The sequence below is a fragment of the Haemaphysalis longicornis genome, unplaced genomic scaffold (genome assembly GCF_048455015.1).
Source record: "Haemaphysalis longicornis isolate Haplotype H1 unplaced genomic scaffold, Haemaphysalis longicornis Haplotype H1 scaffold_8, whole genome shotgun sequence".
NCBI classification, from domain to species: domain Eukaryota; kingdom Metazoa; phylum Arthropoda; class Arachnida; order Ixodida; family Ixodidae; genus Haemaphysalis; species Haemaphysalis longicornis.
This window is the reverse complement of record NW_027526445.1, coordinates 113,958,694-114,102,872: the sequence shown is the minus strand read 5'-3', so window position 1 is coordinate 114,102,872 and position 144,179 is coordinate 113,958,694. Positions and strand designations below refer to the sequence as shown.

The 144,179-nt window shown below is 45.7% G+C and overlaps 1 protein-coding gene and 2 long non-coding RNA genes across 3 annotated transcripts; all 3 read left to right on the top strand.

Moving 5' to 3' along the window:
- Positions 1–47,825: 47,825 nt before the first annotated feature.
- LOC144149336 (uncharacterized) lies at positions 47,826–58,240 on the top strand. The gene is made up of 5 exons (XR_013318274.1): positions 47,826–47,985; positions 49,934–50,000; positions 53,168–53,254; positions 56,353–56,454; positions 58,100–58,240. It is a non-coding gene; the product is annotated as an uncharacterized LOC144149336 (long non-coding RNA).
- Positions 58,241–78,055: 19,815 nt separating this feature from the next.
- Positions 78,056–101,956, top strand: LOC144148745 (uncharacterized). Its single transcript, XR_013318049.1, has 5 exons — positions 78,056–78,214; positions 80,483–80,549; positions 91,758–91,844; positions 94,623–94,727; positions 101,815–101,956. It is a non-coding gene; the product is annotated as an uncharacterized LOC144148745 (long non-coding RNA).
- Positions 101,957–122,490: 20,534 nt separating this feature from the next.
- LOC144150275 (uncharacterized) lies at positions 122,491–131,500 on the top strand. Its single transcript, XM_077682138.1, has 5 exons — positions 122,491–122,620; positions 122,946–123,012; positions 125,370–125,456; positions 129,512–129,613; positions 131,367–131,500. The coding sequence occupies exons 2-5, from the start codon at positions 122,946–122,948 to the stop codon at positions 131,372–131,374; spliced, it is 264 nt and encodes an 87-aa protein (XP_077538264.1). The 5' UTR covers positions 122,491–122,620; the 3' UTR covers positions 131,375–131,500.
- The last annotated feature ends 12,679 nt before the right edge of the window (positions 131,501–144,179 follow it).

Genomic DNA, 144,179 nt, shown 5'->3' with positions numbered 1-144,179 from the left:
AATATCACCGTCAAAACAGGTACAAAAATGCTGCCGTATGTTTTGAGAATAGCAGGAGGTATTCCGTCAGCTCCACACGACAATGACGGTTTCATGCGCTTTAGGCTATCCAAAACCAACTGCTCGTCCAAAAGCACTAAGCTAGAGCCCTGTATGCGATTTAACAATATGTTCATTTCTGAGACGTCACGCTGGCCGCATGTGGCACTGAAGTGCTGAGCAAAGTGGTTGGCGACATTATGAACTTCTTCCCCAGAGGAATCTATAAGATTGATAAGATCATGTGCGTTGTTCTTACGGGACCGGATGTATCTCCAAAATATTTCAGGCTGAGAATTCGCACTACTCTCTACAGAATCGAGATAGGAGCGCTGGTCCCGCTCATAAAGGTTTTTACATAATTTACGGTAAGAGCCGAAGTTCTGTTTCCATTCGTCACTCCCGGTTTTCTTATACTTTCTGTGGCAGCGGTCTTTTAATTTAAGAGTCGTACGAAGTTCTTTCGAAAACCAATGTGGGTGCTTGGAGTGGTTTGGTTTATACTTGGGAATAAATTGGTCCATACCGCTTTTGACAATTTCGGTGAACCGTTCGACCTGTGCATTGCAATCAGGGAGTTCTTGAATTTCCGACCAATCAAACGAAGAAAAAAAAACTATACAAGCCAACGTAATCCCTACGTACATAACAGAAGGGAGAGAGGTCATTATACTTTAGTGAGGTACCACAATGCCGAATCGAAACGGGAGCCGAAACTGAAAATGGAGGGTGAAGCTTGTCGGGTTTGACAAGAGAGATATCCACCATCGATACTCGCGCGTTCTGAATGTTTGAGAAGCAGAGGTTCAAGATATTTTCGGAGCAGTTTTGGCTGTTATTCAGTTGTGCCATGGATGTGAAATCTAGTAAGTCTAAAACAATGCGAGATTTTTGCTGTACGTAATAATTGTAATGCTGGTTAGTTAGACTGTCCCATTGTACACCAGGTGCATTGAAATCCCCCAGAATGATAAAATGGGGATTTTGGTGTGAAGCGCAAACTTCTTCTACAGAAGTAAGTAGCTCATTGAACGAAGAAATAGGATCATCGGGGGGAATATAAAACGCCCCTATTAAGAGCGTCTCGCCCCCAGTCAGTCGGATGTCCAGCCAGACACACTCATTGTCGCCATCAAGGTCTTGACGCCTCTTACACTGAAGACCACAATCGACCGCAACTAATACGCCCCCTCCCTTTTGTTTAGCCCGAGTAAAATTCCTATCTTTGCGGAAAACTCGGTAATTTGGAGAGAAATAATCATTTGAGCTAAAGTCGCTACAGAGCCAGGATTCAGAAATTACAATAATTGGAAAATTTGAGGAAAGTATATTAGCAAAAAATTCGGACGCTTTAGTGCGAAGCCCGCGCGCATTTTGATAGTAAATGTCCACTCTATTGTTAGATTTTTTCATCGTGTGGGACATCAGTGGAACAGAACATTTCGGCATGCAGCTTTCCACTGAAAGGTTTGAAAAGGCAGCCCTTCGGCCAGAACAAAGGATCGCTCAAACGCTCGAAGGAGTCCTCATCGACCGTGACGCAGAAGGAAGAATATGAACTGTACTTAGTCTTCAGCCGCTGACAAGCCAGAGGTATGACATGTACCGTCGAAAGATGCTCCGTCAGTTGGGCTGAAGTGGTGCACGGTGACAGTTTAGACACGAAGATGTGTCTCGGACGCTTGGATGGACGAACGACGGAGATGATACACGCATCTGAAGCACCCACACACACTGCAGTCCCTCTCCGTTTGTTTGACTGGGCCGAGTCGTTGGAAGGTGGCTTGCCGGATGCATCATTTAACAAATGGCAAGCCTCGAAAGGGGCTGGGGTCAGCTGCTCGTTCGCTGAAAGCGTAGATGCTGCATTTATATTCGCCACAACAGTGGCAAAGGATGAAAGGTCCACTCGCTGCGTGGAAGGGGTCGCCATCGTCACGTTGAACTCAGGTGTCGAAGGGGGAGCAGGCAGCTCGGTAGGCAAGGGACCGGCCCGCGGTAACCGCGGGAGCCGCTCCCCTCGAAGGCTGCGAACTTCCGCCCACAGAGAAGAAATTATGCCTGACTGCTGGGCGAAAGCACGCCCGTTCTCCCTGCTCAGGTGGTCGTTGGCCTCTCGTAGCTTTGTCACCTCGTCCATCAGGAATGAAAGGCCCTCGAGAGCGTGGAGCAGCATTTCGCGGATGTCGGTCGCGTTCCCTCCAAGGTCGCCTGGTCGAGGAGCGCTGTTCTGAGGATCGGGTGGCTGCGTGGCCGGCAGGCTCTCGTGTACGGAATCGTCACTAGGCCTACTCACCACCTCCGACGCCGAACACAGGCACAGATTACACTGGAAGGGCCTCTCACCAGTCTTCACAGCTTGCAGCTCCATGTCGGGCAGCTGAATACATTTGGAGTGCGCACGTTGTTTGCACGATGTGCATCGAAAATACTCCTGTCTGCCGTAAAAAACAGCAGAGCACAGCACGCAGACATCTGTGCTGGGCGCCATCTTGGCACAAGATGGCGCCCAGCACAATAATAAGGATATTAATAATACTACTACTACTAATAATAATAATAATAGAACCTTTTTATTACTAGTACTAATAATAATATAATAAATATTTATAATTACTTTATTTCCACTAAGAAAGAAGAGGACACTAAAAGAAAAAGCTTGACTAGCTCCCGGGCCTTAGATGGTTTGACCGCAGCATCATCTAAGCAAAAGAAATAGGCTACGTCACTAGTCATCGACCAAATGAGTCCCTTAGTTGCACATCATAGCAATCCAAAATGAAATACAGTAATACGCAAAGAGTAGTACAGCATGTACAAGACATCACTTAGCTGGTTGAGAAATTACTCATGAAAACATTGGAATGCAACAGGTCAAATTAGCAGAACAAAAATCTCGATCATAAGAAGATACACATAGCACACAAAGAACAACCATTGCAGCGCAACAAAAATAAGGTGGCATAGTAAGACTGTGAATAGAGTTGGGTAGCTATGTTTGTCATTAGGTGTCAAATAAACTAAATAGTTGCATTCTAGTAAATGTTGAGCTATTTAAGCCTTCCTCAAATATGTAGTTCATGACGGGGAGAAGGTTATGATACAACATTTGTAGTCCGTAGTTTTTACCTGCTGTAGGAATGAAAAACAATTGTATGTAGCGCAGAAAATATGTAGGCACATATTTTTTAAGCGGGCTATTTGCGAAAATGTTGAAATGGTGTGCCTGACTTGTTTTTTATAACATGATGCTTGCCGTATATGGTAAAGGTTGGGTGCCTTCGGTAGTTTTCCATATGGAATAGTTGAAATGTAGGATGCTCCCTCGGGCGGCAGTAAACCAATCTAACACATTTGTTTGGAGTAGATAAAGTTTCTGAATGCTTGTTTGTGGGGCTCTACCTCAAACTAGGTGACAGTATTGAAGCTGGAACATAAAGAATGGTTAAAAAAGAAGTAATTTGATGTTTGAAGGGAGAATATGGCTCCAACGGGTTAAAATATCTATTGGCGAGCCAGTTTCAGACTCCGGTAGTCAACGTGTTTATCCCATAGTATTCCTTCGGTACACCATACAACCAGAGCATTAAAAGCAGTTACAATCTGAATATCCTTCAAGTTATAACAAATCGAATGGAAAACATTTATTATTTCACACTTGGGGTGAAAGAACATAGCCTTGGCTATGGCTAAATTATTCTGGAGCGCGTTAGAATTCGCCCACTGAGCAATCTGCGCGAGCGAGTACATTTCATTTTGAATAACCTCATCTTGGTTAAATACACTGAAGAACAGAATAGTGTCAACTGCATAAATCGAGGAAAAGACGTAGTTGTTAATATTGGTGATGTCATTTATATGCAACTTGAATACAAAACGCCTCAAAATGCTTCCTTGGGGTAGTCCGCATGCAATATGCGATGTCAGTGACAAGTAGCCATTGCTGCCTACATAGTGCTGTCGATGTGATAGGAACGACCTTATGATTGACAGTACGTTACCTCGTGTACCATATTTTTCATCTTTAGCTACGAGAATAGCTTAATTTATGCTGTCAAATGCCTTTTAAAAATCTATGAAGAGAGCTAGCACTAGGTTTCTGTTTTCGAGTCTCGAAGAATAAATTCTTCCCCGAGAAGTGCCGTTTCTGTAAAAGAGTGTAGTTTAAACAATGTTGACAGCGGGAAATTACGTTATGACAGTCTGTGAACCACTAGAGGCGGTTAGGAGTACCTTCTCCAGACTTTAAGATAAAACAGCATGCAACGATGTTGTTCTGTAGCACGTTTATTTATTAGAGTACCCTCAGGGCCCTTAGGGCATTACAGAGGGGGTGGGTACCACATTTCATAACACACAAAGGAATAAAGACAAGGAAAAAAAAACAAAGAAAAAAAACAAGTGTCAGAAGCGCAAATTACGAAGACAACATAAATCAACTGAAAAAGAGAATACATTTGTAGAAAGAATTCAAGCATATAAAAGAGAAAGATAGATAATGGAAAGCGCATAGAGTTACAAAAATTGCTGAGAAACTGCAGTCTTGAACAACAAAGGGTCTGTTATTGTTACAACGGAAGAGGGAAGGTGGTTCCAATCGGCACATGTTTTCGGTAAGAAGGCTGCTGAAAAGAATTTCGTGCGGCAAAACGGAAGGGCAACCATATGCTGGTATCAATGCGTGATGAGTGGTACGATGGTTGTGAAATCAGGTCTCGCCTGATTGATGGGTTGTGAAAAAATATCTTATGAAAAAATATCTTATGAAAAAATGAAGTCGCGCCGAGTTTCCTCCGGACAGTCAAATTGGGTAGGTCAAGGTTAGATTTCATTTCTGATATGCTAGCAGTACGGGAATAATTAGAACAAATGAGCCGAGCTGAGCGGTTCTGAACAGATTCTAACGCGTTAATTAGATTGTGCTGCGCGGGATCCCATATAGCGGACGCGTACTCGAGCTTTGGGCGAATTAGTGATCGGTATAGTAGAATTTTGAGGGACAGCGGAGCGCGAGAAAAGTTGCGGCGCAAGTATCCGAGCGTTCGGTTAGCGTTATTACAGATGTAGGTAACATGCGTGGGCCAAGATAGGTTGTTGGTAATTAAACGCCGAGGTACTTATATGAAGAGACATGCTGGAGGAGGACTGTGTTAATTCTGTACGTACAAGCGGGAGAAATAGATCGCCGGGGTATTGACATGCACTTAGATTTGTTACAGTTGAGTGTCATAAGCCATTTATTGCACCAGGTTGAGACAGTGTCAAGGTCTGCCTGTAGGAGTTGGTTATCTGATTCGTTGGTTATTTCACGGTAAAGGACACAATCATCTGCAAATAGCCTTATAGAGGAGTTAATACTGTGGGGAGATCATTAATATATATAAGAAAAAGTAAAGGGCCTAAAACGGAACCTTGTGGTACGCCAGATGTTACTTTAGAAAGAGGTGAGTTATAGTCATTAGTTGTTACAAACTGAGTGCGATTAGTCAGAAAGCATTGAATCCATTTAAGAATGTTCGGGTCAATGTTTAAGGCACTAATTTTCAGGAGGAGTAATTAGTGAGGTACTGTATCGAAAGCTTTTTGAAAGTCAAGAAAAATGCAATGCACAAGTGAGCTGCCATCTAGAGCTGACGCTATGTCATTAGTAAAATAAAGAAGTTGAGTTTCACATGAGTAACTTTTTCGGAATCGGTGCTGGTATGGAGTAAAAAAAGAGTTTGATTCTAGGAATGATACAAGGTTGGAGTAAATTATGTGTTCTAAGATTTTACAAGGAACACTGGTTAGGGAAATTGGTCTGTAATTGAGAGGAGACTGTGTGTTACCAGATTTGTGCAGAGGTACCACCTTCCCCACTTTCCAGTCAAGCGGCAAAGTGGAGCTCTGAATAGATTGCGAAAAGATTAGTGACAATAAATTGATGAATACAGTGCAGTATCATTTAGGCACTTTGTTGAAGTTATCATTGTTGTCTCCCTTTTTGTATATGGGAACGACCCTACTGATTTGCATTTGAGATGGAAATGTGCCAGATTCAAAACACGAGTTAAGTGTGTAACTAATACCGGTGCAATCACGTCAATAACAAACACGATTACGACACCTTAAAACCGTCGGCATCACAAGACTTAGTGTATTTCAGACCCCAGAAAACAGCAATAAATTCATTATCAGTAACGGGAGCAGTAATCAACACGAACATAGTCAACCACCCTTGAGTCATACTGGAACTGGTTGCATGAAAGAAATGACTCAATTATTGCATTCGCTAGAGCGACACCCTCGACCTCGGCCCCCTGCACAAACAGCTCATCTGGGGTCCGCCCGAGCGCACTAGGGTTTACAATGTTTGAAAGGTGCTTCCAAAGAAGACCAAATACTTTCCTTTGGCGCAAATATATCCATTAAAATTACGTTTTGCAGTTTTTACGTCTTTGTTTAGTTTATTGCGGTATACTTTATAATTGGCTAACGCTACAGGGTCTGCATTCTCAATAAATTTGCCATATAACTTATTTCTACTATTGATGCGCCTGAATAGAGACTTGCTGATCAAAGGTTTCCGGATTCTTCTATGCCTCGACACTTTTTCGATGTTTCTGTACAGTGTTCGAAATATGACTAGAGAAGTTGTATATTCTACGTACGCATTATCTTCAGCGTAAAGACAATTCCAATCCTCACGTAAGATTGCAGTACAGAACATTTCGAGATTTTGTTGCGTGATCAACTAACGGTAATAAGACTGTGGTGCTTCGGACGAAACATGTCGCTGCAGGCACATGTAAATACCGCCATTGTGGCTGAGATAAACACAAACTACTTCTTATGTGATAGCAGTTGTATGTGCGTTTGTAATGACAAATCTAGAAGTGTACACGATTGTGCAGTGATCCGGTTTGATTCGTTGATTGTATTTAGGCAGCCGTTCAAAGCTATAGGTACCGCCTCCAATTTATAATAATATAGCGGGAGCGACGACCAACCGGCATGTCAGCGCCTTATCACGGCGTTCAGCAGCGAAATAGGTGAGAGTTCGCGCACCCGCTTACGGCTATCTGCTGTACGAGTGTCTTCTGCTACGCTGTTTCCTTGAAAGAGGTATACCCCCGCCACTGCATTTGAATGACTTTGGGCAAAAGCAACCTTGATTATTTGAAGCGCATGCGCATATCAAGTACGCGTTTGCTGTGACCCAGCAGAGGAGCAGCTAATGATTTTGCACATACACCATCACGATATTGTTGAATACAAGATTATATATGATTTTTGGGAGCTTGTGCGATGATAGTGCACGAACAACACTCAAAGAATCTGTATAGATGGAGGAATTGGACATTTGATTTTCCAGAATGTGTCGTGGAATCAGTAAAATTCCACACGCTCGTGGTGAAAAAATTGTTGTGTGCACGCTCATGGTTCTGGCTGCATTGAAATTCGGACCATGCGCAGCGCATGTAACCACATTCGAGATTTTAATATTTAATAGCGTCACTGTAAAATTCTGCACATGGGCATTTAAACTGCAAAGACAGAAAGTGCTGCAGTATTGCAGCTCGCGGTACCCGATTTTTGTCAAATTTAATAAAAGAAAGGCCGCAGCACACAGGAGGAACGTTCCAATGCGGTAAAAAGTCAGCAGAGGATGATCTGTACACACCTAAAAACGAATCGCCGAGATCCGAGGCTCGCTCTCTTACTCTAAGTGAAAAGAGTGGAGAAAAGGATGGGCGATTTAGAAACAGCAGAGATGTGTATGTATCTTTAAAGGCTGGATAAAAAGGATGGTTATTCAGTCATGAAATTCCAAAAGCGTAAAGCAGGTCTATGTACATCCGGTGGTCCTCAAGGCACCATTTGTCACAGTCGACATACAGACACTCAGCATGCAGGCCTAGTACGAAAAGCACCCGATGCAAGACGAAGCCCCAAGTGTAGCCCTGGGTTGAGCACTCGCAACGCTGTTTTAGTTACTGACCCATGCACCACACAGCCATAGTTAAAACGAGAACGAACCAAAGCAGTATAGAGCCGTAGCAGGAGTTCTTTGTCGGAACCATACGAGTGGTGTGAGAGGACCTTAAGGATATTTATTGTTTTGAGACATCTGTGTGGAATGAATGTATGGAATGAATGTGAGTTTGCGGTCGAACACACCTAAAAACGTGTTCTCCTTGTTCGCAGGAAGCGACACGCCATTAGGAGTAATGTCTCGGTCCGCATGAACCCCATGCTTCTTGGAGAACACAACGCACGATCTTTTTGCCGGATTCACTTTAAAACCATTTTTGTCTGCCCAGCCGGCAAGTTTCTTGACACCAGGCTGGACTTCACGTTCACATATTGACATATTACATAACTTAAAAGATAAATGCAAGTCGTCGACATACATGAAATAAGAGATTGTGGGTGGCGGAGCCTTTCAAAGAGAGTTCGTCTTTAATATGACGAGAGTGCAGCTTAACACGCCACCTCGCGGCACGCCATTTTCTTGCACGTGAACCTTTCAAAATGAAAAACCAACTCTTACTCGAAACGTTCTCTCTGACAAGTAACTAACAAGGATGTTTAACATGTTACCCGAAACACCAAATGACTTGAGGTCACTAAGGAGCCCATCCGCCAACCGGTGTCGTAGGCCTTCTCGAGGGCGAAAAACAGTTAAAAAACGCTGCATACGCACGAAGACATCCTTGATGCACGCGTCAAGTGCTACCGGTTGATCTTTCGTCGATCGCCTAACCCTGCATACGCACGAAGACATCCTTGATGCACGCGTCAAGTGCTACCGGTTGATCTTTCGTCGATCGCCTAACCCTGAAGCCTGCCTGTCAGCTCTCGAGAAGACCGCTGTACTCAAGGAAGTACACGAGCCTGCGATTGATCATCCTCTTGAAGAGCTTGCAAAGGCAGCTCGTCAGTGCTATAGGACGCTAACTTGAGGGGCACGACGGGTCCTTTCCCTCCCTTAAGAAAGCCACTACCATGGCCTCCCTCCCAGAGTGTGAAATGCGCCCTGAAAGCCATATTTTATTATATAGATGAAGAAGTGTTTCATGTGTGTTGCGTCTAGGTGTTGTATTATTGTATGTGTGATGTTGTCTGGAGCTGAGGGTCTACACGTGATCACAGCAGCCCTCAGCTCATACACTGAAAACCTTGAGTTATAAGACATTGGCCTATTGTTGTCTAGTATAGGCTCCTTTTCGGCAGATTGTTTGTGTTTTATGAATGTGTTTGTGTAGTGTGCTGGACTGGACACGTGTTAGAGCGTTGCTTGAGAGATTTTCGAATATATAAGCCATGCACTTTCCCTTTAAAATATTCAAGCCATCTAAATGAATAAGGAAGCCTTGGGTCACGTCAGTGCGTGTGAAAATGATAAGGAAAAACAATTAACTGTATCACACTTTTCTACGGACGCATGAAACGCAGGCGCCCAAAGAATTTTAAACTGCACGAAACAAACTTAACTCTGAACTTCTCATTACTAAGAAAGTTTATTACGAGCAACAATTTTTGAGGATCACGCTGAATCGCGCCGATGCTCTTTGGAAAGTCATTACCAACATATTAAGGCGCAGAAAACAACCATTTTTGACATAGCAAATTGTACATAATAACCAATGTCTTTCTGGGGCACAACTAGCTAACCATTCCAATTGGTATTTTATTAGTATTCCTGGGCCATCTAGTGATCTTTCATTCCAAGACGACCAGATTGGTTGTGCGGAAAGTTTCTTTCTGGCACCAACCGATGAAATAAAAATTTACAAGACATTCATATAGCTAAACAATAGTAAGTCTGTCGACATCGATAACTTACAAATTACACCAATAAAACATGTCTTAGGCTCTATCACCCCTGTACTTACACACATGCCTAATTTGGCCATGGAGACAGGTGTTTTCTCGAAAGCGATAAAAAAAATCGATAATGTCAGTACTGTTTAAATGTGGAGATAAAAATGCCGCTGCGAATTATGGGCCCATATCGGTCATACCTTTTTTCTCGAAGGGTTTAGAAAAAATATTACATTCGCGATTTACTAGTCTTTTTATTAAAACGGGGGCTCTGTCCGATGCACTGCATGAGTTTAGAAAGGGACGATCTAGTGAGTCAACATTGCTTAGCCTTAAAGAAAACGTGTTAAACATTATAGAAAAAAAAATTTATTCTTGTTTTGTTCGTTGATTTTAACAAAGCTTTTGATACTCTTGGTAATTTCATTTTAACCAGAAAACTTCCATTGCAAGGTGTTTGTGGTGTAGCTCTAGCTTTGATGAAATCATATTTCGGTGACATATATCACTATGTACACATTTGCAACCATCGAGCATGTCTAAAGGTGTTCCCCGGGGAAGTGTTTTAGGCCCTCTTATGTTCAATATTTTTATAAATAGCATTGTCGATATTGATAAAACGTCTAAACTCATTCTTTACGCGGACGACAGTACCATCTTACATTCAGGTTCAGACAGCAACGATTTATTTGTAAACTTTAATACTCTGATTTCTAAACTAATCCACTAGTCCTTATGTAGTCGTATTAGTATTAACCCAGTAAAAACTAAAGTAACAGTTTTCCGAGCGAGATATAAAATAGTCAAGTTAGACCTCCCTATTATATATTCAGGGCAGGAAATTGAAATTGTTGAAAAATACAAAACCTTTGTAAACTTTGTAAAACGAGAACCTTTGTAAATGACTGTCTTTTACAGCCGGCGCTTTGTCACGTTGTCGTGCCCTACTTCTTACAAAATAAAACTACAGATTTATAATGCGCTGTTTGCCCCTCATGTAAGCCATTGCAGTTACGTCTGGCTAACTACTACTAAATGAAATATCAATACGATTTTTCTTTTACAGAAAAAGGCTGTCCGTCATATCGGTGGTCTTGATTATTTGGCCCCTACACTACAACACTTTCACGCGTATAAGATAGCCACGGCTGAGAATGTGTATAATTTTCGTATCTTACGATAATATTGCCGCGAACCATACATTGGGTTTGTTTATTTGTGTTTTGCTTTTACCGCCCGGCTGCGCCGGTCTGTGTTATCTCTGCGCCAAGGGAAGCGCGTGTTCCATTCTTTCTTTCTGTGCCGCATGTGTTATCTGTCGTGATAGGGAGAGCATTCCGATCTAACGTGAACAGCCCAGAATAATCTTCTTGGATCTACTATGTTCTCGATGTGAATCGACGTTTCGAGAACCACGCGCGCCGAAAGATAAAAAGCCTGCAGTGCGGACGCCGGAGCATTCGATTCTGCGACGCTCGCTGACGCAAGTCACTTTTGTTGACCGCTGCTTCGCCGCCTCTGTATTCTTTTGAGTTGTTAGGGGAGCACAAGTTCGCTCCAATAAACTTGTTTCTCCTGCAAGACAACTGCGTCGTCCTTGGCTTCGTGACATCTGGTGGAGGTGCTGGGTACGCACCCTTCATGCCCACTACAACCTCGAAAAGCCGCCAAGCCAGTCCAACAAGAGCCAGCCCCCGCCTGCAAGATTTACCGCCCGAGTTCGGTTTGATGCCAGAAGGGCCCAAGAAAAGGAACGCTGCTACCAACACCATGGTACAAGAAACAACGTCGCCAATCATGCTGCAGCAGCCCCGGGAACCGCCATCGTTCCGGGGAGCCCCCGCTGAAGATCCAGAGGAATGGTTGGAGAAGCTGGAGCGCGTGCGGATCTTCAACAGGTGGGACGATGAAGAAACCTTCCGGCATGTTTTCTTTTACTTGGAGGATGCAGCCCGAACTTGGTTTGAAAACCACGAGAGCGCCTTGACCGACTGGACGCAATTCAAAAGCGAGTTCCTTAAGACCTTCACGACCGTGGTGAGAAAAGAACGAGCTGCGATTTTACTGGAAACTCGAACGCAACACCCGAACGAAGGAGTCGTAATCTTCGTCGAGGAAATGAAGCGACTTTTCCGCCGTGCGGACCCAGGAATGACGGAAGAAAAGAAACTACGGTTTCTGATGCGAGGTGTGAAGCAAGAGCTCTTCGCGTGCCTTGTTCGCAACCCCCCCAAGACCGTGTCCGAATTCGCGTCTGAGGCCGCCGCGATGGAGAAGACGCTCGAAATCCGAACGAGGCAGTACGACCGCCCAATCAATGCGCTGGTTTCGGAGACGCTTGGTGCCAGCGCTATCAACTCCGACTCACTACGCGACACTATCCGCGAAATAGTGAGGGAGGAGCTGCGGAAACTGCTCCCGACGCCGCCGCAACCACAAGTCGCTTCTCTTACCGACGTCATTAGAGAAGAAGTGCAGCAAGCGCTGGGAACTTCAACGACGCCAGTAGCACCTCGCGAGCCGCAAGCCATGACCTACGCGGCTGCTGTACATCGCCCTCGCCCACCTGCACCCTATCGTCACGAGGCTCCGTACCGTCGTCCCCTCTCGCCGGCCCGACCACCTGCGGCGCAACCCCCTGCCCCAAGGAAGACCGACGTGTGGCGAACGTCCGACAATCGTCCGCTGTGCTACCACTGCGGAGAGGCCGACCACGTCTACCGTCGCTGCCCCTACAGGAGGCTCGGTTTGCGAGGGTTCTCCGTCGACGCACCCCGCCCCCGAACTGGCCAGCGCCCATCGGAGATCGAAGAGTACCTGTCCAATACCAGCCGTCGACCAGCCCGTTTCAACCGTTCGCCATCACCCTACCCATACCAGTCGCCGAACCGCCGTAGCAATGCTGAGTTCTCACGTGGAAGGTCCCCCAGCCCACGCGGGGGAAACTAAAAGATGCAACTTCTGGAGGTAAAGTTGCACGATCGCGGAAAAATGAAAACCCTCCAACGACGCAACGACTCGCGGAAGACAGTGACTCACAACATGCCCTCATCCCGACGACCCGACCCAGACCTGACGAGACTCCCGTACACGACGACAGCTATACGCCGCGACGCGCACCCGACCGGACCGACACGTCCGCTGAGAAGACGATGACAACGACGACGCACAGTGCCCGACCGTCAACACGCACAAGCCGAGATGCGACGCCCCGACGCACCCGGAACTCGAGGAAGGCGGCATCCGACGTCAAGGTGTCCATCGACGGCTTTGATGTAGTCGCCCTCGTAGACACGGGAGCCGACTACTCCGTGTTGAGCGGACCATTTGCGTCTAAACTGAAGAAAGTTATGACCAGATGGGACGGTCCGCACATACGCACAGCAGGAGGCCACCTCGTGACGCCAAGTGGAACGTGCACATCGCGCGTCACCATAGACGGCACGACGTACCCTGCGGTGTTCGTCGTTTTGCCCAACTGCTCCCGCGACGTAATTCTCGGAATGGACTTTTTGACGGACAACGGCGCAATAATCGATCTGCAGACGAAGTCGATAACTTTTTCCTCCGACCACTCCATGACGCCGGAATCGAACCCCGAAATCCGTGCAGCTGTAAGGATCGCCGATGATCACGTCACCCTGCCACCCCGCGCAAGCTTGATGGTCGCAGTCTACTGTGAAGATGCTGCTCCTGACGTCGACGCTATCGTAGACACCGATCAAAGGGTGCTTCTCAACCGTGGTGTGTCGGTCGCAAGAGGCATTGCGCGCTTCAAGGAACACCAATCCCACATTTTGGTTACGAATTTCACCGAGGAGTACCAGCATTTAAACAAGGGCGCGGCAATTGCATTCCTCGAAGAAGCGCAAGAAGCAAGTGACATGATCGCGGTCGCCGACTTTGAGCGCACACCCGTTGAAACCTTCAAGCTCCCGCAGCCTTTCGACGTGAATCCGGCGCTACCGCAAGAACAACGGAACAAGTTATTGGCTTTGCTGCGTCGCTATAGCGAATGTTTTTCGTCGAGCGCAAAACTACGTCAGACCCCTCTAGCGAAGCACCGAATAATAACCGAAGATGGAGCCCGACCCACCCGACAGTCACCGTACCGCGTCTCTTCACACGAACGGGAAGCCATCCGGACTCAAGTCGACGACATGCTCAGCGACGACATTATACAGCCCTCGAAAAGCCCCTGGGCTGCGCCCGTCGTACTCGTAAAGAAAAAAGACGGCACATTAAGGTTTTGTGTTGACTACCGGCGACTGAACAAAATCACGAAAAAGGACGTGTACCCCCTCCCCCGAATCGACGACGCCCTCGACCACCTCTGCCACGCGAAGTACTTCTCATCGATGGACCTGAAGACCGGCTACTGGCAAATTGAAGTGGACGAGAGAGATCGAGAGAAGACTGCATTTATAACCCCAGACGGCCTATACGAGTTCAAGGTGATGCCGTTTGGGCTGTGCACAGCACCAGCGACGTTTCAAAGAGTCATGGACACTGTGCTAGCTGGCCTTAAGTGGCACACCTGCCTCGTATACCTCGACGACGTAGTGGTATTCGCCCGGACTTTCGACGAACACCTTGCAAGGTTGGAGTCTGTACTCGAGGCCATTCGTACGTCGGGGTTGACACTGAAGCCTGAAAAGTGCCGTTTCGCATACGGGGAACTCAAGTTCTTGGGCCACGTCGTCAACGCCGCGGGAGTCCTACCTGACCCGGCAAAAACTTCAGCCATTGCGAACTTCCCAAGGCCGAAAGACAAGAAGGGCGTGCGAAGATTTCTCGGGCTGTGCGCATACTACCGGCGCTTCGTCGCAAACTTCGCACGCATTGCAGAGCCACTCACGCGCTTGACGAAAGATAGCACCCCTTTTAGCTGGGAAAACGACCAAGAAAAAGCATTCTGCGAGCTGCAAAAACGCCTGCAAAGACCGCCCGTGCTCGCTCATTTCGACGAAAATGCCGAAACGGAAATGCACACGGACGCCAGTGATATAGGCTTGGGTGCCGTCCTTGTCCAAAAGCAAAGCGGCTGCGAAAGGGTAATCGCCTATGCCAGCCGGGGTCTGTCGAAGGAGGAGAAAAACTATTCTGCCTCTGAGAAAGAGTGCCTGGCTATTATATGGGCGATTTCAAAATTTCGCCCATACGTGTATGGAAGGCCATTCAAGGTTGTAACAGACCACCATGCGCTGTGTTGGCTCGCCAATTTGAAGGACCCCTCTGGCCGTCTTGCGCGGTGGAGCTTGCGCCTGCAGGAGTTCGACGTTACAGTCGTTTATAAATCCGGCAGGAAACACTCCGACGCCGACTGCCTGTCCCGCGCCCCCGTCGACCCACCACCACAAGACGCTGACGAAGACAGCGCGTTCTTCGGGATCGTGACGGAGAGCGACCTAGCCGCCCAGCAGCGTGCCGACCCCGACTTACGCGTCATAATCGAGTACCTCGAGGGATGCAACGTTGCCGTTCCTAGGACCTTCAAACGCAGCTTACCAGCATTCAGCCTGAAAAACTCCGTCCTCGTGAAGAAGAATTTCAGCACCGCAACAAGAGCGAATTACCTTCTCGTCATCCCCGCGGACCTTCGTGACGAAATTTTGGAAGCGTGCCACGACGACCCGTCTTCCGGACATCTCGGCACAGCGCGCACTATTGGAAAAATCAAGGCGAGGTACTACTGGCCCGGCCTTACCTCTGACGTCACCCACTACGTCCGGAGCTGCCGTGACTGCCAACGACGAAAAACGCCGCCGACAAGACCCGCCGGACTTCTGCAACCGATCGCCGTCCCATCGAGACCATTTCAACAGATTGGAATGGACCTTTTAGGCCCATTCCCTACGTCACGATCACAGAACAAGTGGATTGTCGTAGCGACAGACTACATGACGCGCTACGCAGAGACCGCCGCTCTTCCGAGGGGGACTGCACAAGAAGTGGCAAAGTTCTTTATAAGCCAAGTTGTGCTGCGACATGGAGCCCCGGAAGTCCTAATCACCGACCGCGGAACGGCATTTACTGCGGAGCTGATGCAAGGAGTATTACGCTACAGCAACACGGATCACCGAAGAACGACGGCGTACCACCCCCAAACGAACGGACTAACAGAACGTCTGAACAAGACAATCGCACATATGCTGTCAATGTACGTTGACGTTGAACATAAGACTTGGGACGAAGTGCTCCCGTATGTCACGTTTGCGTACAACACGGCTATCCAGGAGACGACGCAGCTGACGCCGTTCGAGCTTGTCTACGGTAGAAGGCCAACTACGATGCTCGACGCCATGCTTCCGCACGTAGAAGACGACGACCTCAACGCCGACGTCCACGGATATCTTCAACGTGCGGAGGAGGCCCGCCAGCTCGCTCGAGTTCGTATAACGGACCAGCAGCTGGTGGATGCGGGCCGCTACAACCTCCGACGCCGAGACGCCGAGTACCAACCAGGGGATCGTGTGTGGGTTTGGACTCCCATCCGACGACGCGGACTCAGTGAGAAGCTCCTGCGACGGTATTTTGGACCCTACAAGATTCTACGACGTGTTGGCCAACTTACCTACGAAGTGATCCCCGATGGTGACTCCGGCACATCACGACGACGCACGCGGCCTGAAGTTGTCCACGTGGTTCGCTTAAAACCTTTCTACGGACGATGACGAACTTTTATTTTCATTTGTTCGGACTGTCGCTTATGTTAGCATCGGGTCGATGCACTTTTAGAGGGGGGGTAATGCCGCGAACCATACATTGGGTTTGTTTATTTGTGTTTTGCTTTTACCGCCCGGCTGCGCCGGTCTGTGTTATCTCTGCGCCAAGGGAAGCGCGTGTTCCATTCTTTCTTTCTGTGCCGCATGTGTTATCTGTCGTGATAGGGAGAGCATTCCGATCTAACGTGAACAGCCCAGAATAATCTTCTTGGATCTACTATGTTCTCGATGTGAATCGACGTTTCGAGAACCACGCGCGCCGAAAGATAAAAAGCCTGCAGTGCGGACGCCGGAGCATTCGATTCTGCGACGCTCGCTGACGCAAGTCACTTTTGTTGACCGCTGCTTCGCCGCCTCTGTATTCTTTTGAGTTGTTAGGGGAGCACAAGTTCGCTCCAATAAACTTGTTTCTCCTGCAAGACAACTGCGTCGTCCTTGGCTTCGTGACAATATTACAGGTCTTCTCCAGCGTTCACACGGTTCTTGACAGCTTCATTCTTATTACAACGCAGCAACCATCCTGTTAACTGGCGAAACAGCGATATTTGACAAATTCCTTGTTTTCACATCTAGTACAAAAATCAAATGCTGCAACATAACCTGCCTTATATTTTGAATGAATTTGGAACACTCCGCTATCCTTCGGTGAAGCAACTACGGGAAATATTTGTAAATATGTAATTCTAATGCTTACATATTTTTATTGTTATCTGCACTTTTCTTTCACTATTGTGCATGGCTATGTATTTTGCTTATCCATTTCAATTGCTGATCTTTTCTCATCTGGTGTCGCTTTTTGTTATTACAATGGCATATATGCTTGTAGCGTTTGAACATTTCTTCTATGTATAACATGTTGTAAATAAATGAGATGGGCGCAGGCAGAGGGCGATAGCTGGGGTAAAGAAGAAGACGAAGCTGCGCCCACTGCCTCGCTCACAGTTGGTTCCATCGCCTTACGAGAACGGGTGTCTGGGTCGGCCTTTCCTCTTGGATCCTCCACACGCTGGTGCCGTGAAACCCGGGATTCGAGGCACGAGCGGACCTGACTTTGACGGCGCAGCGGCTGCGAGGCTCGCGGGGCCTGGAACCTTCGCGCTATTTGATCCAGGAGGCCTTGCCCTCGACCGCTGCCAATTATGGCTCGTGCCCAAGCCGACCCCCGTTTTTCTACGCCACCCCTTCCATTGGAACGCCTGAAGCTACGCCGCCGGCTCCTGCGAGAGAAAATCACAGGGCTCATTACGGCAATCGACGCCCTTCTCCAGGACCCGGCTCCGCACGTGACCGATCTGACCGCCAACATTTACCACTACCACGACAAGCCGAGCGAGATACGAGCCCTCGACGCTGCAATTCAAAGAAATCTGACCGGCGACAAGCTGAAGGAAGACATTGCCATATCGCAGCATTTCGACGACGAAGTGCGCTCGTGTGAAACGCGCGTACTGTTCCACCCGGTTGGCAAAGCCGCTATGAATACCGCCGCCGCCGGTGGCTACGCCCAAAGCACCTGGGTGAGTTACAATCGAAAGCTCACGGGTGTTCCCGTGCCGCAAAGCCCCCACTTTGTAACTCTCCCGACGGTTCCAGCCAAGTCGCTCCCAGAGCAGCGTGAGGACCCCATCCGCGATAAAAATGCACCGGATGCTCGTTTGGCAATGATTACGCTGATTCAGGTTCGCAACGCTGCCCGCGACGACCCTCAGCCCATGGAACCAGTAACCGACAAAGCAGAGGATCCTCTAGGCGTTCGGGTGTGCGTCCAGAATGATCTTACTTGCATGGGCGTCCTCACTGCCGACCACAGCACTGTGCCACAGAGTGAATTCCCTGAAATTCCACACTGTGACAATCCTCCTGAAGCGGCCCTGCCTGGCGGTCCGCTCCAACAAGCTCTCGAGGGGCCTCCAAGCAGGAAAGAAGTGAAGAAGCCCCCTGACGTCGAATTGGAGAAACCAGGGAAGACTCTTCTTGTACAACCACGGATTCTATCACCGGCAGAGACGACCCTGCTAGAGTACTGCAACGGCAATTCGAAGTACCAGAAAATCCGCCAACTGAAGGCACACCGAAGAACGTTAGTGCAACACCGGCAGAATCATGACGGGGTTGCCAGCGACCCTATCCATGAGAGCAGGCGCCAGGTCTGCAGAAGCCAACCTGAACAGATTCCGCCATTAGTTTTGAAGTTCCGTCAGGGAATCCGGTCCAGAATCTGGCACTTCCCGGTGAAGTACCGAATAGCGCACTCCCCGAAAGCGCCGCCAATAGAGAATCGCAACGGAAGAAAGTGGAATGGAAGCCAGTCCGACACCAAGAATTCTCCATGGCGCCCTTTGTTTGTAACAGCCACAGCCACAGCCATTTGCCCACCGAACAAGCAGTGCCGCTTCAGGAACTTGCTTGCCATCAAGACGCACATCGAGCCACCCCAACTAATCGGGTTCCCTTATGACCCCGGCGGCTACCCCAAGACTAACGGTGCGAAGCGCGTGATCCTGATGCACAGGGAACATGACAGCAACTGGAGGACGCAACATCAGATGAGAATCATCGCTCAAAGTGCCGCCCGTGCGAACAGTCCGACATCATTTATTTTCGCCTGATCACTGGGACAATTCAGGCGCCGCATTAGAAGGCTCAGCTTGAAAGCCAGCCCTTGCCTTTCTGGCCGGGGGGGAGTGTGTTGTAAATAAATGAGATGGGCGCAGGCAGAGGGCGATAGCTGGGGTAAAGAAGAAGACGAAGCTGCGCCCACTGCCTCGCTCACAGTTGGTTCCATCGCCTTACGAGAACGGGTGTCTGGGTCGGCCTTTCCTCTTGGATCCTCCACATAACATACATGCCAATTGTCAATTGCACATGCAGTGCTGATTCATCTATCGTTCTTCGCTGCCTTGCACTGGTTGTCTTGGCCCCGTCAAGCTGTCCCCACAGCGTATAACCCAGGAAACCAACCAGTAGTATCTGGTGAATAAAACGAATTGAATTGAATAAATTGAAAATAGCGAAATTTTTCATTGAGTCAATTGCTTTACGACATGGGGCTCCACAAGTGTTAATCACTCACCGCGGATCTACGTTGACGTCGAAACCAACGCACGACCTACTCCGCTTGAGTAACACCAGCCACCGTCGAAAACGCCGTACCATCTCCCAAAAATGGATTCACAGAGTGCCTCAATAAGACAATGACAGATATGAAGGCCAAGTACGCACACGTCGATCACCGACCATGGGACGAAGTGTTCCCATTCCTAATATTTGCGTACAACTCCGCGATCCAAGAAACCACGGGATTTTCTCCATTCTATTTGTCTCACAGCCGGAACGTAAATACCATGCTCCACGCTATGACGCCCCACTTTCCCAGCGAAGATGCGGAAGTAGTCTCACAGCTCGCCGAGGAATCACGGCACTCGTTAGAATCGATATTCAACATCAACAGTCCGTCGGCGCTAACCGCGACAACCTCCGTCGACGAGACCCATTTCACCCCTGCTGATCGAGTTTGGGTTTGGACACCCCTTAGCAAGAAGCTTAGCAAGAAGCTTATGAAGTGGTACTTCGGCCCCAATAAAATACTCCGGCGTATTGGTGACCTCAATTATGAAGTCAATACTGACATCTCGCACAGCCTCCTGTCGAAGGCCAAGATCCGAAGTAGCACATGTCATGCTGTTTAAGCATTACTACGAACGTTAAGGAACAGACTGCGCAGCCACGTATCGAACTGGCAGTGTTCCGACTTGCATATGTTCATCCGTGTTCAACAATGTCTTTTGGTTTTCGTGGCAGGGAAGAAATGCCGCTACTATCACCATCAGCAAGGGAGAAAAGAAGATGAGAACGCTCGCGCAAGCGCTTATCCTCACGGAACCTTGGCTGCAGCTTTGAGTTTGGACCCAATAAATGTTCTTTATATCCTTCATCGTTGGAAATACCAACTGTCATTCGTGACAATATTATCTTGTTCCCGTTGCGGTTTCTTCTTTGAATGATTGCGTTTAAACCCCCTGTACAGCAACAAAGGATTGTCAAACATCCCTTGTACCCGAAGTGATTTAAAGCGAAAGGTTTCCCCTTTCTCACCTAAGGTCGTACAGGCCTTGAAATGACCATACGGTACCGGTGCGCAATCTTGACATTTCTGTCTTATTGCTTGGCCAGCTTAGAGCTTGGCTTGCTACTGGCACCACGTGACTTGTCGTGGTGGAATCGACTTCTACGCTTAATAGCTCATCGTGGTAGGAGGGGCGGGAGGGTGCTCAGAAAGGCGCAAGTAAACCACGTTATTAGCGATGATTCAACGACTTATACATTAAGAAACGGTATCCATTGAACCTACAGGAACGAAAACTTGAGAAACGCACGATGAACCCACACGAAATCGCAGTTTTCGAGACTCTTCGTTTCTTGGTCTCACCATCGGTTGCATGCCGGCTGCGGAATGCATAGTAACGGCAAAGCTTCCACGGAGCAATGTGAGAATACCCTTTGTTTGCTTCCCATAACTAAACACGTTTTGTAGTCTTAAAGCTGACCCGTCGTAATAATCTACACTGCACGCCACGAGGAGTATCCCGGCGAATGGACGTTGTCAACACCACATTTGTTTGGCTCAGTAGGAAGATGACATTGTTATCACCAAAAAATTATCCATCTACACTTCACGTTACGAGGAGTATCCCGGCGTATAGACGTTGTCAACACCACATTTGTTTGGCTCAGTAGGAAGATAACATTTTTCTCACCATAAAAATTATCCATCCGCGGTTGTAGCGATTATGAAAAAAAACTGCTGGGTTTATAAAGACGAGTCGGCAGGCCTGATGGGTATTGCCTTGAACATCACGCAGGGCAAAGTATACTAAAACAATCTTAGCAATGTGTTTCGGTGTAAAATTAGTGCACAAATATTGCTCTCTGCATTTTCCACAAAAACGTCTTTAAAAGGACTACAACAAAAAACAACAATTTTATTGAATTGATTATAATATAAAACATTGATGTACACTTGCTGCAAAACATAAAGGATATTTATGAATACGATTGGAAATCTTTGGAGCAAAGTTTAGCAAAATTAAAGCTTAGTTTAGCAAAATTAAAGCTTAGGTTACTAGACTTCTAAATATTTAGAGGTTTTGAGCACACAGTGTATAACAATTTTGTAATAAATGTTAACAATAACATGCTCGCAACATTGAAAATGGTTGTTTTAGTCGGGTATTGCGGTAGATATAGTTGTACTGGTGCACGAATGTGTTTTTGCCCTTCCTACAATGTACTTGGCGAGAGGATATTTTTCTGGAGAAGCTAATATTCTGCATTTGAAACACACTCGGGGCAAGGTGCACAATATAGGGGGTGGGAGGCAAAATATTTGACCATATATCTGCACTTCGTTGCAGATAATATTGAAAGGTTTTAGTGTTTTGCATACCGCACTACATACGTGGCACTCCAGTCTTCTGCTATACCCCTCACGCTCTGCCCAATGCAGTCTCGTTCCTCCCAGGATAAAACTGCTGGGGGTTTTTCAAAGTAAATTCAATCGGAAGGCGCTTAACTGCTCGTCCGCCATTTATTGGAGCATTTTTTTACTGTTACGCTTGGAATACCACCACGAAGTTTAGCCCTGGGCACCAGCTGGAGAGGCCTGTTGGGGTCAAAATATTGTTTTAAACAATTCTTACTTTCTGGCAGAAGTAGTGCGCACGCACACACGCACGCGCGCACGCTCACACACACACACACACACGCGCGCGCGCGCGCACGCACACGCACACACAAACACACGAACCCGCACGCACACCCATCCACACGCACACACACCCACAAACACGCGCGTACACACGCCACGCACACGCACACGCACACGCACAAGAGCGCACAGGCGTGCGCGGACACGCTTTTTCAGTGTTGAAGAATACCGTCATAAGGCACTGCTAATGGTAGAAAGCATCTTCTAAAGCAACGAGTTGATCGTTGTTAGATTGACAATCCCTGAAGCCGGCGTGGCAGCTCCCGAGATAACAACTCTATTCAAGAAAGTATTCAAGCTTCTTGTTCGTCACCTGCTCGAAGGGGTTTCAGAGACAGCATGTCATGGTGTTCTGTCGAAAGCTTGCGAGGGAAGAAAGGTTCCTTCACCTTATTCAGGACGACCACTTAACTGGCCTCCCACCAAAACATTGGAACGCGCCCCAAAAGCCGTGTGTTATCGTGAAGGTGGAGCGGTGCTTCAATTGTCTCTGCATGTTGGTGGTATATTATAATGTATCGTATGCTGTCGGCTCCTGGAGCTGAAGTCTTACACGTTATCGGGGGAGTTGTGAGAAGCCTGCGAATTGTTGTCTTGTCGACTTTTTCCACGGAGGTTTTGGGTTTTATGTAATGGTATGTTTGTTGTGTAGAACTGAACGAGTGGAGAAAGTGTTCTGGAAGTGTCCCAGCCGGGCCTTCGCTTGTGTCCCCTCTTGTACTTGCGAGGAGCAGGCTATGTGTGTGCTGTAATTTAGGTTTACGTATACTTGCCCATATTTTGTGTGTGCCTGTACATGTTTTTTTCGCATATAAGAACTGCGCGCAAATTCTTGCCTTTTGCCTAACTGCGCAACGCTTACCAGGAGAGAGAGAGAGAGAACCACTTCATTTTACGGCTGGGTCAGGGGGAGGAGGTGGCGGTGGCCCAGAGGGTTTCCGCGACCTGTTGGGCCCTGGAGACGAGGGTGGTCTGGGTCTCCAGGGTCGAGCTCCGCCTGCTCCCAGTGGGTGGGTGTGGGGAAAGGGGGAAAAGGGAAGCGCGGGCAGTCACAGAGAGAGTGTAGTTGAGAGTCCCGGGCGCCGCAGAGTGGGCAGAGTGAGGAGGGGAACAGGGCAGAGCTTCTCGGTTGGCCGCCTATTCCTGTATGGGTGGGGACCCACAACAAGACCACGGGGTGAGGAGGGGGTTTTCGGGGTAGAATTTGGAGGGCAATTTTGGATATCCGGCCAGCTTGGAAATTTCTGATTGCGGATTGTGAATCTGACAGGATGGTGTCTGGACAGGGGTCTTGGGCTAGGGCGAGGGATATGGCTGCCTCCTCCGCCGCTGTGGCTCAACTCGTGAGGACAGTGAGGGAGTCCTGAGGTGTGCTATCCTCGGAGAGCGCTACTATGGAGAATGCAGCTCGGGAGGGGTAGCTAGCAGCGTCTACGTAGATGGTATGAGGTGAGGGGGGGGGGTGCAGGCGTTGCAGGTTCGCTGCGCGTGCCGCACGTCTGGCCGCATGTAATATGGGGGGAGAGTTGCGAGGTAGTGGCTTAATTCTTATCAGTTGGCGAAATTCTCTAGGGATGGGGACAGAGGATGGGGGGAGGATAGGGGTTGAGATGGAAAGTCGAGCGAGTATGGAACGCCAAGTGTGGGTGCGGGCCAGTCGGTGGATTTGGGCCGTGCGGTGGTCTTCGATGAGTTCAGATGTGGTGTTATGTACACCAAGCTGAAGGAGGCGGTCGGTAGGGGCATTTGGTGGAAGTAAAAGAGCAGCCCTATAGACTTTGCGGAGAAGGCAATCCGATTTGGCTTTGTCTGATACGGTGAGCCTGCAGTATGGGAGGTGGTACGTGAACCTGCTAATTACGAAAGCATGGAGCAACCGAAGTCGCTACCAGGAGCATTGCCATCATTCAAAGATAAGAAATTGGGTAGCTACCAAGGATACCCCACGCCTTGTGGTGAGCCCCTCGCGTCAGCCCAGTCTCATATCTGAGGGGTTTTATAGTTTCCGGTTGCATGTGGAATGGACTTTTCGGCGGCATTGCGGAAGTGCGGTGCAGCAAGTTGTAGTTCCTTTTTAAAGTGTAGGTGTTTTGTGAATGTGTGGTGAAGTTTACATGTTTCTGTAGATGTACCCGTTTTATTTATTCTCTGGTAACGTCCACTATTTTGGCTCATATATGTTAGAGAGGTGGAGAACTGGTCTTTACTATACGGGTTCGTACCAACGTCCAGGTCAGGAGATGGAAAAAGAACTGCTGCTCCAACGGCCAAGTACAGATATGAGTGTTGTGTCCGAGGCGAAGGCATTTGGTCTGATGTTCTTTACGTAGGCAGGTTCCCGAAGACGTTACAAATCTTTCAATAAGGCCATATCGGGCATCTTGCCAGGAATAGCTCGAAGGGCATTACACGTATTGAGTGCACCTATAAGAATCGCAGATTAGTGTAAGAGCTGCTGGAATATGTATGTTTGTGTTGTCTTTAGGGGTAGTGATCCTGCGTTTTTTTTTCGCTTTTCTGTACGCATGGAGGTCGCACCTCATTTCTTGCGTTGCGTCGCAGTCACGAAGAATCCAATGACGATGTCTACATCGGAGTTCCTCGGAGTACAAAACAAATCGGGCTCCATAAATTGAGCAGGTCGTGCGCTCATTTTTGATCGGGCCACCCTCATGGGCGGCTTTGGGAGCACAAATAATTGGACATGCCATGCACGGGGTGGGAGGCGCCAGGTGCTCCTCCATGTGTCACTGGCGTACGAAAGGGTAGGGCCTTCCCATCCACCCTTTCGTACGCAACCCACCCAACCCACACTATCATACCCCTTTTAATAAGCAGTGGCCAAATAATTTTTTTTGATTTCCGCGAGTAAGAAATGGGTGGGGAGAATATCCCGAACGCTATAGAATAAATAGCACGGATAGGTGTATTTGTGTAGCAAGGCATACACTAAGATATCTGCGGCTTCGAAGTTAAACATTGCCACCACATGAGACAATTCGACTACACCTAGCGAAAACCAAAACAGTCAAGACAATCCCAAGCTCCCGTAACACGATGGAATTCCGCTAACAATTTAAAAGACACCCTTCTGAATCTTTTCCACGTCATCGAGTTGCTATTTTTCTCGGATTGTTTACATCGAAGCTGTATATGTCTCAACTCCCAACTTGTTGCATCTGTCTGAAATTTCCCGTGTAGAAGGAAAACTCGCCGAGTTGGACTCAGCCAACAAAAAAATGCAATATAAGGTAAAGGGTTTAGTGCCTTCCTATAAAAATAAATTATAGTATTTTTACTTAAAAGGGCTCTTCCAGCTTTGTTAAAGGCACCCAGAAAAGCCTTCTGTAAAAGTTACAAAAGGCCTGTATTCTCGCGTAGCACCAATATAGCGATGCAATGCCGTTGGAATTATTGATCTACATTCAGTATATCCTGCGCCAGAAGCAATTAAATGCACCTCTCCCCACTTGCCGGTCGACTCCTCCTCCCCCTCTGCTTCCTTCAAAGCAGCTGGAAACACTGGGAATAGCCATGTGACATCGCGACGCTCGACTTCCGTTCTGCGCTAGCTACATTCCTGCGCCTAGGCACGCGTCAATCGCTGCGGACCCGCCTTTGCCACCTTTGCGTCGGGATCACGCAGGAAAGAGGAAGAGCTGCCGGAAGCCAATGGCAGTGACGCCGCCGGCGGCCGACCTCGCCGGCGAATCAGGGGGCGCCTTCGCCGTTGCGTCAGCCGCGATCGCCATTGCGTCAGCCGCGGTTGCCGTTGCGTCAGCCGCGGTCGGCTCGCTGCGGCGTCGCGCTCAACGTCTGAGAAAGGCGATCTTCAAAAATGGTTTACAAATTGTCCGTACAACGTATGGGGCTCACACTTGGCTCAAACATCCCCCGTTATGTGTTCTACCACTGAATGCCTTTGATTGCCACCTTCACAAAGCTTTTCGGGGTCCCTTTAAGGGATGCAAAAGGCAGTAAAAGAAGCAGGACGCTCATACTGACCCTCAAGAGATGTCTTCCAAGCAAACAAACTCGCGTGTATATGAAGCCGACTTGAACGTTATGTTCTTTTATATTTTCTTTTACTTCATCAAGTATTGACGTCTATCTAAGCTGTCTGGTTACGTCCCACTTCATACTCTTCACCAACTTATAGTCTCCTGTAGACGTGTATACTGCTCGCCAGTCGTAGCGTCTATCTCCCGCAGCCATATTATGCGTCTATTAAGTTAGACGTGCAAGTAAAGGCAGGACTCATGTGCTCACTGTTGGCGTGCCCTGACTGTATAGTGCAGATATCCACACTGTACGTTTCACCGCCCAATGCTGTTTGACTGCTATGCCTTGTCAAGCATTTCGTTTGGTGATTTATACAGAGAGTAAGATGCTTACGACACAAGGAAAAACGGACAGCCCTATGCTTGCCACCTTGAGCAAAACTGTTGTTCTCGAAGTTTAATTAACCTAAACACCTCCCTGAACATCTTCTTCCATACTTTGACTAAACAGTGTGCAAATGCCTCTAAACGTTAGAAGAGACCTCAAAAACCGGCCTGAACAAAAAATCGTGAAACGAACCGCCAGTACAACCAGGGGTTAGTAACATTGCAGCTGGGGAGCAAGCAACCGGAAAGCCCGGATCGGAGAGCAATGTTACATTTCTCCGTCTATGCTGACTTTCAGTGCAATAAAGAAGTTTATTCTGACGTGGTGATAGGCTCTTCTCCGTTTTTTAACCGAAATAAATATTTATATCTTCGTCAAGAGACTATTCAGGTGCCACGCAGGAGGAGGTTAAACGATCATACACCACCCCTATTTACCAAACAACAATGTAGAACTAATTCAACGGACCATTTCCTGCAAAAACGGTACAGCAAAAAATAAAAAAAGAAGAAATTCTGGAGGTCGCGCCCAGGATGCCCATCATCAGAATCTGACAGCACTAGCTGGGCAAGTAGTACACAACTTCAATGTGGTTTTAGCAGTTATTCAACTAGACTGCTACAACGTTCAAAGCTAAATTCTAGATGGCGCCGGGGGTAGCAGCGGTAATGCCACGCCAGGCAAGAACCTTCGGCTACGTCATCGCATGAACGCTCGTGGCCGTTTTGGCTGGAGGGAGTATAGCGGCACTGGACAGGTTCTCCTGTCACTTGGCTATTTCCTAAGAGCCTTTGGAAATAGCCTGGGGAGTCGCCGAATACTGCGGCCAAATATTTTACTCCGGTTTTAGACTTCAAGCACGATCGTTTCGCAGTAGCTGCACTGCCACTAACTGGGCTTCTTTAACCGTCCCGAATGGAAAGTTACTCGCTGTCATAATTTCACACCGTTGAAAGTAATTCCTGGCACAATTTGCACAAATGGTTTTTACAGAGGCATTGTATGGACCGCTGTGTCGAGACCATGCCATTTTGTCACAAACTCGAGTGTACGACATCTAAAAGTACGTATAGTTTTTTATATATCAGTTTACAGTGCCTAATTTTTGTTACAGTCGTCCGATTCATTCAGTTTCGGCTCTATTCGCCCCGAGAATACACTGGAACTCTTTCGAACGAAGCGGCGGCAACCCCGACCCCTCGCCGGCTCGCGGGAAAGAAAATACCAAAATAAAAGCTCCGCTGCTCAGCTTTCAACGAAGCATCTAGTTCTTTCGAGGGGGCTAGCGTGGCCTTCCAGTGCTAAGGCGCGCCGATGATTCCAGAAGGAAGAAAGTGGGAAGTTGTTCGCTCGCCGCCGGTGGGCGCGTTGTGTGTTGTGCCCTCTCTCTCCGCGCCGGCCCAGTATAAAAAGAGAAGCCACGCCTAAGCAAGCTAGCTACTTTTGGACGTGGTGAAGTGACAACGGCTTTTGCCAGTTAGCGCACCACACCATCAGCGACCCGCGCCCTGGAGGGCTTCAACATACTCCCGGGCCTCGAATCGCCGTGATTGTATCGGACGGCCTGGCCTACGACGAAGCCACGCTTCACAGGTAGCCGAATCACCTCCGACCGCGGTGCATCGTCCGGCCCGGTCGGTTAACATTGTTAAACTGCCTCTCATATGCATCGAACTGTCTTTCTGTTAGTTACTTCTTTTACCGCGTAATATTGCTGGACAAAGCTCTCTGTTGTACCTTCTGTATTTGGAGTGTTTCCCGCATTTGTATTTGTTTAAAGTTACCTCTCGTTAACGACTTCATGTCTTCGTGCTTGTACCGTGTTTTGTATGTCCAAATATAAGTCTCTGTTTTTGTTCGTTGAAGACTCTGACGCATTCTTACCGCTCTGGTAGACGAAATCCGCACATCAGACATTGACCCCCTTCGTCACCTGTGCCCTGCAGGGCACAGGTGACGAAGGGCGTCCGATTCGATGGGGTTGTTCGCTTCAGTCGACTGCCCACATCTTCTAACAGCGCACCCAATTTAGGAAATGGTGACACATTGGCTGGACAAAGCATCACACTGTATCGTGTAAGCATGAAAATAACCTTACGCAGACGGGACCACAATAGGGAAAAAGGTAAGAAATTATTATGCAGTTCTCAGCACATCTTTGTTTCAGTGATACTTAGAAAATGTTACGACACCCCCGATATTGTGGGCTAATGCGCAAAGGATTTGAATGCCTACTTTGTAGTTGGCACTCATTGAAACTCTACTATGAGTGCAAAATTTAAAACATTACCTTTGAAGAAATCTAAACTTCTTTCAGTTGTGTTTCACCTTTCCATGAAATATATGGTATGCAGTTTTCTACCTATATTTTAAAATTAAACCCTTATCTTTCACTGAATCACTCTCATATTGCTTGAAGTACCAAAAAAATACTTCGGCTGAATTTTGAGTACTAAAGAGCTGGGTTATTTTTGTATGACCAAAGGTTTTGCGGAGGGCAATAAGGTTCACAAAATGCGCTTTGGTTGGCTCAATATGCTGAAGTCTGGACAGCAGACATGACAGCTTTTTTTGCATGTTGCGTACCGCAACATGAAGGTGCTATGCAGGCACATCTTTTCCCTAAAGGTTGTCCTTACAGCGAGAGTTTAAAACTACAACTGCCCGTGTTTTGTGGTAACAGTGTAATATAAAATGCACCTTAACTTACTCATTGCAATGGCCATGCGCCCACTTCCCGATTTCGGTTCAAGTTCTGCTTTTATGTAAACATCCACGGAGTTGAAGCTGTCCGACGTAACAATGTTTCGCAAAGTGTTGAACTTTGGTATTGCAGAAATTCCACCGGTGGACATAAATATTCTAATTTGAAGTGGGTTCCGAAATTTGCGTTTTGGTGCAATTGTATCGATAAGTTTTGAAACAAGTATTTAAAGTCTTTTAATTTACTGCAGAAAAACCACTTAGTGCGGCTCGATTAGCCGTGCGTAAATTTTTTTTCGTAATTCCTGGGGACAAACAAGCTGCATAATGCCGATCAGGTAGCAACTACATCACAAAAGTAAGGGGAGGATATAATTTTCTACGGCTCTGAAGTAAAATCTCAGTTGGGCACTCTGCTTAGCTTATTTGTTACACTTTATTTTTAACTTTGGTATCACGCTCGTCTTCACTTTAACCTTGACCCGTAATGAACTGAATAATTGTGTCGATGCGAGCTAATTGGTAGTTCATAATGGGAACACGTTAAGCGCCAGGCACTACTGGAGGAAGAAAAACAGACAGGAAAGAGACCCGTAACTTCGCCCTATACAGATTGTTCCATTCGCTCGCCATCGCGAGGAGCCTGCTGTTTGTCTATTTTTGAACGTTTGGGCGATTTCTGTGGGTGTACACGCATCTCAAATCTTGAACAGGCATGCGCACAGCAACCCCGAAGCTCGATTCCTCTCCATATCCTCCGAACTTCGTTTTGCACTGTTTTTTTTTTTTCGTTTTCCTGACGTGCAGTAGCATCTTACGCTCCCATGTTCACACAATTATCTAATTTTTTGGATTAATTGTGTTTATAACGCATACTTTTTGGTTTCTCCCGTTTTTCAAAAAATATATTGTCATGTGAGGCTTCGGCCATACAAACAGTCCTCAGAAACACTAATTTGTTCTTAGGTGCTTTCATCGAGAAAGGCTGGGCATGGTTACCAAATACTTTTTTACTTCGACCTGGTGTTTGTGCCTCATCCTTTCCTTTTGGTTCGTCCTCTTTTGTCGCCAAAAAACTTTAGCGAACTCTATTCATACACCATCGCGTCTTCGTTTTCCTCGCTTTTTGTTGCCTCGTCTCTCGGCACGACATTTTTCAGCAATCAGATTGCTAACAAGGGTTAGGCCTCAACAGTATTCAAAGGTTTGTGGGGCTAGTATGCACATAATCTGCTCTCCTGCTGTCGCGATTACGTGTTGCAAGGCACGCACTATTCTAATTTTGCTTTAAACAGCGCCAGCGCACGAAGGCATTGTAGTGGTATTTGTAGTATTGTAGTGCGACTATGGGAAACATGTCTAAATTTCTCATAGGTTGAGATATGCGGCTCATCTGTATTTGCGACATCAAGCGCCGTTTTTTGCGAAGCAAGGTACCTTACGTTTTTCACTTTAAAAGTTTTTCAGTATGACCGCAGATGAATTTCATCAAATCGAGATCACAAGTTTCCTCTTTTTATCGAGAAACACAAACCTTCGAAAGAGGAGAACGCCTAAGAGCAACTAAAAAGGAGCAAGCTATCAGCAAAAGACATAGTATATGCTCGGAGACTAGCAAGGTAACAATGTACACAACATGGACAAGAAAATCAAAGTAGTGGGACAATATAAACAAGGGTAGACACCGACTACTTTATGCCAGTGGATATTGAGCTAACAAGCTTAGCTAGAAGTGCAGACGTAACTCGCAAATACCCCAACTGTGCTAATTGTACAAACTCTACTAAGCGTACAAGATTAACTCATACTAAGCAAACAAGCCTAATTGGCCAATTAGCACTAACGGAAAAGGAACTTGACAATGCTCTCTAACTTTGGAAAAGCAGTGCGCTGCAGGTAGCGAAGCGATCACCGTATATATTTTACAGAATGAAGGAGGTATTGTACCGAATAGATTTCTACACTATTGATCAAGTTATTAAAGGCAACAAAAGTGCCTACAGCGCGGAAAATGCCATCATAACATCAATTCATCGAAAGGGGGACAGCAACGACGTTAATAACTAGACTCATCAGCCTACTGTCGGTTGTGTACAAACTGTTTAAGAAACTAATAGCTACCCGAAAAACTAAAAGCCTTTATTCCCATCAACGTAGCAAGTAGGGTGGGTTTAGGAGACGGTGGACAAAAATGGATCCTATTAGAGTCTCAAAATCAAGTAATAGAAACTCCGCAGACTATAATTAAGTCCTTTAAAAAGCGTGTGTTACAGTGATTTCCACCGCATTGTTGGAAGCATTGAAAAGCCAGAGAATAGAGGACTATACAATACTGTACGATGTCTTGTGTAAAAGTTGTACGATACGAACAACCCTTTACTTGGACTTCGACATATTCCCGACCTGTAATTGCGTACGACAGAATGCTGCTGTATCGGCCAAATTATTCGCATTTTGTCCTGAGTTGCATTACCCGAAGCTTGTCTGAAAAAACACGGGAGTATGAAAAAACTTAGAATACTTCAACAATTTCTTGATTTCAGAATAAATATTCTGCTAACCTAGCCTAAAGAACACATGATAAAAATGATTGATCGACTAAATTCAGAATATAATACGCTGGGAATATCAGTGTTATGAATAAATTTAAAGTAATGATGAGTGCGCATGCCGAAAGCGCTCCGTTCAAGATATGTAACGAGATAGTAGAACCGGTTGAAGATTACCACTACCTCTCTTGGGCCAACCACTTCCATCCAGAGGTCTTCTCGGATAAATGCAAACTCTGCGGCCAGCGAGCAGACCTCACGCACATTATGTGGAAATGCCAAATAAAAGCACGCAGCAAGACCCCTCTACCCCCCATAGATATCAAACACCTAGAGCACTGGGAAACCCTGCTGCGCAGCTCTGATACTATACACAACTACGAGATGTCCAGATGGCCGAAAAAGCCGCCAGGGACCGGGATCTCCTGGCTGACTAACGCGGCAAAGAGAGTCCAAGCTCTCTACTTCTGGGCAAATAAAACTCTCTCTCTCTCTCTCTCTCTCTCTCTCTCTCTCTCTCTCTCTCTCTCTCTCTCTCTCTCTCTCTCTCTCTCTCTCTCTCTCTCTCTGACGTTATCTCTAGTCGCGGATCGGTAATACTTCAGAAATCGTCATGATCAGCTATTCACATGTTGACCGCAGAAATGGGCCGCATAAACCGTCTTGCGCCGCTTCAAGCTAACAAGTATCGTTTTATGCAGTAAGGAAGGCCGAGCCGAGGTGGACGTAGTGGCTGAACTCCGATGCTCTTGTTCATAGGAGATGGTGAACTGCGGGGCTTCTCTGGCACACCTACGGATCTCACCTACATGTCTTTTCTCCGTAGTATCCGCCACGTCGTCGGCGAATCGGCATATTAAACACATTCGCCCAATAAAAAAATGTTTCTACCTCTAAATTTCGACCCGCACAGTGAATTCGAACTCTTTTTGCATCTTCAAATTAAGCTTCGGTAACATGCAACGAGGCTTACAAATAAATAGCCCATATGTTGAGGCCCAGCCCCGCCATATCGGACATTTTCGACATGGTTTTAGCGCTAAAAATAAACAAATCCCTGAAACAAGACAGGACAGGGGCTTCCAACAATGCATTGAACATTGCCGTTTATTTATTGTTTTGCAGCACTTTCACCTACTAAGCTGAGCATTGCCTGAGTAACGTTTGTGCGGCAGGATTTACCCTAGCCGCCGGAAATTTCTGATGAGCAGCTACTACGCTGCTTCTCGCAGCATTATCGAACGACAATGTGTGGTCGAGCTGAAGACTGCTCTGCTATTTCACTCTGCGAAATGGTTTTATGGTTTACAGTAAAAAAATGTACTTGGTTTCTTTTCCTATATTCGCTTTTAATTTTCTTTAAATTTTCTACAGGCATTCCCGTCGCGCAGGCATCTGTAGCTTACAGCGAAACGTTTTACGTCAATTGTATGAAACAACCCTTGCTCGCTAGGAATGGGCATCGTCATCTTCATAAATTTACACATGTCTACTGCATGACGGAGGCCTCTCCCACTGACCTCCAACTGCTCCCGTCCTGCGCTGCTCGAGTCCGCAGTTTAGCCCCGAGTTCCTTTATTTCCTCCGGTTTATCCGTCCCGTATGTGCAGTCAAAAACATGTGACCAGGGCTTCATGATGACTGCTGAAGTATGGCTAATGCACGACCACAGATATCGTCGAAAACTTTGGGCGTGTTGCACGGCAAAACCAAAACCGAAACTACTTTGAACTTTCCGAAAATAAACCCCAATAACTTTATTCTTACAGATGCCTGTTACAAATTGCACGGAAATATTTCCTAAAACAACATTCTTTACACAAACCAAGGTGCGCATGCATGAAATCTTAAATCTTGGTGGTCGTTCATTACATCACAATATCAGTTTACGCCATTTCGCTTACGGCGGCAGTTGTTGCGGCTGCCGCAGAACTCGCATGGCATTTTTGTAGCGTGATCTACACCGGCCGGTATTTCCTAAAACAACATTCTTTACACAAACAAAGGTGCGCATGCATGAAATCTTAAATCTTGGTGGTCGTTCATTACATCACAATATCAGTTTACGCCATTTCGCTTACGGCGGCAGTTGTTGCGGCTGCCGCAGAACTCGCATGGCATTTTTGTAGCGTGATCTACACCGGCCGGGTTGAAGAGTTTCGCGTGGGTCCTGGACAGCCATGCTACGCATGCGCGAGGAGCAGTCACGTCACACGGCACACAGAACGTTACTTGCTGCCCGGAGTCATTCCCACACCCCACACACCCAGCGTGTGGGGTGTTCGCCTACGGAGCTTCGCCGAGCTCCGTTCCGCACGTCGCGGCCCGGTTCACTTGATCATCATGCGAGGGGTGGCCGGGTGTGCAACCGATGGCTCGGCGGTCGCAGAAACACCGGCGCGTGCCTGTCGAACCAGATTAGCCCTAGGACGATTGGTGACGGTACGCCGGAGCCGCATGATAAATATACATGTGACACATAACACTTATACCTTGCGTGTGATTGAAGCACCAGTAGGCATGATAATCAAACTAATCCTAGACAACCAGTAAAACTAATAATCACCAGCTGAACCTTAGCTCACGCTGAGTATATCCTGGCATAGCCGAGCTAAGCCACTGCTATTTGTTTCTTCTTTCGGGCTTTAAAACTCAAATATTGTATTAGCGACTGCATAAACGTAGAAAACCATGATTTTGCGCACGTCTGTGCAATTCAAACACAAACACAAGTTAAACAAATAAAAAAATACGATTGGTTGCGACTTAGCAACCAATTAACTACCGTGTGCAGTGTGCTTAAAACTAAAACTCGATTTTTTTCTTGGCGTCTGCAATGTTCACCGTACTCTTCATGGGCTCCACTTTCACCAAGCAGCTCAATGAATGGTGAAAAATAGAGAGAGTCACAAAATAGTATTAGGATTCAACGCGGAGCACTAGAATTGTCAAACATTCCCGTTTCAAACATTCATATTAAAAATACATTTATATAACAATCTCATTTTAAACCATTTTATCTCTTTAATATGGCAGCTTAGTGCAATAATAACGTACTGCGCTAGTGAAAACGAAGTTTTGGCTTGTTTCCTGGCAGCGACAGCCGTCTTTTCCAAATCAAAACCTTCCAGCAGAACGATAAACTTGCATAATCAAAAACGTCCATGTAGTACGTGTGTTGCGCACGTTCAAATCAATTAGGCATCAGGCATCATAAATTGGTCCGTAGCTCCTCCTCGACCTCCCACGGCTGTCCCCAAAGCCTCTCAGTATCTTTTGCTCAGACATTTCCAGTTCCAACTGAATTTTAACACTTCGAAAATTTTTGTCATCTTCCGATCACTTTTGTACACAACCAATGTACAATAGGGAACGGCTTTATTTGAAACAACATAGAGGAAGAGTTACAGAGCTGTTTGCCGATGCTGAACCGATTCAATTATGCATTCCGCTGTCTCTCGAGCTGCTTTTGTCTGCAGGTAAAGCTTGACTTGTAACCAGTTTTCTAGCGTGCCGGCCAACTATACAGGATAGATCGTGCGTTAATTGCCAATAAAATGGCGAGGGCAAGAAGTTTGTTTTTCTACCCATCGGGTAATTATCAAAATATGATTTCCTGACGACAAACTTCCCGTGTATTTAGTGATGCGACCACACTGTGTGTGTGGAACACAATGGAGAAGACCCTGACGAATTGCAGTATTCGAAACGAGACTTTATTCTTTGTTTGATCGACAGACGATATAGCTGACATTTACCAGAACATCGCGGGACAATACCCTTACGCTTGTGCTGCTGAGCCCGAGGTTGCGGGTTCGGTTACCGCCTGAGGCGGCCGCTTTTCAAATGAACTAGAAAAGCGAAAATTCCCGCGTGTTCGAGATTACTACCCACGTTAAAGATCCCCAGGTGGTTAAAATTAATCCGTAGCACTCTACTACGGCGCGCCTCATCGCCTGTGAAGCGACGGCTCATTAAAGCCCACAATCAATGAATCAATACGCTCACGTGCAACAGGTTACATGGACGCAAAAATGATTCCTCATGCATAAAACTAACAAAATTGTAACAACAGTGAGTTAAGTTTCATGGGGTAGCATTTTACACAACTGATTCAAGCCCATCGCTATCCGCTTTATCCGAATCAGCGCACTAAACTTATCTTATTGTTGGACCTTCCGGCTCGGCGGATCTTTAATCTCGGTGAACATTCAGGCTCGATTGTCTCGCTTATCTTCCCTTCTTTGTGGCCACACGCAAACAAGGTTTCGTACCTAAATCAAAGATAACACGCCTGGGAGCATTTTAATTGCAAAGTGTGCCCGAAGATGCCATTTTGCTGCCCCCCATGGCTCCTTCAACTCCCAAGAGTATGGAGAACATTCCATGCGCTTCCCATTGGGGGAAAAGGACGTCAAACTGTAATGAGCATGCCTGCAACCCGTCAGCCGCAATTCTCTTGTGCCCAACACGTACTCCAGAATTAATGATGTGACGTTGTTTTAAAAGGATTCGCGATATGGAATGTTCGCTTTGTTTAAAAAATAAGTACCGCGTCTGCTGTAAGTTATTTTGTCTATGCCGCGCACGTTTTCAAGTCGTGGAACATTCAGGTCTGGCTAGGCACTCTGCCGTTGTTAGCGGAAATCCGAAATGGCTTGGTCAATTCCAATAAGGCAGTTCGGCGTTTACGGGAGAGTCGTAGAAATAACGGCAGAACTCCCCAGAAGCTTTGAATGTTTTTGCGTGTTGTATCCGCGATAGCCTGCCACCAGTGGGAAAGCGCATAAACTTTGCCGATCTTTTTTATTCTTGTGCCGTGTTTTCAAGCGAAGCTCTATTGTTATCGGTGATGGCATCGGTACGCGAAAATGGGTGAAGGAAAAAAACCGCTTCACCTGCCGGAATGGTACCGGGGTCGTTCACGTTATGCAGCCAGCGTGTATCCAATTGCTCAATTTCAACTTCTTTTATTTATTGCGTGAAAGACTAGACCGAAGAGCTTTAAAGTCACACAATAACAACAATACCAGTACGTTCCCGGACACATACTTTAAAAGGCCTATAGGCACACCTACGCCTAAAGAAGATGCAACCCGTCCGGGGGCTGTGAATGTCCCGCATGGACACTGTACACAAGCGCACAATGTTCGCGAAAAATTGACATAGTTTCACGAGGTTCCTCCGTATTGCGGTCAATCATGCGACACTTCCACAGGCTAAACAATCCGAAAGGTTGTATGGCACGGAACAGTTCTTTATCCCTGGGAGGAATCGGGTAGTGTAGGGGGTGATGTCTATGTTCTTTTTAAGAGTCCGCTGCAGAACATCCCTAAAAGACATAGCATTCGGATATAAAACAAAGCAGTAATGAATTTTCTCAGGCTGGTTACACAAGCGACAGTTAACTGACCATGGCACATATACACCTTTGTTATTGAGCCATGATTTAAAAGGAAACTTGGATGTGTGAAACTTAAAAAAGAAAGTTTTTGCAGCCGCCTGTATGCACATTTTCTTGACGCGCTTCAGCACACTGTTATCTAAAGTCATCAGATATGGTTGGCGGTAAATGGGCACTGAAAATCAACTTTCATTTTAAACGCCAGTCAATTCCTTGCTGGAGAGACCGTATAGATACTCCAGAGAAAAAAAGTACACCATCTTCCCGTGGGGAACCCTGATGAGGATGCGAAGCATCATAGGAGTTTCGTGCGGTTTCATTGTGTTGCCGTTATGTTGAGTGACCTGGTGTTTAGTAGCGCCAGAGGGAATTCCGCGTCCGTGTCCACACCGGTGGCAAAGACACGCAAGTACTGTTGTGTTACGGTGAGTAGGCGGTGGTTCTCGAGATGCCGAAACTCGTCCATCATGTTCTTTTCGATGTTGTCGTCTGTGTGGTAGAATCGGTAGTCTCCGTCAGCGTTGGTGAGGTAAAGGTTGTTGACTTTGGTGCACCGGCTGAGAGCAACGTACACGCCCTCCTCTTCGCAGCTTTGTCTTCTTATCCTTCTTCTTCTTCAGCGGTTGCCCTACGGGAAGATGACGACAGTGTTTGAACGTGAAGTTATCCGTGATGGATTCTTTGGTTGGCCAATCCCTAGGGGCATCCTGCCACAATCATCATCAGAGGCACTGCGGACGGGGTGAGAGAAATGTACAGGCCCTCCTCTTCGCAGCTTTGTCTTCTTCTCCTTCTTCTTCTTTGGAGGTCCCCTACGGGAAGATGACGACGGTGGTTGAACGCGAAGCTATCTCGTGATGGATTTTTTGGTTGGCCAATCCCTAGGGGCACCCTGCCACAATAATTCATCACAGGCGCTGCGGACGGGGACGGACGCGGGACATCCCCCCAAGAAAAAGATGCTTCGCATCTAAAACGCACAATAAAAAACTTTAAGGCGTCAGCAACCTCGTTAACTTAACAAAGCCGCAAGACGGCTTAGGATTCGAGGGGTGGGTTGGAGCAAATAGAACAGGAAAATAAGCACTCACTTTATGTTGAATAAAAAAATCCCGCCATCGCCACGAAGTGGATGATGATGAGAGGGGCGAAGCTAAAATGCTTATCGCTAAAACCTTAAAACATTCGCCCACACATCATATAAAGACTCGACACGTTTTTATAGGTCTTCTTGACGGCAAGCACCATCTGAATGAGTGAAGGAAATAAGGCGCGTTTGTAGCCATGCTCGCCTGTTGGTTTGTAGCGCAGTAGGAAGAGCGCCACGTAGCTCCCGTGACGGCCAGAGATTCGTGGGATCGAAACCGGGCGCCGCCATGTCAAGACCACCACTCCTCGCTCGCAAAGCTTGAGACTTCCCATCGCTTCGTTGACAAGCACGTCGACGACGTCGATGTTTATGGTGATCATGTAGGGATTGCTTGGGACGATTATAATCTACATGGGCACGTTGCCAAATTCGGTGTCTGTCATTTCAGCCACCAGGCCGTCACCACATGCAGAGCGTCTTGTGTCGCGTACCCCCGGTACGTGTCTTCAGCTCGCAGACGACGAACGACAACCTCTTCTTCTTCCTCTCCTCCTAGTTGGGTAGCAAAGAACGCGTTGAACGTTTTGACCTCTTCGTCGAATCTTTGGTTTGCCAATCCCTAGGGGCATCCTGCCACAATCATCATCAGCGATATGTACACGGCGCAACGATAGACGGGACAGGGCCCGTGCAAGAGGAGCTTCGCCCTTAAAACCTTTAAAACTGGATGATCAGCCGTTTTGAAAAGGACAACCGTGAAACGAGCTGATGTACAAACAAATGCACAAATACAACACCACCAGACCTTAATGCGAGGAAGAGGTTATTGCGGCGCATGGGCTCACACCTGGACCGTCTTACGAAGGTAGCCATCACTCTATGAAATGCTTGAAACTCTTTTCGTGCGCAATTAAGGACCTGCAGATGACAAACAGTTTGGAAACGAGAAATACATTACACAGTTCGGCATGCGCAAATATAGACACGTCCCGATGCTTCAATGCCTGCGTTACTACAGTATGCGCAGAAGACAAACGAGGTCCACTGTTTCGAATTTGATGTAGATGAACCGCATGGCACTGTATTGCTTCAGAGTCCCATGTTATGCATCCATATTAACGCGTCTGCGTACCCCACCAGCTCTTGTGAAAAGCTTTTGATTTTTAAAGGTTCACCTTAGCTCCACTTACATCGCAAAATCACTGTCAGCGTCATTGCCTCCCAAACACTTTTCTTGCCCGAAAAAAAAAGGCAAGGTCATCTGCAGAGGCTAAACCTTTGACTTAATAGTTTTTCCGGTGAGTATCCATGAAGACACTGCTTTGGAGAATACTAATGCACAAGACTAAACGCGCAAACCGAATAAAAGGGGCGATAACGACAAACTTGCCGTACGGGAGATCTGATGGTAATAGGTCTAGAGAATTCGCGGTTTATGACCAACCGGGTTCAATAGCTTTTGTAACAGAGAGATGTGCCTTTAAACAAGGCTTCTCCGAGCCCCGCTGACTCCAGAAAGGATGGCTCATCCTGACAAATGCTTTAGCGAGATCAATTTAAAGTATCGCAATCTGCCCAGTACCATCGGATACGCACTGCAGTACTGAACGAGCAATATGAATGCTAGTCATCCGTCCCTAAATACCGCAAGTCTGGAGTTAACCTATCAGACTTGTGATTAGAATCTGTAGCCTGCGTGCGAGCACCTTCGCGAATATCTTGTAATCCACGTTACACAGAGATGTCGGCCTGTAACCATCCACGCTTTTAAAAGTTTTTACCCTGCAACTTTTTGGGATTTGTACGGTATAACCTTGCTAAAATGTAGGAGGCAGAAAGTCGAGTTCATAGGCCTTTCTAAATGCTCCATGTAAGGCAGGTGCCAGAAAACGTCAATATTTTTGGTATAACTCCGAAGTAAGGCTATCAGGACCAGGTGACTTACAAATTTGCAGGTTTGAGATGGCAATTTTTCCCTTCTTCAAGCGTAATTGGTCCCTTTACAAGAGCCCGCTCACTGTCACTGAGTTTAGGAAAAGGCTAGAAGAAAACATTGAAATCAGGAGTACTACAGGTACCCGTGTTCCCAAAAGAGAGTTTTCTAATGACCACAAAAAGCTCCAAGTATACTGCAGCTATATGGATACCTTCGGCCCCCATACTCAATTTTTACTATACTTTGTTCTTGTGCTGACTGCCTTTCATCCCCAAAAGCGCGTCATGCTGGTCGCTCTTCACCGATCAAGGCCTACCCGACATTTTCAGTAATATTCTGCTGCATCTGAGCTTTAACATTAGATATTTCATAAAAAAATGTCCCAGCATCATCTCTTTCGAGCATCAAGGAACTGCGGAGCATGTGAAGTCGCTTCAAAAAGGATGTGTGAGCTAACGCCTCCATAGGTACGTTTTTGATCTCTTGTTTAAAAAGGTCCTATTTTTAGAAAATAATAAGACATAAAAGTTCGATAGTATTTAGAGGAAGCTGCTGCTTTGCGTTGAATATTCCATTCATGAGTATACTGTTGTTGAGTTTTCACAGTTCTAAAGGCATGGGAAGAGCGCGCCAGCACCTTGGACCGATCCGTTCAGAGCCCCTGCAGTGATCTGTAAAAAATATTAGCCTAACAACACAATCCCGCCAAATAGAGCACTTTCCCGCGGAAACAAAAATTCGGTCCAGACGGGCACTAGAAAACCGCGGAAAAATAAAGATTCCCACGTCAACTAGCATGTATTTACTAATGAAGTCACTGAGAACCACGGAACTGGAATCATAGCACCATTAACGGCCAAACAATCATCCTGAATAAACACACCATTAAACCCGGTACACAAACATCTCGGTACACAAACATTGAACCAAGGAGAGGAAGAAACACCTCCTCTCAGTCAAGTAGTTGGGCGGCATACAAACAAATAATGCGCCATTCAGTTCCCGATACGTCGACGTCGCAGCAGACAAAATGTCCCACATCATCCACTTTGCGAGCAAGGACAGTCGCATAACGGTTTTTACTAAACAATACCATACACCAACCTGATCGGCCAACGGAGCGGCTAGCGCAAACACTGCATTTAGATAAAAAGGGCTGGAGGGTTGCCTGTATGTCCCCATCCGGACTCAGCTTGGTCTCCTGAATGGCCGTAATATTTATAAAAGTACTCTGAAAAATCTGCAGAAGCTGATACTGCCTGCGTTCTCTGCCTTAATCACCTTACATCGAGTGAGGCGATGTGTAGTGCTGCGAAGTTGCCCACAGGAATCGGCTGATCCCTCTCCTCATCGAAAAAAGTAGTAACCTCGTTTTTGAAGACCGCTGAGACTGCTTCAGTGGGGTGGGCTGCACATGTGAGCTGCTAGCTCACCGGTCGCCCCCTGCAACTGCTGCAAGGTCAGGCGCCTCTGAATAAAGTTTCCCTCTGAATAAATCGAGGCTGGCCGCTTTAGCGCCCAGAAGAAGCGTCCATCATCTCTTCAGAAAACGGAGAAGCATCAGCCCACGATGCCGAAGGCGAAGCATTAGGCTACGAAGAACCATCCTCAGCCTTGGTGAAGCTTGCAGAAGTAGCGCGGCCTTCCGTAGCCGCTCGGCTGCAGTAGAGAGATGCGCGGTCACAGGAGGTCTGAAGGAGTTCGGACTCCTTTGACGGGCCCACATCATCAAAGTCTCTGGAATATTCAGCTGAACATAAGACTGGCCCCCCCTGCCCACACTTCATGGAATCTGGAGAGCCACCATCGGGTGATTTTTGTTCCAGGAGCACAGGATCATGCTGTGAGGTCTCAAGGATGGCAGATGGAGACTGCTCAGAAATGGTGGTCAGACCTGGAGCAATGCTGACTTCTCCTGAAGAATACACCACTTCAGATGCATCCATAAGGTGATCGGAAGTTTCATCGTCTGTAGTCTTCGCCGGGCCCTGAGGCAGTTTGTCCGCATACGTCATTAAACAGTTTTCCACCTTATGTCCATAGCGCCGGCATTGGTAGCACTGGACTGTACGGCACTGCCTTACGCACCTGCTTATTCCTGCTACAACGAAGGCATAGCTGCGGTTTCCCCGGACTGAGTACCAAGTTCTGGATTCCATATACATCCTGCATTAGCGGGATATTGCTTACATAGACACCTTCTTTGAACGCTAGGCAGACATCCCGGTTCGAAGTTTCCATGTGGTCCATTCCAGGGCAAGGCCAAATCTCCCGGGTTACAGACTGGTGAGTGCAGTACGGGTCCAGCGCTTCCACAATTCGTCAGCTCTCACGTGGCGGGACAACCAAAGTAGCTTTACCTTGACCTCCCACGACTTCCGGTCAAACACATTGCACTTTAAGAACTTCACGGAAATTTTTCGGGGTCTACGAGCTTCTGCATCACAAGAGCACTGACGCATGTTACCGTCCATGCATGGGTTTTGGCCAATACTAATAATGCTTTGAGATCCATGACCCGATCAAGAGCATTCCTGAAGTCAGAAGCACAATACGGACAACCTTCGAGATCAGCATACAGAAAAATGATGTTTAAAACAACGGTACCAGTCGGTAGACGGGGATGTACGATGTTATAAGTAATTTCTTCGTGCACAGACGATGAAATACCTCGGCCAAGATTTTGTCAGGTGTTTGCTTTTCTATTATTTAAGTGCTTTCCCACTCAGCTGCGTGGCACCAAGTAGTCACAACCCGTGCGCTATTAATATCGCAAACGCGTTCTCCCCATCCTGTTGCCGATTGTGTTGGAAAGCTTAGCTTGCTCGCTTTAGATAAATCACTGCGAAGTTGTGCGTCGTGCAGTATTACACGAAACTTGCCGATCAAATGAGAACAAAACAAAATATATTCTGTCTTCACTAAGTTTCGCTTGCGGTGAAATTTTGGAAGTTTTGCTACTGTCTATATATATAGACACTGAGCGTTTTTGAGTTAGCAACTGAGCGTTTCTGTGTTACCAGGTTCTAAAATGCCTTAGTCCCTAACTGCGATTATACTGCTTATGATATGTTCCTCTGCGGTTTGTAAACTCCGAACATAGAATGTATTCTGCCGAGTAAGGCTGTAAGATGTGCTGTAGGATGTAAATCAGTTATATTTTAAGTTTCAAGATTTATGCGTAGTTCACCGGGCGACGTTCAAGGGAAGTGCGTTTAACTAAAGTTTGGGTTTGGGCTAGTTGGTTCATATTTAAACTGGGAAACAGCGCTTTAAACGAGGACAGCGAAGAAGGAGACACAGACACTAGCGACTATCAACTGAGCAATATTTTATTGCTTGCGGAAATATAAAGGAACAATACAATGACGTCACATGCGTGAAAATGAAAAAGAAAAAGAAAAGGAAACACAAACAAACTACAGGCGCATCTGCTATGCCAAGATAACTCGAAATTACGTGTTCAAGTACACAAGTTCCTTCTGATACAGAGCTACGGAAGGGGTGCTCACACATTCTTCGCCACGCTTTGTGGCGAAGTTTGTGTGCTAAGGTGAACTCGCCAGGGCGCAAAAATGTGCGATGCATGACAAAGCACGCGAAGCGCTTCGTGGCTTGCCGCGACAGCGTCGTGTACGAGGTGCCCCTAGCATGTGGTCGTGTGTATGTGGGGCAGACCGGGCGTTGCCTAAACGAGCGCCTAAAGGAGCATGCGTACTCCCTTAAAACCGGCACAGGAAGCAACTTGGCAACGCACTGCAAGGCCTGCAAAGCCTGTAAGTGCTCCCCGCGTTTGGAAGAAACTAAGATACTCAAGAGGTTCCGCGACACACGCGCACGCGAAATCTACGAGGCGTGGCAGATCGCCCAGCGTGGCGAAGAATGCGTGAGCACCCCTTCCGTAGCTCTGTGTCAGAAGGAACTTGTGTACTTGAACACGTAATTTCGAGTTATCTTGGCATAGCAGATGCGCCTGTAGTTTGTTTGTGTTTCCTTTTCTTTTTCTTTTTCTTTTTCACGCATGTGACGTCATTGTATTCTTCCTTTATATTTCCGCAAGCAATAAAATATTGCTCAGTTGATAGTCAGCGCTAGTGTCTGTGTCTCCTTCTTCGCTGTCCTTGTTTAAAGCGCTGTTTCCCAGTTTAAAAAAAAAAAGAAGTGCGTTTACCATATTTTCATTTATTAAAACTGTGTTGTAGAATGTACATCAATAACATATTATTATTTTCACGTTTTATGCGTAGTTTACTGGGCGACATCCAAGAGAAGTGCTTTCACACAATGTTTGGTGCTTTATAAAATTTTATTTTTTCATGATTTGCATAAATTATTGGTTATGGCTAGATAGAAATGGGCAGGCCTGATGGTAGGAACCCCATCCGGTCGAATGCTGTGCAAAAATCGCAACCTCCAACAACCTGTAAAAACGGGGTAAGGGAAATGTTCTGTGGACGCCCGGCCGTGAACAAGCCCATGGTAAGACACTTAGCTGATGCACTGCTGAGCATCTTACCAGGCGTTATTTCGGCGAATTATATCGTTTTTATTTTTTGCCACTTGCGATACACTGGATACTACTGATGCAGCTACTGCCCTTAGCCATTCTTAGCCGAAGCGCATAAAGTGTGGTCTCCTGCATTTGAGGTCGTAGCTCTTTATGCAGGTGAGCGTATGTGTGCGTGGAGGGGAATATAGTGAAATAAGATATAGGTGTGTGTGGGCGAGTTTAAAGTTTACCATACACACAAAAAAGAATGAACGGAGCACGGTACACGGCACTTGTGTCGCAGGCTCTCTTCTTTTCGCCTTTCTGTTTTCTGTGCAGTGAACAGGAATTACTAATAGAGTATAGAGTTGTCGAAGAATTTTTGTTCTGGACAGCACTGACGTTTGGCAAAATAATCTTCGAAATTGTATTTCAGTAATGTCACTGCTTCATTGCACAAGTTACATGCAAGAATTACGCACTTCTGAGCCCAAGCATACGCGATTTCAACCCAGCTGTGGTGGTATTTTCCGACAGAGCCAAAAACGAAAATTTCGTGTGCCTAGATTTTTCGCCTCGATAACTTCCCTGAAGCTAGAAATTAATCTGAATCGCTTCACTTTACTTAAACTCATTTCTAAATTATAGCTGGGCGCAAGAAACCCCGATAATGGAAGTGTTTATTCGACCACCCAATTTTGACACTTTCGCAGTGTTTCGGTGCAACTATTTCACAAACTACGTTTATTGACCAAATCTCGTGTTAGATGTGTTTAATCCCCCGTAATATATGTTAGTTGAGCTACATTTGCTTGCTGAGAGATACGCGCTCAAACAGTTGCAATAAGGACGTGTTTCCGCATTTTAAAGACGCCATGTTTCACGGCGCAACACTCGTAGATCGGAGAAGTTGAACCCCGCAGTGGCATGACACCCAGAGCTTGCAGCAGTCGCAAAGTGGGGTCTCGGAATTGTACCCATACTATTTCATGCCACGGTCTCGGCATAAGTGAAAGGCATAAAGGATACTGGGTCGGCGAAAGTCAAGCGAGGGTACACCGGTGTTAGCGACGTGATGACGGCGTGTGCAACTGTGGGTACCGCGGGATTACGCTGTCGGGTGCTCGGAAGTGCGTCAGCGACTTGTTGTATAAATCTTTTGGGGTTTGGGGCTAAATCGTATTAGGACGAGAGAAGGCTGGCCAGACACTTCGCGAACAAACTGCTGAAGTCGCGCGAAGAGGACGCATCCATCATCAGATGCCAAGCTGCAAAGCGAATGGTCTTCTTCCACGGGTTTGCGAGTGACTGCCCACTCTCTGCAGAGTTCATCGAACTCTTGCCAAGTGTTGAAGACTGCAGCAACAGTCGAGGGTTTTCCGCGAACAACATTTAAAAGGCATCGTCGTCTATTCCCTTAAGGCTATGCTTGATTTTTTTCCTCTTTGGTAATAGCGCTGTTTACCCTCTAACACAAGTCAAGGATGTCCTGGATATATGAGTTAAAGGTTTCTTCGTTCGTGCGCGTAGCGCGTTCGCGCAAACGCTGCTCATCGCGCAGTTCCCAAACGACTGGGCACTCGAACACATTGGCGAATTCGGTCTTGAAATCCGACCGTGTGCGTAGATCAAACCCGTGGTTCTAATACCTCGTCTCTGCAACACCGGTTAGGAAGAAACTGACGTTGTTGAGCTTCAGTTTATAATCCCAGTTGTTATGGGTGCTCACCCGTTCGAAGGTGGTGAGCCAGTCCTCAGCATTCTGGTCGTCAGTGCCGTTGAGGAAGGGGGGATCCCGTGGACGGTCACTGCCAGAGCAAATGATAGGTTCCACAGGAGGTGTGGACCAATGGTGGTTACCGCGAGACATCGTGGAGGGAAGTGTCCGACTGCGCAGCTCCAGGGTAGAAAAATGGGGACCCGAGCAGCTCAGCAAACTCCACCAAAAATTTTAAAGGAGATAATCGACGTTCCGCTAGAGGGCTGGACTGGTTTATTGGCAAACCAGGCGTAACCGCAGGTGGCGGCGAGCCTAAACGACCAGCTTTACGCGAGGCTGCTCTTGAACTCGAGCGTCCTCTTCCTCGTCAGCATCCGTCGCCTACCCGCATAAGGGGAGTTGCCCTTTACGGCTGATACTCGTCGCAATTATTTCCATGTGCGCTATATACTTAGTTTTAACTTGATTCGAACAATATGAACGGAACATAATGTCGTTTAAGTTTAGTGAAGTTCCTCCCAAATAATTTGAACTTTGCATACTTACACATAACGCGTGTGTACTATGTGATACTCGCTCAACAGGGTGATGATGTGGATTGTTACACATCTCAACAGGCAACAAAAGGTCTTCAAAATTTTGAGCTTGCATTTCTGAAAAACGCGCAAGTAAAAAAGTGTAAACTTAAATCAAATGCATTGTTTATATAACACCGTCAAACAAGAAAATTTCAACACGACGTGTACATTTAGTTTTAAAAACAACTGTAACCGTTACGCTAAATAAATACCACGACAAAAAATTAAAATTAGTATTTCAGTTTTGAGTTTTTGAATGTAAACATGCATTGTTTTTTTTTTGGGCAAACTGAGAACAAGCTTTTCGCAAAATTGTGTCTTGTGTAGTCATAGGTGAAATCAATAGCAGTGCGATTTCGCCACCGAATGGGCGCATGTTTACCTACGCGGAGAAACAGAATGCAGTATTCGAAGCCCTAACTGGGGCCGTTGCGCCAGCGCTGAGCCCTCACGACTGCGAACCTGCAACCAACACCATGAAAATAAACTAGCCGAAAAAGATAATTACGCACGGCTCCTCTTTCCTGAAGTCAGCGCGGGAAACGCGCCTGGACCGGCAAGAGCTGATAGAAAGTACGCACGTGGGCAAAGTGTTCGCTGTTGTAGGCAACTGCAGCAGACCTGATAGCGTTATGCCCAGAAGGCGTCGTCGGCTGTTAGTCTTTAGAGATCGATTCACAGACGTCGGAAAGAGCTCAGTGGCTGCCAGAAGTCCAGGGTAGTTCTCCGTTTTCTCCGTTCTCCCGTGTTCTCCGTTTCCCAGGTGGTTAGCAAGTTAGCAATTGGAAGGTAAGCCACTTCCTAATGCTATTTGCTAAATATTCCTGCAACTCGCTCGTTATGATAACAGCTAGTGTTTCGCAATCGACGGGCCTAGCGGAAGAATTTAATGCTCTTAATCTTTCAGAGAGTCCTATCGACTAGAAGGATAGGGCAGAAAAGAGGGCCTCCTCGACCACGCTCTTTGTCTGATCTTGCACGCTGAAAGCCATTAGGTACATTGAATCTAAGAGTGAAACACTTCTCTTCGACGAATGGAAACGCCATCCCTAGATTCTTATTTACGGGCCTACTGCTTTGAAGTCATATTTTTCGAAGTTTTTTGGAGGGTTTGCACTTGACTGCATTTGCATTCCAAGCGCCACACAACGAACTATCAGTCTGTAAGGTGTCCCTCGTTGACCCGCATTCTAAAAGGGCTCATTAAAATACGCCCTTTAAGAATACATCGTACTTTGCAGGATGAAAATTCTCAGCCCCCCCAAAAAACGCCGTATACTAAAAACGCCGTTTGTTTGCGGGCTGAGACTTCTCAACCTGCGAAAGACATCATTTCACATGGGGTCGTTGTTAAAATTAACGGGAACAAAGGCCAGCGGAAATAAACGGGAACACGCTTCACATCTGTTTTTAACGTGCTTTTTTGTGCTTCTACGCGAAAAAATAAATGCATGACATCAAACAGGCGCTGTATGTTTGCTTATAAAACACTGCTGGCGCTACAAACGAAATTCAATGCATTTTCAAACGTCCCAGTACAGTGGGGCTAGGAGTGGTCGGATTTGGCTGCTACCGTATGACCATACACGTAATCGTGATAGCCCCTAAGAAACGATCATTCGGGTAATGGAATGAAAACTGCTAATTCTAGTCCTATTTCTAGACGTTCTGAAACTGGATCTTAGTACATCCCCTGCAGGGTCATTCGCAATCTTCGCGCCCATAGAATGTCGGATTACGCAGCAAAGGAAAGCACGGATATTTTACCTTTTACACACACGTGACCTACGCGTTAAGCAAGAGAGCGATAAGGGCTTTCTTTTGTTGGGCAGCACTACCTATTATTACTTCTAAGGGATTATCTTCAGCGAAACATCGTACTTTATTCACTGTGTATGGATTGCCATGATTGCTTGATGATACCTCCAAATCCAAATGTGCCGTAGGCTTTGCAATCCCAAGCAAGGACAACCAGCATACCTGTATGTCTCAACGCAGGTATCGAAAACATTTTGAGGTGGAGGGCGAGTGGCATGAAGCCGACACGGCGGAGGGAAGGGCCGCACGCTAGATCGGGTGGCAGAGGAGGGGGCTTTGAAGGCAAAAGGAAATATTTCAGCGAATGGCCAGTATTTGGCAATAATGGACAATAATCTGGCTGAGTGTGAAGGTGGACAATTCAACTGGAACCGACCAATTATATGTTCTTCGCTCCCGTCTAGCCATATTTATGATCAAAACTGGCGTTTCGCTCATCAGATAGTTTGAGACTTGGTGGTGGGAGGTGTTCTGACGACGTGCTGGGGGGCGCATAATACTGCCCCGTCTGTCTCTTCCGGCCCGCGGTCCGTAGGTTGCCTACCCCTGTCTAAAGCATTTCGGATAAAGTGTAAATCGCACTGAAAGCCTGTTCTTCTCTGAGATTCTTGTCCAGATCATATCAGTTTTAGTGAATGTCCAGAAGACTTAAAACGCTCACTGTGCGACGTAATTTTGCTGAATCACCGACACAAGGAATGAAGAGTCGGTCTTTCTGAACAGTCTTCATACCACTGGAAAAATACCTTTCGCGTGGTTTTGCATTTGTTGGCTTTTATTTAAAAATATTTATCCGCTTTTTCTTTACCTATAGCAGGTATAGCCTACCACAGATTGAAATAGACTGAATATAGCCAGAACGCTCCTTATGACTATAAGAATTGTTGATGCTGATGCCGTTGTATCTGCACCATTTCAGATGGCCTTCGTTGGAAGACTTTTTGTTTGTAGTTTGCTGTTTGTACTACTGGCAGCTGCGTCTTCAGGCAAGTTGGTACCATTGGCTGGAAACACGAATGTCTACTGTCCCATAAAAGGAAATAACATTTCTAGAAGTAATTTAGTTACAATGATCATCATCTTTAGCAGTTAACCAGGTCCGCTCCTCTCGACACTCAAGGCCATTTTTTTGCCACGGAAATTACACTAGTCTAAGTAAATTTGCCTCCTTTGGCAATCAACCTGGTTTAAAACCACAAAAATATTCGCCCATTCGCATTGCTATGGACAGAAGACACTACCGCTGCAGTTAGTCGGAAATAATGCAAACTTCTGGCAAATTCCGGTGCATGTAGCCTGCCTAACAGCAACAGGGGCTTTGTAAGGAGGGGTGTGGTAAAACAGTGCTGCTAATTTAAACGAATGTGACTGCGACAAACATAGACCTGAATAAACACAGCGATTATATACAGCAGTCCATCAATCTAACCAGTACGTGTAACCGCAAACTTTCAGTGGGGAACCGTAGGCATTAAATCACACGAAACGTTTATTGGTTAGCGTACGATACATTAGGAACTATATACCCAGCCTGAGTGTCGACCCAACTAAATAAGTCAAAACACTTAAGCACTCCTCATGGTGCAGTGAATTCGAAAGCATTAAACCAGCGCATTCATTTTAGGCCCCGCAATGACAGGAGTCTTCCCGTGGCACCTTTTCTGTGATGTGAATGAATACTCTGATTAGCATCATCATCCTTTTTGGTGAGGTTGTCTTACTCATTCGGCTGCTATGACTGGGCCGCTTGGCATTGTCCCTGTTAGCCTTAAGCTCGCGCTATTAGACGGAATGTTGTTTGTTACTCAGCTAATTGCTGCTTGCGTAATTACCATGTTAAAACTTGCCCATTCACTTAGAAACCCACGTAACTAAGTGAATGTCAGTAAACGATTGGTAGGTTGACGTTTAGTCATGTGAAATCATCAAGGTATGGTGCTAAGGGGTTTCGGAATGACTGGCATGCCAGAGGACCTTGGTTCGAATCCCCGGAGGCAAAATGTTTTCGTTTTTTTTTTTGAAACTGAGTCAGTCAATTTCCGTATAGATGCTTCTCTGAAAAATTTGCCATTGTTCTTAGCATTGAGTTGCTGTTTTGATCCACAAGAGCAGTCCGCTACTTTGTTTTTTGTTCCTGCATTTCGGTCTTGTTGATGTTTTTGCGTGGTTGGCGGTGCTTAGTTTACGCAGAAACTGAACTCGATGTCGAAGCATTTTTGATAATAAAAGACACACCAGGAAGACGGTTGGCTCCCCCTTTCTCACCAAGCGCCTTATTGAGCCTCTAGGGGCACGCGCTCCTGGAGCCACACAGTCCTCGAGACCGTTTTCAAGCACGGACTGGGCACAGCGTCAATCCGCCGTATCATGACGAACAATGGTGGAGCCATAGAGGGCTTCTTAAGTGCCCCATTTGCGGTTGTTCGGTGCCCACTGAAACGATAATATATAAAATTTTCTTTATAACCCATATATTGTTGGCCACCTCAGAATTTCAAATGCTTGTATATTCGAGGCGGCTTTTTACATGCGGGATGCTGTGAGTGTAGAGCTAAGCAGAACACTAAACCAATAATTCCACAGTGTTAATTTTGCATCTTTTATTTGGATGCAATTAATACTTGCTGCTATGGGAAGCAGTAATTTTTTGGAGTTCCTGGCAGGACTATGTCATATGCTGAAAGTCTGCTCGGCTGTTGCACAAAGCGCACAGATTTGAATAAATGTCTGGATAGTAGCAATGGGTGATGGATATAGTGCTTTGAAAATTGCTTGTGCGCAACTGTGGCCCCGTGACTGCCTCTTTCCTGGAGAGGTTGGGTGGGCTGGTGGATATTTAAAGAAAAAAAATTTTCAATTCACAGCACAAGCATTCCCGTTTTTATTTGATGACCAAATGCACGGAAGGGGTAATCCAATATACGCAATTTTAAACGGTGCGAACAGTGCCGAAGAATACACTTTTATCGCATTAGAAGTTACTTATGAAGCTGCTTCCCGCTCACGCATACTAAAGAAGAACGGAAACCATAAAAACTGCACTGAACGCCTCAAGTCTCAGGAAAAAGTTTCACAAACAATGTAGTGGACATAGTGAATTGTTCAATAGAGGGACTCACGAATTATTCGAAGATCCCAGAAACGAACCATCGCTATTTACTACATGCTTTACCTCGGCTGCTGGCTTGAAAGAAAAATAGGGCAACCTGATCGAATTAACAAATTATAAGATTTCATCTTAAGAACTACATGCCACAAAAATAAACGGTCTATGAAGTCATGAGAAGAGCAACTTCAGGTGCCTCAAACAAGCCCTTTGCTCATTATCAACTAGAACTACCATCCACAAAGGGCTTAAAATTTTAAGGGGCGATAAGGGCACAATACTGCCTCATTCCTTCAAGATTCGCGAATTTGCTTGTTAAATACACTATTTAAATAATGTCATCGGTAAAAACGTGCGCTTGTGCACTGCCCAGGCAAAAAAATGTCTTCTTCTCTATAGACACTCGGGAACCTTGTTCCAAAGCTAATGGATAAGTAATATGAGCAAATATTCAAATTTCTCATAAACATCACCAAGTTTGTTACGAACTATAAACGCTGAGCTCAAGGCCACGATCCCCATCTAGAATCCGGAAAGGATATGTGTCCACCGCCAACTATGACGACCAGACGCTTAAAACCCTGATGCCCTTCAAGGGCTAGCTTGAATGTCCGCAACACCGTGTAGGTCTTCGCCTCAAAAACCAAGTCATGCTCGTTTTTAAAAAATGGGAGATGGATATACTAGGCTAGACGTGGTTTAATCGCGTTTGAGTGACATTCAATTGCATTTCAGTTTGGCATCTTCTGTTGGATGTCATCCCGTAAACAACTTCGGTCGTTTTGCAAAATTTTCGGTCATTTTGTCTCAGCTTATGTTGTGGGAAAGTTACATAATAATGAAAAGTACGAATAGCGTTACCTTCCTTTTCTGAAACGGCTACACCAATTGCAGCTGTTTTGAAAAACTTCATGGGTTAATTGCAATTTATTAACATAAAATTATTAAAGTAAGAAATTTTTGGGTCGCACCAATAGCTAAACTCAAAATGATACAGGGATGCGAAGCTGTACGCTGCTTTGTTGATCATCTTGTTACTCTTTTCAGAGGAGCCAGAATGCCCTTTGGTGAACTGCGTTACAGGCGCAAAGGTTGCTTGCCTCATTGATGATAACACCTGCAGCTGCAGATGCGGTAAATGCTTGTCGTCTTTTTTTTTTGTTTTGTTTCTTTAAGGTACTAAAAATCTTTCTTTTTCGCAAATACAATTACGGGACAAGTGCAATGTGTATTTTTTACCTTTGTTACAGTGCAAAAGTACCAATGGGTACCCTTTTGAGCTGGTTACGAAGCATGAGCTAATAATATTTCTGAGAATTATACTTGCGATAGACAGTACTCGTTGAAAAGTTTAGCGGTCAATTTCTTCGCTTGGCAACACTGGAAACGGCCACAGACACTGCCGACGCACCTCTGACACGACGCAGCCTGGGCCGCTGCGGCCGCACGCCGAAAAAAAAAAAGAAAACTGTTCGCATGGCGACGCAGTGAAACATCCCCCTCGCGAGGGGTAGGATCAAATGCAGAGTATTTCCGGGGGCGCACTACGTTAAGTAGTTTGCGTTACGTTAATGTTGTTGCACTTGTGGCAACTGCTGACGAGAGAGCGCTCGTCAGCAGTAAAATTCGCAGCTTTGGCGCACGTTGAGTCCGAGAGAGGGGAGTGTCCTTGAAACGTGCCTGGGGGCGCTATCGAATGTTGATCACGCCGATAGCGAAACGTCTGAGCCCGGCATGTCGAGGCGAGCAATGCGGACTACTACGGACGCCTAGAACGGGTGACATCGTGAGTTAAGAAATGCTCTGCATTTAAAAGACACTGGCGTGCGTCATCTGCTCCGTTCCAATCCGATTCTAAACTGTGGCGCCAACAGAGATGTTATTAATCGCACTCACAGTGAAGTCGGCGCAATAATTTGTGTTCGGCGAAGAGTTCGTAACGTGAAACACAGTCATGTGTTTCACAGTAGTGCTTAGCTGGACAAGTGCCGCCATACCGCGTAGCCCGACGTAACGATTGACGGCGCACTGTGGCCACGGGCGCACTCACACGGTTGCATGGAGGAGAAGAGGGGTGCCTGATCTGCGGGCCGTGCGCACAACGTCGCCTAGCAACAGACGCTTGGCCACAGATATGGCGGCGCACACTTGGTTGCCTGCACGCATTCCACGTAATTGAATACCGAGGATAAGAAATCAGGGGTATCTTTGTACTTCCTAAGACTCGGTTCCCTTACGCTGCGTTCATTTCCATCACAGTGAACTGTCTTTCTAATACTGGCCCAATAAGCGGCTTTCATGATAATGTAGACTTCTGCAATTGCAAGGCATTGCCCATGACAAAAAGTACAGAATTTAATTTCTCCCGCACTTTTCAATATGTCGTCAGAAGATGTTTCCGGCCGAATAATACGAAAACAACGTTTGTAGAGTGCTAGCATGTGGCATTAATGCAGATAAGTGTTACACCAAATGAGGGTCCGTTAAGCCAGTTAAGCCTGGAGGCCGGTGACAATAAAAATAAATTTGTGCAATACACCCGGGTATAATTTGTAGATAAATGGGATCAGGCGATTCAACCAAACCTAACAATAGGTTTATAGTGCCGTCCCCGTAGAAAAGAAAATTCAAACGTTTGGTATGTACTATCCCTATGCTTCCAATTGAAATCTGGCTCCGAGAAACCATTCAGAGAACTTGAGGCGCCTAAAATGGAATCCCACCTGGCTACCGCGTTTTGTGATGCGATGCTACGCGCCGAACGAGAGAATCATTAGGTGAAAAAGCAGAAGGCAATTATGAAAGGTTTACAAACCGAGACCACCTATAGCTCCCATCATTTTACCTTTATTATGAAAACCGGTCGTCCTAATCCCACAATGTGCCGTTAACGATGCCATGCTACCATGCAATGAGCACCGGCCGTATCAGATCTAACGGTGGTGAGCTACTGAGCGCGAGGTCATGGTATTGATTCCTGGTCGCCACAGGCACCGTTTGTTTCACCGAGCATACACCTAGACCCCCGAGTGTACTTTTTCGAAGCTATTGTCTGTAACATGCTTGCGTACCCGTGTGTTAAAAGTTGCGCTTCCGTCAATGGTGTTACGAGGCATGCGGTGTCAATTGTTACCTTAAAAAAATTACACCATCTCCCCGAAGGAACTATATGGTGATGCAAAGCGTGCCGAAGCCGCGCGCTTTCTCGCAGCGTGGTAGCCGCTGCTCGACGCTGGCGTTTCGAAGCGGCTTAACTTTCTCGAAGTTTCGCATCCGCTGCTTGACGTCGACGTTTCCGAAGCGGCGTCGCGTTGCCGAGCGCCATCTGGATCCGCTGCTCGGCGTCGACGTTTGCGTTCTGCACCTCAAACACTCCTCTGCGCAGCCTTGTCTTCAGAGGTGCTCACGGTTCTGGAAGTGAGCTGACTGGCGCTGGTTGAAGGTGTGCCAGCCAGCTCGCTGACAGAATTGATGGCGTCCATTCAGTTCATCGGACAAGCAGCAACTGAGGGAGCGGCGCGCGGAGTGGAGGAGAGGGAGAGCAGCGCGTGCGCTATTGCACAGCTGGCGTGGAGAGAGGGAGAGGACGAGAGCGGCGTTATCGCACAGCTGGTGGGGAGAGGCGGAGAGGTGCGGACGGACGCCGATGGACATGGCCCCGAGAAAGAGATGCTTTGCATCTAAAACGGCTGTTTCTACTAGTTTTGAGGTTTCATAGAATCGAACAGAGACCCTGCGGCTTCGAGCCTCTAATTTCAAGCACTAGGCAAGGTGTGTTTGCTTTCAAGAGGTCATAAAGGCCGACTTTTGAGTTCGAATTTTGTGGCCTGTGCTGTGCGCAACTGGAAGAAGGAAATAAGTATGTAAACCTGCGAGCTTATTTCGCTACAGCTTCTAAGAGGGCCAATACAAGCTTGTACTAAATAATCATGTTCATGCAAATATTACGCATATTTACTCGGTGAATAAAACGAACGTGGCAGCTGCATTATCTTACGATTTTGTATTCCGAAGATCATATCGTCTACGCCGGTACTCAACGGCGGAACCCGGTCGTGAGCACACGTTGGAGAACTTCTGGCTTTACGGTGAAGCTGCATCCTAATGGGATGCAGTATGAAATACGGTCCCTAAACAATTATAATAATCGAATATTCGTACCCAGTTGATCTCGCTCCAGATCGTGTCAGTCTTGAATAATCGTAAGTTAATTCGTATTTTTGATTTTTCAGTCTTCGATGAAGATCCGTGCGCATCCTTGATCGCCATAGAATACTTGTATGGCTGCTCTTTCAAATGCACTGTGGAAAATATTACGTGCAAGTGCGGCTGCTGTAAGTGTTCTCATGTTTGTCTTTCAGAACCGAAAGTCTATTTAACGCAATCTCCCAAGTGGAGTTCAGCCCCCTCCTTGGATAAGCTATTATACCGCGAAGTGAATGATACACTGAGTGAGTGAGTGAGTGAGTGAGTGAGTGAGTGAGTGAGTGAGTGAGTGAGTGAGTGAGTGAGTGAGTGAGTGAGTGAGTGAGTGAGTGAGTGAGTGAGTGAGTGAGCGAGCGAGCGAGCGAACGAACGAGCACGGCGAGTCATGCCATTTGTGAATGCCAGAGATTAAAGTATTTCTTGTGCCATCGCAATATATTTGCTCAGCGTTGTCTACCTTTTTTGTACTGTGGGACAAAGAAGCACTACATATTAATAGGGAACAAATAATTATAGTACCCCAGTAACCCACTCCATAAAAAATCCAGCCAAGTACCTTTTTATTATAAAACAGCTGGCTCAAAAATGTGTCTGCAGAAATGCTCAAAAACAGCCTTCTTTAACGTAGCACAGAACTTTTTGTTTATATTGAATGCCAAAACATTGCTCATATCAGTAAGCCCAACAGCACTTTCTTATGCGGATTGTTTTTATACAAGGTGAAGAAGGCAAGGGACATACTTCCATCTTTGCATTCGTTACTTCGTATGACCAGACTCTGATTGAAACTTGTTTGTATGCAGAAGCTGCACAACGCGAAACACGTGATAATGACGATATGAAGTGCTCATGGTTATCAGAACAAGAGCAACACCATTTATTCGGAGTGCAGCTTCAGTTGTCTGAATACACAACACAAATGACGCACGTCGCTAGGGTTTCTGTGATTTAAGATAGGCTCAATGACGTGGAGCAAAAGTTTGCAGAATAATTGTGAGCTCCATGTTTCTTCGAAGTGGCGAGATGCTGCTCCAATGCATCTGCACGTGTTAACTCACTATCGTATGTGTTTATTACCATGGTCAATACCGCTACCTGAAGCTTTTTATCGAACAGTATGCGGTATCTATAAACCGACAATAAATTTTGGTAATTGTCAGCACCCACGATACATTCGCGGAAGTTTCGTCTAATACCCGATGCTGTTATTATTTAAGGTCAGTTGCAATGTACACCAACTATTCCTGTGGGCTCCGACATCCTCCTAGAAAGAGAGAACTTCTGTCATAGTCGTGTTTTTTTCTGTTTGGCTAATCCCCCACACAAAATGAACATGCTCAGATATGATGGTGGCGTCATTATATTCTGTTAATGCTGGTGTAGTGGGGTGGGCGGGTATTGATGTGCACTTTCTATTTGTAGAAGGTTAGCTAATACATTGCCTCACCTACTACATCAGATACTTTCTGCCATGTACAGAAGTTAGTTTCTTGAAACTATGAACGGAGGCGGCATGTGCGTTTAAAGAGGTGGATCGCTGCCTCAAATTGGAGAAAGTGAATCTGTGCGGGCTGCAACTTTTTATTGTAGTTGCATATAAAAAGGGCGAAGCGGTATTCAGTGGTACTTGATGATCTACGGTACTTATAAAATTTAATGCGTTACACGTTGGTTCCACTTTTTCGGTTTGTTAAATAGCTTCACATTTCTGCCCCCAGTTCTAGACATTGATTAAGATAGTGCAGCGTTTTATATTTTTACTCAACTTTGCAGCTACTTGATTGGGTGCCAGCTGTGCCAAGTCCCCATCTGGAATCTGCTTGGTCTCACCCTTGAAGTTTTCTTTTGGAAATTCCTCTGCGGACTCCAGCTGGACGCTTCAGTGCATTGAGCAAGAATAAACAGTTTATTTCATTTTTTGCGGCATTTGTTGCTTTTTCTGAAAACTGCATACAGTGAGCAAGAAAATATTAGCGAGATCTGTGCAAAGTTCAGTTTCTAAATTAACAGTGTTCGGTTTATACACCACTGACTTTGCTGGAGTTGGGCAACCTGAACAAATATTTCTATACTATGCAGTGCACCTCAACGTACATCTTTCTGAATTCTCAGATTAGGTGGATAGGAGGTCACGGGCACTGCCTTGCTGAGTGAGTGAGGGAAGTTTGCACCATAACCTCTGCCGAAGGTGTTGAAATTTGCGAGAACGTGGATGTTGGACATGAGGTGTAAATCCCAGTGCGACAATTTGAGGGGGATAACGCATTCAATTATACGGACATTGTTGCGCTTAATAGAATGAAATATCAGTCGAAACGAATTACCTCTATATAGGTGTAGTGTGTACACTATAGGTTTATCGAAAATATTGCAGGAACAACTAACTTGCGTCTTTCAAACTGCGAGAGAATTCTAAGTTATTTAAGTGCGCTGATTCAAGATTCATTTATGATATAAAAGAAATATGGGTTGTGTTAAGATCCTCAAAATTCTTCACAACGCCTAGAAAACTTCAGGAAAGGTTATTGTCACGTTTTTTTATGTACGAGCAGCAAGTTACGTTGAGTACTCCATAGTACTATGCACTGTGGACTCGTATAGTTGCTTTGAATTGGGCGCAATACCTCCTAAAGGGTTTTGAGGTACGTGAGGTGATAAGAGGCGGTTAGCGTTTGCTAATGTTTGCCACAAATAATTTCAGGTGAGCTTGAGAATAGCTAGTTAGAGGTGAGCGCCATAGTGATAAATCCACGTGATGATATGCTTGCATGAGCAGAAATGACAGCATTTGCTAAAGTCGAATAGGGCTGGTATAATTATTTTGGGCATGGGTTACACCTAGAGAAGTGAGCATTTTTCTAATCTTTTGAAACAGCCGCTTAGCCATAATGCGTCAAATGTCTATGTTGGAGAATAAATAAATGTTAATTGTTGAAACAAATTTTGAACGTATCTATTTCCCTGGGGTAGTTTATAATGGCATGCCAACCTCAGGTTACAATTAGTTAGGCAGCTTTTCGTCTATGCTTGGAGTGCAAAAGTATCGTGATTAACAGTCCCCAGCGATCAACGCCAATGATTCCTTTTGTGCATAGTTAATAAACATCCAATTTGCATTGCTGCCACGCTGGGTTTGTAGTTTCTACAATTTCCAAGATGCCCATGCACACAGAAAGTATGCCCCAAGACCGGCCCGTCTATGGCCGCTTTCTGGCATGTCCGGCCAGCATCCAGGTTCTGGCAGCCACTGATCATACGTTGAACGGCCAACATTCGGCAACCAGCGCTTCGGTATTTTTCCGTCCGCCCATGTCCGGACGCACAACGGCAGCTAACCGGCTGCCAGATATTCAGTTCTCTTACGGCTGCCGATGTTGACAAAGAGAACGGCCGAAGTACGGCCTTAGGCATCCGTTTTTCTTCGGGAAGCGGTAATCGGCCGAAGCACGGCAAGCGACCGGCCACAGAATATGCGTATTCTTGCGGCAGTTGGTGTTCGAAAGGAGACCGGCCGGACGCAGCTGCCGTGCATTCGTTGTTTCAACGGTGAACCGCGCGTCCGGCGGTAGAATACTCGTTTTCTTCGGGCAACCAGTGTTATGAAGGATACCGGCCGACGTACGGCCCCAGAATATACCTTTTACATTCGGTTAGCTGTCCTCGGCCGAATTTCGGCAAGCGAATGGCCACAGAATATTTGGCAACGGGTGTTCAAGAGGAGACCAGCCTATGTAAGGTATCTGGTTATAAGTCATTTTCTCGGCAAACGGCATACAGCCGAACAACGGCACGTGCCTGGGCGCCGAGAATTCATGAACAGACGTGTTTGGAAGGAGACCGACTAGTTTTTTCCTGGGGGGAGAAAAAGCCGTTAGGGAGCCGAACGACAGGGACGCGTTTTTCATACGCTCCGTGTTTCTACGTTTTAAATGAACGAAAATCGTTTCTCAAACAGTAATGAGTGTTCTCGGTGAACGGGCAAGGTGCAAGGACTCACTGGACATTAGCAGGGAACCTTTCAGGCCATCGAAATGTCATTTATTGCCACTAGAAGACTGTGCCGCACCGACGGGTGAGGTAAGCCTCGCAGTCATCGCCGCTACCACGCCTCTGCCGCCGGCTTCGTCGACGCATCAGCTCGATGCTATTCGCCCCTCAAGAAATGGAGAGCATTGGAGACATCGACCCGGCAGAGATGTCCGATCCGAGATGGAGATGGTTCACCAAAATAACTGGCCTTCAAGGGCGTCGAGCAAGCGGTCACCACGCAGGAGCTAAACCGCCACCATGTCAAGGACTCCCCACCAAAGAAAGGCGAGTGCGAGAAAAAGCGCAAGTTATTCTGCTTACAATTAAACTGCGACAAGCAATGTTGCACTATGTTGTTGGTGATAAACGTAGAAGAGACTCGCTCGTGCATTGGTAGGATCAACTTAATGCCCTGCACTATGTTACTTCATGGGATTTTACGACTGCCTATTTAGAAAAAAAAATATTTTAAATTTGCGATAACACAGAGCCTTGTAACTGACGAAGCCTAGCTGTTAATTTGGTTCCAATGTTTGAAGGTGAGCTTAGCTACTCTTGGGATATGACTCATTCGATTAAACATAATCAAAATGGTGGCAGCGCAAAAACGACGACGGACGAGTGAGGAACAAACGGGACGAGCGCTGTGTTCCTCACTCTGTGTTCCTCACGCTGTGTTCCTCACTGTGTTCCTCACTCATCCGTCGTCGTTTTTGCGCTGCAACCATTTTAACTATGTACCAACAAGCCCAACTGGTTCTCAATAAACATAATCGCCAGCATCCTAGCAAACACGGATTTTGTCAGGGTTTTCTTGCTCAACGCAGATTGTTGAGTTCACGCACGATTTGGCTCTTGCAATAGATAAGCTTAAAGTGGTTGACTGTATATTCTTGGACTGCAATAAAGCAAATTATGGTGTTCCATATCACCTTCTGCGTAGTACATTTCATCCTATGAACTGAATGAATCGGTTTTTGCATTGTTATTACTATTGGCCCTATAGCTTTGTTCAAAAGTACTGTGTAGTTTACCAGACTAATGAACGTGATTCCGTATACCTGCTGATTTATTCGAATTTAATTACATCCTGGTGAGCTGATTCAGAAACGCTTTTAGATGTTAAACAGTGTGTTAACGGCAACTTTACAAGAAAACCTTCATTCCAATTAAATACGTATACCGTAAATTATGCTGCTGTCACAACGGCCGAGGAATATAAATACCTAGGAGTTTATTTAGGGAGTGGTTAGAGGTTAAATAGGCAGGTTCACACCATAAAAGTTACGGCTTGATATGTTTTTGGCTTTCTGAGACGAAATTTCAGTGAACGTCCGTCTATCTGAAAAGAACAACTGTATTTCACTCATGTGCGCTCAATCTTGGAGTACGCATGTATTTTCGGGGATCCGTACACAAAAGAGCTGGTTGATACGCTCGAAAACATACAGAATATGTCAGTGCGATTCGTATTAGGTAATTGGCACCCTCAACTTAGCATGAGAGGAAGTAAAAGTAAATTGAAATTGCAGGACGTGAAAGATCACAGACGAAACCACAGGTTGAACTTTTTTCGTAATATCTATTCTTTGAAAACTTGAGTAGAAAGGGAGAAGTATGTCCAAGCGCCATTCTACATATCGCAAAGTGGGACCGCTAGCTTAAAGCAAATTATTAACTTTCCGTTAAAGGTGACGCATTTCGCGATTCATTTTATTTTACATCAATACTGCAGTGTAATTATCTTCCACGTATGATTGCATTCTCTTTCTGTTGACGATTTTCAGCGCGCTTTGTAGAATTATTTTGTTATTTTGTCTCATATTTAATGCTTAGTGTTATGTATCTCCCTTCTGTAATGCATGCAAAGCCAAGCAGGCATCAAATAAATAAATAAATAAATGAATAAGTAAATGAATAAAAATAAATAAATAAATAAACAAATAAATAAATAAATAAATAAACTTCCAGAGGCTCAAGTTTGCCTCCGACGGGTTGAGAACCCTACGCATTCAACCTTGACCAATAAAATATTTATTGCCCTATTCGTTGCAGTATGCAAGGTTTCCGGTATGCATGCTACCATTCCCATGTTATTGGTTTGAAACAAATTATGTAACTCTAATTTTACGCCTTTCCTTGCGTGAACACAGAGGGATACAACTGCAGCCACCTGAAGCAGGGCATCATTCGCAATGCGTCTAGAATTTTTTGAACGTAGTATGACATTAGAAGAAAATTAAGTTCTTTTGGGCTATTAAGTGGTGTGCACGTATACTCATAAAAACAACATTAAAATAGATTGAAAATTAAAGTACCTGTTCGCTCCTTCTTAGGATCAGCCCTGCGCAAGATCATCAGAAAAGTTGATGGAGTAGAAAATGTCTTTGCAAGAAAAAATGGGCAAACACTGGACATACTTCTTGTGAAGGAGTTATGTAAATGCTCCTGAGTGTTTTGTTGAGAATTAAAACGCTTCGTAAAGGCATGCACGCCGGTTTTACTCTTATATACATCAAAATTGGTCAAGCAACTGTTACCAAAATAGTTTATGTCGTCATAGCATGAAAGTGTTCCGGAATATTGCCTTTAAACAAATTGGCTAAGAGCGGCGCAATTTATCTTTCTGAAATTCAACCCACTAAAGTATGCGCCCTCCGTCCCCCCCCCCCCCCCCCCCCCCCCCCCCTCCTCTTTCACCGGTTATTACAGGTAAGCCGCCCCACAGAGGATATCAGGACCTGGACAATACATCTATTCAAGCTCTACAAAGAACTGCATATTTTCTGTGTTCGGCAGTAAAAGAGGCACAACAATTAAAGGAACGACAATTTGTGAGCACTGTTTAATAAATGAATTTTGCTGTCAACCGAGGCTGATAATTAAGCAAGGCTGGGTTGAAAGCTTGACGGCTGGTGGTTGCGCGCGAGCTCACTTTGATGTGGCTGCATTGGACCCAAAATGCTGGGTTTGTGCTGCATCTGCACTGTGCGAATGAGTCATCTGCTTGCGCGACATGCCGTGACCGGCCTGAGTACAGTTAACGTACTGTGGCTGAACTCCAATGCCTGTAGCACGGCCGTATTTCCGGTAGCTTTAGTCCGGCTGGAGTCCGACGACCGCATCTCGGCTGTCCTCCGGCGGCCGTACTTCGGCCGTACACGGGTGGCTTTGGAATGGCCGGAGCCCTACGGCTGGAATCTGGCCGTATGACCGTAAGCCGGTCGACTGGCCGACGGACACTGGCCGTTGGACAGCCATGGGAGTACGGCCGTATACGGCCAAAAGGCCCACATTTGGACATGGGCTGAACATGGCTGCCAGAAAACGGCCGGACAGAAAATCACCGGCCTAAGTACACCGGCCTGTTTTAGGCCGAACAGTCCTGTGCTGCCTGGGTGTCTCTTTTCATGAACAATCAAAATTTTATTATGTCACACTTTCATAAAACCATGTTTTTACTCGCAAAGACAGAGAGTAGTCCTTATTAGGCAATACCAACAAGGAGGTCGCACGAGTCACTGCTCATTTCTGCTTCAGGTATTATTTAAGAACTGCGAGGGCACATAACCACATAACATTAGTTTTCAATACGAAATCAAATGCTTCCAATTGCTAAAGCTAATTATGCCAACGACCTCAAACGCGGCCGCAGGGCATGGCAAAGGTGGCAGTTTGCCGGCAGGTGGTGACCTACGCGGTTTGCGGTGTTGGCAAGGTATGCAGGAAGCAACATATCTTGCGACGCTGAGGGGAAGTCCAGGCCAGAAGAAATGGCTCTTGATGCGATTGTAGGTTTTGTGGTAGCCTAGATGTCCTGCTGTGGCGTCGTCATGAAAACCTTTCAGAATGATATCCAGGAGAGATTGCGGGACGACCGGAACCCATTTATCGCCAGACGGATGGTAGTTCCATCCAAAAGCTTGAATTTGTTCAGCTGACGGCGGCAGCCGCTGTTTGGCGGTTGCACTAGTCCGCCCAGTTGGTCCATCTAGGGGCGGCAGTATTGGTCTTCACGTTGGCGCGCCACTAAGTCCGAGGAGTATTGCATTTGAGTGGCGTCTAATTGCACCATGGGTAAGGCTTCCAAGGCACTAGAGGAAGGACCGTCGGCGTCTGGTAACACCGCAGGACAACGTGAGAGGGCGTCAGCGTCCCTATGTTTTTTCCCGGACTTGTAAATTGCAGTAAAATCATACTCCTGCAACTTGAGGACCCATCGCCCTAGTCGTCCTGAGAGATTTTCAAGTGACGATAGCCGGCATAAAGCGTGGTGGTCGGTAACGATGGTAAAGGGATGTCCGTACAAGTACGGCCGAAATTTTTGGACTAGCCAAACAAACGCAAGACACTCCTTTTCAGTTATCGAACAGTTGCGCTCAGCGGCTGTCAAAGCTCTGCTTGCGTAGGAAACAAGTTTTTCCAGCGATGAGGCACTGCGTTGTAAGAGCACCACAACTATTCCTTTCCCACTGGCGTCTGTGTGCAGGATAGTCGAAGCGGTGTCGTCAAAGTGGCAGAGAACGGAATCTGAGCTGAGGGCTTGCTTGAGTGTTTCAATCGCTGATTCGCAGTCGTCCAACCAGTGGAATGAAGAACCGGCAGCCAATATATTGTGAAGAGGGGATGCAATCGGTGCAAAGTTTTGAATAAAACGGCGAAAATAGGAGACCAGTCCAAGAAAAGTGCGTAAATCTTTCAGGCACGCTGGTCTCGGGAAGTTGAGCACCCCATGAACATTATCAAGATCAGGCCGAATTACATCCTTGCTGACAATATATCCGAGTACTTTAATTGATTTGCTTGCAGATCGACACTATTTTGCATTGGGCTGAAGCCCGGCGTTAGAAAAACTTGTTAACACTTGGTCGAGGCGTATTAGATGCTCTTCAAAAGACTCAGAAAAAACAACAATATCGTCAAGGTCAGATAGGCAGGTTTTCCATTTCAGACCACGAAGGACGGTATCAATCATTCTTTCAAAGGTTGGGGGAGCGTTGCAAAAGCCAAACGGCATCACATTCAGGGAACGTCCACACCTGAACGTCCACATTCAGCATTCGCCACACCTGAGGGCCATAGAGGCCGTCAGGTGTGGCGAATGCTGTTTTTTCTTTATCTGCTTCGTTCATACGAATTTGCCAGTATCCGGATGGGAGATCTAAACTTGAAAAGTATTCTGCACCTTGTAATGTGTCCAGGGCGTCATCGATACGTGGTGGCATGGGGTAAACATCTTTTTTGGAAGATTTTGTTAAGGGCCCTGTAATCGACACAGAATCTCACGGAACCCTCCTTTTTTATGACCAGAACAACGGGCGAAGACCAGGAGCTCGATGATTGACGAACAATGTCCCGCTTGAGCATGTCATCAACATTGTCTTGTATCACTTTACTCTCAGCAGAAGAAATGCGGTACGGAAGACGACGAATATTGCAGGACCCACCCGTTTCAATTCGGTGAGTCGCTGCTGCTGTCTGCCCCAGGACTGGAGAATGAGAGTCAAATGCTGCTTTGTGTTTATCCAGGAGACCTCGTAGAGCTTTCCGCTGACCTGGTGTCAGTTCTGTGCTTATAGTAGTATCCAAGGAGACGGACACTGAAGTTTCGCCTTGGCAGGTAAGCACATTAGAAGGAAGGGGGCATATGCAGTGGTCATCAAAACCATCATCGTGAGGAACAGAAGCGATAGTGGCTCCTTGCGGCAGTAGGATCGGGTCCAGGATATCGCTCTGTACGGCTAGCAGGGTGGAGCCATGCGAAACTCGTAGTAAGCAAGGAGGCATCACTACCCCTTTAGGTGAAAATTTCCAGTCGGCCCAATGAACACGTCTCCATCAATGATGTCCCTTGACGTAGTGGAAATAACACATTCCTGGCCAGGCGGCAGAATAAAATCAGTAGCTGTCGCTAACCGTGACTCTGCCGCTTCCGCAAGCGGGGCAAGGTCGGTGTCAGTCATGTGAATAGAAGGTTGCCGACAAGAAATAACACCAGAAGCAGAAGATAGCAAGTCCAATCCCAGAATTAGTTGATGCGCGCAGGTTGATAACACAGCAAACTAGATATGACGGGGGATGCCGTCTATGAACACGCGTGCGGTACAATATCCGCTGGGTTTTATCGTGACACCGTTAGCACCATGCAGAACCGGACCACTATAAGGTGTTGTGACCTTACGCCAGAATGAACAACGGAAATGCTAGCACCGGTGTCTACTAAAGCTTCTACACTAATACCTTCCACGAAAACAGTTAATGTATTTGATGGCCGCAATGGAGGACTTGTTAAATTTTCCAATGATGCAATTTTACCGTCAAAGACTGCTCCTTTCAGTTTTCCGGGTTGTGGTCGAAGGGTTTAGTAGCGGGGCGAAGAGGAGAGGAGGAGCGACGGAAAGGTGACGGCGAACGGCGTTTCGGCTGACGGCAGTTGGGCGGGAAATCGCGGGTGTCCGAGGAAGGGGAGGCAGGGCGGGAAGAAGCATAAGTCTGCTGACGGTAGTCGTACGGCACGCTGTCGTCACGGCGTCAATATGTAACGTAAGCTCGTCTTTCACCTTGCTGACGTCTCCGGCAGAACCGAGAGATATGGCCCTGGATGCCACAATAGAATCAAGTGGGCCGGGACGGGCGCCAAGGGAAGTAATAGGAATTGTGAGCGGTCATTGTTGACAGGGGAGCCATCAGCGCTTGAGCGGGTTAAGGAGGTTCCGAATGTGAAACCGGGGCACAAGCGTGTGACAGAGGGTGGAGCATGGAAACCTGGGCTGTGGGCAAAGCGACAGGAATGTCTGCGTGGGGGGAGGGGGGGGGGGGAAGCACGCGTAATTTAAGCGAGCTCTTCCTTAATCATGCTTCGCAAGCAGTGAAACTCTGGTTTTGACTGCCTGAAGACGTCCCCTCCGGCTGCCCTTGAAGCTCTTCCCATATGATGGAGCGGATTATGCAGCGCAGGTCACTGTCCGTAGGTGCAGGCGAGTCCCACGTAGCAGATGGCAAGCGCTGAGCCTGGAGGGTGTCTACACGCTGGCAAGTCGATATGAAGTCATTAACACTTGTTGGATTTTGCAGGGCGAGGGTATAAAAAGCAAAGTTGGAAATGCCCTTGAAAATGTGACGCAACCGCTCGTCCTCCGTCATGCTGGCGTTGACGCGTCTGCAAAGGGCCAGAACGTCCTCTATGTATGATGTGTAGATTTTGCCGGGTTGTTGAACGCGTACATCCAGCTTCTTTTTGGCGTCCTCTTAGCCCGTTGCCGTTGTCCCAAAAATCTCGCGTATTTCGGTAGTAAATTCGGACCAAGTAGTGAGTTTTGCTTCGTGGTTCAGAAACCACGTTTTCGCCCCTTTATGTAGGGACCATCCGACGTTGATTAGTTTGAAAGAGTCGTCCCACCTATTGAAAGCGCTGACAGGGTTGTAAGTGTCTAACCAGTCCTCCACGTCATCGCCGCGGAGGCCAGTGAAGTCCGTGGGTCACGTGGTCTGCTGCTGATCGTCCAGTATGGCGTGAGTGGGCCGCCACGGTTACTGCCAGCAGCGGGGTTGATCCTCTCCGCCTGCATGTCGGAATCTGGCCGAAATATTCGCCGACCTGACCGGAGCTCCGAAGGAAACGTTGGAGACGACGTCGCGGGGTCCAACTGCACCTACCACTTGAGAGGCTCCAGCGAGAAGGCTTTGTTGGAGACGAGAAGACCCTTTATTCGGCAAGCAGCAGCCCTAACCCGAGAAGGGGCTTCGAACAATGGTGAAGATGATGATCGAGCGTTCCGCGCTCAGGCGCTGATGTACTGATGATGAACGGGCGAGGTAAGAAGACGAAGACGATGCCTTGATGGCAAATAAATGACGGAAAACGATGAAGGAAGCGGGGCGCTCAGATATATATATATATATATATATATATATATATATATATATATATATATATATATATTTATATATATATATATATATATATATATATATATATATATATATATATATATATATATATATATATATATATATATAGCAGAACAGAAAGATGCGGGATGAGGGAATCGGGAAGGACACATATCAAGGTTGCAGTCGTCATTGCCAGTGCTATTCGGCTGTTTCCTAAATATTTTAATAGTGCCGAATGAGGTGTGTTTGTCATGTTTCTTTGATACAATGATAAATAAGCGAAAATAAAAGTCGAGAAAAAATCTGCCGTTTTTTCCGGGAGCGGGAGTCGAATCCACATCTCCGCATAACGCGTGCGGTGCACTAGCCATTATGCTATCCCGCAGCAGCTTCTCTCTCGACTTAGCAGCAGGGTGTTTTTTGTATTTACAAGTTCTCTAAGGATGGTCAACTAGCACCGACCCTCGACCACCGCGGGAGACGTAGAACGTCTTTTTTCCCAGCGGCCACCACGTAAGACGTGGTCGGAGGACGGGGTTAGCAATTCGCATATACGAATTTCTGGAGCCAGCGCCCTCAAAATGCATATAGCAGAACAGAAAGATACGGGACGAGGGACTCGGTAAGGACACATATCAAGGTGGCAGTCGTCATTGCCAGTGCTCGATAAAAGACAGAGGGACAGCCTTTATAGCCAATCTCATGCAGTCTATCATGAGGTTAACTCAGACCACCCATAGGCGAACGACAGCGTACCACCTGTAGACCAAAGGCTTGACCGAGAGATTGAACAGAGCCCTCGCCGACATTCTTTCCATGTATGTCGATGTCGAACAGAAATCATGGGATGACATTCTAGCTTACGTATCATTCGCCTACAACACGGCAGTTCAACAAACTACAGGACTGACTCCCTTTCAATTCGTTTACGGACGAATGGTCACCACGACACTAGATTCTATGCTACCCTGTCAAGGGGACGAATACAATGGTGATGTCGACGACTTCGTACAGAAGGCGGAGGAAGCTCGACAGCTGGCACTACAACGAATAGAAAATCAGCAGCGTGTCGACGCAAGCCATTACAATCAGCGCCGACGTACTGTGTTCTACAACACCGGAGACGCGGTATGGGTGTGGATACCAGTACGTCAGCGGGGCCGATCCGAAAAACTGCTTCGCCGGTAATTCGGGCCCTACAAGTTGGTGCGTCGGATTAGTGACGTCAACTATGAAGTCACACCAGATAGTAGGGCGCATTCCTCACGGCGCAAGTCAAAAACCGAGGTCGTGCACGTCGTAGGAATGAAGCCGTATTACGACAGAGACTGTTCCCACTCATAACGGCACCCCCCTCACCCCCCAAGCCAAGGCAAGTGTGGAAGCTGACCTCTTCTCTGACGACTCTGTGTACTTGGACAGTGAGCGGCCACATCGTCGCCATCAGGATCCCAAGCCATCCTCCCCTCGAAGTATACTACGGCATCGGGAAGATGCTCGCAGAAGAGGGCGGTAGTGTAGCGGTGTCTATTGTTCCAGTGGCGACGCGGTCAATCCCGCTAATGGTAGCGCGAGACGGGACTAAACGAACAGAAGGAAGAAGGTCTTTTGCCGGTGTTCTTGCTCCAGCTGGGTCGCCATTTTAACACTCCGTGGGCTGAGTAATTATGTGCCCCCCTTGTTTTATCCACACGCTACAATATATATGTATCTAAATATATATATATATATATATAGCGAAGCAGAATACGAAATGAGGGGCTTATTGAAATAAGACAGAAGTAAGGGCTGGCACTCAAGAAAACCTTGGAAAGCAAAGGGGCGGATGTGGTAGGTCACTGAAAGGGATAAAAAATTTGGAAAGAAAGCAAGAAAGTGGAGAAAAAAATGCCTGCCGGGAGGGATCCGTATCCACGACCTCCAGAATACCGGTCTGGTGCGATGCCCACTATGCTAAAGGCGGGGCTATTTTCCCCTCCACTGTCTCAGGTTTTTATGTTAACATATTTTTGTTTCCTGCACTTGGGGGTGGTAGCCAGCGCCACTGGGACTACTCGGGGTGAAGGGGACCTTCTTTTTAACCCCCGGGCCGTGACTCGAGTGTCTACGGAATGTCGAGAGTGGTCGACCAGCGTTGAACCCTTCCATTGGCACCAAGACTGCCGAAGAGAGGCCCTCTTTATGCATGTAGCGAATAAGATTAGGAAATGAGGGGCTCGTTGAAGTAAGACAGAAATAAGCGTTGCTGGTGAAGAAAACCTCTGAAAGCAACGGGGAGGAAGTGGTAGGTTGTTCAAACAGATAAAGAACTTGCAAAGAAAGAAAGAAAGTGCAGAAAAATGCCTGCCGGGTGGGATGCGAATCCACGACCTCCAGAATACCGGTCTGGTGCGATGACCACTAGGCTACCGGCGGGGCTATTTTCCCCTCCCCTTTCTGAGGTATTTATGTTAACGTATTTTTGTTTCCTACTCTTGGGGGGGGGGGGGTAGCCAGCCCCACATGGACTACTCGGGGGGAAGGGGACCTTCTTTTTAACCCCCGGGCCGTGACTCGAGTGTCTACGACATGTCGAGAGTGGTCGATCCACGTTGAACCCTTCTAAGCTTCCTATGGCACCAAGACTGCCAGAATACAGGCCCTCGCTACGTTGCACTTTCTTTCTTTGAAATTCTTTATCTGTTTCAGTGACCTACCACATCCTCCCCTTTGCTTTCGAGGTTTCGAGGTTTTTCTTGACTGCCAACCCTTATTTCTATGTATATACATATACTCAATCTCTCTCTCTTTGTATATATATATATATATATATATATATATATATATATATATATATATATATATATATATATATATATATAGATAAATATATATATATATATATATGTATGTATATATATAGCGAATCAAAATAGGAAAATAGGGGCTCATTGAAAATAACCCAGAAAGTAGACTTGGCAGTCAAGAAAACCTCGGAAAGCAAAGGGGAGGATGTGGTAGATCATTGAAACAGATAAAGAAGTTGGAAAGAAAGAAAGAAAGAAAGTGGAGAAAAAATGTCCTCCGCCCAGGTGGGATCCGAACCCACGACCTACAGAATAGCAGTCTCGCACACCAGACCAGTACTCTTCCAAGTGCTATTTCTGTGGTACACTCACATATACATATATATATAAATATATATATATATATATATATTGCAGGAAAATATTTCTTGGACACGGCAAGTCGTAGCAAAAAAAGAAAGACACACGTCGAAAAAAGAAAAGGTTTAACGTTTCGGCCGAGGGACCGGCCTTCGTCAGAATAATGGTTATTCTGACGAAGGCCGGTCCCTCGGCCGAAACGTTGAACCTTTTCTTTTTTCGACGTGTGTCTTTCTTTTTTTGCTATATATATATATATATATATATATATATATATATATACATTTGGTATTATAACAACGAAAAACACGTCGAAAACCGGAAAACCGGATAGATTGAACACTTCGGCGGAGAATCAGGCGAACGCCGGTACCTCGACCGAAACGTTAGACCATTTTTGTTTTGGATCCTCTCAGAGCGGGTATATACCGGGCGGAACGCAGAACTCCAGCCCCTGGAATGATGACGAGGGTGGGTGTCACAAAGAGATGAGGAGCGACATCTGGGGTATAATCATCGTGAAAAGTAGGCGGAGTACGTAGGGGATTGGCCCCGACAGTACCAGGGCACTTGTCCTTGTCTCCTGAAGTGGGCGCCAGCGTAACGCACAGACTAACATTCACAAAATATAAAAGTACACTGCAAAGTAGTGTTTTCACAAGAAACGTGTGATATGCGGCACCTCTGGGGAAAGTATCTGCTGTGCTCACGATAAATAAAGCACATGGTCATATAACGTGTGGTAACAGTTTTACGAGAATACGGGGTAATTAAATCAAGCGCACGCTCCCCCTCCAGACGGCTAGACGCGTGGTAGAAGCTGCGGAAGCCTTCTACAGCGAACCACCTAAAGGAAAGTAAAGGCAGGGAAACAAGCAGATTTCTATCAATCATACTGCTGAAAATTTCAAAAAAAATCGTGCGTTTACCCTGTGTTCGCCTGGAAAGGCACGCATGGCACTGTGTGACAAAAAAGTTAGAGTAAGTGAGAGAATTTCAGTGTGTGTGGCATTTACAACCTCAAGGTCCTCGTATGAATGGGAAAAGCTAAAACCGAAGCAATACTTTCAAATATATGCTACCGCTACAACCTAAGATCAAAATGAATGTACCTCATTAATTATGACGGCTGCCTAATGTGAAAAGCAGGTGCTCCCGCGCAGGTTTGATACGTAACTCCTTCTATATTTGTTGAGTTCCTGTTCTTCCGCGTGCTCCCAGCAAAGCATGTACACAATATAAGCTCCGTTTAGAGCAGAAGAGCAGTTACAGAATCTTCATTAGGTGAGAAGAAATGAATATCGACGAAAGCTTTTGCGGAAAGCGTGAAACAAATGCGCGGCGAGCACTATTCCCACTGGGCGAATTGGCATTCGCAGCAAAAAGAGTGCTGTTTCGGGGGGTGAGCTATGAAGTACAGTATACAGAATATTTCCGCGCGTCTGCTGTTGTTCCGTGGCTAAGTGGAATAACGCCTCGCACTCGCCCTTTCAAAGTAGCGAGTTCAAATCTCGACATCCTGTGCCTTTTTTTATTTTTTGCCTTTTCAGGGACATTGGTTGCGAATCGTATTCGCGAATCCAAAACAAAACTTTTTTGTTGAACTGTAGGAATACCATATCCAACGTCAATGCATCGCTGAAATCATAGGCACAGTTTGTTCAGGTTTAAATTCGTGCTTTGAATATGAAAGGAAATTGTACTTTCAAATGACAAAATCTGATGTGTGTATCTTGATAGATGCTTTGTCTTTATAGAGAGTAGGTATGCAGAGTAAGCCACAATGTAAATTTGTGTAGGGGAGGGGGGCACCACATACGTTTGATATGCAGCGCTAATGACGTAAAAAATGGACGTGCAGTGTTTAATGAGGCAAAAGGGCTCCACGCCAGGGGGGTGCGGGGGGGGCAAAGCGATAATGGAAAAATGGCTTTGTGCTATGGTCTGCACATTCGAAAAAAAGGTAGCGAGCAGTGCCCCAAAAATCCCCCTATTCTCGCGAGATCGCTCGTAACATCTGTTATGGTGTACTTGCGCAGTGGTTGATAAACACAGGGTGGCATAAAAATTTCCTTGCAAGCAAGGGGAAAGGGAAATGGAATGCACGGTGCACTCTAAATAAAGGACCTGTGGCGTACCGTGCAATCTATCCGCTGCTTTTTTGTTACGGCTATAAATTAAAACCAATAGAAGATGGGAATTGAATTCTACAGCTTTCTGTGTAAGCGTAAGCCCGTGTATGGTGTCACCACAACACGACCAAGCTCAAAATTGGAGCGAACGACCGGCCAATTAGGCGATGTACGAACCTACGTCTGTTGTTAACGCATGTACGTGCTCACTCTTCCGAATTTCGACACGATTGTTTCGTCATTCGCTCACATATTTTAGACTCCCATATGCGCCAACACACGTCGTCGATGCGAACGCGTGGTTACAAGGTCGTTCACAATTCCCGTGACCTTTCTGCGGGGTGTGAAAGTCTAAACGTCCCTCCCCAATCCCTTATTCTGCTTTTACAGTCGTGAGTTAAGTAGGCAAGTCGAGCTGACGACGAGCTGACGACAATATCGTAGCTGACGACGAGCGCAACCGGATATACTTGCAAACGTTCCCAAGAAGCGAGGCATCATGGCAGTCGCCCCCGCGCGGTGCGAGGGGGTGGCGAAGCGAAAGAGAACGACGGCGCCGGTGAATATGTGAAGTTTTGATTTGCAATAACTCCACTTATCTTCACCGCTAAATCAAAAGTTTTGAAGGAGGTGATTATTACAACATTGATTTACCTCAAAATCTGAACACCCATGTATTAGTAGAACCTCTTTCAGGGCCCACTTAAAGGCCCGGTTAACCTGGAAATCCGTCTGCAGGTATCCTCAGCAACGAAAGGGCCCCTACAATGGCAGAAGGTGCAAAGGAAGCCAAAGTAAAGCAGTTTGCTGAGGACCATAACAATGAACATGTAGGACTGCCTCTGAGGTTAACAATGGGTATCCTCAACGCGGGTTTCTTACGCTTCTGTGACGTTACTACGGCTTTACGGTTACATCAGCCGCTTTAGTACGAGTCACCAGAATCGAAAACGGGAGGATTTTCTGAAAAGTGTGATAGGAGGAAAGTTCCGGTAAGTTGAAACCGGCATGGGAACCCAACACGGTGTAAATTAGCTTGAAATGAAATCCACAGGCCAATAAGCGTGGCAAATGATCATTTGGTAGGTCTGCGGAGGTATTTAAGGATGTATAATTGAAATTTTACAAGCAGAGATGGTTCTGGAGCCGTCGATGTTGTTACCAATATACGTGTCGCATCATAATCGATGGCAACAAAAATGCATCGCATGAAACTCAGTTCCTTAAAAGCGGCCGGAAGCGCTCTTTAAACAATGAAAAAAATAAACCTGGTTGAGTTTCATTTGCACGTTGACGTCCATAGCGAGATGTGCAAATACCTGTAAAAGATGCGCCAAAGTGAACGCGCTTTGATTTGGTTTTTTTGATTTACCGGAATTGTTCTGTGGAGCAGTTGGGCCCTTGCAGAGCTAGCTGTCCACTTCTCTACAGCAGGATAGTTTCACGCTTACAGTAATGACTACTGTCATAACCTAAATAGCTCATACTTCGTGGCATTTTGTACGAGCGAACGTAACGCTACAGGTGCAATGTGTGAGATACGGTGCGAGTTTTCTTTTTTTAGATGCAAAGCATCTCTTGCTCGGGGCTATGTCCGGCGTCCGTCCGTTGTCCGCACCTCTCCCCCTACACAATAAAAAAGGAATAGTTAGCGGCGCCCGGTTCCGATCCCACGACTCTCTGGCCGCAACGGGAGGTACGCGGCGCTCTTCCCACTGCGCTACAAACGCGACACAGGAGCAAGTGCTACGAACGCGCCTTATGTCCTTGACTCATTCAAACTACGTCAAGAAGCTACTGATACAACGAAGGCACGCGAAGCTGATTGGATTGGATTCATTAAACTTTATTTAGGCCGGCAGAACGACGTTTTTACGCGGGCCTCGGCGTCGTCCTGGTGGCTACTCATCCGAGACGTGAGCTCGCCGTTGCCGACTCGCGAGTCTCATGCCTTGCGAGCGCCCGCAGGACCTGCTGGACGGCCCAGTGTTGATTTTCCTAGGTGTAGCTCCTTGCGGCTTCTGCAAGCCGTGGCGGGATGGGTCTTGACCTCGCTTCTATTGGGCTCGTGACACAGTTCCAGAAGATGTGTTTCTGGTCTGCAGTCTACCTGCAGCAGAGCTGGCACTTGGCAGTAGGGTATGCTTCCGGATACATTCGGTGCATCAGAGCCGGGGTGGGCAGGGACCCGGTTTGAAGCTGTCTTAGTAGCACTGCCTCTGCCCGACTCAACCCCGGGTCCGGAGGTGGGAAGGTCCTCCGAGCCAGGCGGTAGGCTTTGGTTATTTCGCTATAGTCTGTCATTCGGTCCTTAGCACCGAACCACGTTGGACGGTCAGTTGAGGGGTCGCGGTTGGTAAGTGCTCGCGCCTCCGCGTGTGCCGTCTGGTTGTGGTTTGCGTTCTTACTCGACACGTCCTTGCCCGCATGCGCCGGGATCGACTTCACTCGAACAGTTCTTGGGCTTTCTAGACATGCATTGCGTAGCACCTGCAAAGCTTCTTTGCAGATGCGTCCCTTGGCGTAGTTCCGAACTGCAGTTCGTGAGTCGCTGATCACCCACTGGCAGCCTGCGTGGGTAATGGTCAGGGCGATGGCCACCTCCTCTGCGCGTTCTGCATCGGTGCACTTGACGCTTGCCGCCGTCACAGTGTCTACCGTGGTGGCCTTTATGACAACGGCAGCGAAGGCTTCGTGTGGATATTCCGCCGCATCTACATAGCGAGTGTGCCCATCCTGGGCGTGTAAGTCGACGAGGGCTTTAGCCGTTGCCGCCCTTCTGCCCTTGTTGTAGTCAGGGTGCATGTTTTTCGGAAGAAGATCTACCCTGATTCGATGACGTATCTCATCCGGGATGGTGAGTTTGTTGTCACCACCGCTGTGGCGTATGTATCCTAGGTCCTCTAGGATCTTTCTTCCAGTCCTCGTTGTAGATAAACGCTCGAGCTGGGCCGTACGTTGTGCTTCCGCTATCTCCTCGAGCGTATTATGCACTCTTAACTTGAGAAAGAGCGGTGTGCTTGTGGATTCAAACAGGCCTAGCGCGGACTTATAAAATCCCTCCAATGGTTACGTCACACTCTCGTCTCTCTTCATTAAGTACGCCATTAATAATAATTACTCGCACCACACTCATCGCTGCACCCAATGCATTCGCATTTCCGCACGATCCCCTTCGAGGAGGTGGGGGGATTTTTTTTTTTGGATATATTAAATCTTACCGTTGCCATAAAGCTCACTTCGATCCGACCCAGGAATTGTTTTTATAGTCTTTAATTGCACATCTGTAGAAAACGGCCGCGTATATACTTGCTTCGCTGCAAATGGCGTTGTGGCACGATCTTCTTCGACCGCCCCAACCACTTAACACCAACTCCTCTCTCCCCAAGACTCCACAGCTTCCTGCTCTCTCCTCCTATTATGAATTCATTGGAGGTTCACTCAATCCCCGTTTGACGTGTTCGTCCTGCTGTCACGTAGTTTTTTTTAAGTACATTTATTTCTCGTATGCCTGGAGAAGCGCTACCTGACGTGTTCAGTTAATTGTTCGCTTTTATCTCATGTCTCTGCAATACCATTTTGCAGAGTTTTTTTACGCTGTCTCAAATACCAATCTACATCCTACTCCTTCGTTAAAAGCGCTAGCACACTCGGTCAGGCGCTTATATTTTCCTGCGGAACGCCTCAGGTTTATTCCGGCTGAATAATGTGCACGTGTATGCGCCCTGCCACATCACCTCGTGCCCTACACCCTTCTTCCCGAAGTATGCTCTGCGTTCAAAAGTTCTTCAAGTTCTTGTTGTAGAGTAGCTGTAGCCAATGTCGGATAGATAGACACTGACAGCCCGACAGAGAAAAGAGAAATACTTGGGTAACACAGGAAAGCCCACCATCAATATATATTTGTTGTAGTAAGTACGGTGTCACCAGTCTACGACGAATTACAGACGACTATGGCCCTACTCTCTCTAAACTAGGAGCAATACCCGCGGGACCTATCCTAACAACAACGAGCAGCGTTTCGTGCATTGTCTCTTCTTAGAGAAGGGGCCCTGATTACAACCTTAATTCTGCCCCTCACGGTAGTCTTGGCCGGGTCCTAATGACGACTGCGATTGGGGCATGTAAAAAGGTAAGCACTCATATCTGGATAGCGCCTATATTCTTACCCTCCAACAAGAAGTGACATCTTTTTTACGAAAACACTAACATCTAAACCATAGACAAAGCTCATAGGAATGCCGTTACTCTCGGAGCAATGCAGCTGTTTACATCCGAAATAATTCGGCATTGCATATTCGTATACCTCTCGACTCGACCGGATGCCACCGCACCTATCTAGCACAACTGACAAATACTAACACAAACACTCCAATAAATCACCCACAAAAAGAAAATAGTGACTCATGGCTCCTCTGTGCCGAAGTCAGCGCCAACAACGCAGAGTATACACCCGCTGCAGTTGCAGAGTAGTCCACGTGGCGAAAGTTGTCGGCTATCGCAAGAGCGCACGGAAGCCCCGATAGTGTTACGCCAAAAAGGCGCCGTCCGCGTTTGGTCTGCAGAGCTCAGCTAGCACCGGTAGGAGACTGAGGTCCTGTTTTCAGGATACTGAAAACTGTAGTCGTGTCTGCAGCACTACCGGTGGTTATCGATCATATTCAACTTGGTTTGATATAAAGTTGAAGGTGAGCTGCTTTTTCTACTGTTGCTTAAAACATGTCCTCATGACGCGAGTCTGGTAATAGTTTTTTCGGTATTGACGTTTTAGTCTCCCCCATTTATAATTTATAGTTCTCAAGGTATGACAAAACGTAACATGCTGCGAGTACTGACTAGACACGGGCACCTCGTCTGCATATTTCCTGGTATGCTTAACGCGTGATGTCATAGCAATAACTACGGAGAGAGAGACATCATTCATCGACTGAAAGATAACGAGTTTGACGCGTTTTTTTTTCTGTGACAGTATGACGTGACGTTTTCTGGCGTCATCTTGAATGCTTTCAAAGTTGACTGCATACGCATCAAGGATCTCCACTGTTTTAAAACCGGTTTTGTTGACTTGTGGTTGTTTTTTACTCATTGCCGCCGTTTACTCGCAAGCATCGAATTTCGAACTAATAAGAACGCTTGTTCTAGCCAGGGAGACATGGAGTGAGGATGGCTTGGCGGCAACAAAGGATACTGACCAAGAAAAGGGGCAGGGCACAATTCTTATCGGTTGCACAGTGTTTTCTTTTGTGCGTGTAAGGTCTAGAGTGAACGTAAGAGGTTCTCAACAAATTCCTGTGGTTATTTTTTTGTTTCAAATACCCCTGGAGTGGAAAAGAAAACAGGAGCGCGCGTTTAAAACTGCGATAACAGCAGGCCTACACTGGCAATATAATTTACCTACTACCGTATTATCATGCATCTAGGTAAGTGGTCCGTCATTTACGGTTCATTACGCCAATCAACCGGAACGTGCATAACAGCAATCTCACACATGTGTGTGTGTCGGGAGGGGGTGAGGAGAGGGGCAATGAATCCGTGCATAAAGAAACCCCAGCGGTCAAAAACAGTTATGAAGGCACCGGGGAAGTACTCCATCCGTTTTTACAGTCGAAGCATAGTTACTTTTTGTACTTAAAGAAAACGGAAGGAAACTTTATTATTCTGACAGGACCCCAACCCACGACCTTTAATAAAAGTGTGTGATACCATACCAACCTAGACAACGGTCAAGCTATGCTCTACCACACTTTGGTCCGTATTTGTGGGAATGTAATTACACAAACTCTCGTTACGACAAACTCAGAGACAGTAAAAAAATTGGCCGCTTATCTAATCATTTTATGTTATCTGTTCCGCTTATACAATGTGCACATTGCAAGAGAACAAATGCCTTGTTCGTCTTAACCATGAAATTTGCCTTAACCGAATTCGCATAGACAACAGCTTACTCTATGTCCTACGCTTGGGAGTGGTAGCCGGCCTTGCTCCAACAGCTCGGAATGCGGAGTACTCGTGGTGAACTGTTGTCGTTTAGTGCCCTGTGGCGCAGCAACAATGCAGATATCCTAGCCAACCAGATAAGGATCAGATCACATGACCACCGAAAACTGTGGCCTCTTGGAGCTAATTAGCAAAACAAACTGTTTCGCAAGTAAATGGTGCCCCGAGTACCGAAGGGTCTCGAAATCTGTGGTTGGAAGGTAAGGACTCTGAAATATTCGTGGAGTTTCAAATACAGAAATCTTTGGGGATGATTCAAACTGCAGAACGTTTTTCTAATGTTTCCCTTCTCCAAATTTAAGGTGTAACATGCAGTGTCACTCATGGTTTTTGCGTTCATTGTACATCATTGCGACGTGAGAATTGAAAGAACGGACTATTTGGCAGTTTGCTTCCTTTGCCTAGCAGGATAAGGATATTCACATTTTGTCATAGCATCATACCGCTTGCATATAGGTGCCCAGTCATCATCGTTTTAGTAAACAGCCCTTTATTCCCTGTTCCGCAGTCTTTTAATGTTTTCATGACACTAAACATTGAAGCGTTAAGTACTTTGCAATGGCACTTAAGCGACAACAAATTTACCAGCATCTTCCAAGCTATCAGGAAAATGGATCAGCAGAGAAGAAAGGTACATTGTACTGCTGACAATTTATGCACAAAATTATATCACGTTCATTGAAATTCCCAGCTGATTGAAAGCATTACCATGTCTTTGATGTCTGCTCGGTGACAAACATTGTAATTAAAGGTTTGTCCTAACCGAACGATCGCCATTTCGGGCCAGATGTAATTGCAGTCGTTTTTTTTTTTTGTTAACTCTTATTCAGGGAATAATCGTTTATCTTTAATCTTCCCCCATCCTGTCTAGATTACTAGCGATTGAAATATTGTCGGCATGATCCCAAATAGCAGTAACAAAAGTCAATACTGATGCTGTTGTGTATGAATCATTTCAGATGGCCTTCATCGCCAGATTCCTCGCCCTAAATTTTGTTCTTGTTTTCCTGACCGCGGCAACCTCAGGCAAGTAAATACAATTTCTTAGAAGCACGAAATCAGCTGTAACTATCAAAACAAAAAGGATCCACCGCTGTGTCATTTGTTCTGTTGCTGACAATTATACAGTACAATATCAAGAAATCTGGAAAATCTACATCGGAAAAAATTGCGCACCTTTGCCAGAAATTCGACGAAATGGACCCTCGCGCTCATATTTAAAGAAAATGATAAGAAGAGGCTGGTAACGTCTAGCACATGTGGCATAAAGACACAAGATAATAATATGCAAGGGAGACTGTGAGCCGGCATCGGTAACTCGAAACGCTTGCTACCACGGCGATGGTGTACAGCGCAAAAAAACGCTAAAAACCGCACTGTAACTGTGACATACCTTAACATGGTGCGCTTCGGGCCACCCCATGCCCGTGTTGGGATATTTTGTCCTTCAATAATGAAATTTTGACACCCTAATGTACCACCAACTGAGAAGGCTGTAACCTACCCTTTATTTATTTTTATTTATTTATTTATTTATTTATTTATTTATTTATTTATTTATTTATTTATTTATTTATTTATTTATTTATTTATTTATTTATTTATTTATTTATTTATTTAAATATCTCCGCTGCCCAGATGGCGTTAGAGAAGTGAGTGCTTTAGTGGGAAGGGCAAAAGAAAAAGGTTTCATTGGGGAGAATATAGTGGTCAAATAACAATGCGGGTTACAAAAACCAATCAGGGAAGCTTCCACTCCCGCGCTACACTTGAATTGCGAGCAGTTGTACGTGAGTGCTGCCGGGGACATAGTTAAGTTTCAGTATCATGGTTTATTTGCATATATGCGGCGCTCGTATAAATCGTCATATGCATCGAAGACATCGGCGTCTCTTTTGCTGTGAGTGGTGGATGCCAAGTGATTGTCATGAGCAATCCCCCAAAGAGACCAACTTCCCGAAGAAGCCTAGCAGAAGAAGAGGAGGAAAAAGGAGACAGAGAGAATGTGATGGGCAACGCCCTCAAGGAGGGGACTGGAAGAAGGAAAAGAAGAAGAGAGGCGCGTGGACAGAAGAGAGCGAGGAATGGCGACGCCTGCACGGAAGCTCTTGGCACCGAACCTGGAAAGCTAGGCGCCCAGCCGGCCTCCTGAGCGCGGCAACGATCCTGAGCGCAACAACGCACCCTTGGCGGCTTCAGAGACGACCACCAGCGTGGCGACCTGGCTTGAACGCTCTGGGCTGCGCGCCCGAAACAAGGTCCCCACGGCACCCGGGGCTACGCACCCTGGTCTCTGGCAGCGTGTCCGGCAAGCCTCTCGAGTGGTCATCGACTACCGGACCCTAGTGTCTACAGCTGCAACAAGGAACGGATATCAAGTGTAAAGTGAGCGAAAGTTAACTGTGTATAGTGCTTGCGCCCCAAACATTTTACGCTACTGCAGTGAGGAGCGCTGTGATGTGCGGAGTCGCGCGCGTTATTTTCGTTGCCTATTAAACGTCTCGTTTTTTTCTGCGTCCAGTTTGCCCAGCTATTTGACGTGACATTTTTGGCGAGCCTGCCAGCTATTTGACGTGACAATCAAAATTGTCACGTCAAATAGCTGGGCAAACTGGACGCAGAAAAAACGAGACGTTTAATAGGCAACGAAAATAACGCGCGCGACTCCGCACATCACAGCGCTCCTCACTGCAGTAGCGTAAAATGTTTGGGGCGCAAGCACTATACACAGTTAACTTTCGCTCACTTTACACTTGATGTCCGTTCCTGTCCACGCGCCTCTCTTCTTCTTTTCCTTCTTCCAGTCCCCTCCTTGAGGGCGTTGCCCGTCACATTCTCTCTGTCTCCTTTTTCCTCCTCCTCTTCTGCTAGGCTTCTTCGGGAAGTTGGTCTCTTTGGGGGATTGCTCATGACAGTGATCCTCAGCATTGTAGACTTGCCCAAGCTCTTCATCATCGGCGTGCGTTAGCGGGGCGGGATCAAAAAGTTGTCTCGGGAAGGATTGGCACACTTGTAGCCGCGTTTCCAAATATCCATAACGGCATCTAGTGAATGCATGGGCCGCGGTGACCTATCCAAGCAGTGAGTCTTTTCACCTTTAGCATTACTGCTGGAGCTTTGTTTTACATGCGCTGTAGCGCTGCTTGACAACAGTGCCCGACTTTTTTTTTTTTTTTTTTTTTGCTACGGTCAGTGCGCAAGCCGGTGCTCGGCATTAGCAGCGACGGACGCACCTAGGATCGCCCGCAGTTTTCTCGCTCCTCGTTGTTTTTTGCTACTTTTTTTTGCTAATAACTGTGAGTGCTGAGCCCAGGACGCTCGGCGGTCGCTGGGAGGCACGCGCTCGCGAGCGCTAGGCATTTTCATGGGATTTTTTCCTTCAACGACGATCTCAAGGCCTGTTTAGCAGCTCCGCTGTTAGAAAAAAAGGTTCCAAAGATATATACAGTGCAAGTAAATACACACTCAAAATAGAAGGAGCTACAAGGCGAACAACCCACCAATATAAAATCAACCTGAAGGACCATAAGTAGCGTCCAGGAGTATGCAATGCACGAGTATGCACGGCGTGCAAAGAAAAAAAAAACTCGGAACCGGAAGCAAAAGTAGCTTTGTGCGTAGATGCAATAAATCGGTTACGATACGTTCTAATGTCTGTTTAAACAATGCGTACAAGCGACGCCGGAGTCTTTCACTTCCCATGGTGTGGCGGTTTTTATATTAATCGTGGCACGAGAAATCGCAGGACTTTTTATATTAGTTATATATGCTACAATCTACCGATACACTAGCACGTTTCGTGGCTAATACAACTAGTGGCTACGGGATTATTTTGCGAAGCTTGAATGTTCTCTCTGCACCGTACGGCACGTTCACCCTAACCATCGTTTGACACCTTTTTTGAGAATACCTTAAAAACAGCTCTCTTCCGCCCGTGAGATAGGAGTCCAGCGAAGCTAGTGGCAGGTTGCATTTGCTATGTTGGGGATTTGCTATTATAAATTATAATGACCCGTAACATCCATCCCTTGATCTGCCAGGGCCCAGGAGTCGATACGTTGGCCGGGCACGGGCCTGGCCCAGGCCCATCGGCTCACGTCGAGGCTCTGCGCGGGCCCAATAATTTATTTTTAAGCCTATATAGTGCCTGCATGTGCGTGACCAGGTCCGGGCATACACGCTCAAAAAAATTTGTTTGTTAAATCTTGTTCACTGTCTTCGTAGCGGCAAATCGGACGGAGGATTTAGTCTGAACAGCATATCATGGCTTGAAATTCGTAATTCCAGAGTTAAGTAGTCACGTAGTTTACCTTTCACCGTCTTAAGCTCACGTCACATCGGCGTAATATTAGCAGGTATTCTTACACCAGAGACACCATCACCTTTTATGACTAGATTCGTTGCAATGCAACCTGCTGGTCACTATCAACAAGTTGGTACGCTGAAAGTATGGTGCTGCGTTTCAAACCAAGAGTGTGCACGTCGATTGAAATGTTTTACCTGCATTGGTGGCTTTTTGGCGCTGCTCATCGAGGACGCCAGTTCTATTTGCGGACAGGGGACCTGCATTTCGATGGGTGCGACATGTAGAACATACGTGCACATAGATATAGGTGCTGCGCTCAAGGTTGTCTGAATTAATCCCTTCCTTGATACGGCATTCCTTGTAATTTTATCTTTGGTATGTTCTACCTCCTGATATAAAATCTTGACGCAGTAAACAATGTTCAGTAAAATAAATTTCATGCTCTGGCGCTGGCGAGTTAAACTCACAGTGCATTCAATACCAGACCTAGCAAAACACGCTTTTGAAACAATGCGTGCAACTACAACACCAATACGCCCAAAACGTTGCTTTGAATGCTCTTTTGTACCCTTCACGCCGCAAATAATTACGGCCACGCCCATGAATCCAAGCGCGAGCCCAGCTCGTGCTCACGGCTTCGATCCCAAGGCTGGCCTGCCCGCGGCGTTCAGCCCCGGCCCGGCCGGGGCCCACCTAAAGAATGACTCAGTTGGCCCATCCCGGCTTACCCGAAACACTGAGCTGGGCCTGGCACATGGTTTCGGGTAAGCCCGGGCCCGTGCAGTGCTCTAGACCCGACACACAATTTCTCAGTAGAGAATATGACGTTTTTTTTTATAGCGTGGCAACGCCAATCCCAGCGCACGCTTCAGTGCGCCACGCAGGTGGCCCCGGAGGAGTACGCGGCATTGCAAAATCACTGTGGGAGATAGACGACGACCGCTTCGAGGATTGATTGAGGGATTGATTGATTGATTGATTGATTGATTGATTGATTGATTGATTGATTGATTGATTGATTGATTGATTGATTGATTGATTGATTGATTGATTGATTGATTGATTGATTGATTGATTGATTGTAACGTTTATCGCGCCGACGCTACACATGCGCTGATGCGTGCCGTAGTGGAGGGCTTCGGATTGTCTTGACCACCTTGGGATAGTTAACGTGCGCCTGAATCCCAAAATCTCAAACACACGGGCGTTTTCGCTTTTCGCCTCTATTAGAAAACAAGCCACCGCGATCGGATACCGAACCCGTGTCGACTCTGTCGAGGCGTATACACGACTAGGGAAAGAGGCGGTGTCGGTGAAGAGGAGTACAAATTTGTCCTGTTTGCAAACTCCCTCAGTAGATGGCCATGATTTTTTTTGCAACAAAATTTCGGAAAGCCAGCTTACAAATATCAAACTTACACCCATTTTCTTACAGTCGCCTTCACCTGGGATTAGATTACATTATATTATCTGGGATTAAATTTTTGTTTTTCTTAGGAGCAATATCAGACATCATATATCAAAATATGTAGGTAGTAACATTTTTGAGGTTGGTATATTTTCCTGTCTCTGAACGCACGCCGCTAGTAACCTGAGGCGTGAAGACGACGGTGCTGCCACGCACCGATGATGAGCGTAGGTCGCCAGCAAGAGTAAAGCGTAGTGCCCACCACGTGGCCAACCAATTCCATGAGTGTTGGTTTTGTAAGGGTGCGAGGACGGGGGATAAGAATATATAGCGTGGCTGTAAAATCACGTGGTTTTGTCTAAAATTAGTTCAGTGAATTTTGTACCGACGATGTTTCGTATTTGGATGTTTGGAATGGCAAGCACTTATTTCTCTCCAGCCACTCCGCTCTATGTCACAATGCCCTCAAGTACTCATTTTAATGTCCTTAAAGGCACAGAAAAAGCTCTTTGAGGAGTGCATGTCACCCAGCTCATATGAAGCCACCGCTTTTTGCAGTGGGGTAGCTCCAAGGAATCTTTCAATATACGCGTGGAAATAATTTCAATTTTACTTTGCTTTGTCTGAAATAGGAAACGTGGCGCCATGTAGTGTTTAAAAGTGACACTGCTAGCAGAACTCTTCCGGTTTCAATGTGTGATTCATAAACAGCGTAAATGAATATAAGACTCCACGTTATTGTTGTTTTAGCCTAGGAAAGGGCTTTAAATGCCTCGTTTCACCTCACGCACAGCTTAAAGTATGCTCCCGGATGGCTTACTGTCATGGTGGCCAGCATTCCTTTTGGCTGGGTACCTATGGCTAGTAGATCTAGAAATGCCGATTTCTAAAGTGTAACGCACTATTAGCAAAACCGTCATCGGTTATGATGCCCTTTGATGCCCCAAACTTTGGTATTTTGCATAAGCATGTGAGAAGTTTGTATGATGAAAGAGGCCTTCCGACATCACAAATATGAAGCCTGAAGAACATTTTGTTCATTACGACGTACACTAGGGCACACTGAACAGTGGGAAACACTCGGCCACTCGCTTCCCATATATCACTTGGACAAGAGAGCTACATTTATCTCCATGATTTATGGTTCAAATGAAGACAATAACGAAAAGTTTGTATTGCTATAACTTGCAATAACAACTAAATTTCGCAATATCGGTTACCTGTCATTAGCCGATTGATCCATCCCGGCTCGATGCGACTTGACGCGCGTAAACAATATTGTTTCAAAACGCAGATGCACGTGCTGCCCTCTCTTTAGTTTTTGAAGATACGGGATCCTTCGTCGGTTGATAGATGGTGTAAAATGTCGAAAAAACCACAAAGTGCGAGAGAAAAATTATTGTTTGAGTTGTTGCTCCTGAGCAGCACGGCGCATCAAAGGGTTAAGGTGTTATAAGTGTGCCCCTTTGTATGAAATAGAGAAAATATTTTCGACAGAAATCCGTTGTCTGTCCCTTTAACCGTCTCGCCGGACTCAATTACAGTTATTATTCATATAAGAGTCCAGCAATATGGAAGCAGGAGTTGTGTTAATGTCCGGCTCATGCAAACGCACCTCATTTTAAATGCAGAGCATTTCAGTAACTCACGATGTCACCCGCGTTGACGTCCGTAGTCCGCACCGCACCCCTCCCTACTATATAAAAAAATACTATCCGGCACCCGCTTTCCATCCCTCGACCTGCGGGCGGAACGCAATGTACATGGTGCTCTACCCACTGCGCCACAAAGGCGACACAGAATGGGACTCTACGAACGCGCCTCATATCGTTGACTCATTCAAATTACTGCTGACGAGCGCTTCTCGTCAGCAGTTGCCACAAGTGCAACAACATTAACGTAACGCAAACTACTTAACGTCGTGCCCCCCCGGAAATGCTCTTCATTTGATCGTGCCCCTCGCGAGGGGAATGTTTCACTGCGTCTTCTCTCGGTCGCGGGACCCGTGGCGCCATCTGGCGGAGGCGCGGCACAACACGTAGCACTTTCTTTGAAAAAGCGCTTCGAAAGCGCGGCAAATATGACATAGGGATGACGCGCTTTCGAGGCAATCCGCCGACGCGGCTGCTTTGTGTACAGACTCGGCGGCGAGCGACCCGGGGTTCTTTTCTATATAAACTACTTCACGGTATTATCTCATGCCCGGAAATACTTGCACTAGTCAGCCTTCGTGTTTCGAAAAAAACAACAAGGTTTACCCCCCCTTTCGATAATGCTACAGCACTCAACACCCATTCCCCCATCCAAAGAGTGCAGCGTCTCTGTAACTGTCACTCTGCGAAACTTGATATATTTCAACGTCACCTTCCGGAGTTTTGCTTTTACCACCCCGCTGCGCCGGGCTGTGTTAATGGTGTGCCAAGGGAAGCGCGTGTTCAGCGATTAGTTTTTATGCCGCACTTCTGATCTCTGTTGATACGGAGAGTGTTTCGAATTAACGTAAGCATCCTTGAATAATATTGTTTGATCTGAAATGTTCTCAATGTAATTCGACGGTTCGAGAAACACTGGCGCTGAAAGATAAATACCAGCAGAACAGACGCCGCGGCGTTGGATTCAATGACAGTCGCCTGCGAACGTCACTTTGTTGACTGCTTCTTCGCTGCCTGAGTATTTTTGGAGTTGTTAGGGGAGCACAAGTTCGCTCCAAGAACACTGCTTTTCCTGCCAGCCAAGTGCGTCATCTTTGGATAGTGACATCTGGTTAAGGATTGGGGTACCTGCACCCTAAACCCTTAGCAAGTCGCCAAGCAAACCCGACTGGTACAACCCGCCGACAGCAAGACCTCCCACCCGAGATCGGTCTACTTCCGGAGAAAGTGAAGAAGGAAGACGTCGCGACCAGAACAATGGTTCACCAAGCCAATCACCCCGTCCTGCTGCCACCTCGGCAGCCCCCATCATTCCGAGGATCCCCTGAAGACCCGCAACAGTGGCAGAAGCTGCAGCGCGTTCACGTTTTGAACCGGGGGATGACAAAAGAATCCTAAGGCACGTGTTTTTTCACCTCCAAGACCCTGCTCGAGCCTGTTTCAAGAATCATGAGACTTCGTTAATATCATGGAGCTTGTTCAAAACGGAATTTTTGAAAACGTTTCCAACTTTCGTGCGTAAAGAGCGCGCTGAGATATTGTTGCAGACGCGAAACCAACACCTGAACGAATACGTTGTAGTGTTGGGTGAAGAGAAGAAGATGCTGTTCCGATGAGCTGACCCCGAAATGGCAGAAGAGAAAAAGCTGCGCTTTCTGATGCAGGGCGTAAACAAGAGCTCTTCGATGGATTCATTCAATGGACCCCTTCGAAGCTCTTCGATGGACCCCCAAAACAGTGGCTCAATTCATGGCAGGAGCTTCCATGATCGAGAGGACCATCGACATGCGCTCGTGGCAGTACGATCGACCACCCAAATAGTGTTTGACGTACCCAGTCAACGCCCCAGGATCCGCGACGGAATACTTACGGCATACAATACGCGCCGTCGTTCGCGAAGAGCTGCGGAAACTTCTCTTGACGACGCCACAACCCCAAGTCGCTTCTTTACTGACGTGATCCCGGAAGAAGTTCAGCACGCTTTGGGGATTTCTACGCTATTCAGGGCACCCCATGAGCCAGAAGCTATGACCTAATCCAGATCTATTTCGTAGAACTTCATGTAGGGTTCCACGATATGCTCTCTCATGGAGGAAAAGCTTAGCGTCTGTTTGCTGCATTCCGCGATGAGGTGGTTTCTGTACTCCGAAGAAAAGCCCCTGTATGGCTTAGCATATGTCATCGTAGACCAAGCCTCATGCCCATGCATGATACCCCCTCCCACCCCCCCTGTAACCCCGTTGCCACCGCCATGCCGCCTTTTATGTGGAGGAGGGTTTAATATAGGGTCGGCGTTCGCTCAACAACATTGATATAAAAATGGCGAACAGTCGTTCAAAAGCGCTCAAAAAAGGGAGTCACATAGAAAGCATCCAGAGTGGATAAATGCCTACTTGTTCAGTTTGCTTAGCAACACAGCGACAGAGACAATTTTTGCAATGATGCATTGGAGATAAACGCCACAAACACTACTGATGTTGAATCTACTTGCATATTGAAGATCATATATAAAAGTTGATTGCCGCACCTAGGGGAGAAATTGCCTAGAAGAATGAACTGCCCATGCTCTGCAAGAATTAGGAGATTGCCATTTCTGTTAAACTCGTTGAATGCAGCTCCCAGATGTCTGGGATACTTCCAAACATTTTGTGTCGCTTACATAAAGGTGAGGCAAGAATACATGACTACAATCTTTGAAAATACACGAAAATATGATTCTCGGAGAGAATAATGCACGTAATATAGTGACCACTTTGCCAACATTAATACTAACACTAGGATTCACAATTATCAGGACATTATACCTCAAGTAAAGAGCCAACTTTGAAGCGGCAATTGAATCAGTGCAAGTTCCGAACAACCGCACCATTGAGCATTTCACGTTGAAAAATAAATACAATATATTCATTTTTCTCCCACCGGTGTAGTAGATGGCACATATTTATATACTTTGTATTAGACAGGCTCTGTTTTGGTACCATATGCCTGTCGTACAGGGACAGTTCTTTCAAGTAAAGATGACAAAAATATTTCGGCAATTGAAGACAGCATTTGTGCTTCGGGCTGTTTACAGTGTTCTAGACCGAGTGCCCCTACAGTGACTATAACAATTCCAACACAAACATAACCTGTAATTCAATGTGTAGATCCAATTCTGGAAGGGTTTCGATACACAACAACGCTGCTATTACCTTTCAGGGAAGGCTGGCAGGCCTAACTTGGGATACCAATATATGGAAACTGTAACTACATTCCCGACTACAAAAATTCTCTTGAATTTATTGCACTTTTGTGTTCCACCTAAAATATAAATACTTCATGAATCCATTGCTTATACAATCGAACTCCGGTAAAATGTAATCAGAATTAAGACTTATGGAATACCTCTCATGTGATAGTCAGGAGGATTTCCTCAGCTGTAAGCTGAGGCGCGCATTCGGCTTTGGTGACAAAAACTGTAACATGTAACCACAAAACGTGCCGTGTTGTTTACGTAATATTTTGTTTTTACTAAGCGTTCTTTACTGTTGCGTTGCGTGGACGTTCTAACAAAAAGTACTAGGTCTGTACAACTCCCCATAACTACTTTCTTCGAATTTCTTAAAGTGTTTCTTTGCTTTCGCCAGAGGTTACTTATAAGCTATATTGACTACATAATAGTGTAAATTTATCTTTTAGACAGAACATTTACGAGCAAGGCAAAAATAAGCTTTCTTCTTATAGACTTAACTAACCTACAAAGAAGCCTCAAAGCCCCCGCAAGCCATAGTATAACATTATTTGTCTATTTAACAAAAACTGCACACGAACTACCAACACTGGAGAAAACTAAACTGGAGAAAACTAAAACCCTGCTATCCATCAGAGATCTTGGATAAACACTTTGTTCATATGCCACAAAACGATGTCTTTTGACATGAAAGCGCAAACTTGGAACTCCCGGCGATCACCTCACCTGTAACCATTCCTAGGTGTAAAAAAGAAAAGAAAACGAAACATACTCCGCCAGAGCTCGAAGGAATAAGCAACACACCGTAAGTTTTTATACGCACCACCGCAGAGCGGAAAGATTACTTAGGTGCAACCGGTATTCAAGCCCGCTCAGCTCAACAAAGATAGGTGGAATTATTGTAATATATTTCACTGTAATTATTTTTGGTGTTATGGCATTTGGAAAATTCATGATTTTGTGGCTGAATAAAATTATAGCCGCGCTATCATGACGATAATTAATGCCGTATAAAATCGCAACTGTGAGCATAAAAGATTGCTTAGAGCTTATAGAAAGGGCTGTTTGTTTATGTTCGAGCTTCTGTTATGTGTTTTGTTTTCATACTTTCGACTGCTACCTCGGTAAACATTTTGACACCTTCATTTGCTTTCTCTCTCATTGCTTATAGCGAAATAAAAGTGCCGTGAAATTTGAAACATTCTACTGCTTTACTCAAACAAAACCAAGACTAGCTTATCATGGAAATGCTGTCAAGAACATGGGCGTTATGACAATAATTTTCTCTGGTCAGCGTAGCATGTTTTTCTATTGTGTTCATTTCTCATTAAACCCATTCCGTGAAAACCAGCCCATTCTGGCCATTTTTTTACCCTTATGATTAGGTGGAGGTGAAGTTGCGAGATATTGAAAAATATTTTCACTGTGAAGCCGCGATTTTTCTTTGATTTCTTTCACGTAACCTGCTCAAGTGCTCTTTGTGCACGAAACATCCTTGTTTTATTTTATTTAAACTGCTTAAAATACTGCTAATAGCTTTGGTTACCTAAGGAATAGCTCAACGGAAAAATGCCTTTGATTTGAGTTATATGCTACTTTTTCCAGTGTATTTTATTCATCTTTCTGCAACTATTTTCAGGTGATCCTCCATGCAATCTTCCTAACTGCCCTGGACGATATACGATTGCCTGTCTTATTTACGAAGGAGAGTGCAGCTGCACATGCGGTGAGATGTTGCCATGTCTTATGTATTCGTATTTTCGACCGTTATTGATTTCTTATTTTTTTTCTCAACCTGCTGAAGACAGATTTTATGTAACTGTAACACATTTATTACACAGAAAAACACCTTTGCGGTGTAACTTTGGAGTACGTTAATGCTGACGTATTAATATTTACCTTTTCAGCTCTATAAATTGCTTAGGGAAGCAAATGGGCAGCTTCTAACATTGAAATATTCATTTCCCTTACGCTGTATTCTTTTCTTCCTCTCTGTCCGTTTTTTCCTCAGTCCTAGAACAGTAAGCGGTCGCTGCTTGTTATCGAGGAAGCGGCATTAGGGTCGTGCGATTACCGCTTGTGCGAATGTAACACAGTTTGGGAACTCCGCAAAAGGTGACCTTGGCAGCTGAAAATGCAAAGCGTACCTTCTTGCTCTGCTATCGTAGTTGTGTTCGTCGCAGACATCAGTATAATGTCATGTTCATGTGTCAGGTGGACCAAACACCCTCATATGTACGGCAAATACTGGGAATGGGTGATCAATGAAATGTGAATTTATGTCCAGCTCGCCAAAGCCCTATAAGAAACGTTTCACCCAGCGGCCCCTTGGCTACCCCTACTCTACCGATTTCTCTTTAACATTAAAGCTGCTGACGTAATGCCGTTCGGGGTCTTCGATAAGTGATTCCGGTGGCGTTTATAAACAAGCTCAATCGGGGATCGGATAGTGGTTAGTTACTAAGTACAGAGTAGCAGATTCCATACCTAGCCCACGCATCAGCCATTGTTCTGAGGGTGCCACATCAGAAACCCGAGTGTAGTTTACCTCGGCTTCTTTTCTTTTTTTGCTTTTGCCCCGTATGCCTAGCCAGCTGTCCACCCTCGTGTATTCTGCGCCAGTATAAGGTTCCAGAATGTGGTGGGCTGCTTTTGCTTTGAATTCAGGTAATATGGCATCTTAAATGCCTTAAGTATATATGCGGTGAATCATAGCAATAGTACAATTTTCTGTGTGGCATGGTACGAGGCATAGTTGGGAGCGGGTATGCTGGGAGGGCCTCTATTGTAGCCCTACAGGCGAAGCTCTAGACTGAGTTAAAGAAGCGTTATACGCAACCAACAAGTTGGGTTCAAACGGAAGTCCGACCATCCCATAGCCGTTTTAGCGTTGATTCCGAGGTGAAAGGTGCCTTATTCCTGGGATATCGCTAATCAAACAACCCATTTCCTAGCCTCCTTTCCCTCGAAAATATTACATGATGCAAATAGGGGCTCCTGCAGGCGCTGTTTTCGTCACGATAAACCCGAAGCAAGCGAGGTATCCTTTATCTATAGCTCTACAGACGCGACAAAATAAACGCTACCACGTACCAAGCAGTCTCCGCAGTTTCGGTCAAAATCGGTCGCACTTTTACGACCTCCCATGCCTTCGCTGGTCCGGACCACTAAACATTTTTCTTCATGTGACCTATCATCAGCTTTGACGGTGTCTTGACGAAAAACGTGTTGTCAGTCTTAGGCCGCTTGAAAGTTGGAGTCGAACCAACCACTCGTGTACAGCACCCCTCCTCGCCTAGCGGTATCGTCCCATGATGACGATAATGATGATGATCATTATGATAACTAGAGACTCGCCATTGGTATACGGACGCCGGGTGTTAGCCTGTTTTATATCGTTTGATTAACCAACCTTGCGCAGGCGTGATGGTTTAGATTAGATCGACTCGTCCGCAATAGCAAAAGAGTACCGCCATCCAGCGTCCCCAAACGAAGACACAGCGTATGCTAGACCTTAGATGCAGTACATAATACGGACAGTAGCCAAGACAAGCGTTCCCGTGTTTCCTTAGCGCAGCAAAATCCTGCATAGGATCATATAATAAAAGTGACTACGCCCACAGTTCTACACGAGGGACACGATTATCAGGCTGACTATTACACCAGGTACTGCCATGAAATTAAAACGTACTTCTTTGTGTTTGAGGTTGGTGAGCGGTCAGCTGCGTTCAACCTGATATTCCTTCTATTTTTTTTTTATATTCAAACATGCCACTACAAGAACTTCCAGCTAAGTGTTTATAAACTTATCAGGCATAAAGGGAAAATATTTGTCACCTAATTTCAACCAGTTACGCTGTAAGGTGCGCGGTATATACAGAGGAAGCTACACTGCTCTTCGCGTTTTCGCTATATTCTGGCTCATTTACCTGAAGCTAAGCGCAACAGTAGTATATTCGTTTTCTCGGTAAGCTAATTTATAGATCTAGAGCAACTGGTATTTTGGCTTCCGTGTCCATTTATATGCTCTTTGGCGTAGGCTAACGGCCGTATCAAGTTTTCGTACGACCCCGCCTACATGGGACGACGTTTGTTTGGTCCGCCTTTTAACTCTAGGATTACTAAACGTGGTGATGGCCATTGAGAGTCAATTCTCTAACTTGTAGCCCTTGATTTGTAATGGTGATGCCGGGGCGTCGTGTTTTACTCACTGCCGATGTCACTTCGTGGACAAGGCGATGTTGTCCTCCGTCGTTTTCATGCCAGGTGCTGCTTTATTGATGAAAACTGATTAAGGAAAATAGACACCAACTGAGTGAGGGCAGAAGGAATGCATAAGGATTTTCGAAGTTCATTTCAAAGCGACATGTTCACGTCGTACCGTAAGGGATGTTTTCGGTAAAAAATTACCATACTCGCACAAAAGTACAGAGCAGGTGTTGTTGCACTAAGATTTTATAGTCATGGTCTGATGGTCGGTGGTTTTTTTTTGTTCAATTTCTAGTCGACTATGAGGATCCGTGCCAATATTTCTTGGACCAAGCCTACTACCTGACAAACTGCCCGCTCGACTGTACCTTGACAAATGCAGCATGCACGTGTCGTTGCGGTAAGATTTGTCATATTCTTTACAATCAAGACGCCAACTCTGAGGTGTTTCACCTAACCCTAAATTCGGAAAAAAAGGCTTATTAAAGAGCACAAATCCGGATAAATTTTGCGAAATGGTTGGATAACCGATGCCATCCTTTAGTGACAGGGTGAGTGAGTGAGTGAGTGAGTGAGTGAGTGAGTGAGTGAGTGAGTGAGTGAGTGAGTGAGTGAGTGAGTGAGTGAGTGAGTGAGCGAGTGAGTGAGTGAGTGAGTGAGTGAGTGAGTGAATGAGTGAGTTAGAGAGTGATTGAGTGAGTGAGTGAGAGAGTGAGTGAGTGTAAGTGAGTGAGTGAGTGAGTGAGTGAGTGAGTGAGTGAGTGAGTGAGTGAGTGAGTGTAAGTGAGTGAGTGAGTGAGTGAGTGAGTGAGTGAGTGAGTGAGTGAGTGAGTGAGTGAGTGAGTGAGTGAGTGAGTGAGTGAGTGAGTGAGTGAGTGAGTGAGTGAGCGAGCGAGCGAACGAGCGAGCGAGCGAGCGAGCTAGCAACCAAACAGTGCAACATATAGGTGTGCTCGGAATTGCTGGAAATAGGTTTCCATACCACTGGAGCGTCTTTTCTTGATGTGTACGGCTCTTTTGTGTTGTGGCACTGAACAACTGCACAAGAGGACAGCGAAATTAACATTACGAGCACTGTTATGTTCCACTGTACAAAAGAGGCGGGGCGGCCCCTTCGGTGGCCTTCGATATATCACAAGGCGGGGTTTTTCTCTCCTTTTCTCCGCAACGTGGACGGGTTTATTTCCGGTCGGGTGCCACCAAAAACAGGCATTGCTGCCTCCTTGCATGCAAGCGCTCAGGCTGGTGGGGCGTTTTTCAAACATTAAACGTTTGTTGTCGAGTGGTCTGGTTGACTGGGAGTATTGAGTTCGTCACTCAAACTCCGCCCTGTCTCAAAACACAAAATAAACTCTAAAACAGTGCGTTAAGGTTCAGGCATAATAGAAGTTGGTACACAGCCCCGACGACGGCGGATCGTCTCACGAAATGCGAGAAATCAAGAGCGAATATGACCCTCGGCAGCCAATAGGACAGCCATGTCCGCTATGACATCATTTTAGCCATTCCTGGGGTGCATAGTGAAGAAAATTGAGCAGAGCGCGCTTGGTTTTTCTACGTCATTCACAGCGATTTGTGCGCTCGCCACTTCAGGTGCAGGTGAAATATTTAGATCGGGTTTTTCTGCGGTGTTATCTAAATGCTCCGCAGGTTTATATGGACAGCTTAAAGAGATTTACACGGCTGCTTTCAGCGCAGAAAAGGAAACTAATGGCGTAGGAGAGTAGAGGACAAATACCGACGTTTGTCTCCTACGCCCTTCATCTTCTCTTCTGCGCTTAACGGTGTTCTGATGGAGCATGAACAAACTCGCACCCATATGTTTCTTAATTTCGTTTGTTCAGCCGCGTGCGCCTTGGATCGAAACAAATTAAAGCCCGTCCACTCAACCTGAAAGCTGTGAGAAGTGGAAAGCAGCTATTCGCCATAATGGGCTGTAGCGCCGTTATCCGCTCACTGACTTATTTCCGCTCACCATATTAAACACCAACCAAACGAGCGTTCCGAACACAATTAACTCGGGTCCTGTGGTCAATTACATATATTTTGCGCAAGTTTACCAGCAGTTTTCTTTGCGCTACACAACGGGGGCATGTATGACAAGCGCCAGTGGTTCACGAGTTTCGAACGGTTACTCCTAATTAAACCATAAACCACCGGGTTTTCGAAGCATCTGCGGAACGCCATACGACCGGACGCCTGGCTCTACTTGAGTCTGTTATCTCGCTGCACCACCTTATTCCAGGAGTCGCCTGACATCAGCCGTTACAGCCAGCTACGACGGCAAGGCGAACCCCTAAAGTGTTCGGCACTTAGAAAGTTTCTGTGTGGTAGTCACGCCACGTCTATTCATCTAAACAAGAAAGATTTGTTGGATGCGCTCCAAGCCAGAGTAACAACATTTGCCCCCTTGTTGCTATAGTGTGAAATAAATACCGTAAATTCGGACCGGACAATTGCGGTTTATAAAGGTAGCTTAAGAAAAGGAGCAACATAATCGTTGCATAACTTTCAGCTCCTGTTCTGTGCAATAAGGGCGATGTGCTGCTCACGTACGCTTAAGCATGTCCCCCAGCCATTTGGCCTAATTGTTACCATATTTCAAGTATATAACTTATTCCGTTTTCATGGTAAATGTTGGCGTTGTGCAAATATCCGACTCAGTTTTGGAGAAACGTAATGGAGGTAATTTAAATCTGCAATATCACACGGACACTCCGATGGAAACTAACGCCAGCGAGAACAGAGCGCCTTGGTGATCTTTCTACCCGCAGCAACGAAATCGCCCGCAAAGCATCCTCGAAGCAACTGTTTAGCTACCTTAGATACCCACGTGACGCTGGCTTGTGGCCGATTGGTTACCAGTGCGTTCAAGGTATTCGAGCCCGTTGCTGCCCCATGCACCACTTCCATCCTTCAAAGCTTCTTAGGCCTACTTACGGCTTCAAGTACCGCCTCATGGGTGCCACCTAAATTTGTTGAAACAACAGTTGAGTTGAAGGATGCTGCTTGTGGATTTTCTCACCATGGACGAGATTTTGCATGCTAGTTTTGAGCATATCAGTTGTGACCAAAAAGTCACCACTCTTATTAGTTGCATCGGTAAGTCAAAGTCAGATCAATATTTGTTTAATGGAGGAGGTATAGGACCAGAGGGAACACACACGTCCCTGCTCGCCGAACTCCTGACTAGCCCCGTTTGTCAGATCTCGAGCTTCCTGGTGGGCAGCTTCGCTGCCAGGGACGTCGGAATGTGCGGGAGCCCAAATAATTCTTACGCGATGTTGTGGAGCATGCTGCAGTAGAATTTGTGTGGCAGAGGGTTAGATGAAGCCGCTCGAGAAAGTTTTGCATGCTTGTTGGTAGTTCATAAAAATGATCTCTGCAGAGGTTTGAGCAATTGCTAGGGCTATGGCCAATTCTTTTGCCTGTAGTTCATGTCTAACAGGGACACTACGTCTCACTTGGTGTAGCCCTCCTCAATATTGTTATTTCGAGCGCAGACTCCTCCGGTCTTACACGGAAAATTAATATACGCCATCGTGGGAAATGTCGGTTCATAGAGGTTTATATCGTTACTATTCAAACAGTACACTCTTAAAAAAAAGGTCGGAGCATTCACTAATGGAATACTAACAAGTTACTTGTCCCAGTATACACTAGGTACTTAGTAACTGCAGGTAGTAAATGTAGCACTTGTCAAAATTACTAACCGAAGCAGGCAGTAAGCACCACTAGCCCCACTAGTAAAGTCCCAGCGATAGCACTCTTCTGAGCTACATGCGTTTACTAACTGGCCATGCACAACCTAGTCATAAGCACGACCTTAATCTAGTGCTACTACTTCCTACACTCAGTTAATTTACTAACCATGCAGATGTTAGTGGCAGAGCCTACGTACGAAACCGCAGGGTAGTAAGGTTCGTAAGGAGTTAGTAAATACGGCCGTTACTACCTTTTTACGACCTTTTTTATTAAGAGTGTAAGAGTCGTGATCATCGCATTTTAAATTTTTCTTTCCGACCTGTCACCAATTATTCGTACTACATTTGAACACATTCTGATGAAAGAGAAATTAAGGCATGCACGCACAAGTGAGGGAACTGTCGGCGTCATAAATCGTTTCAGAAGCGCATAAATATTTTAACACAACCTTTCCGCATGCACAGTGTTTGGGCTGCACAGAACTGGTTAATATGAGTACATTGTCTGCTTTTCCATTGTTTTTACCCATTTGTGTTGTCTTTACCTATTGGTGATCATGCTTAAATTATGGTGTAAGGTCCCTTGCATTGTACACGAACCATTCGCACAATGTTTCGGCCCTACACGAAACAGCTTAAAATCAGTGTTGTACAGGTTCCTCTAAAACAGGAACGAAAGCTCGTTCCCCGTTCCTTCCCAATTTTGAAACGAGTTCCAGTTACAAGTTTCTTTATTGCGAAAGCAACGTGTTCCAGTTCCACTTCAAACATTGGAATGTGTCGTCACATTAACGTTACATTTCATTTTTTCAAATTAAAATATGGTGTCGGATTGCTGAGGTGAAATAAAGTGAGAAATTCGAAGCTCACATCGAACAACGTATATTATTTGAATATGAACACCGCCGGAAGCAGTTTATCTGAAGGTAAAAAGAAAGACGTCTTTTTTTCAAGGAGCACCGGACACACTCCAGAAATGTCTAACGGCGACTTTCATGCTCGTGTATTATAGGTGAAACCCATATGCCACGTCCCACTTCGGTCTTACATGCAACTGCGCAGTAAGGTTACTGCGCTTCAGATATGCTAATAAAAACTTACTTACATGCAGGAACGTAAATAAATGTCTTGCATTATAAACCTCATCGAAAAGAACAATACATAGGCCTTTAAAGAATGTACATTTATTATACAGTTTATTTAAAATACCACAGGTCCCGTTGCAGGAAATTTAGTAAGGGGGTTACAAAAGTGAAGCTTTGCGGATCATGCAGCAGAAATTTGCGAGCAAAAAAAAAACACAGCAGAACAAGTAATGACTAGGAGGTTCGCAATGCAAGTTTAGGTAGAAGACGATAACAAGAAAAAGAAATAAAAGCGAACAGCGTAGTGACACACGAAATCTACGCTTAGGAATTAGAGAGTATGCTAAATGCAAACACGGTAGCAGATAAAGGAAACAACCAAAGATAGCCAAGTATGTCCACGTGACGCACGAATCATTTCCGGTGGTTAGAAATACGCATAAGGGAACAGCACAGGTAATACCACGAAGCCTAATCACGTGGGTAAAAAACATATACAGTACCAAAAATAGAGCCGGACACAAAGTGCGACACAATAAAGTAAAAGAAGCACCGAGAAATAAATAAAAAGTGACGTGAAAACAGGAAGACACTTGCCGAGGTACAAAAAGGACGGATTCTTTGGTTTTTCAAGCAGAAAATGTTAGTTACATAGGTTACAGGTTATAGCAGAAGATAAAAAAATGTACAATGACGGAATAAATGTGAAAACAATTAGTGGAAGAAAATGCCGGAATGCATAGTCGCAACTAAGTAGAGTCGCTTGTTTGTACTCAGCAAGAGTTGCGCCATTTTTTCGTCAACACTTCATTGGCAGTGTTGAAGAGCCATTCCACGGAACCGCTCGAGGGTACTGGCGTGTTGTACTTGAATAAAATGTGATTCAGTCCCTCGAAGGTCTTCATCTGCGACAGCTGGTAGTCAACTGGTACCAGCAGGTACCGTGACAGCTCATCCGGTGCTTCGCCTGGAAGGGTTTGCTGCACAACAGAAAAGAAATCCCAGGGCTCTGAAGAGGTTGCAAAATCTGCGCTTGATGGCTCGGTCACCGTAGCTAACTCTGTCTTTATGTCGTTGGTCACGTTTGCTTGCGTAGAACTGGCTGGTATCCATGATAGCTTAAACCGAAGAATTAAGCAACTGACGACAAAGTCCTCGCGCGTTCTTTTGAGGGGTCGAAACCTGAATTCCCTAACGATTCCCGGTGACCCGGTGACCTTTCAAATGACCTTACAACGAGAGCAACTTCCTCGACAACAACGCACCTGCATCTCGCGCGCACTATTGCGGGAATTACTCCTGAGAATATACGGTGGTTTTACAACGTACCTTTCCCCGGTAGGGAGCAATTCTATCGGGCGGACGCGCATTCTGGCCTCCCCAGACAAACGATGAAAGGTGAAAAGAATAATCGCGGCTGCGGTATTCACCCGCCGAATGCCGCGTAAGCTCAACCGGGATGAAAGCAAGCACAAGCTGCGGCCAGCTGCGTGGTTATTCTTCTGCCTTTGACCTTCGATGAAGCCCGTTCCTGTGAAGGGCGGGCAAATTGGCCAGCTTATTGGAATAGAAACACAGTAGCGTCTTGTGGATTTTTGTACTTGAGCCTTGGCATCAAAAACAGCCAATTCCTACCGATGCAATGTTTGCAGAAGGAATGCCGTTCCTGCAGTTCCTTCAAAAACCTAACCAGTCACCGTTATAGGTCCACGGACCCCTATTGGAATGGTGGCGTTCCTCCGTTCCTCCAGAAAGGAACTACTTCCAGGAACGAGGTTCCTTTGAACGCCGTTCCGTTCAACACTGCTTCAAATAAACTATGCTGTTTTCAACAGCTTGGCCAATCCCCCCCAAAGACATTGGAAATCCCATGGCCAATAACCAGGATAACGCTATCGCATACGCGGGGCTGGTCGCGAGGCTACCCGACTTATACGGGAAATTTTCTGCTTATGAAACCTCGCTTGAATCTCCGCTAACCACATTCAGGCTAAATTTCACGCAAATATGGACTGGTCGAGCACTGCACTAATCAGGCAACGGTTGCCACCAAGGTGACCGAAAGCATTTCATTGGACCGCTGTATATCCCTTACAGCGCACAGGTGCCTAGTTATAAGTACATAAACTCTATTGCGTTTCGTTTACAAAGTAAGGGAAATCCATGCAGTGCATGCACGCTTGGTGTACCCCTGCAGTACATTCGAGGCCTCTTCAAACACCCGAGTGGCTGCGGTGCAATGCGCTTGAACCACGGAATAGGAGTCTTCATTTTATGCAGAACTGAGCGATGACGCGAGGACTAAAACGGCGCATATAATAAAGCACCCGGGGCTGACTAGCAACATGTGTTTATTCAGAAAACAAGTAAATATATAAAGGGAATTCCATTCGCACATCCGCAGAATCACTACTTATAGTAACGCGTGCACAAACAACGAATGCACTAAGCAGAGTTCATGGTGCAACTCCGATAAGAAACAACGAAGCAGCACTGGCTAAGTAATGCTTTAAGTGTTAACAAAAAGGCCAACTCATCATCAACGGCACTCAATGGTGTGGTTATCATAAAACCTACAATTCTGTTGACATCACCAAAAACTTTTGCCCTTAGTTGCTATTGTTTCGCATTTATCCTGAAATACTACAAACTTGTCCCAATATTGTAAACCGTTTTCCATTTTTGTTCAATGTTACAGCTTCTTAAACGGGTGCCAGGGGTGCCGAGTCCTCCAATATAATCCACTTGGTGTCGACCACGGCCTTCACCGCAGGACGTCCGTCAATGTGTCCTAACTTGCGGTTTACTGCAGTGAGCATGAATAAACGCTTGTAGAATTTCTTGCTTTTCTTGTTATTTAGTGATGCGTGTAAAATATACAATTAGTGCAGAATAAACTAATCGCCGAAATGAAAAAAGTATGGTCTATAACGAAAAATGGCTTGTTTTCCGGGCTTCTGTTACAGCCAAAGGCGTGCGAGCGCGTTAAATGTTAATAGCGTATCCGCTGAAACTCGAGTTCAAAGAGACCTTGATACCACCCTTCAATTTGAGATTTAAAGGTGACAACTGGTTGGACTGTTTTGGTGAGCTACGTTTTGAGCCCAAACACAGACTAGTGCAATGTTATTAAGTTCCCGGCCCGTGTTGAGGGTATATGCACACCGTGACGCATGTTCGGTGTGATCGCATTACTATGAAATCTTTTCTTTCTCATAATATTAACGAAGATCCTATGAAAGAAACGTGATAAAAACGTGCGAAATGTGAAAATAGGTTTACACGAAGACACATTTACTGCCCTTTGGTTCTCGAAAAAAGATAACCAGAGAAGCTCGGAGCACTAAAAGGAGCTCACAAAAGAAAACACGATTGTTCGTAGTTTACGAATGCGCATACTTGTTAACCAATTTGCTGAATAAATATTGGAGGAATTCGAGGTTTATTCCAGCGGGAAAACGTCTCATTCCTGCGTCATACGCATCTTTGTCTGCCTAGCAAACCTGCACAAACCGTTTCAATACTGACAACGGCCTAAAGGTTGTATGTGGCCGTAAGACACCGAAGGTAATAATCAATTTACTCCAGGACAGTTTAACTCTGAAATGGCGTTTCCAACGACAAAAGGGTTCTCCGTCTCCAGGCGGGATTCGGTCATGGGGGGCCTCCGCGATTCAGAACGTAGTTCGGTAATTATAGCCCGGTCTCGGCTGTAAAAAATCTTCACAAAGGAGAAACATACGTTCATATTGATTGCTTTTTAAGGTATGAGTAACTCTTTTGTTAAAGGGTATGCATGGGAAACTAAAAAAATAATTTGATTGAAAAGCCGATGCGGCCAAAAAAAAAGAAACACCAACCTGCTAAAAAAACTTATCTTTTGAGAGAATGCATGTAATCTGTAATATTTTTAGTTATTTTGCTGCAAAAGCTTGTTTTTTTATCATTCTTTTTTAAAAATGTGCCAGATAACTCAAGCGCGCAGTAGTTGCTGCCGCCAACTTGTCGCACGTTCGTATATGTGCTGTGGTACGAACAAACGCCACTTGCCCCTTGCGTCCTTTCCGCTTTCATCGGCTAGCTTAGTGCGTTGCGTGATTTTTCTTCCGTGACAAATCCGCACGCAATTACAGCCAAAATAAACGTATTAACAACGCGCATACCATCTTCTGGTCTGAGTGGTTGTAATTTCGCCAGCTGCGAGTCGCTTCTCCGTCTGCTTGGAGAATATATTGGTCGTCTGTATATTTCGCCGGGCTCGTTGTAGCGAGATTATTTCTTCCATTTGCGTGTGCACTCATTTTCAAGAAATGTGGGCGGTAAAAAAACCTTTCACAGCCATCATCACCGCTGGATCAAGCTTTCTTAATGCAAGGTGGAAGAAAGAATCAGTTCCTCGCCCCAATGACTGGATACAGTGCCCGGACATGGTAAGCGTGGGGCGAAAAGGAAACCAACGGCGAAAATCCATCGGCGCCTTTATGTTATCAGCCGCGATACCAAAGGGCAGGGTAGTGCCTGTGGGACCATTTCGAACGTAGTGACGCCCTACAAAAACCTATCGCCGCGACACACCCTAACTGTGGAAATCGTGATTCCGCATAGCGCAGACTTTCAAAATCAGCTGCAGATGCGAAGAAACAAGCTTTGTTTTATTCCGCTTAAACTACACGAAAGAATCGTATGGCGCAAGCGGAGGATCGCGGGACGTCAAATGTTAAAACTGTAATCATTGCCACGAGACACGCGGGTGGCAAGACGGGCTTCGTGAGTTCATTTGATTGACGCCATATTGTCATGCTTTGAATCGTGGCGGCCATTTGTAAGGCGTTTACCGGTGATGTATTAAAACAACTGCCGCCGTTTTTTTAGTGTCAAATCCCCTCCCCGCTGTTCACAGTGAAATAATAAGGCAGAGTCATAACTCCGACTGATGCTGAAAAATGATAGAAAAACAACCTGTGAGCAGTGGCAGCCGCCGCCAGCTCAAAATATTACAATTATCAGCTTTCATCGAAAATAAATTATAGTGCCCTACCAATGCAGTCTTCAAAAGTTCAGTTTTTCAAGTTATTGTGCATTATGTAAACCTGCAGTGGCTTTACACTGAAATGCAGCAGGCTGCTACGAAGATGTTTTTATTACTCATGAGGCTTTTGCAATAACATACGTTAAGAAAGTTTTCGAGTCGATATCATGTAGTTCTTTGTAGCCATGTCATACTTTCGGGGCAACATTGTGATTTTTGGTAATCCGCCTGAAGCCAAAAGTTTTCCACGGTAGTTACACCAAACAAAGACGTGGAACGCTGTCTGCCGTTTACGAAAATCCCAGGTACGGCATTATAATTTCGTTCAATTAATACTGCACCTTTTTTTAGACAACAAAGCACTCATCGTGCCATTATTACAAGAAGATGAGATCTAAACAACTTATTTAAAAACGCCCCGACCTCTCCGTGCACGCATTTCCATTCATTAGATAATTTCTGCAACCAATCAGACCAGTTAAATACAACGGGGACAACAAATACTTTAATTCTAACTTCCTCTTGAACAAGGTAGCATGGGCTGCTGCACAAGCATTTTCTATTCTCACCACACTTTCGATAGAGCAGCACCGAAGTGGCACCCTGAAAGCCCAACGTTGAATCCATTTTGGTTTGCTTCACCAGAGTTTTGAATTCCTAACGCAGCTTCCAAAATAAAAACAACAGTGTCTAGGTCAGAAGCAGTGTCGTCACAGCCTGAAAGTCTGACAAAAATCCATTCTAACAAACTACATAAGAGTCCTCACTCTTACTGCAACTTCATGGCCAGAAGCTACAATGCGTGCTTAAGGAGCAGCAACACCACAGCCTGAAGGTCTATCAAACACCCATTCTAACGTATTTCATGAAAGCTTTCATTTCTTAACATAGGTTTATATTCAGAAGCAATAGTTCACTTTTCTAGAGAAGTAACATAGCACCTTGATGAAGCGACGTAAAACAATTGAAACCTGTCGCACTAATGTTTCCCATTTTTACTGCACCGATACAGCCAGAAGAGACAGCGTGCTTAAAAAGCAGCGACATGACAATCTGAAGGCATGAAGGTTAATGATTTTGATATGCCGCATCGTCGTTTTCTCTTTTCCTTCCAGCTGTATAACCAGAAGCAACAGTGCATGCTTGAAAAGTGTGACACATAACAATCTCATGGGGTGACTTAGCCTGTTTCCACGTGCTGCACAAGACTTTTGCTGTTACTGCAGCTCTTCAACCTGAACCACTTTCCGCAGCTGTGTGAAGGTTATCCAACTCTTGTTACAGTTGCTGGAACCATAAAAATGTCCAAAAGTGCGAAGAGGTGTTGAATCTAAACAAGCGTACACTCCGTGGGAAAACTCCCAAACATGCCCTCCTCTGTAATATAACAGCGGTATATAATGCAGGGGCACTAGAAATCTGAATGTCTGCCAACACTCATTGTAAACCCCTTAGTTGAACTTAAACGTAAAACTCCGTCCATTATTCACTGCGCAAGCGCCAGAATGCAATGATTAAACTGCATCCATCGCTCAAACACAGCTGCAATAGCCAAATTTTATAACTCATACGGCCATCACACGAACTCCACAGAAAGATAAAGGAACGACAAACTGTTGCTTCATTCGAAGCCCGTCCAGCTTTTCTAAAAGAACTTTACAGCTGACGGCACTTGCTACAAATTCCAGTCTGTGAAAAAAATACGCGGCCTCAGTCCTCAGTTCACAGCAAGAAACGAGAACCCTGGCAACTTGTCCCAGCTACTACCACAGGAGAAATCTAATCGTATTCCCCGAGGTTAAAGACACTTCAGAACACCCACTGAAAACTCCAGGCGGACAACCATCGGGACCTGCTCCTCGTGTCACGCGCCAACGAGGCCCATAATGCAGGACATGCTGTGGGAGTGCTCGGGGCTTGCGGCAGAGAGAAAGCCCATCTTCTGCTGGTTATGAATACACTGCTGGATTGGACCTCGCCTCCTCTGGGCAAGTCTCTCCCAAAAGACACTGTTGTGTCCCTGTGGACTTTCGCTAGTACCACAGGGATACACAAGAGGATGTACACACCCTCACCTCCTACACTGCCCTCCCCATTCCTGACTACACCTTGAGTCCCCCCTTCCGAATAAAAAATTATGATAATAACAATTTCCTCAGCATTACGCATTAGCATTACGCGGGCCCAATATACGCAATCACACCAGCACCAGATGCAGCTTCGACACTTGGACATTCTCAGATCGAGAGTGGGACGACGTGACGATGGTGCATATGAAAACAGCAAACCACAATTTCCCCACGTTCAGTCCCCGACTCGGGAAGATACCCACGGGACAGGCGACGGTACGCGGGTTCTCGATGCGCCTAAAGTACCTTCATAACACAAATCGCATACTGAGCTTGTGATTCTTGGCCAAATCGTCGACGCAGGTCGATGCGACGCCAGTCGGCGCGGTCGGCAAGCGATAGCGGCCATATTAAAAGTAGTGCTCATCTGAAACGTGTGTCTCGGGTGTCATGAAAACGGCAATACGCCATTGGTTGGTGATGAAAAAAGAAATCCTTTTGGTGTTGGTGAGGGATGTATCGTTGTGTATAAATAAATCTGGTATATAAATGGTAGGTGAGGGATATACAACTTGTGAAACAGGCGTAGGCGGTGCCGTGTAAAGCAGCTTCATCGGAATGAGAACTGCGGTTGTTAGACATGTACACTTCGCTGTGACATCGCAACAACTGATTAGTTACGATCACCGTGCCATTTACCAACACAATAGCAACACACTACTTGTCTTTTTTAGATTTTAACTGGAAAAAGCTTTCTTCCGTAAAAAAGACGTTGGAAACGTCTACAGCAAAAGACCTAAATAACAAAATTTTCTCCCTTTTTAGTAATGCCTGCAGCTGTTTAGTGTACACTCAGTAAAATTACGCACTCCACAGAGTATTTCTTTTTGGTCTAGGGCAATATTCTATAGAATGTTCCGGTGAACTTAAGTTGATCAAAGTCTGGAGATGTATTGGATTCATGTTAAAAAATGTTTCAACAGAAGAACACAGAAAGGTTCGGTTGATTAACTCCAGTGGTCAGTCAGCGCTGTGTCTGTTTGTACCCTCTGTCTGTTCGTACCCTCTGTGTCTGTTGTTTTTGTGCTGTTAATTTGTTTTGGTATTTTGTGTCATTGTCTCGAGCGTCATATGGGTTCCTAAATGGCCAACACCTTGAAAACATTCCGCTCCCTCAAATGAGGTTGCTCCAGTCATACACGTGGGCGAAGGACACAAAAGGCTTCACCTGAAAAGAGAGCAATAAATGGCCTTTTCATGTCGTACTTCCTCTAGTACGTAATTCTAGCGGAAGGGTCGCGGCGAGGGTATGTGATGGGTGGAAAAGTTTGTGTTCACGAATACAGGATGGCAAAGTTTTAAGCAGTCGGATCTTGACAGCATTGTCTGATCTATTCGCCTTTACAGCGTCGTTAGCTATAGTGTTGTTTCCAGTGCTCTTCCGTTGGTAAGGATCGGTGTTGATTGATCGTACAGTTTTATTCACCGACGCAACGCATGCGATGAGGCGCGCTGTAGTGGAGGGCTCCAGGTTTCTTTTGACCACCTTGGGAACATTAACGTGCGCCGAACTCTCGTAGACAAGGGCATTTTAGCTTTTCGCCTCCATCAGAAAAGCGGCCGCCGCGGCCCGGAATCGAACCCTTGAACTCGTGCTCAGCAGCGCAACACCTTAGCCACTAAGCCACCACGGCGGGAAGGATGGGTGTTCAAAATCGCGATTAGAACCAGCTTCCCTGGGCGGTATTTACATGCAGTAGTATGGCACAGGTTCTAAAGTTTGATAGTGGAGGGATGCACGTAGCCATTGAGGATCACTACATGCACAGCCGGGGCATTGGAAATTGTTCGTGCTGACGCATATGTCTTGACGATGACCGATGGCGCCACAAAACCGGCGAACTTTTACAGTACGCCGGAACGCGCTGCAACGGTAGAGAACGTTGACTACCTTGAAAAAAATGCAACGTGCGGTGACTAAAAAGTCATAAAGCAGAGGTGGCCCATTTCGTGATCCTGGCTATATTCTTCTTATGAGATTTGTGCAGTAGCTGCATGCACATAAACATGTTAAGCCAGCAGGATCGTGAACTTGCCGCTGCGTTGTGGGACCAATATGACAAAGACGGTGGAATAGTCATAAACAAAGATCAAAGTTGATTTGTTCCAAACTGAAGTGGCAAGGCACAATTTATCTAGAACCACTCAAACATCTCCCCAAAGAGGCGGTAGCAGGGAGCCAAATCCAAAGAAACGTATGTACCAATCTTTGTCGCTACATAAATGTGCCCAAACTAGTATAAAGAGGTATTAAACCAGTATGAAAGACATCAAAAGCAATGCTACGCAATGCTAACTCAAAACTGATTACATTTCTTGCGTACAAATTTATGAAACAAGATTTGAAGCAAATAAGTAACTTTGCATGACTTGCGTTTTGCTCTCTCCATTTGTGTCGGGATTATTTTTCTGCTATCCTGCCACAGTGTTCGGAAAATTTATCAAGCATCTATTTTATGTGAGTTGAGAGGTGTGTGCCGGGGTGCTTAAAAATATTACACAAAGCGAAGTTGTTTTTAAAATTGAGTATATTATCGTGATATATCCAATATGGTTTCTATCTCCAAATATGTGGGCAGCTGAAAAGAAACAAAATCATTGAGTTACACACCAGAGCTTACATAATCAAGATCAACTCCATACAAATATATACGCACTTTGCACATGCCTCCTCCGCACGTGGTTATTCCGGTGTGGTTCCTTGCATGTGGCTTTCCTCTGCCATCACAATCGAAAACCTGAAGAAAAAGAACATTTTCACCAAACTGAGTGGAAACTATCCTTCTGGCACTCCCTTCAGGCCATTAAACGGCGCTCTTGGCTTGAAATGCTCAAGAAGGCATCACAGGGCGGCAATGTCTTTCCCGACCAAGGATTTTAGTAAAAGGATTGCTAAGAAAGGAAACATTTGAGTAGCTTGTGCTCCACAGTTCACTCCTCTGAGAAAATGGGCCTTTAAGAAAATGGGCTTTTGAATCATTTTATGTGAACTAGTTGCGTAGCTGGTACTCTACCTTTCACTCCTCTGAGAAAATGGGCGTTTAACAAAATGGGATTTTGCCTAAGTTTTTCTGCGTGAGCCTCCTTAAGGCTATAAAAGCAAAATACTTTCACAATTATTACTTCTACACTTAAGAAGACGCCTTTGAAACTCTCATTCCCAGGCAATCCTCAAGTGACCATGCGATACTCTCAGTTGGCAGCAAATCTAGCGCGACGCCAGAAATCACCACCAGAATTTTTCAATCCATATGACCAGTGACGCAACACTTCAGCTGCCTGGCAACGGCATTGAGACCTACTGGCGGTTTGCACAGTTTTCTTACTTCTGTTCGTGCTGTTTTTTTATATTTTCTACAATTTTACGCTTCCAATATCAGTCGTGACAAAGCCACTCAAGCAAAAAATAACATAATTATCAGAATAGTACCTGGGACCTCTGGGCAGGCATGGATATCTTAGCCACTCCAGTACAACCAGAAAAACCGTACAACACGAAAAATTGCTGCATAGAAGCCCATTTGTATTTGTAGCCCGGAACTCCAGACCTGTTTTATAATTGCTACAGAATTTTATCAACCAACTTCCTATTGATTGCACCTACGGTCAGCCATGCACGTGCATATCCACTTGATTAGTAATCACAGCATTATTTATTGCAGGAAAGCAGCTGAACTGGGCGATGGGTTTCTGGTTCCTTATTTTCACGCTTCCCGAGTAAATGATGCGTTCAATTTAATTTCAAAGTACCTGAAGGTCCGTCGATAAGCCTGTTAAAAGAGTAAATTCCAATTTTACACTATCAGTCACTTATCGTGTTGATAAGCCTGTTAAAACAGTGAATTCCAATTTTACACTATCAGTCAGTTATCTCGTGGAGTCAGGAAGTTTGTTTCGTATAATTAAAGACTAGCAGAATGGCCGTCTGTGTACAAAAAAGTTTCAATCCACTAACCGGAGAGTGTAGTGCAATTACAGGTTTGCACAAGAGTGAAACAATGCTCACATGCAATGCCCAAACTGATAAGCTAGCTTCGAGCACATATATAGGTGCCCCAAAAAGTAAACGGAGCACGGGTTTTCGATTTCGAGGGAATTTCTCCGCCATGTGCCTAGCCAGCAACCTCTAAGTGACTTTTCAGGAAAATTGTTTTAAATTAAAATCGGGCCGCACATATTCTTTGTGCTGGCAGCTGCATGAAATACGAATTATGGTGATTTCATGAAGCTTTGCCCCATTTACATTTTGGGGCACCTTGTACTTATAAAAGTATGACTGCGGGTAGTTCAAGGGACCTAAGATTTCCATCTATCCAAATGTAATGAGATGTTTCTTGAAGTTCAGCAAACGTGTACCGATTCAGGCCTTTAACAAAGAAATATTGATCTCGCACTGTCACTTAACAGACTGAGTTACCAGGAAGGGTGTCCATTTGTCACCAAACGGACATTTTTTGTGCAAAGTGATCTCCACGGCTGTGCTATATATTTGAGTGTATAATTTCTATTTGTTGGCAGGACTGGGCTGGCATATTGTTGAACCTACTCTTGGAATTTTACTTTTACTCCAATTCACACTGCGAGCTATTTCACGCATTTCTTGTTACATCAATATCCGTGTTTTCCTCACGCAAAGCATCAATCCAACCTTCAAACCAAGCGGGGCAGTGGATGGGAAGAGTAGATGCAGTGAATTAAGATTGTCACTCAAATCCATAACATAACCAAAAAAGCACAACACGGACAGTATACAAAACTTGGTCTCACTGTTTTTTTTATTTTGACCATAATCTTAAATTATCGTTTTTAACTGATCTAAGCTAATAAGGTTGTCACTGTTATGTAGGCCAGGTTCTCGGTCTGGGTTCCCGCGTACACCTGCGTAAATAATTTTTCGGGTGTGATTGAGCTACTCGGTGTGCACCTCTTTGAAGATTAGGTATAATGTGCATTTTAATTACCGAAATGCTGCAATTTTCTCTTATGTACACGTGATTTACCGTAACATTTTTCTAAGGGGACCTGTGCTCTAAGCGATGTTGATATGCATAAATTGGGTCACCGCTGGCAATGGTGGGAAAGGTTCTCTTGTATATACATACCATTCAGAGTCGCCATTATTTATCATATCTATGTAGTGGTAGTGGATTTTGCACCTGGAAAACCACTGCAATACAAAAACCTCGGATCACGACTCAGTACATCCACCCCTCAACTTCATTCATGAGACTGCTAGGCATTGAAAGCACAGCTGACGGGATATTTCCTTTATAAGTGCTGTTTAGGCACGTAGAGGAGAGGAAAGCGTGGGGGCTCCCGAAAGGGTTAAGGTGGGGGAAAGAACTAACTCTATCACAACATAAAGGGTATCGATAAATAATTAACTGTGGCAAGCTACATAATAGGTCTCCGAGGCTTGTCCGCTTTTTCTCATAATGATTAGCCATTTTGAAATACCCCAAAGAAAAACAAATAAGAAAGGTAGTGCAAGTTGTGTGCAACATGTACACCACATCAAAATATTCTACTTAATTTACACCTCTTTATTGTTCAAAGCCCTCTCCTTGCTTTTTCAAATTTTGCCTCCATCAATGTCCATCTCCCCAAAATGAAACCCTGCATACACCACACACACAACTAAATTAAGAACAACCTTACGTTGCAAGAATGTACATCTCTCATTTTAAGCCGTTTATTTTGACTGTCACTTAGTCTTCTTTCATGCCAAACCCAGTAACAAGTGGTGGCGCTACTAAGAATTCGCGTCGGGGCTGCCCTACACCAGCTTACACCCACAACTGGCCCCCGGATCGACGGGCTCCGTTTGGCCGGACATGCCCATTTTGCACCACGTCGGCATCTACCGCAGATATCCACCATCTTCTGTGGACTTGCCGTGGCCTCCAACATTCCCGACAACAAGTACTACATAGTGTAGAGCTCAACCCAGGCCGGCCACCCGACTACATACGGTGGCTATGTGGGCCGTATCACTGGAGCCTTTTAGACTTTTTTCGTAAAAACTTCCTGTTAACGTACATTTAGACACACTCGCTCCCACCGCTTTATTCTGCAGAGCAAACTTTCGCAATTAAAAAAAAAGTGGGTTTCACAAAAAGTTTAAAAGCTATCAGTATTTCAAAGCCACTGTTGTGAAATATGTGCTAGTCACAACCTTCCGTATTTGATTGGCCACTCAGCTCAGATGGCAGCTATTTGTAACACGTACTATTTAACAAAACTTGTAGCTGAGCGAGTTCATTCATACTTGAAAAAAAAAGGAAAATGTGGCACTAAACAGACGTGGACGAAGACGAGATATGACAGCCACAGGCGCGAACTTCCAACTGTCTATTCACGGAGAACCATGCATATTTATATACGAATTTCCAAGAAAAAATAATAAAATGAAGGTATAGTTCAACTAACAAGTGTATGTGGGGATGGGGGGGGGGAGTGACAATCGCTGGTATGCACAAGTGCCACTTAGGTGAAAGCATAACAAGGTAACTGCAGAGGCCTGAAGTTGACAAAGCAAAGTTCGCACCAATTTCATATACAGTATCCCCTTTAAGTATGATAGGGCGTATATTGGACAAACAGGACGCTGCTTCCATGAACGTGCGAGAGAGGACCGGTTGGCAATCAGGAGCAACATAGGCGGAGGCCCAGCCTACCCGTGCAAGCGCTGTCGGTGTGAGCTATTACCGCAAAAGACGACCTTTCTGAAAAGAGCAAAAAACGAAACAGAAAGGGATGTAATGGAGGCGATCTTTAAAAAAAGAGCAGGCGACACGTGCTTCAGCATGCCGCCAGTTTCATTAAAGCGGGATTCACACGACGGAGAAACCCTCTCACGGAGGCGGACGGATATGTGACGTCAACAGCACGTGACCGGATTATCCGGCCTGGCGGTGCATCCACACGTGCGGAGCTACGCGGAGTGCCTAGCAGACGACAGCGCCGAAGAACAGGTTCCATTCCCCGCCGACGGCCACCGCCGTCGAGCGAAAACATGCGGAGGCATTTTCTTTCGCGGAGCAACCGCGGGCTATCCCAACCTAGGGGCGGAGCCTAAAACTGGTCACGTGAGCGGGTCCCGCGGGCCAAAAAGAGATGGTTTCTCCGTCGTGTGAATCCCGCTTAAGTGACAAAGAGATCTCCTTCATCACAGAGAGTGTTTAATCGCATAGATTAAAATGTGCAGGTGTCATTCCCCTGTTGCGGGTTGTATCGCACGCGAAATATGCACGCGCACTTTGGTTTATTAACTTCACGCCTGCGCAATTATCTTGGTATGCTTTCACCAATGTTGCCCTTGTTCACCCAACGACTCCTCCCCCCCCCTCTGCTACACTTGTTGGTTGAACTGTACCTTCGCTCTGTTTTTTTACAAGTCGTGTATCAATAGGCTTGGTTTTCTTTGAACAAACAGTTCCAAGTTGGCGCCTCTGTCTACCTCATCTTATCTTCGACCACAGCTGTTAGCGCCACATTTTCTGATCGTTTGACAGGTACCATTCTTGGTCTAGCAACCTGCTCACTACACAAGAGATTAAGACACACTGCTCCTCTGCCGACTGCAATATGTGACTGGTCCACGCAATGCTATTGCCACCCAGGTGTGCTGCATGGATGGGACGGTGCAAGTGCGCACCACATATTCTTTGTTCCTTGAATTGAACTTTTTGTTGATGCTTAAACAGTTTGGAATCGGTTTCCTGTTACATCACTTCAGCTTATTTAGGTATGGTGTTGAAAATACAAATGTCACTGCTCTTTAAATGTCGCACCTTGTTAATACTATTTCTGTCTTTTTTTGCTGAGAACTGCCATTCTTTGTGATTTTGTCTGAGCAGTCCAATGTACAATGGCATGAAGGGTTCAAGTTAAACCTTACATGAAGACAATAAAGACAATACATACAAATTTACTTATTCCAAACTCTGAGAGCATTGAACTGCTCAAATGGAGCCAACCTGCATATATACCTTTTTTCATGAGCAGCCGGGACAGAATGAAAATACTCGCAAACGAGTTCTCTCGGCAGCTCACGTGCCTTCTGCTTCCTTCGGACAAGCGTTTCCTGTGCGCGCTGGGCTGCTCACGTAGCTCGGCGTGGTGTGCTCCGCTGCGTAGTGCAAGAGTAATTCCTTTCGGGATATTTTTCACGAAACAAAATATCTATTGTTTTCTGCAATGCTACTCCCTAAGTATATAGCCTTGTATTGACCGCAAACGGTAATTTTGTAGCGTTCACCATTCATCATTATCATCAACAACAAAAACACCAGCAACAGCCTACTGAGGTCCACTGCAGGGCGACGGGTTCCAACCACTCCTGTCCTGTGCGGCTCGAGTTGAATGTGGGGCACCCAATTCACCTATTCCATCCGCCCATCGTGTTATTGGCCATCCCAGTAGGTTTTATACAGTCATAACCAGAGCGTCATCTGGCGCGGCGATCGCCCGCCCTGATGTACGTGATTGCTAGTTGTGGACCCGGATTGGCACTCGATGGCTTAGCGAAACGTACTATGGATTAGATAGTGCAGCCAGTTTCGTTTTCGCCATGGTATTGCATGAGCGCATTTGTTTAAACGGGCATTGGAAGAAGCGTTAAAAATACGTGTCTCCTCGAACTGGGTGTTACACGAGCACTGACAATGACCAGAGTAGAATTGTTCAACTACAGAATCTGCGAATAGGGTGGGTTGTTATTTATTTGCCAGCGCAGCGAGTACGAAAACACAAATGATGGCGCTGTATGATTTGAAGATGCCTGCGAATTAAAAGTTGCGGTGCCGATCATTCGACTGAGCAGTGTATTTTCGAAACTAGCAAGACTTAGCAACTGCTTGGAAAGGCAACGCTTTTCATGCGAGCTCCAGCTCCTACGGTGTAGACCAGCGAGACCAGCGGCCAATAGGAAACTCCAAGTGTAAACTTTCTTTTTTTTAGGAGCTCAAAACCTTTCCTAATGATAAAGACTACAAGAGCCGCAATTTTAACAAAACGTCTTTAGATGCGAAGTGATCTCATTCACACGCCTTGTCCCTGCATCCGGCATCGTCGTCGGCGTCCACCCCTCCCCCATTCTCCTCGCCGCGCCAGCTGCGCTTTCCGCCGCTCACCCCCTGTAAGCGTATAAGCGTATATGCCGTCTCGGAGTTCGCGTTGGCACAAGCGTCGTATTACTCTCTACTTATTATTTCACAAACACTATCGCCTTCTTCGTCCTAGCCCCATCTCTTGCTATAACCTCCGTTACCCCAACAGTCCAACCGTTGCCGGTTCCTCTCACTGCTTGTTTGGCCCAAGTTCATTTCTTTTTCTTTACTTGAACTTTGATAGCATCCACTGGAGTTTGTTGCGTGATAAAGGAAGCTCGTTTTCTGTCATCAAGTCTTCCTCTTAACATAATTTTTTTCATGGCCAGTTGAGCCAATTTAAGTGGACTTTCCAGTTCTTTAGTAACGCGCAGGTTTCAGCACCGTAGGTCATCACCAGTAGTATACCTTCCCTCCTTGTAGAATATTCGTTTGGGAGATAGAGGTAGTGTATTTTTATTATATGTGAGGGCTTGCCGACTGCTCTCCAGCCCATACCTATTCTTCGCCGGATTTTTTCTCTCGTTGTTTAAGTCAGCACTAACCATCTGTCCGAGGTAATTGTATTCCGTAATTTCTTCCGCCATTTTTTTCCTCAGCTCAAGAAGGCTTTTCGGCATGCTTATTCCTCATTACTTTAAATTCATTCAGGTATTTTTAAAGCCATGGCCGTGCTTTCTAGTTATAGTCCCTCAAGAATGTTGGGCAGGTCTTCTGCAGTCTCCCTCAGCAAGACTAAGTCGTCTGCAAACCTGAAATGACTCAAGTATTCTCCGTTTATTCTTCATCTTGCGTTTTCAAGGTCAAAATTTCTGGATACTCGCACCAGACATGCTGAGAAGTTTTGGCTCTATGGTATCTCCCGGTCTTACTGCCTTTCGGTTCGGGAGTTTATCGCTATGATTATGAAGTGTTATTGTGAACGTGCATATCTTATATATGTCGTATTGAAGTCTTTTGTAAGTTTTTTTTTATTCCTTGGCCCCTCAATGCGTTTAGCATGGGAGCGGTGTATACAGAGTGAAACGCTTTTTTATAGTCTGTAAATGCTATCTAGAGGAGTTTAGTGTATTCTGCGGATTTTTCTATTACTTGATTGACAACAAAGAGTGCTCCAGGATTCAGTACCCTTTTCTAAACTGAGCGTGCTCTTTGGGTTGTTCGGTATCCAGGCTATCACCTACGAGGCTAACTATACTTTATTAAACAGTTCATAAACCACTGAAAATAGGCTGATAGCTGTGTAATTTTTAAGGTCCTTGGCATCACCATTTATAATATTTACAATAATTTTTGCATGTTCCAGGTTGCCAGTACTTTTTGAGTCCTGAAGTATTCTGAAAATAGCACAGGAAGTTTTTCCAGTACAATATCTACTCCCTCCTTCAAAACATCCACGGTTAGGCCGTCGTCCCCTACAGAGTTTTTCTCTTTCATGCACTAGAGAGCCTTTCCTACTTCTTTCCTAGAGAGCTTTTCCTACTTCCTAAGCCTGTACTCTTAGTGGTTTCCTGAGATCTAACGACGCTTTCATACAGTCTGGAGTGGAAAACTTCTGCTGTATTTATGATCTCATCCATGTTGTGCGTAATATTACCCTGCTCGTCTATGAGTGCGTACATTGTCTTTGCCGATAGTTAGCTTACTCGGAGTGGCTTTCAGCCTTCCTCCTGTTTGCAACATTTCCTGGATCACTGCCATGTTAGCTGCACAAATGTCGCTTGTTTTTAACACAGTTTTTTTGTTTTGTTTTTGTTTTTTAACAGTTAATAAATTTAGACAGCTCTGCTAACTGAACCTGATCCACCATACTTGACACTTTCATGTTCTCACGCTTCTAAAATAGTTCCTTCGTTTTGTTGTTCAGTTTATGTTTTTTTTTCTGCATGCTGCTTCTCCTACAGTCTGGAGATTCTGTGATTTTTCGTCGTTAGGGTACCATTTAGCCGATCTAGACTATCTTTCGCCTCGTTTAAAAGAGTAAATTTGTTTTCAACGAATAAAATTCCTCTGTCCATGCTCTCACTGACTCTATGCTGGGTTTCTGAGTTTTCACCTGTTTCCTTCTTTCTCTTTTCAGAATGAGCCTTACTTTACCTCGAAGTAATTACGACAAGCAAATGATAATCGTATCCGCCCACCCGGCGTGATCTACACAGCATTTGCCAGAAAGATGGCTTTGTGGGAAGATTCTAAAATTTTCCCGAGGCGACTTTATACACGGACGGTACATGCGAAACGGAGACATGCAGTTTCGGGGTGAAAATAAAAACAGACGCCTACGGGAAAGTACACTGAATACAGATGACAGGGCAGGTACCATTCACTCGGTGTACCGGGCGCGCTGCTCGCATGCGGGTGTCCTCGCTTCGGTTAACGACTTGTGTTACGCTCGCTGCGATGCCCGTAAATTCGAGACCCCCTGCGAATCAGCTCCATGGAGTGGTCATACGACGAAGGCTTAGAAATATTGTTTCCTGTTAAGTGATCTTTGTAAATTGGATTCTCGCGGCTGACCAGTTGGACGAAGTGTTAAGAAGAAGATAAAGTCATTCGTTTTGTGCTTTAAAGCTGGTGCCTGTTAACTTGAGAACTGATCTTATTAGTTGGAGCAAGTGATCAAATAAATGAACTTCAATTATGTTTCATTGTAAAGCTGAGCCTGTCAAGTAGAGACCCCGGCTGATCAATTGGATGAAGTGGTCAAAAGATAAAAAATAATAATTTTGCGCTGTAAAGGATATGCCTGAAACTTGGAGATCCCAGTTGATCAGTTGAACCAAGTGGTCATTACACAAAAAAATCGATTAATTGTGCTCAGTAAAGCCGTGCGTACGCCGCACACTGGTGTATTACTGCTGCAGTTCCGACAGCAATATTCAGAATTATTTCCCAACCCTGCAGTTTGCTCCCGCTGATGCAGTACCTTCACTGAAGCGGATCTGGTCTGCAAATCTTTGAACGAACACCGGTCGCAGTACTACTTATCCGAAAGTGGTCATTGCGCCAGTGCCACACAGTGTTCATAGCCAGTCCGCAAACGTCGGCACACCTCCTTGTGCGTGAGAAAGTTTGCAGCCGTGCGTTTTAGCGCAGTACGAAGTGCTGATACAGTTATAGGGAAATTGGAAGTCGGAGCTTGTATTGGCCACCTACCTATTGCGAGTGAGATCTGGCTTTCCCCTAGCTTTTGGTGAGTGGCTATAATCCCCGAAGCCGGATCTGGAGTCTTGACGTCTTATTTTCAAACGCGCGGACTGCAACGATGGCGACGCATGTGCCCATTCACAGGTAGCAGAGAATTTTGTACGACGCCTTTCACGACAGCGCTTCCCCTACTCCAGCCAGTCAGATCGGAAACAGTAACTTCTACGAAGAGTCTGCGCTTGGTGCAGTTCTCAGAATACTGCGCCCCGGGAGCCCAATGAGAGAATGAGGCTGCAGAGGTGGAATTTCAAAATCAGACCACTGGACGACCTTCTTCTTTCAATAGTTTCTTTACTTCATGTCGTGATGACACTGAAAGGGGCCAAGACATTTGCGGTGTGTCCACCAGCGACAATGACACGGTCCCTTAGATCGTGTTACGCGGTGCACTACCGTTTGGTCTGCCCACGCGCGAACTCTTCATTTATTATTGAGCAGAAATGCATGTCCTGTACCACAGTTGGTTATGTTTTCGTGTTCACCACATAATTGGACTCCATAAGGCAGTGAATATCTAGTCGTAATAATTAACCTAATAAAATTGAGAATATGATGATGTAAGTAGCGATCAAGGCTTACGGAACGGTACAAGTCCGAACTTCATTTATTTATTTATTTATTTATTTATTTATTTATTTATTTATTTATTTATTTATTTATTTATTTATTTATTTATTTATTATACCTTACAGGCCCATTGAAGAGCATTGAGCAAGGGGAGTTACATTTTTTAAAGAACACCAAAAAAAATAGTGGGGAAAAAGAAGAAAAATACAAGTACACAAAATAGAGTTTGGGTAATCGGCTTACAGACGTAAATGAAACACGTCATACACGTTTCTAACAGACAATGATCACAAACGCACAGGGTTTTTGTGGAATAAAAAACATCACAAAAACACAAATACAAAGGGGAAACACCCATAAACAGTAACAATATTATTCTAGCAATTCATCATTACACAATTACTAGAAAAATGTCGGTGCAGATTTTCCCTAAAGCTATTTTGACTAAGTATGGATGCAATTTGGTCAGGAAGATCATTCCAGTGCATGATTGCTCGAGGCAATGCAAATGAATTGAAAGCAAGCGTCTTGCCAAAGATTCGCGTGAAACTATGACTATTATGAAGGCGTCGTGACGTACGTACTGGGGTGTTAAGAGGAAGCGGGTTAGGTGTGACGCGAACTATGTATTTATGAAAAAGGCATAATAGCGCGATAGTGCGACGGGTATCTAGCGGCTGAAGTGATAACTCTTGTTTGATTTGGGTAACGCTAAGATGGCGTCGTACTTGCGTGTAATAAATCTGGCCGCTCTGTTTTGAATAGATTCCAGCTGGACGATGAGGTAGTTTTGGTGAGGGGACCAGATTGCCGACGCGAATTCTAGCTGTGAACGAATAAAGGTTAGATACTCATGTTTGCGGACAAGGGCTGGTGCGCATCGTAAATTTCATAGCAGATAACCGAGCGATTTAGAAGCCTTTGCGCAGATGGCGGAAATGTGGGTACTCCAAGAGAGATGAGGTGTTAGATGAACACCAAGATATTTATAGGAAGCGGCTTGCGAAACTGCACTGTGGTTGATGGAATAAAGAAAATCTGAATTATCGTGTTTCCGACTAAAATACATTACTTTGCATTTACTCAAATTAAGTGACATTTGCCATGTATTACACCAATTGTAGATTATGTTTAAGTCATTTTGTAAGGAAAGGTGGTCGTTAAGGCTAGTAATCGTACGATATATAATACAATCGTCAGCAAAGAGTCGTATCCGTGATGAGATGTTGAGGGGCAGGTCATTTATGTAGATCAGGAACAGTAACGGGCCCAGGACGCTCCCCTGGGGAACTCCAGAAGTAACATCAGCGAGGTGTGAAGAAAAGTTGTTGACCACGGTAAATTGTTGGCGCATAGACAGAAAGTTCTGAATCCATGATAAAGTTAAAGAATCCAGGAAAAGGGCTGAAAGTTTTGTAATGAGGTGGGAATGAGCAACACGGTCGAATGCTTTTGAAAAATCAAGGAAAATGCAGTCTGTTTGTTGGTTAGCATTCATGTTAGAGTGTAGGTCGGTTGTAAATTCCAGCAGTTGTGTATCACATGACAGGCCTTTTCTGAAACCATGCTGATGGACGAAAAAAAAGTTGTTGGATTCGAGGTGTTTTTACACGTTAGATGCAATAATGTGCTCCAGTAGTTTACAGCATACGCACGTCAAAGAAATCGAGCGATAATTTTAGGGTGCATGTTTGTTATTGGATTTGAAAATGGGAACAACCTTGGCGATTTTCCAGTCGGCAGGTAACTGACCTGATGTCAATGATTTAATGAAAATATGGAACAGAATTTGACTAGAGATGTGCACAGTGTCCTTTAATATTTTTGAATTGATGTTATCGACACCAGATGAAGTGGAGACTTTAGGACTGCCAATTAGTGAAGCGATGCCTTCAGGAGTAATATTAATTGGTTGCATATATCTGTAATCGGATTCGGGAATCATGGGTATGGTGGAATGATCTTCCTGAGTGAATACCGACGAGAAGAAATGGTTGAATGCATGCGTACACGCATGTTCCTGAAGGGGAACACCGTTGTCACCATGTAATACAATGTCATTATTAGAACGATTGTTTGAAATTGTCTTCCAAAACTTTCTGGGATTATTTTTTAACAGCGAAGGTAAATCCTCGGAAAAGTATTTTTGTTTGGCACTGTGTACTGCAGAGTTAAAAGTTCTCAGAAATTCCTTATATTTGGCCCATGACGACGCACTGGAAGTCCATTTAGCACTCTTATACAATCGTTTCTTTTTGTTTCGCATGTTTCTGAGTTGTCTGTTGAACCACGGATTAGATTGATCATTTTTTATTGTTATTAAAGGCACGTGTTTGTCGACCAGTTCGGCTATCTTGTTCTTGAAGAGCACCCAGCTGTCATCCACAGACCGGGAACTGAATGATCTCTTCACCGTCCTAGTACAGGATTACTTGCATGCGTGTCAGCCTTTGCTTAGCTTGTAAATTGTTTGAACGCGAGGTATATAAGCTCCCGGATATCTGTGTAAACGAGAAATTGTAACACAACTTCACCACCATAATTTTTGAAGGTTTTTGTACAGACCAGAATGCTAAAATGCATTTTTTCAATGTTGATTAGTGGATATTCAGTATATCGATGAATATTTCGCTCCCTCTCCCCCATCTCTCAGAATTGAGGCGCGGCCTAATGCGTGCACTTGGATCCGGATTAAGATGACTGCAAGACGGGGTTTCTGGCACGTTACTCATACGCCCTGGCATGGTCCTTAGAAAAAGAGGCAGGTGGATAGCACAGCTTCAACCCCTCGTCCCCACGGCAACGGCGCCATCATTGAGAAGGCAGCTCTTTCTACAGAGTATGTACACTCAATCGCTTAGTTTCTGCCGCTCGCTGTAGTACCATGCTACGCGGTTCGACATGAAAATTTATTCCACGTGCTCCATCTCTTGTTCAACCATTGAAAACGTACGCTAGAAACTGAATAATTGAAACCTCTAAAAACTAGCCTAAAATTTTAATACTGGTGCCCAGACAACAAACGTGTCGTTGTGCAGAGGATGTGCGCAAATATGCACCCGCAGCCGCACAGAATATCAAATTTCTAGCTGCGACTTTGTCCGATGCGAAAGGGCTTAGCTCCCACAACTACGTCATAAGCAAACGCCAAAGGATAAATAAACAACGACAAAATGTAGATTGCGACCCGCAGCTCCGCTTTCCCGAGATCAGCGGAAAACATGCGACAGCTCGCAGCAGCTGCTGGGAAGGCCACGTGTTGAAAGTTGCTAGCTATCGCACGAGTGTGCAAAGACCCGATAGGGTTACGCCATAGAGGCCCTCTCTTGCTTTCAGTCTGCAGAGCTAAGTCCATACCGGTCGGCGACTGCTCAGAGCCTGGTACATACCCTTCTTTTCCGTAATACGGCGGCGAACAACCGGTCAAAAATATTCACACCCCTGAACCCTGGAAACTACCATGTAAGCTGCTTTTCACTACTGTTCGATAACATTGGACGAAATTATGTGCTTCTGTCACAGTATTTACCGCATTATTTGGAACTAAAACAGATTTAAAGGGTTAACGATGCATGCTTCTGATTAACGGTGCCAAAGGGTTATTTTAACTGAACGCCAGTGCTACTAGTTGCTGCGATTATTTTGTGACCATTCATTTGTAAATTCTCGTTCACCGTTGCTTCACAATGACCATGTCTACGTTCCTCCGAAACAAATATCGCTGTTACGGTCGTAAGCACCGGTAAGAACTGTAAATACTAATACATTTGTTTTTGAAATATTCCAGATGGCCATGATTGCCAGGTTGTTCGCCCTGAACCTCTTACTTGTTTTCCTGACAACGGCAATCGCCGGTAAGTTTCTATCAGAAAGAACGCTAATGTGCGCTATAAAAATGAACATAATAAACTTTCCTGAGCTGCATTACTTCCTACAGAGCTTCTAAATTGACTACCTATGTTGCAAAGAATTTTGGGGGGGCTAGGTAAGAGACAATGCATGGCATTTGTGTTCAATAGGAAAAGGGGGCTCTGTCGATACTGATCGAAAAAAAGAACTAAAGAAAGTCTGACCCCTTCAGGTATATAGGATGACAAACAAGATCGAGATATGCAAAGGAAATGGTAAACTATCAGTCCTACTAATAACTGCTTGTGACAGCGATAAGTTTATGAAAGACCAACAGCGGAAATTTGAAATACTTCCTGCACGATAACTTCACATATAAGCTGGACATCATGCACTAGTTAGGGCAGCAGTCCATTCTGTGTTGCCCGTGTAATCGAAGTTTTTTAGAGCAATTTATATGCTTCTTAACTGAAATCGTTCCACTTGCGGGTGCGAGTAAGTTAAAACAATTCATTAGCTCGTGGTAACTATTTCTTTCATGTACCTTTGTCAGTGTGCTCAGTGGCTAAGTCGTTGTTCTGCCGAGTTCAATGATTTAGCTTTGATTACGACAGCGCTGGCCTTTTTTTTAGGGAGACAAGAAAAGAAAACGGCCCTGTGCCGAGATGTCGACGCAAGTTAAAAATACCCAGTTAATCTCAATAACCCAAAGCACCACAATAGACAGCGCCTACCAAAGCCCAACTCAGAATCAACGCGTCAACCACCCAAATTAGAATTTTAGTTCAAACAAATTAATCAGTAATTTGAGATAAATATGTTTACTAAATGTTGTGGTGAAGGAAAAGTGGGAGTTGTAAAACTGCTCTCGTATTGCTCTTTTTATTTTATTTACTCTAAGGGCCAGGGCGGCGGTCTTTGTGTTATAGTTAGAAAGTTTCTTTCTTGGGAAATATGGTCCAAATTTTTGCAATGATATCGGACTACTAAATTATGTCAGTTATTTGAAGACACTCTCCTCAGCCCTTCTTATGGTAATTTAAACATTACTTTGACATTTTATGGGGAATAACATATTATTACTTGATTTCGCGAAGATCATATGCACATACAGCAGTTGGAGCGGCGATGTGGTTAACTTGCTAAAATGATATCCGGACGCTTAACGTCGTTGCTCTCTTGAAGATACGTACTCGTCGATAAATAGCTGCATGGTCAGAGGAAAAACGAAGACAGTCCGCACAGAAGTGGTCGTGTGTGTGTCGTCTTTTTGTCAGTGTTCTAGCTGCGCTGTCTTTCCCGTGATCATGTCTACCCAACCCGCCCTGTTAGCCAGTTTAGTGCAATAGATATCTGCACACAGCTGCTTTTGTAGCGCGTATTACAGAGCGATACCTTTGTGCTTTTGATTATAGGATATCTAAAAACAGGATAAAGTCGTCCCCACCAACGACAATATGAAACTATGTTAGCATGGAGTCTGGGTCGCATTGGGGCGCTCTATACCCTTTACGGCATTTTGTTCCTGCATCAAGCATACTGATCAGGTGATCTTAGTGTCCGGGAAAGGCGTAGAATTTCTATGCATTATCCCATCTGATGAACCAATAGCACCATCATTATATGTGCTGGACATCAGCGACTGCGCTAAGCGAGAATTTCCTAACCACGATATATCATTCATCTTCTGCATTGCCCGACGATATGAACCTTTTTTTGATACTCTCTAGTAGCACTTGCATTCTTTTTGACATGGATTTCAGCTTCGCAGTAGCTCCTGTAATATTCCGAACCACATCACCTTATGCTTAAAAGCAATGACGTTCGCCAGACTTTTTAAAATGTAAAGCTCTTGCAAGCTATTGCTCCCATTAGTCGTCACTGTGTTCGTTATTATGAAACGGCCTACCACCAATCTGAACGAGTTTGCAGTAAAGCCTTTTTTACGCGCCACACCTTGATTACATTTCACATGTGCACGCGTAACTCTAATCAGAATGTATTACCTGTTTGCAATTTTGTTGTAAAAAGATGCACGACAAATTCGAGTGTGGCTTCATCCATGAAAACAGCTAATTTTATTGGTTCTGCATTGCTGGGAGATATTACCTTCTCAAATCATGTGCAGATATACACCCTAAAGGAACAAAAATATGCGCGCTTAGAAGCAGCGCTTATTGTATTTGTCTAATCGATGCTACCCAAACTAGGGTTGGATTACCTGACACAACATTTTTATTGCATCGTATTCACTAAAATATTGCTGGTGTCTTATTGGTGGGCCTGATAGCTCAATTCAGAATAAAATGAATAGCTTAGAGTGTATCTTACCTTGCTTTTTTTCCCACATATCTCCTTGCAGAGGAACCAGAATGCCCGCTCCTCAAATGTCAGGGGGGGTCCAAGGTTGCCTGCTTCTTCAACGATGAGAGCTGCGGTTGTAGATGCGGTAAAACCTCGTCATCTACCTTATGTGTTAGGGTTTACTAGTGCTATTACGAACTTTTTTGCAAACAATAGAGCGAAACATTTAATGCAACACCAGACGTTCCATAAAGGGGAAACGGACTCATAAGCGCCTCAAGGGACCATGTTACTGTGGACGAAGTAATATTTGACTTGGGATGTTTATAAGTTAATTGAAGAGCACAGGAGGCGTATCTTGCTGCTTTAAGTATTCGGTTCTCTTCCTCTTTGTTCGTTTTCCGCTGCTCTTACAATCTTCCTTGGTGGTAGCAGCACTTGCGGACGTCATTTGATAGCAGAGAAGATGCATAATATTCGTGTGAGTACGGTTAATCTCCGGGGCACAACAGCTTTATGTAGGCTGCCGCAATCGCAAGCCAGTTTAGGTGGTCCACGAGTAAAAAAAACCCATATTGATATCGATATAGCCAGTGGAGAAGTCTCGTCAGACTCATCTAGCGAAAGTATTTGTTATTGGTGTACATGGAGTATTCACACAATCAATTGGAAGAACCTCGAAGCAGGATACTTTTTTTGCTAAACCTGTTGAGCCGAGACCGTAGCAAGCACTGCGTAAATACAGGAATTCGAGATTCAAAATATGTAAGCCATTTTCCCCCAAAAATAAAGAAGCCTAGCGAAGGCTTAAAAAATTTTTGGACACCTTAATCTGCTGGAGAGGTTGATGTTACATACATCAATACATCTTCCGTGAAGGGTAGCTCCCAGCTGAAAAATCTTAATGTTTCCGTCCGTAATAACAAATATAAAAAGGTCATCGCCTCTTCTAACACGAGCTCACTCCGCCGTAAAATGCAAGCGCGAAAATCGGAAGCCCCCACTTGAATGTACTGGTAATTACGATCCCCTTTACAGCCCTCCACAACAAAAAAGCTGTTGACATAATCATGCTCTGCGCCGCTAAAGCCTCAGTGCCTCACATTGAGAACCGAATATCGCGGTGGATCAAATGATGTTGCGATGCTAAATATGAGGTTACAGATACGGTTCGCGGTCTTCCCAGCTGTTTGTCTCAGGAGACACAGAGGCACCCGAGGGTGCCTTTTCTCGGATTGTGTAGGTTGCCGTGTATGTACAATCTTGCGCCCAGCGTCCTGCACCCACCTCCGGTATAACGGTGCATGTTCCATGGAACCACTATCTAAGAAATGATTTGGTCAGTTCCACGGTTTTTAGAATAAACCCCTTGCTTTTGTGCCCTTCGGCTTCCGAGCCTTGAGTTTTAAGCGCTTGTTCCGGACTCTTAGTTTACTTCGTAGTATTTTGTGCAGCTATATGTACTCATAATGTAACTTTCGTTACCAATTACAGTGATTAAAAACACACGGTAAAAATCCTGTAATTTGGTGACCAAATTCAACTGGGATATTACTAACTTTTCGTGAGGGTGCAATGATTATAAAAGTTGGACACTATTCCAATAAGGTGTGAAATTAGTTTTGTCTATGTTGTCTCTAGCCGCTGGTTGTTTAAATTTATTTTGTCCGGTAGAGAGCGTAATTTTAATCAATGGAAGGACGACACAAAGACGCCAGCCACTCTGTAAAAGCAAGCCGTAATATTACGGACAAATTACGGACCAGATGGCCGTAATAAAACAGAGCCGTGTTCCGTTCGATGCAGAACAAGGAAAGCGCCCGTAATTTAACGGAAGTGCGCTCCGTCCCTCAGTATACGGATGCTCTCTCCCTTACACGTCAAACGGAATCTTTTTCGGCTTTGGAAAATACGGGTGTTTCGTCTGTATGACGCAGAACAGAAACAGATCAGTTTATTAATAACTGCAAGAAATATATTGTCGTGTCGATCGCCGGGAAACGATCGAGAAGCGAAAACTGCGCCCCGACAACATTCGTGGCGTAATGAATGCGGCTATGTTTCGTTAGTGTCTAAAGTGTAGTAAACTTATTGAGGACCCCGAGGCCCATACCGCTCAACACGAGCGCTCTATCTTGTCTTTACGATGCTCCGGTGACGTCGCTGCCCCGTACCTACAAAGTGTACATGCGTGTGTGACCGGCACACTTGCAGAAAATATAAGGTCATTTGGGTGCAGAATCAGAGTTGCGGAAGGTAATTCAGTTCTTAAGGAATCGATATCGGCCAAAGTATTTAGCCTAAAGCTTAAAATCAAAGCACAGCAAGCACTATTCATGCAGTGCGAAATCGCAGTCGCAGGCAGTCACACACATTTTTGCGAGCGCTATCTCGAAACATCGGAGTTTATGACGATCAACTATGGTGTGTGTGTGGGGGGGGGGAAGGGGGGGGTCTTCGCGGAACCTTACTGCGCAAGCGCTATTTAAGAAATCGCACTTTATCAGCCAGGAAATTGGTAAGCCAGCTAGTAAACACCGATGTATGGCACACGCAGGGTGGGAATCCTTGTAGTATACAGGTTGTTCGGCGCAAGTGCAGCGTTCGTGCGGTGGTGCAGTGGTCTCGAGCGTCGTGCCCATTCTATCAACGTCGCGAGTTCTATTCCTCGTCGAAGTATTTTTTTTTCTTTTCTGAAGCGTCTATCAATTACGGAAAGACGTGATTTTTGAAACGGAGTGTTTGTTTTGTTACAGCCTTTCCGTACTGCGGAATGTCCGTTCTTAAAATTCTTTCCTTTGTTTAAATTCCGGAAATGTGTCCGGCAACATTTTACCGGCAGCTTTCTCCGTAAAATTGGCCATTTTTTTACAGTGCAGAACATATGACCTCTTGCCAGGTACTCTGCGCCAGGGAGGGATAATCGCGCATTATATTTCAGGTCCAACAGGCAGAACATGTCAATGTGGTGGTTTAGTTCGTTAACGACGGTTACGCGCAAGGTGATCAGATGGTTTGTAAACGCATAAATTAATCGGCTGGCCATTTTCACCCACCATGTATCGCGCGAAATCGGCCAATTTTTTTCTTATAAAGCAGTGAAAAATACTTCATTGCGGTTATGTTATGTCCCGTAGGTGTGCAGAACTTTGCTAGGCTTCGAAGCCTGCAATCAGGATTCGAAGTATAACGACACAGATATGCTTGTGGGCGACCACGCCTTCACTGCTTGCTCTAAAAGTATTTGATTTTTTGTTTTGAGGTTACATGCCCAGCCGCGTCCGTAGCAAAGCACGTTCTACAGCTTACGTTTACCTTGTTAAGGTATTCTCCATCATCCCAGTGCCGTATGTGTCATGCTGTCGGTACGTATCACTGTGGTACTTTAGCAGCAGCAACTTTAGTGCTCGTGGAGAACGCTGGGCCGTAGCCTAAATTTATGCTTCCATGCCTCCCCACGTAAACCCGTACCCGTGGCTTCAAGTACCCAGGACGAAGAAGCTTTTTTGATACTTCGACGACAAGTACTTTCGGATCGTACCAGCAGGCCTCTCGCCCAATATTTAAACCCGACGTTAGGAAATCTACATAGGGAGCGTAATGACACGCAAAGCAATGCCGTTTTATTGATACATTTAGCTGCGGGTTCCCGTCATCAATATAAAACCCTAAAGTGTCACATTATGTGCAGCCCCGATTTGTCGCCTACAATCTGCTTCTTGTCAACGTTTGTGAAAGTGAGTTAGAAACTGTAAATTGCGGGAGGCTTCAGACACGGTTCAGACCCGGTTGCGCCAACTCCCAGATAACCTTCAATGTAAAATTTATTCCGGTCACAAAACCACACACCCCTAATGGTAACAGAGCACCGAAAATACGTGCATTTTGTTATGTGGACTCACTTCCCCGCTAACTTTGCCTATGTTTAGTCTCAAGGACTAGTGAACAAAAAATTAAAATACCAATGTCTTGCTACAATCTATCTTCGGGGTCTGCAGGTACAGGCGGAAACACTACTTCGGAGCCGCCAAACATGTCCACTTTCGAATCCTTTGTAAGTCGGTTCGAGGCGACAACTTTAGATATGACGGTATCAAACGCTGTCTTTGTAAAATTATCCTAGTCGCACATTCGTACGCCACAGCTGCCGTTCTATTTCGTCAAATTTGCAACTAATCATTCCTTCTTTGCGCTTTTTAGTCACCGATGACGATCCCTGCGCATCGTTGCACCAAATAAACTGCCCGCCGGGTTCCTTCCTCAATTGTACCACGGAATACATCACGTGCAAGTGCCGTTGCGGTGAGCACTCTCTTATTTGTTATTGTCAACACTGCCGTTGATCATTTTAGATAGCGGCGCAATTCAACTACAGGTCAGTTATGCGAACAGAAGCAAAAGCAATGCCAGAGCACACTGAGGGTGTGAGGTGAGTAGTGGTATACACAATGGCCGCGAGTTATTGTAAATTCACTCGTTTTCTATTGCAGTCGATGTCTGTTGGAAAGGCGCCAAGATAACCGTTCTGTGGGCGGGTGTTGGTTATATTTACCCTTCTTTTTCGTGCCCAGGAGCTACCAGTTTTGCATTTCGCACTAAATTTCTCGTTCGTTACTCGTCACTGCACTTCCAAACGCTGTAGCGAGCTGTAAGGGGAGCGACCCATGCTCGATGTCGCGACCATCGCCACTGCCTGCCCTGTTTCTGCCCAGTACAGATCGCGTGCGGCGCCACATAAAGTACTGTGAGGCAACACATTTATCTACATGACGTTCCAGTGGATGTCAATCCAGTTTGCTTCATCATGTCTCTTTTGGTGTTATGACGACGAAATATAGCTCCTTTAAAATGATACACCTGTTTATCTGGGGAAGTTGTTCAAAATACGTCGAGATTTAAAGGCATATTGCATGACCAAAAATAATGCACAGCCACACAGAAGTATGGGGAATATTACTGGGAGCAGTGATTCTAAAATGGTGGCAACCTTTCACATGACATCTTCCCGTGTCAGGTGTTGGGTACTCTGCAGACTGCGGCGATCTTTAGTCCATTATCTAAGCGTCCATGTTGCTAATATCTTTTATTCAAAAAGAATTGCACGGAGCCACAGTTGCGAGTTTGGAGTCTGGGGGAAGATTGGTGGATCAGAGGGTTTCCTAGGCCATTAGTGCGTGGCTTTGGAGATGCGGCATGAGTTGTTTCGCTAGGGGGAGGGCTGTTGAGCATTAAATCCTTCATTCACTCTATAGGCCGCACATATACAGGTCGTTCTAGACCGTCTATAGTGGCAAACCATATTTCTCGTTAATATTGTGTTTGCTTAACGTGGAGGGATCGATTGAGGGTGAAAGACGTGATGTGGGAAGTGAAATTATTTTGTCGAGAGAGCTTGCCGCACAACCAGACATGACGTCTTGTCAGCGGTATGGGAGTTTAGAGTTGATGCGGGAGTAGTACCAGTTGCGGCTTGTTGCCGATGGTAATGATGCACCTGCATAGAACTCTTCCTGACCGATTGCACACGTAGCCACAGGGCCACCTTACCCCCAAACGCTGATCCTATACTGTGGCACCATTTGCGACGTACAGGAGCCATTAGCATGAGTTCCAGGCTTCTGCGAGCACAAGCAAGTCCTGGTACATCGATGCCGTTTTCACCTTTTTTGGCAACCTCTGCCCCCCCCCCCCCCGCCTGTAATGGCATAGACACTGATGGTGTATCGCATTCGCTCCTGGCGCAATGGGGAACGGCGACTAGTGGTGTGAATTTAGTTCCTCCACCTTCTTCGTATCTTGGCAGGCTACGTGTTCCCGTTGCAGCCCTGATGATAATGTATCGCGACCAGCGAGAACTATGTATAAACAATTTGAGACGTTAAGAGCAGATGCATGCTGTAAACATTTTGGTTGCGTTACATCAAGTTAGGGGCAATCAAGTTGCGCCGGCTGAGGAGTGCCAGCAAGGTTGGTGAGGAAGTAAACAGGATTTCTCTTTTACTGTTAAACTGGCCGATACATGATACTGCCTTATAATTGCTCTTCCATTTTACAGCTTCTTGAACCACAGCTACATCTACCCAGTCCGTCCATGTACTTGTTACCTTCGCCGCTGGACCTGCTCGGCTTGGAGGTTCCTCATTTTGGCGACTTTACCAAAGTTAGCAAGAAATAAAAGATTAATGTGAATTCTTTTACTGTGCTTTGCTTCTTTCTCCATGTGAGCGCATGAAGTGAGCATCCCATCATTTTCATCAGGGCCAAAGGTATGTTTGAAAATACATGAATAGGTTTCCTGGAGCGGTGGTGACAGCAAAAGCTGGAAATCGTCGTGCGGGGCTCATCTCGCACAGTGCACGTCGATATCACTTGGACGTGAGCCTCCCATATCAGTTGAAGTTGACCAGAGAACCGACAGGCGACATGTGTTGGATAGGTTTCGGTCTTCGACCTCAGCCAACGAATTAATATGGAGTGAGGTTAAGGATCGGAACAGGGGTATGAATGAGCAACGCCATGATTTTTGAGCGGGGGCGCTCAGCCAATGTACGACTTAATTTGAGCTATACCAAAATGAACATTCTTGCAGACAAATGCCTTTCAAGGGCTTGTATACTATTACAAATTCAATTTCAAACTACTCCCAGCCCCTCAGATACCATGAACTTTTGTTTTAATGTTTTTAGCTTTTTAGGTTGTTTTATCGCGCTGCTCACACATTTTGCCTTAACACAAACCCAATTTCGTTAAGCAATAGTGGAAACCCTAAATAGGAAACAAATTTTCTTTTTTTTATGCGAACGGTAGGTTATGCCGCACTACCCACGATATGGTGTCCTGTTCACTCGCATACTTTTCTCGCATTCTGCATTGTCATTTATAAGAAAGTTTTCAGTCGCCTCTTGAGGATGAATGACCTCAACTGTATTTTGTGGAGGTTGAACAGAAAAATGGTTTATTTAAGGTCAAAGTGTGCTTTAGGGTTGTTTTGTCATTGATGACGCGTCCCTTGCCACAGCGTGACGAAGGCCAATGAGCGCACTCACCCTCCAGAGGGCTCGCGGGCCCCTGGCATCAGTTTATAGAGACCCCACTGCCTTCGGAATACAACCGGATTTGCTACGTGGTCTGGTCCTGGTCCTTCAACTTCTCCGTGGCATGAGCTCTACAGTTGGTGACCCGGACGTGATATCCCGCCCAGCGAAGTTGTATAGTTATGTAGAGCCACGACTAGGACCAGCGAGCAGCGGAAGCCGCCTGCAACGAGATCGCCCCCCCCCCCTGGCTGTCCACTTGCCGCCGTATTGCGAGCACAACCCTGTTTCGCCACGGCCGAGGTACATTTTGCACTGTCTGACATCACCTCCCACGAACGCAAGTTTCACTACATTGTGTGAGTTCTACCCGCGACTGCTGCGGAGGAGGTTGCGGATATTCTCGCCTCATTCATACGCTGCTCATTTGAATTCTGATTAGAAATAAAACCAGCCACGTCTGAGGAAAAGTGAGACGGTGGGCTCAAATCAGCTTCATAGGACTTGATCCGCATAATTATTTATCACTACAAGGCAAATTTTGAACTTATGGTAAGCAACGAAAAAGAACTCGAGCAAGCACGAGCTCGATTCATTGACCTCGCACGAAATAAGGATTAGAGATAAGTTGTCTCGTTTGAAGGCCACTAAAATCTTGAATGATTGTAATGTTATCCCTAGACGGGCCCCCAGCAAGCACCTTACGAGTCCGCATGATATTGCTATCCCTATACGGGCCCCCTGCTCGCACCGTACCAGTCAAACAGGTCAAGCAGCATGAAGATGTTGCGAGTAGTAACATAGTCAACTTGTCACATGCGGTTTTGTCCGACGCCTATTCGAGCATATTTTCTAGGGTTTGAGTTTTTGCCCAACAACAAGAGGTTTTTCTGAATTCCTGCTGTCTAATGATTTGGAAACTTTTGCCTGCCCCTTGACGTTAAAGAAATACTTTCACTGTCGCGAAACATGTAGTGACACTGGTAAATTAGTTCCAAGCTCTAAATACACTATACCCCCAGCGGGACGAATGCGTAAATATGTATACCAAAGCCGTGCAAAAGAACACATCACTGAAGCTTAAAAACAGCAGTCGGCCGCCCAGTCGGCACAGAAAGTGTGTCCCATGACCGGCCCGTATATGGCCGCTTTCTGGCATGTCCGGCCAGCATCCAGGTTATGGCAGTCACTGATCATACCATGAACGGCCACCATTCAGCAACCAGCGCTTCGGGGTTTCTCCGGCGGCCCGCTATCAGACACACAACGGGAGGTACCCGGCTGCCGGGTATTTAGCTCCCTTTCGGCTGCCGATATTCAGAAAGGGAACGGTGGAAGTACGGCCTGAGGACGTCTGTTTTTTCTTTGGCAGCGGTGTTCAGCCGAAGCAAGGCAAGCGACCGGCCACAGAATATTCGTATTATTCTGGCAATTGGTGTTCGAAAGGAGACTTGCCGGAGCGCGGCTGCCCCGCATTCACTCTTTCAACGGTGAAACGCGCGTCCGGTTGCAGAACATTCGTTTTCCTCGGGCAACCGGTGTTATCATCGAGACCGGTCGACGTATGGCCCCAGAATGTATGTTTTTCATTTGGTTAGCGGTCATCGACCGAATTACGGCAAGCAAACGGCCGCAGAATATTTGGTAACCGGTGTTCCGGAGGAGACCAGCAGAGGTAAGGTCTCAGGTCATACGCCATTTTTTCGATGAGCGGCGTACAGCCTCATAACGGCATGCGTCGGGGCGCCGGAGCTCATGCACTATTGGTTCGAAGGACACCGGGCGGTGTAGGACCAGTTTTTTCCTGGGTGATAAAAACGCCGTTAGGGAGCCGAATGACGCAGATGGGTTTAATCCGCTCGGTGTTCCTACATTTTAAATGAAGGAACTTCGTTTGTCGGACAGTAATGAGTGGTTATAGGTGAACCGGCAAGGTGCAAGGAGTCGCTAGACATTACCAGGTAACCTTTTAGGCCATCCGAATGCCATTTATTGCCACAAGAGAGAGATATAGAGAGAGATGAAAAGTTTATTTGAAATGAAAGGTCTTGATTGAACTAGGGTAGGTTCCCTCCTTCCAGGGCCCCTGTTTCTTCTGCCCCAGTCTTGGCCCTAAAGATCAGATACTTGTGAACCCCAGGGTCAGAGCTGAACAGAGCTGCCTCCCATAGCTCATATAAATTGGTGTTAGTGTTTACTGAGGGCCATATAGTACGACAACCCCAGGATGCATGGAATAGGGTGAATATTTCACCGCACTTATTACATGCGTCTGAGAATTTCTTGGGGAACATCTTCGATAGCCTGAGGAAGATGGGGTAGCTGTTCGTCTGTATTTGTCTAAGACACTAATGCTCTTCAGCTGTTAAGCTTTTAGCTAGTGGAGGAAAGAGAGCTCTGGCTTTTTTTTGTATGTTGAGTCGCTCACCGAAGGTATTGGGGAAAGGGGTGAGTAAGCTAGGACTACTGGCGAGCGGTTAGTAAGTTCTCGCGCAGCTTGGTCTACTCCCTTATTACCCTCAAGCTCCTCATGTCCCGGTGTCCAAATTATATTTTGGAACTTAGTGATATTTAGAGGTAAAATGTTTGTGAGCCTTTTGTGGATTCGGCCATTTATAATGTTTTGTACGGCTTTCGTAGAATCCGTAATTGTTTGGAGGCTTTTTTCTTGGAGTTCTCCATACCTTACGGCCAATAGAAGGGCGCCAGTTTCGGCCTCCTCTATGCTGGTGTTCGTTAATGTGAGGCAGTCCCTGATTACTCCTTCTTGGTCGACAATGACTAAGGAAGCATTGGTCTTGTCGTAAAAAGCAGCGTCTGTATATACAACGTTTGGTTTTTTTCCAGCTTTTTGCGTAGGAAATTGACCCTGGCTTGCCTTCTGTCTTCATGTAAGTGGGGTTCCATGTTTCTTGGAATAAGGAGCGCTTTCAGTTTCTCTCTGGCGGCGTTGCTTAGGTCTTCTTTGTTGATAATTGACAAGAAGACTGTGCCACACGGACGAGTGAGCTAAGCCTAACCAGTCATAGCCGCTACCCCGCCTCTCCCGCCGGCTTCGTCTGCGCATCAGCAAGAGGCTATTCGCCCCCTCAAGAAATAGAGAGCATTGGAGAAATCCACCCGGTAGAGATGTCCTACCCGAGATGGCGGTGGTTCACCGAAAATAACTGGCCTTCGAAAGGGCGTCAAGCAAGCGGCCACCACGCAGGAGCTCAATCGGTGCGATCCCAAGGACTCCCCACCAAAGAAAGGCAAACGCGCGCAAAAGCGCAAGTTTTAGGTTCTTCTTCTTACAATATTACTGTGAAAAACAACGTTGCACTATTTTGTTGGTGATAAACGTAGAAGAGGCTAATCTAGAGCTAACCTCCATGCTCTGCCCTATATTACTTCGTCGGATTTTTTGACTGCCAATTTAAAACAAGTGTCATGTTACGACAACAGGGCCTTGTCACTGACGAAGCCTGGATGTCAATTTAGTTTGTGTGTTTGAAGGTGACCTTTGCTACACTTACCACTCTAGCTACTGCACTATAATAGCCAGAATCGTAGCAAACACGGATTTCGTCAGGTTTTTCTTGCTCAACGCGGATTTTTGAGTTCCCGCACGATTTGGCTCTAGCAACAAATAAACCTAAAGTAATTGACTGCATTTTCTTGGACCGCAAAAAAGCATTTGACCGGTGGTCTACCTGCGCATCTTGTTAGTAAATTGCGGTTTGCAAACTGAATGAATCGGTTAGTGGATGAATAGCCAAGTATCTCTCTCTAAGACAGCAGTCGGTCGCTCTCAATGGTTGTTCGGGCGGATATGTTCCCGTGGCCTCAGGAATTCCCCACGGCTCATTTGCGGGCCCTCTTTTGTTTCTTGTATACATAAATGATATTACCATCGGCCTCAACTGTTTGTACAAAATGTTCGCGAATGACTGCGTAGTTTACGAAACTGTAGCGAATAACGTGATTCCGATTACATGCAGCAAGATACGATTTTAATAACATCCTGGTGCGTTCATTCAGAAAAGTCGTGGAATGTTAAAAAGTGTCTTACCGTCACCTTTACGAAAAAACCTTCCTTTCAATTGAATACGTATACCGTAAATTACGCTGCTTTAAGAATGGCCGGGAAACATAAATAACTAGTAGTGTATTTAACCAGAGGCTAGAAGATAAAAAGGCGCGTTCAAACATAAAAGTTATGGCTGCACGTGTTTTTGTCTTTCTGGGAGGAAGTTTCAGCGAACCTCCATATTACTTAAAAGAACAACGGAATTTGCTCATGTGCGCTCAATGTTGGATTACGCATGCGTTTTTTGTCATCCCTACACCGAAGAGCTTGTTGATACGCTCGAAAACATACGGAATAGGGCAGTGCGATTCTAAATACCTAAGTGGCACTGTCAACTTATCATGAGCGAATGTAAAAGTAAACTTAAATGTTAAGGCGCGAAAGATAACAGACGAAACCTCAGGTTGAAATTTTTTGGTAATATCTATCTTTCTAAAACTGGAATCGAAGGGGACAAGTATATCCAAGCGCCATTCTACATATCCCAAGGTGGGACCGCTATCCTAAAGCACATTATTAGCTTTCTTTTAAAGGTGACGCCTTGCGTTATTAATTTTATCTTAGATCAATACGACAGTGTAATTACCTTCCATGTATGATTTTATCCACGGCTTATAATGACGATTTTCCCCAGGCTTTGTAGAATTATTTTGTTATTTGGTCTCAAATTTGATGCTCAGTGTCACGTATCTCCCTGTTGTAGTGCATGCAAAAGCGAAGCCTGTATCAACTAAATAAATAAATGAGTAAATAAATAAAGAAAATAAATAAATTAATAAATAAAATTGCGCAGTCGCAAGTTTGCGCTCGACGGGTAGAGAGCCTTACGAATTCAAACTCAACCAATGAACTATTTATTGTTTTATTCGGTGCAGTGTGCAAGGGTTGCTGTATGCAGACTACTATTGCTATATTACTAGTTTGAAACAAATTATGAAACTCTAGTCTTACGCCTTAAACACAAAGTGTGGTAGAACTGCAGCCACCAGAAGCAGAGCGTCATTCCCAACATGTCTACAATGGCTTGAGCAAAGTACGACATTAGAGAAATATAAAGTTATTTTAAACTCTCAAGTGGTATGCACTTAGCTCATGAAAACAACATCAGAAAGAGATTAAAAATGAAGTTACGTGTTCGATCCCTGCTAGAATCAGGCTTGTGAAAGCTCATCAGAAAAGTTGATCGAGTAGAAAAATTTTTTGCAAAAAAAATGGTCAAAAATTGGACATACTTTTTGTGAAGGAAATTATACGGGATGTTCCTGGGTGTTTTGCGGAGTACTAAAACGCTTCGTAGAAGTGTTCGCTCCGGTTTTGTATACAACTATACAACTAGACTGGTCAAGCAGCTGTTGCAAAAATAGTTGATTTAATTATAGCATAGAAGTGTTCAAGAGAATTGTCTTAAAACAAATTGGGTAAAAGCTGCACTTTTATCTCTGTGAAATTCAAGAGACTTAAGTATGCGCCTTCCGCCCCCCCCCCCCCCCTCTTTCCCTTGAATTACAGGTAAGCTTCCCCACAGAAGATATCAAGTCGTGGACAATACAAGTACTCCAGCTCTGCAAATAAAGGAATATTTTCTGCATCCCACAGTAAAAGAGGAGCAGCAACTCACGGAACGACCATGACGCTGATAATTAAGTAAGGCTGCGATGAAGGCTGGGCGGCTGAAGGTGGCGCACGGGCTCACTTTGATGTCGGTGCAGTGGACTCAAAATGATAGGTTTGTGCTTCTGCACAGCGCAACTGAGTCATCTGCTTGCGGTGCATGCAGTATCGTCCACCGGCATCAGTACAGTTAACGTACTGTGGCTGAACTCCAACGCCCGTACCATGGCCGAACGGCCGGCAGCTGTAGCCCGGCTGGAGTCCTACGACCGGATATCCGCTGTCCTCCAGTTTCCGTACTTCGGCCGCACGCGAGTGGCTTTATAATGGCCGGGGCCCTAAAGCTGGAATCTGGCCGTATGAACGTAAGCCGGTCGACTGGCCGACGGACACGGGCCGTTGGATAGCCATGGGAGTACGGCCGTATGCGGCTAAAAGGCCCAAATTTGGACACGGGCCGAACATGTCTGCCAAAAAAAGGCCGGACAGAAAATGACCGGCCAAAGTACACCGGCTTGAGTGAGGCCGTACAGTCCTGTGCTGCCTGGGTGTACGCCATAACCTCTCCATCAATGAAAAAAAAGCATTAGAAACCTTCTCTTACCACACTCCTATTGTAATTAAACCAGCTGACTAAGGTGGCGCAATAGTAATACTTAACCAGCATGACTACATTAAAGCAGCACAGAGGCAGCTATCAGACGCGTCATTCTACAAACAGCTAAAAGGAGATTCTTCAGCCGAATTTAAAGAAATCGTTACAGAACATCACTCAATTGGTAAATGATAGAGTAATAAACGAAAGAACAGCCGAAATTCACTTATTCTGCCTAATTCCTTAGCCGGCAGGTTTTACTTGCTGCCAAAAATCCACAAAAAAAGACAATCCCGGCCGCCCAATTGTCGCCGATATAAGCCCGTTCTACATGGAGCGAATTTCGCCTGCGAATCCGCTGGAACGAACATTCGCACTTGCGAAGTTCGCAATGCCTGGAATTGTCGTCTACATGGGGCCTGTGAACGCCGCGATTTTCGCATTTCAGATGCGCCTTGTTTGCAGACTGAATTAAGTTTGCCACCAGCAAACGTTGTTGTGATTTTAACAAGGGTGGTTTTATTTTACTTTCTTGGCAAGTTGTTTCTGCCTGGTTTGCGGTAAATATAAGTTTATTTGCGGTTTTATATAAGAATCGCCAATTCTTTATCAATATACGCACACACAGCAGAGAAGACAAACGTTTTGGTGTGTCCGCGCTTTTGTCGCGCTCATACAAGCAACGCCATCTAGTTTCCAAGCGTGCAAGTAATGCCGAGCTGAGCTCCTATTGGCCGCAGGTCCGGTCCCTCTACGCCGCACACGCCGCACGAGTGGCGTTTGCTCGACCGCTTCAAATGTTTGGCACTTTGCCGCAGCAAAGAAAAAAGGTGGTTTTGCCGCACGAGCGGCGCCGCATCAGCGAATTCGCAGGCGAAATCGCTCCATGTAGTACGGGCTATAGGCTTCGTCACGGAACACCGTCCGTGGTACGTGGACTCGACAGTTAGCATCCTACCACCTTGCTTTCCTTCCTACATAAAAGATACTCCCTACTTCCTTGCGGACATTTTAGATTATGGTATTCCCAGCAATTACCTCCTGGTTACAATGGACGTTGTGTCACTCTACGCAAATATTCCGCACACCGATAGAATACGAACAGGACTTTACGCCTACAGTAAGGCAACCTTCGTCAAACTTGATGATAGCTCTACACTAAGCACTCTTCTTCAGCCAAATCTAGAGCTTAAAGATTTTGAGTTTGAACGAAAACGCTACGTCCAAATAAGTTGCACATCTATGGGAACACGCGTAGGGCCGAACTATTCCAATATATTTATGGGCGTCTTAGAGGGACAATTTCTGAATAGCTAGAGCTTAAAATACTCTATTATAAACGTTTAATATGATGCATTCCTTATTTGGACTCACCGAAAGACGAACCAACAAATCTTTATAGACAGGTTTAACTCCGCGCGTTCCTCCATTTCTTTTTTTTTCCAATACTCCCCGTCAACTGTTAATTTTCTTTATGTTAACTTCAACGTCTCAGAGGGTAAACTGGTCACTAAACTGTACCGAAAACTCACCGACAAGCAACAGCACCTACAGTTTCAAAGCAGTCACATCAAACATTGCAAAATCTGAATTCTCAATGGCCAAGCTCATAGTTTTCGTCGAATCTTCTCAAAGGAAGAGGACTTCAATTATAATTGTCACGAGCTGCGCAGTGCCCTTCTGAAACAAAAATACCCCATTTAAGTAATTGACAGCGCTATACTCCAAGTGCAATACCTTCACACCTTCTCAGAAGCACAAGAACTTCCTAAGGTACCACCAAATAAACTTAGTCCTAACACACTCCGCATCAGTTACCGAAGTCTGATTTATACTAAGAAAACACTACAACATCCTTACAAAAAGCGGGCGCCTAAAACGTATTTTTCCGGAGCTCCCCACTGGTTGTGTAGATGACAAACAAAAACACTCTGCATGTCCTGACCTCATCCAAAACAAGGGCTCAGGCGACCAGTGGATGCAGCCCTTGCAGGAAGCCTTAATGCCAAATATGCACGCACATGTCCACAACGGATACCGCGGTCACTACCGCTTGAGACTTTTGTCTAAAAATCAGAGGAAACCTGAACTGTGATAGTTTCAATGTGGTATATTTGCTGGAGGACAGGGTATGCCACCTACAATACATCGGGCAAACACAAAAGTCGCTCAGAACTAGGTTTAATAATCACAAGTCACATTTCAAAACTCTGCCATCTCTCCCTCTTTCCCTAGGACAAAACGCTTTAACCTTCCTAGGCACTCTTTTGTCCGCCTACAAGCTACGATATTAAAATCTTGGTTTCGATCGACTAATCCGCGAATCGTACCTCATTTACAAGTTCAAATCTGCGTCCTCTGGCATTAATGAGAGTTTGGGGAAATTGTCGTCTTTGCTGGGTACTTCAACCCTTTGCACGTTTTTTTTTTCTTTTCTTTGTTTCATTCGCTATACCAAACACATGTCGGCCACCATACGTTCCCCCGCCTCTTTTGTCTTGCCTGTCTTTTTTTCGCGGAGTAGCACCTGTCTTCCTAGTAAGTCTGCGCTCCCGCCTCCCATTCTAGTTGAGAGGTCGGGGCCGTTCACTACAGTTGGTAGGCACTGTGGGGTGTAGATTTGTTACCGCGAACACACCGTTCGCGAGGTCATTCGCCATTTGCACGGTCATTCGCCATACTCGCAGTTTCCCCAGCTCTCCGCTTTTTGTACAGTTCAGTTAACTCTAAAATTTCTTATTACCCACTCCGTTCTGCTGTGACACGCTTTGGTCATATACACGAAAACTTCTTGAACAATAGTGGTGACCGATTTTATGGTAACTTCAAAAAAGCAGGACATACCTGGGCACTACAAGCACGTATTCTTCTAATTGGTTGCGTTGCCGGCGCCAGCACTCCTAGGACTTCTGTGAACTTGTGAACTGCCCTGGCATTCGTCACGGAACTGGTCATTGGTATTTTAGGAAATGGATATGTCACCGGCGTGCTCCATTCTGTATGGGCCTTTCTTGTGAGCCTGCTTACTCTGCATTTTGTGTGTTGAAACGTTCGCTGCACTATTCGTTTATTCCTGGAATTTATACATGAAGTGTCTGTTTTTCACCAGCTTTTTGGAAAACAGATTGCCACCCGCGGGACCGCATCGCCTGCTACGCAGAAACCTTGCTTTTTGTTCTTTTCTTTCTTCTTTATTTGCTATAGAGAGATTGTGAGTAGCACAACGACGCGAAAGTTTGTGCGCACATGTATAATGGCCTCTCTTTCCCTGATCCCTCGCCCCAACCCGCTAAGTTATGTTCTTATCAAGGGTGCACTGTAGCACACCTTCCGCACCTATATAAGCATGCGTGCTTCTAGGTTGTACGGTACTCAGATGAAGACTGGTCCTCCAATCGAAAGGTCAGTAAACCACTGTTTTTGTTTTTTATTCATAAGTCAACCATTTCCTCAAATAATTCTTCTGGCTCCTCTAGGAGTTTCTTTCACAACAATAACAATCACAAAGAAGGTCCACTTCCGTAACGCCAGTGCGACTTGGCTACATCAGCGCACCTTCATCAGCAATATCATGCAACTGTACTCTGACGAAGGCAAGTCCCACTGCCGCTACGTGAGTAAATCTTTGTTATTATTCTTCCTGCTCATGCCTTCGTCATCATCGTTTTCTGCAACGGCTTCTTGGCGAAACTCCGTCATCATTAAACACGTCCTTCAAGTATTCCGTGTCCGAGACTTGCACGTGGTGCAGGGGCACCTCGATCCCCGTACGCCTGCCCCAACATCTGTGTGGAGCTTCGCTCAGGTCGGCATGTCCATCTTCCCACTCTCAGCATGCTCCAAGGCGATCTAACCAACCATGCTGATGGCGCAACACCTCCCAGCCCGCCTATCCCAGCCAGGGTGATTACCAGCCATCAGCGAGACCCTCGGATGTCTTCAGAACTTCGTAGAGGCGTCGTCGAGGATTGGCTCGACGGTGAAAACCGGGTAAGAAAATTCAATCTTTAGGGTGATGAGCTGAAAGTCCGCAACGTCAATTTCTATCTAACTGAAGTCGCTAAGACGTGGTACCTGAATCATTGGGAGGACTTAACTGACTTTTCCCGGTTAAGCGAATAATTACGCCGAATGTGCGGCACGTTCACTTCGAGCGCAGAAGAAGCCAAGAAGCTTACTGAACTCGTTCAGCACCCCGCCAAATCACACATGCCCTACATTGAACATGTTTTGGCTCTACGTAGTCGGGTGAACCGAATAATGACTGAGTGTGATCAAGTAAAGTACATCCTCAAAGGCGTTTCTTCGTTTGCGTTCAACGCACTCTCCGTACAAAACCTGACCACCGTGGGTTATATTGTGACGAATTGCCAGCACCTGAACCACCTCCACTCCTTGTCCCTGCAGCCATCATCTTGTGACTCTCTTGCGCCTGACCAAGGTGACCTACGAGCGATCATGTGCAAAGAGCGCCATGGACAGGCGACATCGAGATGTCCCGTGCTGCAGCCACAGATGCTTGGCCACAGTCTATTCGAGATGATAAAGGAAGAATTGGCATCATTCACGTGATCTTCACCTCCGAAGCCCGACGTTCGTGCCGGGCATGCGCACGCTGACGTGGTAGGGATGCCACACATCCCGTCCTCAAACTCCGTTCCCGAGGCTTTTCTTGCGCCCCTGTCCCCGTCTACGCTGCGTTCCAACCGGCCACTTACCATGTGTCATATTACCCACCATGGTGGCAGCCCTGCCCAGCATGCTGATACTGCGGCATCCGGGGACACAATTCCCATTTGGCATTCACCCTTCCAGAAGGATCAACGGTAAGTATTTTCTACTCCGCCACAGGACGATTGTGCGCGTTCTACGTACGAATATTGATCGCAGCCATTCACCCATTCTCAACGCCACTCACATTCGTCTCCGGACTCTGTTGATCAGCGTTCCACCTCCCCGTCTGAGCGCCGGCGATCCCCTTTACCTGTTCGTCGATTTTCATTCCCTCTGTCAAGCCTCTCAGAACGTCGACTGCCGATCAGAAAACTTGGAGCCGCAGTTTAGCGAGGTAGAACTGCGTTAAACTGAAAGATGACAAGTCCTCCTACCCGGCCTCTAATATTTTGTAAGTTGTTGTCAAAGGAATTCCCATCGAAACTGTAGTGAATACTGCCGCGGGGCTCTGCATTATTCATGCGGACTTTCGTTCAAGGCTGCAGGAGCTATGACCTTTTCATGTGGGTCCTGCTCTACGCGCCACCTACAACAGTGTGATTCAGCCTTTCGGGCAGTGTATACGGCGTATATTCAGCAAAGGCATTGTCCCCCCATCCTGCTCGCGGCACAAGCCCCATGTGGCCATCATATGATCCCAGGTTGCGACTTCTTGTCATCAGTATCTGCTCTAATTTCTGCCATTAATCCGCCCTTCATAATAATGACACGGCTTCCGACATGGCAACGGACGGGCGAATACATCAACTGGCGTAAATTTTAGATTTTGTTCTGCCTCCTGGAGACGAGTCCGTATTTTACACTACTTTTGACAGCATTGTCGCT

Excerpts from the sequence above, each read along its gene's own strand:
- LOC144150275 (XM_077682138.1), top strand. The coding sequence starts at position 122,946 with ATGGCCATGATTGCCAGGTTGTTCGCCCTGAACCTCTTACTTGTTTTC. Across the intron at positions 123,013-125,369 it reads CCTGACAACGGCAATCGCCG|AGGAACCAGAATGCCCGCTC; the intron begins GTAAGTTTCTAT and ends ATCTCCTTGCAG. Across the intron at positions 125,457-129,511 it reads GAGCTGCGGTTGTAGATGCG|TCACCGATGACGATCCCTGC; the intron begins GTAAAACCTCGT and ends TGCGCTTTTTAG.